The sequence below is a fragment of the Larus michahellis genome, chromosome 5, assembly GCF_964199755.1.
Source record: "Larus michahellis chromosome 5, bLarMic1.1, whole genome shotgun sequence".
Lineage (NCBI taxonomy): Eukaryota > Metazoa > Chordata > Aves > Charadriiformes > Laridae > Larus > Larus michahellis.
In genome coordinates, this window is record NC_133900.1 from 41,926,678 (window position 1) to 42,070,856 (window position 144,179).

The following is a 144,179-nucleotide window of genomic DNA, read 5'->3' on the forward strand; positions in this document are numbered from 1 at the left end:
ATTTTAAACACATCTGTATAGATGTTGGTATAATCCTAACTCTTAAAATAGGGAACAAGGAGATTCTGAACAGAAATGCATCAGGAGGTGAGATATGTATAATAATAATAGTAATATGAATCATAAATAATTTGAATTTGACTTCTCTTCTAGGGATATTAAGATAGTTTTGTCTTTAGAAGCTGGATAGTTTAAAGGAAAAACAAAATTGAGAATTATCTGAGCTGGCTGCTTATAGATGTGGTAGATATCTGCTAATAATTAAAGATAATAAGCCACGTCTAGCCAGGATGGAAGTGAAATTCTCATTGAAAGTATTACTGAGTTCTACATATTTATTTACTAGCTGAATTTGATTTGATATAATCCAAACCTAAGGGAAAAAAGCTTAGTGTAGGATTCTGAATCCTTTATGTTGAAATATCATTTCAAATACAGCGCTTTATAAACTTTCAATGTAATTTTATTTAAAAAATGTTCTATGCCATTGATTTTGGTAACCTCTCTGAAGAGTTGAGACATGGTTTTGTTAGAGGGCAACTTTAAAATAAATAAATAATGTCTTTCTGTTTAGAAAAATAACTTAAGCCATAACAGCAAGAAATCCTTTGAAAAGCTCATGGGAACACTGTAATTTGGAGGAACAGGATCAGAAAAACACTGATTCAAGGTGACAAAGAGGTACTGCTGTGACCAAGAGGAATGAATTAGCTTCTACAAAGTGACTCATTTTGAGAGAGCTACAGAAGCAGCACTATCAAAAAACATCACAAGATTTAGAAACATTGCATTGCATGTGTGACGAAATCTTCTTGCATCAACTCTTAATGACAATCCTTCATCAGAGCTCTTTTTAGCTTAATCTCATGCTTGCTGAATTTTTTTAACATATATTATCTCTAAGATAAGGTTACAAGTGGAGATTTCTGTAACCTGTAAAAGAATAACAATTTAGGTGAAAAATAATGTTCCTGTGACAGCCACTATCTGCAGATTGAATCAATGTATTTTATTAGACCTTCCCAAAATCACAAGAAAGAGAAAACTGAATAGCACCTTTCTCACTACAACCAACAAGAAACCATTTTCCTTTCCCAGGATATGGCTAACATACTTACAAGAGTCAAAGCAAGCTCACAGACGAAGCCTAGCATATTCCTGTGTACAGAACTCTGAAAAATATGTTAATTACTACATTTTTTTCAAAAAGCCCAGATGAATTTGTGGCTAGGTATAACACAGAAAATTTCAATAGATTTGATGTAACTGAAAGTTATTTAATAAATTTGGAAATTACGTTTTAAAGTGAGAACATAGCATCTGCTTTAAGTGTTACTCTTCTCAGTCCCATTAGCGTTTTACCTGCTGTTAAGGTCTTTGCAAGAACAAGTTTTCAGTTATGACAAAAGACTTCAGTGCAGTTCCTTGTAAAATCTTTTCTATGAGACTACGAAAGGAATGGAAAACCAAAATTAGCTTCTTTTTCTTAGAGTAAGAAAGTTGTCACATAATTTTGAATCTAGATATAATTGCTGGCCCAAATCCTAACCCCACTTACAACTTTGGTTTTAATGTTATAGTCGATTTAGGGATACTTCTCACCATGAAGCTGATGTACAGCTGATGCTTTGGGAGCAGAGTGGTTTTGCGCTTTGAGGAATGAAAAAGATGAAAGAAAATGTTCAAATGTGTCTCTGTGTGAGGGCTAAAGAGTGCAATTCATGCTACATTATTGGTCATCTTCCATGCTGGGCATGATTACAAATGTGGTAGAGAAAGTAATGTGTCTTAGACTAAATTCCTTATATTTTCATTTACTGTCCATGGAATATAGGTAGCCCAGAGGCAGACTGTTATGGTATAAACATGATGATACTGCTTTCTATGTTAAAGAAGCATAAATTTTAGTTTTCAGGGAAAGCATGTTTTCACCAGAAAGTTGTCCTTCTGGGCCAAGCAATGCCACAATTATGAAGAGTAGTCCCATTACACTGAAGAATTAATTCTCGATGGTTTCAGATCTGTGAAGAAATGCAAGAGCTCTTGAACTGGATCAAAATGATGGTGTCTAATATTTATTTGCAATCTGCAATCTGCACATCTGCAGGTTTCAGAATCAAAACTGCTCTCAATTTCAGTCTGTTTTTCAAGCATTGTTGAGTGAACACTCTTAGAAGTGAGAAGTGGGCAAAAACTTTAATGAGTTCTTTCTATTGTTTTATGAGCTATGCAAGTCAGTCAGCTATACAGCATACGTAAAGCACAATTTTTACAGTGTGTATAGTACTAAATTGTTCCACTGTACCAATAATAGCAAGCAATAAGAGAAGTGTCGGTTCCACAGCCATCTTACCTCGATGGTTGCTCATGGAAGGACTGTGGCTTTGAATTTTCTTTTGAGAAACACCTGGAACATAAGCACAAAAATTTATGGGTGACAAGAGGAGAATATTGGATTATGGTTAAGGTGAAACCAGCATCTAAATCCCAAAGACAACCTCTGAGTGGAAATAGTTACTAAAGTGCTGATATTTTGTGCCCTAAAATCTTATGCATGACCAACATTGCTTAATGTTGATCAGGCAAGATTTGATGTCATTGTATTTGGCTGGCTTGTGAGGCAAAGAAGCTTTGGAAAGATATGCACAGTTTTGCCATCTTGAGAATGGTCTGAAAGGGAAAGCTAGAGCAATGCTTGAGGAGCTCTAGACAGTACAGAACCAGCACAAAATGTCTAAAGGGGTTTATGCAGATGCTAACCTCCTAAAATTAAAATTGCTCACTAATGCCTGTATTTGTGAGATATTTGCCTTTCTGACTTGAAATTTGCAAAAGCCCCTCCTTACCCTATATGCATGCCCAGAGCCGCTGTTCTCTGCGAAATTAGGCCTGACAATAATCCCAAAATGGGTCAGAGGAAGGACTGCAGTCACTTGAGAAACTCTATCTAATAAGTGTTCTCCAAACACAATGGATGCACCAGCAACAGCCACACAATCTGTGACTGATGCAGTGCTGCCTGTACAGTCCCACCTGCTGAGTGTGCCCGGAAGGACTGCGTGATACCGGAGGGCTGCCTTATCTCCTTAGTCAGAAGGAATTCAGCAACCATGCAGCATGGAGCAGTAACGTTATTACCCTTTTTGGAAAAAGGGAAAAAACCAGCATCTGCAGACCTTCGCTCTAAAGAACAGGCTCCAGGCTGGATTCAAATCGGGCAGAGGTACCACGCTTTATGGCAGGGTAGGAATTCTCTATTGACTTGCTCCAGAATGCTTTCTCCTCACAGCTGGGGCATTAGGATTATCCTCAGCAGGTGGCTAATTTCTTTCCATGCTCTCTCCAGGAAGCCAAGTAGGTCTTTGTATTCTCTGAGTTAGGAGCAACTAGTGCACTCTTGGTTTCATAGCTGTGAGCAATGCTTAGAAGTATAGTTCTGCCTAAGGTAAAAGGTTTATTTGTTTGTTTGTTTGTTTGTTTGTTTGTTTGTTTTTAAGAGGGAATCTGAAGAGGTCAGGGAAATAAATTCAAAGCAACCATTTGAATTATGTGTGATGCTGCACGTGTCTTTCAAAGACTTGTAGAGAACACCAGTGCTGAGGTTATCAGTCTGCTGCTTCCAGCCACTGAGAGTGTCTTTAAATTCTAGTGACAGAAAGTGAAATAGATACTGCAGTTTCTCGAAGGCTAGCACTTTTGAAAAAAAAAAAAAGAAATAAGAGATATTTATAAGATAGCTAATGCCTCATGCTTTACATGCTGTGGAACTGGACAGGTGTTTTGTGAAGAACCCCTGGGGAATGTCTGCGTTGATATAAACAGGAAGGAGTTATCATTTCATGAATCACTAGATTGTCAGTGATGCATTACATCTTGTCACAGATGTTATGGAGCGAAAATGAGGTATTGCCCTGAATTTTATACCCCCATGACTGGAAGATTTGAACCTGGGGATTTGTAAGTTGGGTGACTTAGCTGTAATATTCCATGGCAATTTTGTTAACTACTATTATTACTGTGAGAATTTTGGAGACACTTTTTCTTAATAGACTTTGTAACTGAATGTAGTCATTAACCCTTTAACACATTCCTAATGATAACTACTGTCTTCTGTCAAAGGTAAAATATGATAGTTCAGAATAACAAGCAATTGTGTTGTTCATGGAACAAATACAGAAAGATTTGTTAGTCTCTGTATAATGATAGATAAAGCAGCCCTTAGATATACACTGTGTAGTAGTAGGTATACTAGAGAGTTGGGCATTACTTTATTAGTGACAGTATGAGTCAGATAACACTTGGGTGCCTCTCATCATGCCCAAGGAAAAATGCCCTGATTGCTCAGTAGAAAATGGTAGCGAAATCTGAGATAACCAAGGTAATGACATAACCTTACCCTTCCTATCTCAGAGGAACAAAAGAATACATGAATGCTTATGTAAGGCAAAGAAAATAGCATTCTTCAACGGTGCTGATATGGAAAGAGTGTTAGGTTGTTGGTGTTTGGGTTTTTTTACCATCTTGGTTCAATTCCCATTCACCAGTACTATTTAATATCTTCATCAATTATGGAGACAGTGGATTGAGTGCACCCTCAGTAAGTTTGCAGTGATGTAGTTGACACGCCTGAGGGAGGGGATGCCATCCAGAGGGACCTGGACAAGCTCGGGAAGTGAGCCTGTGCAAACCTCATAAGGTTCAACAGGGGCAAGTGCAGGGCCCTGCGCCTGTGGTGGGGCAACCCCCAGTATCGATATAGGCTGGGGAATGAAGGGGTTGAGAGCAGCCTTGCCAAGAAAGAACTGGGGATACTGGTGGATGAAAAGCTGGATATGAGCTGACAATGTACACTTGCAGCCCAGAAGGCCAACTGTATCCTGGGCTGCACCAAAAAAAGCTTGGCCAGCAGGTCAAGGGAGGTGATTCTGCCCCTCTGCTCCATTCTGGTGACACCACACCTGGTCCAGCTCTGGAGCCCTCAGCACTGGAAGTACCTGGACCTGTTAGAGAGGGTTCAGAGGAGGCCCACGAGGATGATAGAGGGCTGGAGCACCTCTCCTGTGAGATTAGGCTGAGAGAGTTGGGCTTGTTCAGTCTGGAGAAAAGAAGGCTCCGGGGAGATGTTATTGCAGCCTTCCAGTACTTAAACGGGTTTTAAAAGAAAGACAAATTTTAGCAGGGCCTGTTGCAATAAGACAAGGGGTAATGGCTTTAAAGTTACAGGGAAGATTTAGACTAGATAGAAGAAAGAAATTTTTTACAATGAGAGTGGTGAAACACTGGCGCAGGTTGCCCAGAGAGGCGGTAGATGCCCCTTCCCTGTTAACTGGAAACATTCCAGGTCAGGTTGGATAGGGCTCTGAGTAACCTGATCTAGCTGAAGATGTCCCTGCTCACTGCAGGGGCGTTGGATTAGATGACCTTTAAAGGTCCTTCCAATCCAAAACATTCTATGATTCTATGATACATCAGTGGCGCAATTACTTGTGCAGGTTTTGAGGCAGCTATGCTGGACTATTTTTTTTCCCAATTTTTATCCATGCGACCATTTTAAAGTTCATTTTGGTTTGGCATTCTTTTATTCCATCCCAGAAGTCTCTCACTGAAGCCACTGCATCAGCCTGGTGTTCACAATTTGATATACTTCCCTGAACTTTAAGGATAGTAGTTTTGTAATCATTTTGCATTGAGTGTTTGTACTACGAGCTAAATATAATTATCTCCACTTCCTTAAAATGAGGTGTAATTTCTGAATACATTGTATATAGTAAATATTCAACTGAACTTGGACTTTATTCACTTTGGTGTAGTAGAATTCTACTTTTGACTGTTTCCAGCTGTCACCACTTTGTGGGTGTCATTCTGTGCACACAGCGTGGGCAGAAAATATTGCTATCGATCACCTTTGCAGAAAATATTTTTGACCTTGTGGATTTCCAAAATTTTATTCCATTAATTTGAAAGCTAAGATTTAGCATAGTGAACATCAGGCAATCTGTAGTACTTAATCTACTAGCTCAGCAAAACACCAAATTAATTCAAATTTGAAAAGGACTCTCCATCTGTAGGAAAAGCATGTTCTCAATTACATATTGAATTAAATAAGAGATAGGAATATTTTTGAAAGCTTGAAATTTATGGTTTCATTAGACTGAAAAATTAAACCTAAAAATGTGTAAAAATCCACATTAATCATTTAGTTTTAGCACATAAATGCAAATGGCTTGGAACTGAGCTTCATTTTGGAGTGTAAGTGGTAATTACCTAGTGACACCTCATGAGCTTCATTAGAACCCTGCTTTTAATAAAAGTGGGGAACACTAGGGATCTGCACAAATAAGAGGATTATGGTATTTAATCAGCACAAAGTGGTAACGATAAAGCTTCATTAGATAACATTTCCAAATATGAAATCGAGGAAAATGATCTTGAATGTAAGTGGGTTAAACGTTCATTGAAAAGTATTTTATTCAGTGAATTCTCTTTTCTTCTGTTCATGAATGGGTCAATTTGTATGAATCAGTTTGGTGCTTGAAACAATCATATTAAACAATCAGTAGAAGGAAATTTCTTTCAGCCAAACTGTTGTTCTTATACAATGTGAGTCTACAATTGGTTTTAGTATTCATTAGTATTTTAGTATTTGACATCCACCATTTGTGATATTTAATGATTGCTTTTATCACAAAATTGTTTCTAGTCCCTGGCCGGCCTATAAATCATCCACAAGACAGAAGTTCATATACAACCATGTATACATGAAAATTTATAGCATAAGGGTACTAAAATCTTTTTCTTTCTTCAGTCTTATGAACAGCAGAATCATAGAATCGCCTAGGCTGGAAGGAACCTTTCATATCATCTAGTCCAACTATCAACCTAACACTGCAAAAAACACCACTAAAATATATCAAATTACATACAGAATTTAATATAAAGAACAAAGAGTAGCAAATTGTCTTCATAGAAAGGGATTGGCTTTTTTTATTGAAAAGAAAGGTCACAGCTACACTGCATTATTTTTTCAGGCCTAATCTCTCACATGATAACTGATTACCAGCCGAAGTGTTCAGGGAAAATTTAACTTACAACAGCAGGATTTGAATTTCCTTTTTTCATACATTTAAAAAAGGTTTAAAACTTAGATGAAACGTGGATTCTGTAATATCATACTGATTTTGTTGTCGTGTTTAGCATGTGTTACTATTATTATACTATACATGTGACAACATCATGGGAGAAAAACACAGCGGTACAAGTGTGCCCAGAACATTACATTATAATTTACCTTACATATTTAATATAATATTGAGAACCCTAATCATATATACTGGGAAACACTTCTCAAACATAAGGAATTAGATGCTCTACTGCTACATTTATGTGTGGGAATTTTATTTTCATAAGAGTGCGTGCTTCTGACTTATTTTAAACATGGGATTGCTGCATTCTTAGTACTCAGTGTACCTTCCAGGAAAGATACTTGTAGGCAATGATTGTGTTTTTCTTTCTTTTTTTAAATGCCACTCTCTTTCCACACCTCTGTATTTAACATGGTAAGAAAACAAAACCAGAGAGGTAATGCTTTATTTATTTTCAAGCTTTTTCTCACTTGTGCAGCTTATTCTAGATTTTACTTACATATATGAATAACTACTATTAATTTTCATCTTGTCTTCTGAGAGGATATATAGGTATATTACGGAGAAAATAATAATTCAGAAGTCTCATATTGGCAGGCATTTTACATTGGTTTGAATTAGTATTTAGAAGATATAAGGGAATCATCTTCTTTAAGTACATGATACGATTTTAGGGTAGATACCCACTGTGTGTGCATAGCAAGACAACGGAATTATAATTTTTTTAAATTATGATGAAAAAAGAAAGACCTACTTCTCATTGCAAAGCAGATTTTGGGTAAGAGTACAATCCCTCTTCTGCTATGCAAGCTTACATGCGTAACTCCAGTAAGTGAAATGATTAAATAATCTTCTACGCTTTCTTTTCTATCTCACTCTAGTGAACTCAGGTCTTATATTTTGCTGATGTTTTATTTGCAGTCACCCTTAAATATGTTGCAAATACTCTGACTCCATGTGTGTGACAGAAATTTTTTTGATGGTGGTTTTGTGAGTTCGGCCAGTATCAGACACATTATTCTGGACAACATGATCCTACTGCGAAGTTTTATTTAGCAAAATTTTCTTAAGGTAGAACAAATGTACATCTGCTATTCCTAAAAAGCACCAGGGCTTTAACCTTTTTTTCTGTCTTTGTTTTGTCCTCTCATCATGTTCTCATACTTTGCCTTTTCATTTATAATCTAAAATTTTACTGTGTCTCATTCCATTCCTTTGAATTTTGTCTGTATCTCATCTTGTGATATCCTCCCCACTGCAGCTTTATCATCTTTGAGTTTATAACTAGGCCAAGTACTACCTTTCTAGACTCTTCTTCCATCTGTTCATACACAGATTCAACTGTTCAGTTCTTTTTATCTAGTCATGCAGAACTTATGCTTGTACAAATTAGAAGGATCACTAAGAAAGGTGCTTAAACAGTTTGGGTAACTATGCCTAACTTCACAAATGGCCTACACAACGTGCACTTCAGAAGATGCATGGGATTTTTGCATTTCTCCAATTGCATTTTGAATAGCCCCAAATGCCCAATTGCATATCATTCATTCTACCGATCTCTACATGAGATTGATATTTAAGGGCTGGGTTAGAAGAAAATTATTTTGATATGACCTCTTTCAAGCACAGATTTACAATTTAAGATGTCCATGCAATAATAAAAGTCCAGAATGAATCTTGGAGAATAACTTTTCTGGTTGGGCAGCTGGAATTTTGTATGATTTCATATATTTTCTCATTAAAAGCCAGAATATTGAGTCATTCTGTCATTGCATCAATATGTAATCTAGATGTTCACAGCAATGATACGTTTATGACTCTGATTATCTTTAAGTTCTGCATTGATTCCTTTACGACACCATGATTTTTACCAGTTGTGGTATTCTGAAATTCCCGTTTTTCCCTCTTACACAGTATAACAATTATTTCACTATGTTGATCTTAATCAATGTATTCAATTTAAATTTTAGCACTTCACCAAGAGCTCGTTACACCATGCAGTTACAGCCTTAACAAAGCATTAGTGCTGCTGTTTTTCTCATTAAATTTTCCTAAAGACATTTTAGAACCCCTGTATTTTTTCCATCATGGTGGCCACTTCATAACAATAGAAAAGAGACTTTGTACTTCTATATTTTTTCTTTCTGACTTGCTCCGTAGGTTCTTGTTACCCTTTTTTCCCAGAAAGGTTCTAATCCCTTTCACTCCTATTGCCTGTAATTCATAAATTTCTCAGAATGACATTTCTGTAGCAATCAAATTCTTCGTACGTAGACCTGAAGAAAAGTCATATTAAGGTCAAACGTAAATAGCTCTGTGTTTTTTCATTGGCAAATGACCTCACAGAACAAGATATTTTAAAATAATCCAATAGCACATAGAGATCAGACCTTCTGGAACAGCGAGAGTGCATCCACGTCATTTTGCAAACATTTCAATCTTTCATAATATCTGTAAGTTCAGACTAGATAAAAAAAATTTCATGTTGGTCTCAAATTACTTTTGGTTACCTTGGAACCTTATCTGATTTAATAAAATGATTACAACAAGGAGCCCTTACACTGAGAGGAAGTTGAAAAGTCTCATTCCGGCACAAAATGATTCCCATGTCTTTATCTTCTTTGACATTAGCAGAGTCTATAGGTGAATCCAAGCTCATTTATTGCAGCAAGAGTTTGTAGGGCTGTCCCTAAAATCTGAACCCGTCCATTATAAGAATTTTTGCTGTTCAAGAAGCAGTGCCTCCAGGCTCTCGGAACACATGCAGCTGTTTCATTTTCCAGCCATCTGTCTAGACTGAAATACAAAAATAATATACAACTTAGAGGATCTGTGACATTTAGTACCAGAGTTGTTAATGACAGAAGGTCAAATACCATAAAAAAGAGAATTTAAAGGCTTTCATTCTGGTCATAAATGACTATTTAGTTTAAGGTAACTCTATTATTGACACTCATGTCGTAAAATAATTTATCGATATGAATGTTTCAGAAATGACTGGTCTCATGTTTGCAGTGAATATTCAGAAAAAATATACACAACTCTCAGGACTGACCCTTTTACCTGAGCAGCGTAAAAACAAAAAAGCTAAGTTCACTTAGTAATTAATCCCCAACAAATAAATAATTAAAAATGAAAGATAAACAACTACATTATCTAGTGGCACAGTCATGTGTTATCTATAAGGGACATATCTAACCCTTTACAATCCTTAGATACAGCTACCAGTTATTCTCAAACTCACAGTCTTTCTGAGTTTGCGGTCAGACGTGTTGTTCCTGATGCAGCTCAACGGATTGAAAAAGTTAGTTCATTGCTTCTCCCAGGATGTCATCACCTCTGAGAGTTATCATCACTTCTGTTTGCCAACCTAAGAGCCCACTCCGTCATTACTGACTTGCTTCTGTAAAATTATCTGGGTTAGAAAACACCCCTACTATTAGCTTATGCTAATGTGAGCAGAGAACAGGATGGGCTTAACCCAGCTCAGCTGCCGCCAAAAAAAGCATGTCAGACCGTTGTCTTACATGACCCCAAGGATATTCTTATACTCTGCATTTAAGCACAGTAATTCCAGCTGGACCATGAGATGCCCACTTAATACAATAACACGTGAGCAAGTTATTGACATAAGCTTCACTGTAACATACTGTTGCTTCACTTGAAGTTTGGTGGTCAAGAAAAAGACCAAAAAAAAAAAAAAAAATGAATCAGAAGCTTTGGATGGCCAGCATATCTGATCAACGCGATAGAGCTATTTTGGATTACTATTGAGGAACACCAAGGAGATAGAGGAGACACATGTAAATTTGATGCTTGTAATTAATGACAGTTTATAGATGATTTTAGACATGAATTGAAATTTAAATGAGTTCTCTTGTGCCACAGAAGCAATATAAATCTGTTGAAGCTCTGGGCTAGGAAATATTATTCTATAGGAGATGTAGCAAATGGTAGTTTTATGTCTTTTTAATAATAAATCTCCAAAGTTAAGAAGCTCTGGATGAAATTTATACTCTTTTTACGGTGTGAATCTGACTTTTTTAAGCTCATTTAACCCTAACAATGTAACTGATGTTATAAACTTATTCCTCAGATTGCAGTGATGTAAACTCACTCAGGATTGAGTCAGACATTAGTACTGGTGTAAAGAGTAGGAGTAAAGTAGTAAGAGTGTAAATCAGCAAAGATTTAAACCTTTTACTCTTTTGAACTACCAACTTGTCTTCAAAGAATTTTACTCCAGATTGCAAGTAATTTTGGAAAGATTTAATTCTATATTTCAAAAAAGTTAAGCTTACATCCAGTCTAACATCACCAGTTTTATTGGAATTATCACAGAAATTAATTCTGTACGTAATTTTTTTAATTCCACTACCTGTGGCAATTGAATTCTGACAGCTGCACAAAGACTTTAAGCAGTACCTTAAGGTGAAAACTCTTGTGATTGTTTCTAGGACCACCCTTAGCATGATAAATATGTAAATATTGGATAGTTTTTCGGTATTTCTGCTTTTATTTGATATTAAAAAATATAATAAGGTGAATTGAAGATCAATTTAGACATACATTAATAGAAAACACACAAGTTATAATGCCTTAATTTGGAAAAAGTGCAATTAAGAGCAGGCAGCTGTTGTGGAAACCTTAATGTTTAATGGGAAAAACTATAAATTACGATTTGTAGTGAGATAATGCAATTTCTTGAAATGGATCAAGCCTGAATTAAACCTGCTCCAAAAGTGCACTTTATAAGTTTTTAATCTAGCTCTATATGATCTGCAAAATGTCACTTAAATGGTAGCCAGGGATATAATTTGTACTTCCCATAAGAAAACAGGAAGAAAGTTAAAGCTAAAGAGAGTGTATAGCACATTGCACATTCCAGTCATCAATTCTTCCTCACAATATCTCTATAAAGTCCCTTTTTACTGCAGTTTGGTTTTTTTATACTAGCATTGGACATTTCATGGTATCTCTGGCGTCGTTGAACTTCACGGGATCACGTATCTGGGAGCAGCTTTGTATCACAGGCTAGTAAAAAAATAGGAAACAGCATTATTTCAGAGGTGATCTTCAGAGTGAGAATGTATGTGAAGGTATAGAGAAATGTTTACGTGGAGGAAAGCATTCAGCTTATCAGTACAGATTTATATGGGCAGCCACTCACTCCTCTTGATGAGAGGGTTGAGTAGCAAGTTGTGTACACTGTTGTGTAACATGATTACATCTACAAATACATTAATGAAGCATATGTACAAATTATATGAGGACAAATCATAGGGACAGATCATCAATATCTGACTTTGCCCCACAGTAAATAAATGTTAAATTGTCAATGGAATAACCTGTGATGGTCTTGGGCAGTAACCTCTTAGCCTCTTCATGAAACTGTAGAAGCCTGACTCCTGACAGATTTTTTTATCTCCTGGTGCTTTCAGCCTCCTGTCGGATGGCAGCGTAGCTTCAGTTCTGGAAGGTCCAAGAAATGAAGTCTTCAACCTGTACTTTCACCTTGCTGGAATGAGAAGGGTATTCAGCAATGGCGCAGAGGTTGTTTTCTTTTATGTATGCCAGAAATGGTGGCAACCAGCAGACGAGACTGAGATGGTACCTCTGTCTTCTCCAGTTGCTAGTGGCTTCATGCAAGGTAAGCTATTGCTCAAAAGTGAAATCACACAAGTAAGAAAATATTCATTCTGTTGGAAATTATTGTTTAAGTCAAAACCAAACTGCATGTGGTTTCATTGTCAGTTTTCTGTGTCAAAATCTGATCGAACAAGGTTACTGTGAGGTTTATTTCAATGCTGATAACCATGCAGTATTACCACTGGTGCTACAGACAGGAGCACAAGGCAGATGGGTGCTGTCATTTTCAGAGCTATTAGAATTCCAGGAACTGAGAAAGCATGGAAAATAACCCCAAATATGTAAAAAAATTAGACATTATTAAAATTTGGGAAATTACTTTAAAAAACACGCAAACAATAGAAATAAGAAACAGAGACCAAGTATTGACCAACAAGCTAAATTTCCTAATCCATTTTCATAGCCTATTAAGGCCTGCAAATCCACAGGAGGAGAGAAAGACACACACACATTTTAAAATTTAGTTACACTTGGTTAAAACTGCAGTATTTCACAAAATGGATAAAACCAGAAATGTTGCAGTTTTCATTGTTATTATCTGAGTTGTAAACTGAGTTGTAAAGGAAAATTACCTGAGTTTCCATGTAAAAGTGTGGAAAGATGCTGTGTAACTACTACACAATTTTAGGAAATTGAAGAATTCTGATTAAATATAGAAAAATTGGTTGCTCAAATGATGATTTGAGACTTCAGTGAGAAATGATTGTCAGATCCATGGGTGAAGGCAACATGTGAGTGAAAGTATTTGTGCGTGCATATGTATCAGAAAGACAAATAGCTCAGTTTGTTTTACTTTTGTATGAAACCAACATTCAAATCACACTTTGTGTGAGTCTAGACAACGCATTCTGAGTTTCTCACAGCACACTGCGTTGGGTTGGCCCTGGCTGACAGCCAAACAGCTACCTGGCTGCTCTCTCAGCAGGACAGTGGAGAAAAGAGGTAGAAGAAAGCTCATGGATTGGGATAAAGGCAGGGAGATTGCTTACCGATTACTGTCACGAGCAAAACAGACTCAACTTGGAAAAATCAACCTAACCTATTGCTAATTGAAATAAATATGTAGTTACTAATTTGGGTAGAAGGAATAAAAAGACAAATATTAAAGCAACACCCTTCCCCACCGGGCCCCCTTTCCCATGCTCACCATCATTCTTTTGTTCCTGAATCTTCTACCCCCGCCACAAGTGATGCAGGGGATAAGGGGGTTACGGTCAGTACATGGAAGTTTCTCTCTATTGCTCCTTCCTCCTCACACTTCTCTGCGCCAGCATGGACCCTCCACAAGCTGCAGGGGATATCTTCTCTGACATGGAGCATCTCCTCCTCTGACATTGGTCTTCCCCCTGCTGGTTCTTGCACTTTTTCTTCCTTCCTCCTCTCTCTGTCTGGCATTTTATGCCTTTTTAAAAATACGTTTTCGTGGAGGTGCCACCAGCTTTGCTGATGTGCTCAGCTGTGTCCTGTGGTGGGTCCATTGGAGCCCGTTGGACCTGGCTGTGTGTGGCATGGGACAGACCCTGGCCGCCTCCCACAGAGGCCACCCCTGCAGCCCCCCTGGCTACCACCTTGCCATCCACACCCAAAACACACATGGGAAAGAGTTATGAAAAAATTGAAAATGTTTGGCTTTGGCCTAAGTTAGAGACAGAAAATTTTGTAAAATTTTAATTATATGGGAAATGCAGTTCCTTCCTGATTTTTTTGTTTCTCTCTGGTGAACCTCTTGCTCTGCCTTCAATGTGAAAGCTGAAACTGCAAACCCATGATACCATTGGTTAAAAATTAAATGACGTGATCCAGAATACAGCTGTGTGTATAAACAGGCTTTGTTTTCAGAAAACATCATTTCTTTTATTCCTTAGCACTGCTAATTGGAATTGCCATCTTCTCTCTCCCCACCAAAGTCATTCTGAAATCTAACACTGATTAAGAAGAGAGAGTATATCACCTCTGGAAGACTTAACCTTAAAGCTTCTAATTTTCAATAGTTGAGCTGCAATTAACCAATTACTTTTATTGTTTAGTGCTCAGACTTTAACAGCTTTTAAAAATGCTGTTATAAACATCAGCTGTTTATGATCCTGTGGCTGTAAGACACAATGTTATTTGCAGCTTGGCAGATATTTCATCTCTGGTGACTGTGAGATAGATCATATATCTCTCCTTGAAATCTCTTCAGTAGTATTTTATATTTCCTGCCATTAGCAGTGAAGCTTTAGGTACAATCACATCCATTTTGGGACAGGACTCTCTTCTTCTAGTTCACCTTTGCAACAGCTATCAGAAAAAAATTTCTTGAATTTCAGTCAGCATATTAAGTATCCTATAAAGATTAGTAATCACTCAGCTCTCGCATGAAGCAGGAGAAACAAAAAGACTCTGCGTTTGACCTTTTCCAACAGAAACTTCCAAATCTTAACATTACAAGATTTTCTTACTTACAGTTTTAAAGTAAGTATCTACAAAATGTTCTGCTATAATGCTGAATGATTTAATAAAAAAAAAGAAAAGAAAAGAAAAGAAAAGAAAAGAAAAGAAAAAAATAAAGCTATCAGCAAAGAGATATTCAGCTGCTGCCCAAAAGAAAAGATACTTCACACAGAGGGTATAGAGGAAACCAGTGTGCAGAAAAGAAGCAATCAGAGAGGAAAGCTAATGCAGGAACAAAATAAGAAGAGTAGTGTATCTGCTGGATATGATAAAGGCTGGACAAAGCAAATTAAACACCTTCACTAGACTAGCTTACTCTTTAACTAAATACAAAACTGTCAACAAGAAGAGAAAGTGTCACCAAATGTCAGCAGCAGAATAACCACAAAATGAAAGAGAACATTTTCCTTGAGATAAAAGCTGTACAAACTCCATGAAACTCTCCCAATAAAGTGCTAAAAGAAGAAAAAAGCCTTAGAGAGAAAATGTCAATGCTAATAGACAGTCAAACAGAAAACAGCCCTATTGGGACAGAATGAAAAATAAATTTCTCACAAGTAACATCCCACTACAGACTGACCTGAATGAATGACCTTGTACAGGAGTCTCCAAATTTAGACAGAACAAAATTTTTGAATTGGAACACAAGGTAGTAAATTGTGTTATGAAAAATTAGATGCTCTGTGGTAGTCTATCAGTGAGTTGTTCTGTGCAGTGCAACTTATGTGCTTAGTACTTTTCTAAGTCTTTTTCTAAAGAAAAGAAGCATTTATCTTTCCTGCAGTTAAATGCTTTAGTCCTTCTTTGGCAAATCGGTTCAGTCCATAAATACAGAAGGCATTCTGAGCTCAAGTACCTGGAGAGCGTGAAACTTCCTTTCCATTCTCCTCTGCCTAATGATTTTCACCCTCACCTTTTTTTCAGACACCCCTCTCATGTGTTCAGGGGTGAAGTGTCCTCACTACCACTTCCTGATGTTTTTGTCCTTTGTATGAAATCAAGACCTATTAATATAAATGATGAAACATCCATAATCTATTGACCTGGGGATAGTTTTGGGTTTTAATAAATATACTATGTATACATTGTATACAGTAGAGGGAAGGAAAAAAGATGTAGGTAAAGGGGGATTTTGGTAGATGTATTACCTTGAAACGAATGGAAGATTTTGTTTCTACCAAAAAGCAAAGAATCCACCTCAGATAGAAGACATTAGATCTAATGTTATTGCCACAGAAAAAAATGGCAAGATAACACGGCTCTAGGCTTTATGTCTCTATGGGTTTAGTAGCATGTTTACAGCATCATCATCAACATCCAAACCATATATTATGTGCCTCTGCTGGCTTCAGATGCCAAGCTAAGTTGCGAGGATATTAAAAAAAAAAAAAAAAAAACCAAAAAAAAAAAAGGGAGAAAGGGGGAGAAAGAGAAAGAGAAAGTAAGAGTCCAGAAATTTTGCATCAGTGTAATGCTTGAAGTAGGAAATATCTGTGTTGCCCTGCCAGTGATTACAGCAGGAGTAGCTAATCTAAAATTTCATGACTGGTTGTACTGGGTTTGGCTGGTATGGAGTTCATTTTCTTCATAGCAGCTCATATCATACTGTGGTTTTAGATTTGTGACTATAATGGTCACACCCCAGTGTTTTAGCTATTGCTGAACCCTGCTCACCATGATATTCCGTGAGCTTGAAAAGAGTGCGTGTCTCCTCCTCTCTCTCCCCTGAACTACTGGATGCTGTAAAAGAAGGGCTCCACTGGGTCCTCTGATGCCCAATGTGGTAGTGCAAAATAAACAAAACAAAACTGACAAAACTATGTATATATAAATATATACATATACACACACAAGAAATCCTTTAAAAGAAAAGACTCTTCATGAAAGAATACCTCAGAAGGAAAGAAGCCTAAGCAATGTGTTAGGTTCTTTGTTTAAGTAGTACTTCAGTGCCTGTAAAATAGCCTAAATTTCTTTACGGATGCTGAAATGACTAAATCCAGGAGAAGGTTTACACTTGTGAATCTTGCATAGAAACCAGTTACTAGTGATCAGTGTCCTGACTTAGGCACCTCACCTAAGAGATGTAAGACTTAGGTTCCTCCCTTTCTGCCTCATCGCTTCTTCCAGATCACCCTGACACTGGGTTTTCTGATACCTGTTCCTAGACTTTCTCTCTATAAACCAAACAAAAGGGTTAAAACAGATCAGGTGGGATTTTGAACCCCACAAGATGACAAAGTAGTTAAAACCAAGCCCCTAGCACCCCTCAACCCCCCTCTCCACAAGCTTTATGTGTGTAGTATATTGATGATTTACAGCAGCATCAGAACAGAATGAGCGAGTGGTCTTCCCTTTCATTTCCCCTACCTTTGACTGTTAAAGGATAAAATCCTCAAAGATTTATGCTCCATTAATATAGTCCCACTGAATTCAAGAGCAGAATTTATGTTTGTGTTTATTCAATATACGGCCCCTTCAGGCTTTTCATCCATGGACAGATGCAGCCAAATAAAAGCATCCAGAATCACAGAGGTCTTGCTCTCCATGGCAGTTTTCCATGGTGTTTTTCATTCTGGCTCTCCAAATTTTATTTTATTTCCATTTAAATTACCCAGTAATTTAAAGAGTGCTTTTAAGGCCTGTTGTTCATTGTGAGATTAATGAGGACATTCAGCCTCAGATCAACAAAGTATACACCCAGGGATGAAGGAAAGTTTGTGAGTGCCGAGGATCTTGTTCACTAGAAGGGAGGAATGTTAGCTGGTGCTCCACTAATTAATGGTTAAATTACCCTTGGGTAGTACATAGTAGGTAGCATAACTTTACAATCTGGTAGCTTTAAATTTCATGTCTAATTGTAGCAGTGGGAGTTAGAACACAGGTTGAAGACATAATGAAATTACCATAGGGAGGAACAGACTGATGAACTGAAGTCCAGCAAAAGTTATAGCTACGCTGCTGTCATCTTGAAAATCTGTAAATAACAACTTTGAAAACCGCTGAGGGCACTAGACAGTGGATTTTATGTGTATATAAGCCTGAAATGTGGATTGGGAGGAATAATTGAGTTTGCTATATTGTCAAGTATGTACTTGGAAAAAAAATCACTTGGTCATCATTTAATCTCCATTACACACCTTTTTCATCTTATTTGCATTTTTAATGCAAAAACCCACGGAATATCTCTTCAATCATACTGAATTGGTTTGTGTCAAATAGTTAGTGCATAGACAACTTTGTCTTCTAATTCTTCAGCAAAAAACTTAGAGGAAAGCATACCATGCGGTTGGACTCGATCTTAAAGGTCTTTTCCAACCTAAAAGATTCTGTGATTCTATAATAATAGAATTGTGAAATCTTGCGTTATTGAATAGTAATTCTAAGACAGCACTTTAATGAAGTGGCAGGTTTTAAATTAAGTTATCTTCAGTTAATAAAATACAGATGAGTGAATCCAGTGCTTTAGCAAATGTGGCTGAAAACTGATCTCTGTAAGTGTCTTTTCTTCAAGGTCTTTTAATATGATTTCATAGATTGTAGGTTGTTTGGTTGGACTTGATGATCTTAAAAGTCCTTTCCAACCATGAAGATTCTATGATTCTATGATTTTTTTTAATTTTTTTTTTTAAGTTCCTGTTCTTTGGAAATGTCATATGAATATCAGGCATGATCCTTTACCTGCTATAGAAGTTTGACAAAATACCACTTGACCTTCCAAAGGAGGCTACAGCCTTCACTTGTTATATAAACTCAAATGCAGGTGAGGGGACTCTAGCTATATAACATCACCTTCCAAGGTACTGTGGGCTTTTTCATGGATTGTTACATTGGCTATACCAGTATCACTTATATCAACAGTATTAGTTTCTGCTTTACCCAGGCCTGGGTGTTGCCTAGCCTGTGAATCATTCCAATAGCAAGGATTCCATTAGTTTACTGGTCATTAGTTTACTGTTCCATCAGCTCAGTCCTTATCATCTCAGTTCCTTCCTAATATCCTGTACTTTTTGCTGCAACTGAAACCTGTTACTTCTTGTCCTGTACACCACTGTAACGCAGGAATAAATTATTTTCCCCTTGTTCCACAGCACTTAATGTAGAATCATAGAATCATAGAATTGCTGAGGTTGGAAGGGACCTTTAAGATCATCAAGTCCAACCTTTAACCTACCCTGACAAAAGCCACTTCTAAACCATGTCCCTAAGTGCCCCATCTACCCTTTTTTTAAACACCTCCAGGGATGGTAATTAAAACCTATCCTATGTCTCCATTCAGTTTTGTCTTTAGGTTAAAAAGACGTCCAGTCTTGTCTTCCTGTGTTTGCTGGACCTCTGACCACCTGCTGACCTTCTCTAAGCTGTATCCAGTTAATTCCTGTCTTTCTTGGACTGCAGTAACCAAGTCTGCTCTATTCATGATGGCTGCACCCATGATAATTAGAGCCATGAACAGGCATTTAGACTCTGATGTCCTATAATTCTCGTACCCTTTTCTGCAGATCTGCTACTTAGGCAGTTTCTTCCCATCCTGTCCCCTTTATATATATTTGGCTGCTGTTGGCCAAGGGTAATCTCTTACACCAATTTCCAGTTTGTCATCTGCACATTGTTGTGCAATTTGGATGCCACCTCCCTTCCCTTACCTTAGTGCAGATTCACTAAGCATCCTCTGCCTCACCATCTATGTCATTAATGAAGTCACTGAATAGATCCTAACTCAGTATAGACTTCTATATGTCCCCCAAAACACTCTTTTAATTTTATCATGTTAACTGCTCTCTGGCTACAGTTATCCAACTAGTTTTGCAACTATCGTGTAGCAATTACATCGACTTCAGCTTCCTCGCTTCTTACGAGCGTATATTATGACATTGAAGTATATGATGTGCCCTTCTTCTGCAGAACGTTTGCAAATACTTTGCTGGAATATTTCTCTCACAGTTTTCTCAGAACTAAGCACAAGCTAACCGTATTTCTTTAGTTCCTCTTTGCATGCTTTTTAGTTTTTTCCATTAGCACTACACTTAACTGCATTTACTAATATTATATTTATGCTTTTCCAGTCTTTTGGTGCCTAACTCCTCCTTGATGATTGCACAAAGAGAATGATTTTATGTTCCTTTAAATATCTCAGGAAGAAGTTCACCAACTTCCAAAGTTTTGAAAATACATAATGAAGATGTTATTCTATAAACATGTCCTTCTCTGTTCTAGGCTGGTACCTTACCACTTTTTTTTTACTATTAATTAGTATAAGGTGCTTCCTTATACTAATTACTGTTATTAATATACTATAAAATGCTTCCAATTTATTGTTTTAATGAAGACTGATGCAAAAAAGTGAAATATTTCAGCTTTCTCAACATCACCTATCACTTACCACATCACTTTACCACTTACTAACTTTTTTTCCTCCACTCATTACAAAATTAACATTACATTTTCTCTGTTCTTTTTCTAACTATGAATGCATTTAGTTGGCTTCTGCATATCACAGTATTTTACATATCAACCAGTTATACCTGCATTTTACCAGTAACTGATACGACTAGATTGAGGCTATTTTCTCAAAAAGCAGTTAGGGGATATAATGTGAAGATATTAAGAACTGGAAAATAATACATTTTCCTGATAACTCATTACAGTGGTGGATCACACAAAACATCATTAATAATTTGCCTTTTAATTCCTTTTTCTGATTTAAGCCTCCAGTCATTAATCTTCTCTGTGGTACGTTTCCTTTGCTAGATTAACTGCCCGTCTTTTCTTTGTGTGAATGCTCTTGTAAACTATGATCAAGTCATCTTTCATCTGCATTTCATCTCTGAATTCTGAATTCTCCTTGCAAAGGTAAATACGTACATCAATACAAATATATATCCATCCAACAATACATCTGTAAACCTACCTGGTTTTATTCACTGTTTCCTATTAATGCATGTCCTAGGATAAGATTAATCCAGTTCTATGATGGCTGTTAAGTGGGTTCTCAAGGTAGCGAAATATGAGTGGAAGGAGTAAAAAAAAGAGCTTAATTGTTAAGGTATGAGGTTTGGAGATAAGTGGTGCTGAAAATGTGAGAGGGAAAGCTAGGAAAGGATTGAGGCAATGGTAGTTCCTGTGCTGGGACTAAATAAAGAGTGTAAAGCTAATTTCAACCTTTTTCTGCCTTCTCCCTTCCCGCCACCAACCTTTTCGTTTTGACTATTGGGACAGCCTCAATTTTGGATTAAGTAGGTAACACTTTGTCAAAGTTTAGGGTGGGCTGGCCACTAAAAGAATGACAGAGTCTCCCTCTCCCTTCCCAGAAGGGAAAGAGAGAGAGAGAATCAGAGGGAGAGAGACTTATGGATTGAAAAAAACCCTAAAAAAGCTTTAATGAAATACTAACAATAAAAAGAAAAGATAATATTAATAAGAAAATAATGAAATATATCTAAATTTATATAAAACCATATCGAGCTCACAGGATGACAGTCACATCACCAGCAGGCAGTGGGACTGGGCTCTGTCAGACAGGAACTGGATTCAGGAAGCCCTCCTCGGACACCAGCCATTGAAGAAAGGAGCTTGACCATTTGATCCCTCAGCTTTATACTGAGCATGATGCATATGGGATGGAATACCCTGTTGGTCAGTTTTGGGTCACCTGTCCTGTCTGCACAACCCCACTACGCTTTTCTGCTTCTGACCCTCCAATAGGGCATACAACAAAATTAGTTGACCTTGGTTGTTACAACAATAAGTATAAGCAGGAGCCTCTCTGCATACCATTCCTTAGTATTAACTATAAACATCAGACATTATCACAGCCAGAGGAAGACACTATCTGAAAAACATACCGTTAATTTCAGAGATTGCAGCCAGTTAGAGAAGACTTAACTGAAAAGTAAAATTAGTGAAAAGAAAATTGGTTTTGTTCTGACCTCAAACAAGGACATACTTGTTCAAAAAATTTAGATTTCGTTAACATTCCAAAGATTTACAATTTAATGATTTTCTTGGTTTTGGTTAATTTTCAGAAGGTGAATGAGCTTGTCTGAACACTTTGTTTTGACACATATCCCTGAAATATAATCATCCTCAATTTCTGTATTTGTGGTTTAATTAATAAAAGATATAGTAAGCAAGCATAGAGATATAGATGTCAAGCATCTAAAATAGCATAAACAAAGCCTGAAAGGTAAGTTCCCACAATTGAAAAATATGATATTATGATTTTAAAGGGATTCCTTTAATGCCTTCCTAAAACATTCCTTGTAGCATATATGTTTAGGTATTGCGTACAGATCATATGATGAAAACTTTGATTTCAGGCATATTTAGAAAAAACATGGGGCCCTAATTCAGGACCAGGTACATATTAAGAAATTAATGAAAATAACAACACTCCCTTTCCCTCCCCAACTTCTTATTCGTTATCAATTTCACACTTTATTTCTGGTGCAGTGATAACTCAAGCTATCTATATTTGAATTAACATTTCAAGTCACCTTAGCTGTAAGGCAAGCAGTCACATTGAAAAAATAGAGTTAGAACTATACAGGAGAGCTGGATTAGTAGAATAAAAGAGTTGCATCAGCCTCTCAGAGTACTTTGTACGCCAGTGCACTACTAGGTTAATCAGAAACACGCAGCTGACATTATTTTCATACTGGTAGATACTATTTGAATTTAAAGTCCTATTTAACCTGAGGTGGAAGTTTATGTATGTACATGAGAATGGAGTTCTCAATGAGGTATAACTCTTCTTGTTCCACAAGCTAGCGTTGCACTGAAAACAAGAGCACAAAACAGTCAAGCACTTCAGTAATACTTATACTTCCAGTAGCCCTCAATTTCTGTTTTACTTTATTCTGTCATCAACCTTCTTCGTACAATAAAACACATAATCAAAGCAAGGAGCTAAGATAAAAGTGAAAAAAGGCAGTAGAATCTCCACTGTGTGGTGTTTTTTTTTCTAACAAGCTTAGTCTTTGATCATTTCCCATTTGATCAAAGAGTGCTTTGATGCTTTTTGAAGAACTACTGAATTATTGGAATAAAGATATAGAATTTGATTCACATTTTCATCCGCAGAAAATAAGTGAAAGAATCGGACTGGTAGTTTGCAGTAGATATGTCTAAGGATGAACAAATAATTGGAAAAAAACCCCATAAATAAAAAAGGAATATAATCTAGTTACAAACAAAAGTGAAAAGTGGGAAAGAAAGCTAAACATATAGTATATTTCTTCTAGAAAATGTGTCTCTAACTGCCAGTCAAACTGCAATAAAAGTCTTCAGCTTGGAAGGAAACGTATACTTATGAATATCAAAGTGCAAAATGTATTGCAGATCCAGGCCTGAACAATATTTACCACAGCTGGAACAATTTCATGGTAAAGAATACTAGAAAGAAAGAAAGAAAAAGCTAGGAAAAAGTAAGTATATTTTTAGCTTACTGTGTTGTTTGTACAGTTACATAGTAAGTGAGGTGGGGTTTTTTGTTGTTTTTTTATTTGTTTGTTTGTTTGTTTGGCATATGAAGTGGAAATTGGTAGAAACGCCTTAGGTAAAGTTCAAACTTCATTTCAAAGTCATCAAAATGAATGTATGTAAAGTCTGTAATTTGGGATTATATCGTGTTTTCTGGCCTTAAGTGAAATACTTCAGTTTCGTTTTGGAGTGTGGATGGTGAAGGGTAGCCAAGAAATCAAGTCAAATTTCAAAGTCCACATTCTTTTGGATTTTTTTTTCCCTTCTTTTCTTCAGTTATCTGTTTTTGACTTCATAAATAACCCAGCATTATGAAGTTCAAGAAAGTGCAGATAGAAAAGCCTGAAAGTTGCATTTAGTCTAGGAAGGAAAAGACTGCTATTCGTTCCAATTACGACATATATATTTTAATCAACTCACCTTTGTTGTAGAACAGTTATTTAATGAATACTTTGTCTAACTTGTAGTTATTGATTTAATAGTGCAACAACTTTAGAAGGTAACTAATGGTTATTCTTATTTTAGGGAGAATGGCTACAGTGTTGAAGCTGTGTCTACTCTAAAGAAGCTTTCATGGCATTCACATTTAGATCTCTGTGATTTGATTGAAGTAGTCTTAGTAGAAGTTCTTGGCATTCAATCTTTTGAGCAAAATCCTTTCCTTCAAAAGAGATTCCAAGATAACTTTTTTCTTAAAGTAATATGAAAAGATGTGAAGTCTTCATAAATTCAAGCTGATGTTTATTCCAGGTGGTAGGATCAGATTCATGTTAAGGTTAATTTGGCTCTGACAGTAAATACACCTAACAATGCATGGAGAGAGACAAATGAGATCTGTGCTAAATAAACAAAAGCAAATTTGGGAAAGAAACTCCAAACAAAAAATCAAAACCCAGACAACCAGTTCCTCAACATGCAGAAGACTTGAATAACAGAGAGCAGAAGGAATACAGCCTGAGGAAGGAGGAGAAAGACACTGTGTATTTGGGAGAGGAATGGGGTAGAAAACTTATTTTCTTTGTCTCAGTAGTGCATGGAACACAAGTGCTCAAAATTGAAAGGACAATACAGCTGACTCATATGCCATCTGCCCAGCAGAAAACAAATTATTGGAAGCAGTCTGAAATGATGAATTGAAGTATTGTGCGGGTCTTTCAGGCCTTCTCCTCAGAAAATTACATTACTTGAGGCCAGTCAGCCTCACCTCCATCCCTGGAAAGGTGACGGAACAGCTCATTCTGGATGTCATCTCTAAGCATGTGGTGGAAAAGAAGGTTATCAGGAGTGGTCAACATGGATTCACCAAGCGGAAATCATCCTTGACCAATCTAATAGCCTTCTGTGATGGCCTGACTGGCGTGGTAGATGAAGGGAGAGCAGTGGATGTTGTCTACCTCCAATTCAGCAAGGCTTTTGACACTGCCTCCCATAACATCCTCATAGGTAAGCTTAGGAAGTGTAGGTTCGATGAGTGGACAGTGAGGTGGATTGAGAACTGGCTGAATGGCAGAGGGTTGTGATCAGCAGCGCGGAGACCAGTTGGAGGCCTGTAAATACCGGTGTTCCCCAGGGGTCAGTACTGGATCCAGTCTTGATCAATATATTCATCAACAACCTAGATAAGGGGACAGAGTGTACTTTGAGCAAATTTGCTGATGACACAAAACTGGGAGGAGTGGCTGACACAGCAGAAGGCTGTGCTGCCATTCAACAAGACCTGGATGGTGTAGAGAGTTGGGTGGAGAGGAACCTAATGAAGTTCAACAAGGGCAAGTGTAGGGTCCTGCACCTAGGGAAGAATAACCCCATGTACTGGTACAGGTTAGGGGTTGACCTGCTGGAAAGCAGCTCTGCAGAGAGGGAGCCATGAATCCTGGCGGACAATAAGTTGACCATGAGCCCTTGAATATGTCCTTGTGGCCAACAAGGCCAATGGTATCCCAGAGTGCATTTAAAAGAGCGTGGCCAGCAGGTCGAGGGAGGTTGTCCTCTCCCTCCACTCTGCCCTGGTGAGGCCACATCTGGAGTCCTGTGTCCAGTTCTAGGCTTCCCAGTTCAAGAAAGACAAGGAACTACTGGAGAGAGTCCAGCAGAGGGCTACGAAGGTGATCAGGAGACTGGAGCATCTCTCTTATGAGGAAAGGCTGGGAGACCTGGGTCTGTTTAGCCTGGAGAAGAGACAGAGAGGGGATCTCACTGATGCTTATAAATATCTAAAGGGCGGGTGTCAAGAGCATGGGATCAGGGTCTTTTCAGTGGTGCCCAGCAACAGAAAAAGGGGCAACGGGCATAAACTGGAACACAGGAAGTTCCATCTGAACATGAGGAAAAACTCCTTTACCTTAAAAGTGACAGAGCACTGGAATAGGCTGCCCAGAGAGGTTGTGGAGTTTCCTTCTCTGGAGATACTCAAAATCCACCTGGACATGATCCTGTGCAACCTGCTTTAGGTGAACCTGCTTTAGCAACAGGATTGCATTAGATGATCTCCAGAGGTCCCTTCCAAACCCTGCTACTCTGTGATTCTGTGACTTCCTAACTTAATTAAGTTATATTTATCATCCTAATAGTCTTTTCAGAAAACTCTTGGAATACCAAGGAAATGTCAGTGATAATTTTTGAAAATAATACTTTGAAGATGAGCTGGATCCTGTGAAGTTGCCTCACTCTAGATCCACTTCGACCCATTAAAAAAAAAAGAGTTGTAATAGGCACAAATAGGAAGCAAAACATTTAAGAATAAGAATCGCTGAAGAGTTTAGAATAAGAAAAGCTGTAACTCTAAGAAAACTCTAGGAACTATAAAGGTAAGTGAATGAAAGAAAACCACAATACAGGTCTGTGGCTAAGAGGGTTAATATCATTTTTACATGTTATCAGTGAGTAGGACTGAGAAGCCATTATCCATCTGTCTGCAACACTGGTAAAATCAAGAGTGAAGTATTGCATACAGTCTGGTACTCAGATTTTAATAGATATTTTATAATTAGTACAGGTGAATAAAACCCCCTTACTATAACTATTTAAAGTGACAGAAAAAATGTCTGTCATTGAGAGAGGTCATTCTGAGGAACGATACTTACAGAGCTTGTCCACCAGAAATTCAATCCTTATTAATTTTGAAATTAATTATTAAATCATGGTTTATTTCTGAGCATATACTCTTTTCCAGAGCGAAAATGCCTTTCTTTTAGTTTAGTTGAGTCATTTCTACTTTCCAAATTATGATAGGAATCTTTGTTCATAGTCACTGATAAAGAGCTTGTACATTTTAAAATTTCTGTTCCTTCTGTTTTGAGTGTTTCTTCTCCTCCTCTAGCTTTGGCTCTGAAGGCAGTGCTCCAGTTTCTTTGTAGGCGTGGCTTTCCATAATCATAGAGTTGATATAAAAATGCTCCAGCTGATTTCTTGTTTGGCTGTACTTGCTAAAGAGTGAACTTTCTTTTTATTTTGTAGTTTCCAAAATCAAAAAGCAACCAGGCAGCCAGACTCAGGGAATATGAAATAAATAGAACAATCAATAGCAAGCATAAAATACTGGATTGAAGTAGCAGAAAAAATAGCATACAGAACAAAGAATGGGATGTTTTCATAGAAAATATTTGTTACCCTGTTGGGAATACTACACTGATGTATGGTAACTACATTTGCTACTTTTTCTTGGAAATTCATAAATAAAATTTTATATATGACAATAAATTTTAGAAAAAGATGGAATCACTTGACATTTCAAATGGTAAAGAAAACTAATAAAACTGGAAGAGACCTTCTGGAAGAGATTTTATATGAGAAATTATTAAATAATGTAGTTGAAATGAAAATTATAGGAGAATATAAAACATGCAGATTTTAACTTGAAGTACAAATACAGTACCATATAAATGTGTTCTGTGTCATTGGGGCTTATTAATAGTAGTAGGGAGGATATGCTTAGTGTTTGATGCAAATCCTGTGAGAGTTTATTTCTGGTTACTTCAAAGGATTCAGGCTAATCTGGAGGCCTCTGGTCTACATCAGACCTACACTGGTAAAGGAAAAACTTACCCTAGGTAGATCACTTCTTGAGGATAAAGACACAGATGAGAGAGACATCCTGGCCCAATGAAACCTGCTGAAAGCCTAAAAAAGATGAATACCAAGTGTTCTCAAAAACAGTCACAATACTTAAAGATGTTAAAAATAATTTTCTTTCCATGTTTTGAGAATGACAGACGTTTCCGATGGGTTCACACATCTATAAATGATTTACGGTGGTATTCCGGTCACTCTTGTAACAGAATAAAAATAACATGCACATTCCCACATACATCTCCTAAATTGCTTCATGTCTCTTTTCTGGTACATAAAATATATACTAAAGAATGGTCTCCATATTCTTAATGCAATACAAATTTATTTTCCATTTAGAAACTCATTATTTCTTCTATGGAACCGAAAGTAAGTGTGTTGTTTTTTTGTATAAGCAAAACTTATAATGCCTCAAGCTTGCAGTCATATCACTGTTCTTGCAGTTGTGTTTATCCAAAGCAACACTGATGCAGTTGGTGTCGTGTTGAACCCAGACAGATTTTTTCCTTCTGATACATGTCTGCAAAAGTGCCCAGTACTTGCCTCTCCTACCGTATTTGAAGTTATCATGGTGCCAGATTCCAAAGGCTCTGGTTTCTTATTACTGTCCAGTCCAATTTATCAAGCACATTGAAATGACAAGTGCAAGACAAAAAGTTCTTGTTGCCCTTGAGCTGGCAAAAACTGGTCCGGTCATCTGAATTTCAAACTAAGGTTTGTAGCTGGATAATAGAGTTTCATTTGGTGATGTTGTTTTTAAGCAGTGAATTGTTTTGCATATATTTTGATCCATAAGCAGAGAAACCAGACTTATGCTGGAAAATGAAGAAAGGTCCTAATATATTCTGAATGAAGATAAACGTGTTTAATTCAGCACACTGTATCTATCAATCAGACACAAGTATCGTTAGTGGTGAAAACTCCACAAATACCACTTTATCTCTTTTTGTCATGTCTTTGGGTCTCTGAGCAATCACTGACTAATTCCTTGAAGGTGAGCTAGTCAGGTACGGGAAGAGGTTTCTGTGGTTAGCCATAGAAGCAAATAAGTATGATCCTTGCCAGGTTGTTTCAGTGTCTGTGTTCCTTTTGATGATGGATCGGGCATGTAAAAACAGATAAAGCTAAAAGCACTGAATGTTCTAAAACAGGCTGTATACATTCTGGGCTGAAAGAGAAAATGTATGTTTTTCAGACCCTATATTAATGAACTGTCTAAAGGCAATACACCTATTTATAATTGAAAAAACATCCAGCTCCACAATAAGAAAAGCAACAAATAAGAAAAGAAGACTCTGCACAAGCAGGTAAGTGCTTGAGAGTGTGATATGCTGATTTTAAAAGTTCAACTGAGACATGTAATTGACTACGTGATTCTGCTGCAGTGCAAAATGACATGGGCTCACAACAAATGTCCTCTATGTACAAAAAGTACGTTCCAGATTTTGGAGACACAGGATTCCTCTTCTTTATTTAAGGTTATCATAGAATGATAGAATGGTTTGGGTTGGAAGGGACCTGGAAGATCATCTAGTTCCGACCCCCAGACCCTAGACCAGGTTTCTCAAAGCCCCATCCAGCCTGGCCTTGAACACTTCCAGGGATGGGGCATCCACAGCTTCCCTGGGCAACCTGTTCCAGTGTCTCACCACCCTCACAGTAAAGAATTTCTTCCTAATATCTAATCTAAATCTACCCTCTTTCAGTCTACAATGGTTGCCCCACATCCTATCACTACAGTCCCTGATAAAGAATGTGGCTTCTCCTGTGTAAACAGGTGTAAGGAGATTCATTATTCCTCTGGGCAGGCAACCTAAGAGAGACATTGCAGGGAATTTGATGATCGAGTCATCAAATCTTCTTCTCCCCCTTACTACACATCTGAATGGAGAATTAATTCCAACAAACCAAGCTGAAATACTGGAACTAGAAAAGTAATAGAGTAAAAAATGGTAACAAGTTGAGGAAAATTGCAGATTAATTCCCCACCCCCCCCCGCAATCCCCCACCCCCACCCTGGAGTTTAAAAAGAACCAGGGGCATAACTGTGCCCTTATATCATTTTCTTCCTGTTCCATTCCCATGGCAGTACAGCTTTTTGCTGTCTCTTGCTACTGATTGCCAGGGAACTTTCAAATCTGACCCTACATTAGTGAATCTCGGTAACAGAGATTTATTCTTTGTAACTGAAAACCACATACTTCCAACTGACATGTATCGCATGTACCCGTAAATGAATCAGAGTAAAAATAAAAATTATTCAAACATTTTTAAGATGTTTGTAATTTGAAGATCAGAATGGGTATAATAACATTGTGGGTCTCCTTTGTAGAGAAAACACCCAGATGGGCTCCCCATCTACACTCCATATGGCGCTCAGTCCCTCTGCTCTGCATCCCACTGTGCTCACGGTGTAATCCATATGGACCTTACTTAATTAGTTTCCTATTCCTGCAACATTTTCTGTCTCTGTTCATAGCTTTCCATCAAACATCCACTTATTGCTGAGAGAATATATTATTATGTGATGATTTCCTAGATTGTTGGAAATGTGAAAGCATTAATTTCCTTGTGTGTTGATCAATGCTGTAGCTTTGTCCATTAATGATAAGGTAGGCAACACATATGCAGATCCAAGATGTGCAATTTCAGCCAACTTATGAGTGCTCATACGCACCCTCTAAGCATAAATATGTGTGCGCTTCTCTATTCAAGCAGAGTGCTCCTAGGATGTGCAAGAAACAAAATGGAGGCTCAGGAACCTGGAGGAAAGCCGTGGACATCTTTATGTGAGTTTCTCCAAGTCTGAACAAGGTAAAGAGTTTAAGGGGAGCTTTGGCGTTGCTAGCGTGACAACTGCAAATTCACAGATTAGAGATACAAAGGACAAAGGGAGGACAAGTGTCACTCTGCTGAGGTTTCCACTTTCCAAAGTAAATTAGCAGTGCCTGTACACAGCGAGCTGGTTGCATGTGATGTGACTCTAAGGCCACTGGCAGGCTTACAGTTGCTGATCCCAGATCATAGAAATTCCTAGCTTTAACACTGGATCTATGCATAAAAACCACCTGGGCAGCTCGTTAAATATTGACACAATGCGTAACAGTGATCCCAAACTCATATCCTGCTAGTGTTCCTGAGAAAAGGGGTACAATGCCAACATATAATGCTACCCAGTTGTTTTGAATACCACGTTCAGTTCTGATTTTTCTGTCTCTAAAAAGATTAAGTATGATGATGAGTGCTGTATGATGAAATACCATAAGAATATGACAGAGATATTAAAAAGTTAACTATATGGAAAAAGAGACAGGGAGAAGCTTCAGTAATGACTACACGGTAGAGGTTGCAAAAGGATAAGGAGAAGGAAAAGGCTGTTTTCATGTACCTTTTGTTTTACAGTACCAGGCTATAGTTCAGTAAGACAAAAGGGATATATTTAAAATTAGGGAAAACTCTACTTTGTACACATTGCAATTATCCTGTGGAACTTTCTGTCATTAAGTATTTCTACAGTCAGGAGAGTTCGTAAAAAGATTCAGAAAAGAATCAGATGCTTAGTCTGATGGTGAAAACATCCAGAAGTCTGTTAGATGTTATATAAATATATATTATCTTTATCTATAGATTTTTTTTTATTTTTGTATATGAAAATATATGTCTGTATCTTGTAGAAATTTAGCTAGCTACTGACTAATAAGATTTATGATGACACTTGTCATATATATATACATGCCCGTGTGCACACACGCAGATAGATATACATACACATATATATTCCCTCACAAAAAACCCTGAGATTTTTTTGGCATCTTCCTTGAACTATGCATAGTAATAAGGAGCATAAGAGAAGCCTTGGGACTGGTGACACAACAACTGAAAATTCATAAAATAGAGGCATGCTGAAGGACAAAGGGAGAAATCAGCATCTTTTTTTGGCAGTCAGCATCTCTTCTACATAGCAGAGCTTATACAAGGGAAATATAGCCTATTATAACCTTTCATTTTTATTGCTGTCATGACACCTGATAAACTCAAACTGCTGATTGCGTCTGGTTCAATGACAACCTGTAACTGTTTCTCTTTCTTCGCCTTGCTCTTCCCTTTCCCTTTTCCCCCCGCCTCTAAGAATAATTTAAACAGATTACTGCTACAATCCATGTGACAATTTCTCACCATGTTTATTTTCAGATATATTCTATTCATACCTATAGATTCACAGATGTGGCAGCCTATATATATCACCATTGCTACTGTATCACAGAATCACAGAACAGTTGAGGCCGACAGGCGCCTCTGAAGATCTAGCCCAAACTCCCACTCAAAGCAGGGTCACCTAGAGCAGGATGCTTAGGGTTGTGTCTCGTCAGGTTTTGAATATTGCCAAGGAAGGAAACTCCACAAGCTCTCTGTGCAATCTGTGCAGTGCTGTCACCCTCACAGTAAAAAAAAAAGATTTTTCTTGTGTTTAAACAGAATTTCCTGTTCTATATTTCCTATTATACTGTTAAGCAGTATTATAGTTTGTGCTGTCTTCTCTAGTCATTGGGTCCCATGGAGAAAAGTCTGGGTCCCTCTTCTTTACTTCCCCCATCAGATATTTATAAACACTGAAAATATCTCCCCTGAGCCATTTCTTTTTCAGGATAAAGTCCCAGCACTTTCAGCCTCTCCTTGTATGACAGATGCTCCAGTCCCTTAATCATCTTTGTGGCCCTTTGCTGGACCCACTGCAGTATGTCCCTATCTTGTACTGGAGAGACCAAAGTGAGACACAATCCTCCAGATGTGTCTCACCAGGACTGAGCAGAGGGGAAGTATCATCTTCCTCAACCTTCCTGCAATGTTCTTCCAAATACAGTCCAGGAGGTTCTTGGCCTTCTTGTGCCACAAGAGCACTTGGGCCTCAGCTGATGTTCAGCTTGTCTACCAGGACCCCCAAGTCCTTTTTGGAAAAGCTGTTTTCAACCAGTTTGCAGCCTGTACTGGTGCATAAATTTATTCCCATGCATGTGCAGGAGTTTGTTTTTCTCTTTGCTGTACTTCATGAGATTCCTTTCAGACCATTTTTCCAGCCTGTTGAGGTCCCTTGGAATAATAGCACAGTGATATGATTTATCATTCACTTCTCCCAGTTTTTGTGTCATGTCTAAATTTGCTGAGGGTGCACTCTGTCCCATCACCCACGTCATTAGTAAAGACGTTAAATGGTATTTGTCCCCGTATTGACCCTTGGGGTACACCACTGGTGTGTCTTGGATTGCTGGTGTCCTTCTGTGTTGTTTCTCCAGGAGATACTGGGGTTGTTCAAGTTCCCCGTGAGGATCATGGCCTGCAAAAGTGAAGTTATCTGAAGACTTCATCTGCTTTTTAGATCAGGTGTTCTGCAGCAGACACACATCCACCAATATCACCTACTTTGGTCCGCCCTCTAATTCTGACCCATAAGGTCTCAGCTAGCTCATCATCCATCTGATGGCAGAGCTCTGTGCATTCTAGCTCCTCCCTCATAAAGAATGACTCTCCCTTCGTGCCATCGTGGCCTGTCAGTTCTACATTGAAATCCATCCATTGCAGCACTTCAGTTGTGTGAGTTATCTTACCACGCCTCTGTGATGAGTTCACACTACCGGTGCACTCCTCCGGCAGGCAAGGAGCCCACATCCTGCTACCCCGGCCTCAGCGAGAGAGCCCAGGCGTCCCTGCAGTCCCAGACTTGAAGAGACGCGTATGCACTTGAGCCGAGACCTCAGATGTACTGTGGGAAATGCTCCGGTGGCTGCTGGGGACTGTGCCCTGGAGCGTGTCTCCACCACTGCCGGGCAGCTCATACGCTGTCCTCAGCAGGGTTTCTGGCCCCCTCTGTGTGCCCCTCTGCGTGAACTGCTGCCTCTGTTATATGCAGTAACCCATCACCAGAGTAAGTGAACTGCTAGCTTCACCTAGCAAATTCCTAGATGTTCTTTGTAACTCTGCAGTGGTTCTCTTCTCCCTGCCTTATTACAGCGTCAAAATAACTCTTTGTGGTTAAACAGAAGGGAACTGTATTGTTTATTCAGCAACATGTTAGGTCTGGAGAAGGAAAGGGCTGAGGGCAGGAATGGGTACACATCATCTCAAATATGAGCAGAATGTCAGACTTTCAAGATACCTGATCAAAACCAGAGAGGTGTATTAACCCGTTCTGTACCAAGGAAGGTGTGACCTGGGCAGAGAATAATCGAAAGGGGGATAGCAAAAGCAAATAAAACTTTTTTTTTTCTTTTTTTAAAAAAAAGCACTTTCACTTTTCTTAGGCCATACAGACTCACATTCTAGTGTCTAGGGAGTTTTCCTTTGCTGTAATTTGAGATGGAGTGGCAAAGACCTCGCTTACAAGTGGAGAAAGGGGAATAGCCTTTAAAATGTCATTTTGCCACAGGCACCAAGAAGTATTTATACACACTGATTAGCAGCCGCTGTCTTTTTAATGAGAAATGGGATGTTATTTGTCATTGTAGTAGACCCTGCTGTCATTGTTCTCTACTGTATTTTTAGCAACTTCATAATAAATAATATCTGAATATAACAAAGTGGATATCTGGATTGCTCCCAAATGAGGAAACGTTCAAATAAACCCCACCAAAACCCAAAAGTGGTTATCACTGAGGAATAGAGAGCTACCCTGATTTTTTCATACTGAGTACGTTCTCTACTGGTAACATACAGTACCACTATATTAAAAACTTTATTCTATTCTAACTCATTATTTTAAATGTTAACATTTCATTAAAAAATGGAAAAAAAATGGAAAAATCTGTTCATGCCATGCAGGTGGTGGGGAGACAAAATTCCATTAATGTAACATCATTTTACATGTCTTGTGGCCTTGAGTGCTACCAGAGTGACAGAAAACAAGGAATGAAGCTCGAAGTGCCCCCCCCCCCAAATATATATATTTAGGTTCCTTTATTCTTGTTAACATATCGTGGCTCCAGCTGTCTTTGAAGTAGATTCGAACTTAGACATTGATGCTAATAGAAGCACTCCTTGACACTAAGTAGTTGAAATATTGTGTAAAACTTCACTCCTCACCATGAATACTGATTGCCCAAAAGTAGACGGCTGGGACAACATTTTAATATAGTGGGCACTGTATTGACTTTGCAGTAAAATAAGATGTTGATACCAAGTATGCTGCTGTATCTGGTGCAGCATAGCTCTTGCCATTAGAGTTTCTGGTAGGTTCAGTATTTGTGCTCCTGACAAAGTAATGAAAAGCGAGCCTCTATATTTAGTTGTTCACCTGAGCACTGTGTAGAACTGTGACCTAAAGGTGACCATCATAATGGTCTGATTTTATAGATTTTATGACCTTTGAGGTTTTTTGTGATTTCTTTTTTCCCCCTCCAGATTTTCATTGCAACAAGACTTCGAACCAATTACTTCATTGTTAAAAGACAGACTTCAGAGAACAGGAAAGATAAATTGTACTGAAGTCCGTGAGTCTGGTGTTCATGACAAATACTGAAAATTTATGCGGAACCACCTTAGTATATCGTAAGTTTACTTTATCATCTCTTCTGGACACGTGAAGGGAATATGTTGTTGTTTAAATAATACAATATACTGGTGCATTATCACAGAATCACAGAATGGTTCGGGTTGGAAGGGACCTTAAAGACCATCTAGTTCCAACCCCTCTGCCATGGGTAGGGACACCTCCCACTAGACCAGGTTGCTCAAAGCCCCATCCAGCTTGGCCTTGAACACTTCCAGGGATGGGGCATCCACAGCTTCCCTGGGCAACCTGTTCCAGTGCTTCGCCACCCTCACAGTAGAGAATTTCTTCATGATATCCAATCTAAATCTACCCTCTATCAGTTTGAGGTCGTTACCAAGTGTCCTATCATTACACTCCCTGATAGAGACCCTCCCCATCCTTCCTGTAGGCCCCTTTTAGGTACTGAAAGGCCACTATAAGGTATCCTCAGAGCCTTTCCTTCTCCAGGCTGAACAACCCCAACTCGCTCAGCCTGTCCTCATAGGACAGATGCTCCAGCCCTCTGATCATCTTTGTGGCCCTCTGCTGGACACGTTCCAACAGGTCCGTGTCCTTCTTGTGGTGAGGACTCCAGAGCTGGATACGGTACTCCAGGTGGGTTCTCACCAGAGCAGAGTAGAGGGGCAGAATCGCCTGCCTCGACCTACTGGCCACGCTTCTTTTGATGCAGCCCAGGATGCGGTTGGCTTTCTGGGCTGCAAGTGTGCATTGCCTGCTCATGTTGAGCTTCTCATCCACCAACACTCCCAAGTCCTTCTCCTCAGGGCTGCTCTTAAGCCTTTCTCTGCCCAACCTGTATTTGTGCCTGGGATTGCCATGACCCAGGTGCAGGACCTTGCACTTGGCCTGGTTGAACTTCCTGAGGTTCGCACAGGCTCACCTCTCAAGCCTGTCAAGGTCCCTCTGGATGGCATCCCTTCCCTCCAGTGTGTCGACTGTTCCACACAGCTTGGTGTTGTCAGTAAATTTGCTGAGGGTGCACTCAATCCCACTATCCATGTCACCAACAAAGATGTTAAACAGCACTGGTCCCAGTACTGACCCCTCGTCACCGGTTTCCATGTGTACATTGAGCCATTGACTGCAACCCTTTGAGTGTGGTCATCTAGACAGTTCCTTATCCACCGAGTGGTCCATCCATCAAATCCATGCTTTTCCAATTTAGAGACCAGGATGTCGTGCGGGACATTGTCAAACGCTTTGGATAAGCGTAGATGACGTCAGTTGCTCTCCCCTTATCTGCCAATGCTGTGGCAACATCATAGAAGGCCACCAAATTTGTCAGGCATGATTTGCCTTTGGTGAAGCCATGTTGGCTATCGCCAATCACCTCCTTATTTTCCATGTGCCTTAGCAGAGTTTCCAGGAGGATCTGCTCCATGATCTTGCCAGGCACAGAGGTGATACTGACCAGTCTGTAGTTCCCTGGGTCATCCCTTTTTCCCTTTTTGAAACTGGGGGTTACGTTTCCCCTTTTCCAATCAGCCGGAACTTCACCAGACTGCCACGACTTTTCAAATATAATGGAAAGTGGCTTGGCGACTTCATCTGCCAGCTCCCTCAAGACCTGTGGATGGATTTCATCTGGTCCCATGGACTTCTGCACCTTCAGGTTCCTCAGATGAGAGGCGAGCCAGAGCAACAGTAAATGCAGGAACTTGTTCTCAAAAGCAAGAAGCCACTCAGCAATATAGAACTTTCCTTAGTTTTAGTGCCAGCACTGACAAAACTTCAATTGTGCTATAAAGGAATGCTTTTGGTTTCTTCAGGAAGCCAGGTATAATAACTGAGAAAAGGTGAAGTGGACTGGCTTAGCAATATTTAGATACAGGTAGTAATGCTGTTCGACCTAGGGACAGGTCCAGAGCATTTGTTCTCCAAAGGGAGCTACAGTGAGGGAGTAGCTATTCTCACTACGTGCTCTTCGTCATTCAAAATTCGTAGGTGGAATTGCTGTTTTTTCCAGCCATTGAGAGCATCAGACATGAATGTAGAAGTTGCTATCACTTCATATCCTTTCGTGGGACATTTGAGAAGCCAAGCAGAGTGAGAGAACTTCTGTACACACAGAAGGGCTAACACAATCAGATGTAAGTAACCATAGTACTGATAGATTGCCCTATGTTTGCTAAAACGCCATTAAACTCTAAACCCTTCCCAGGCACTATACAACGGGTACTTTCTGTAACATTAAAACAGTTTTCATAGTACAATAAAATATAATTAAGCAACACTGAGTTTGATATGAATTTGGCAATAATTCAGAGGTTTCTCAATAGTTTGAGTTGTTCGTTAGCATGAAAAATAACGGTCTTTATCACATTTATATTCATCTTGGAAATATGTAATGTAGGAAAATAGCAAGAAAGCATATAAAAGCTGTCTGTATAACAATGCAGTAGCAGTTAAGAAATAATAATAAAATGAACACAACCACCTAGAATTATATGCTAATTAGAATGATTTGTTGTGCCCATAACAACAGAGCTTGATCTAAGCTCTGTTACTTACTGGTGAGCACAGACAGTTAGGCAACAGGCAGATGAACTTTCTAGATCCATCTATCTGCCAGAGGGGTCCTATTCATAGTGTTTTCACATGTGATGTTCAACTATTCACCTGAACCAAACATTTTAATTAATGTTTAAACACCTAAACACATGGCTTATTTGTTGAGCATGGAAATCCCTCATCCCTCTAACTGGTAATAATGATCCTTTAAAAAAAATGCTGTTTTAGCTTTTATTATAGGAACAGAGACTGGAAGAAAGTAATCATTGAGTCATTAAATGCAGTGTTCCACAGCTGTAGACAAGCATTAAATACAGTGGTTTCCATTCCCTTTTAGCAAGGCACTGCAGCTGACTTCTTTTCAGCATGAAACAGGAAGCAAAAAAAGCATTAAATAACCTTTAACATAGATTTAGGTTTTTTTTCCCTTTTGTCACTTAAACAAAATCAACATATTTTATTGTCATTGCTTCTGAAAACCTTGGACCAGCTCTTGTGGTGTTGTACTAATCAGTCTAGCTTAACCTTACTGACTTTAGAGGCATTAGTTAAAATTGCAGTAGCATTGCATGGTGCATAGTTCAGACCACTGTTGAGATACCATTAGAATATTTTTGTCTGCAGTTCAAGAAATATGCAACGTAACACACCGTGTCACAGGGACTGTCCAATACGTTAGGGCACTTAGAGTTCTGGGAGAAAAAAAAAAAAAAAAAGGAAGAGAAAAATGGTCTAGAGGCCTTAAAAGAGTCTGTCTTACTTCCGTTAGTATTTAATATAATTTTTGTAGTTTTCTGAATCATCTGCCACCCTTTAGCACTGAAAACTTCATTAAAGCGTTTTGCTGCCCGTAGGAGGAACTTTCAGTCTATTTTATTTGATAGTTAACTAAAGTGTACAGTTTTCCTTTCTTTCCTTTCATGGCCAATTAATTTCCCTTATAAAGCCAATCAATTTTGTAACCACTAACCAATGTTACTCCATTAGACCAAGAGTTAGAAGCTGTTCCCAAGCTAAGTCCCTGTGAACTCTGCTAATAAAATGGTCTTTCTCAACACTGATGAGGACCGGAACACTGTGAACTCGGGGACTCCCATTCACCTAAAGCAAAGCAAAGTTAAGTAATTTTGCGCAGAAACTATGCAGCATGTGCATTCAAGCATAACTGCCAGTGTTTTGAGAATGGCTGTGGGGTGCATGGCCTGGCATGGAGTGTGACACACTCTGGTGCCAAACTGGCTCTAAGGACTGTGTATTATTCCACCAATGCTGCTGTAAATTTGTCAATAGTTCCCAGTGCTCTGCTCCAGGACTGCGGGATTGGCGTAATGCACGGACCTGTGCTGTACGTCAGTCTTCATCAGAAGAATAGAATGTGGGATGATTGAAGGTGATGCCTAGAGCAAATTGTGTAAGTTTCATTGCGCTGGGAATGGAGGAAGTTCCTCAAAAGTACAACAGAGACTGCATTTCTTACTAGCCTTCAAAATCACAGAAGGATTTACAAAGAAAGACAAGGAGATTGACTTTCGGATCACAGGAATTGTTGACTTAACGATCAGTCATAACTGTCAGGTAATTGCAGAGGCCTAAGTAACATCACCTTCAATCATCCCTGGAAGTATTTAAAAGATGGGTAGACACGGTGCTCAGGAACATGGTTTAGTTGCAGTTTTGGAAGTGTTAGGTTAATGGTTGGACTCAATGATCTAAAGGTCCCTCCCAACTTAGACAATTCTATGATTCTATGATGATGATTTTTACGAAAGAAATATGAGCTGTTTTCTGGAAAGGGGTGGCAGAGATCTCCTCTTCCTCCAGGCTGATAGCATCTGTAAAGAAAAGGAGCGACGCAGAGATAAGGCACCTATGCAGGAGAGACAAATTAGAATTTTCTTGGAAAACCTTTTGTTGTTTTAGTGAAATGTTTATGTGTACAAGCTCAATCACTTCCATGTGATATATGTATCAGGCTTGGGTGGACCTGAAACGAGGAGAGGAGTAAGGACTCAGACTAGCCTACAGCTTAATGCAGTGATGCTCATGGTATTTACTTGGTAGGTGAGAGAATCACACTTGGAATTGTCATGCCTTACTCACAATAGATGTTTAAATCTCTCATGTTTGTTTCAAGTAAATACTTCTTCTATTAGGTTACAGATCATCACAGAGTAAAATCTGCTAATTCATCTTTGCTCAAGATTTTCCACATTTCATAAGTAATTCAATATGTGTTAAAGCCCTGAACTGTCTTGACTTAAACTTCCAGCTTCCCCAAATCAGCTGCACTCCTACTAACCCTGTCTTTCTTCCAATTCTTCTCCCTCTCTTTTCCCTCACTTCTCTTTTGAAAGTTCCATTTCATGGAGAGCGAAAGTAATTTTAAATCCTAAAAAATATTTCCTAACTTGCTCTGGCAGGCATGATGGCTTTTAGTTGGTTTTTTTTTGGTCTGGTTTTGTGGGTTTTTTTTGTAGATTTATCTATCTGTGTAAAGTAAGATAGATTTTTATCTTTGAATCTTTGTTCAAAATATATATCCAGATATTGTATGGTGCAGGAGCTGCATGGCAAAATGGGTGAACACATCAATGGAATCTCCTCAAATTAATAAGTTAACAAATGTAGTGATCTAGAACTAGGATCTGAATAAAGGGATTTAATATCTAGCAGGTGAATTTGGACAGACACATCTCTGTGGCCTTAGAAACGGCAAGAATTAGCCCAACTTCTTTCAGATAAAAGAACAATTTCTACTGGTATTGAGATAATTAATACACAGAAATCAAGTCCAGAGCTTATTGAAAATGGTTAAGTTAGAGATTTCTACCAGATTTCTACCTCAACAAGAGTAATTTTGATCATGAGTATTTTTTACAAATTCTAATTTCTCTATGATTCAGCAATGGACACACATTTATTTGTTTAATTTTCCCATAAAATTAATACAGACTCTTTTTGTTCACACAAATATTTGTAGAAGAGCTTCTGTGCATGTGAATAAGGTTACTGGAGCATGAGTGATCACATTTTTGTGCAAACAAGGGTATTCATGCTGAAATTTCTTAACTAGATCCTCTACATAAAAAGGCTTTGTGCATCTTTGAGTTATGGGTTAGCAATCAGAGGGAGACAAAGAGTGTTTTAAAACGTAACAAATAAATAAGCTGTTGGTGTGAACTAACATGAGCAGAAAAATTAGAATTAGGAGATCATTGTCTAATAACAGCAATGAAGAATCACGAAAAGAGCTGTTCTCTGCTACCAGGAGGAAAAAACTACACTGTTCTGAAACATTTGGTGATCAGCTTCACCTCAGTCCCAGGGAAGGTGGTGGAACAACCAATCCTGGTAAACCATTTCTAGGCACGTGAAGGTCAAGACAGTGAACAGGAGTAGTCAGCGTGGATCCACCAAGTGGTAGTCATGTTTGACGGTCTGACTGACTTGATAACCTTCTGTGATGAAATGGCTGGCTTAGTAGATGAGGGAAGAGCAGTAGATATTGTTTCGTAGACTTCAGTAATGATTTCAGTGCTGTCACCCATGAGATCCTCATAGAGAAGCTGTTGAGGTATGGGCTGGATGATCAGACAGTGAGGTGGATTGAAAACTGGATGAACAGCCTAGCCGAGAGGGTGGTGATCCGTGGGTACAAAGTCTGTTTGGAGGCCAGTAGTTAGCGGTGTATCCCAGGGGTCAACAGTGGGTCCAATCCTGCTCAACACCTTCATTAATGGTCTGGAGGACTGGGGAGAGTGTACCTTCAGCCGGTTTGCTGATGACACCAAACTGGGAGAAGTAGCTGATATGCTGGAGGGCTGTGCTGCCATCCAGAGGGACCTTAACAGACTGGAAAAATGGGCTGACAGGAATCTCATGAAGTTCAACAAATGGAAGTGCAAAGTATTGCATCTGGGGAGGAACAACCCCATGTACCAATATATGCTGGAGGCTGCCTGGCTGGAAAGCAGCTTTACAGAAAATTACCTGAAAGCAGCTTTAAAGAAAAATTTTACAGGTGGACACCAAGTTGACCATAAGCCAGCAATGTGCCCCTGTGGCAGAGAAAGCTAATGGTCTCCTGGGCTGCATTAGGAAAAGTATTGCCAGCAGGTCGAGGAAGGTGTGCCTTCCTCTGTATTCAGCACTGTCAGAGTGAGAGACACACACCTGGAGTGTTGTGCCCAGTTCTGAGCTCCCTAGCATGAGAGAGATACAGAACTAGTGGAGTGGGTCCAGCAAAAGGCCATAAAGATGATTAAGGGACTGGAGCATCTGTCATTCAAGGAGAGGTTAGGAGAGTTGGGACTGTTTGACCTAGAGAAGAGAAGGCTCAAGTAGGAATTTAATAATGTATAAAGATTCCTGAAGGTGCAAAGGGGATGGAGCAGGTTCTTTTCAGTGGTGCCCAGTGCCAGGACAAGAGACAAAATGAGCACAAACTGAAACGCAGGAGGCTCTGTCTGAGCAGCAGGAAGCATTTTTTTCTGTGAGGGTGACTGAGCACTGTCACAGGTTACCCAAGGAGGATGTGGAAATACTTGAAAGCCATTTGGACATGGCCCGGGGCAGCTGGCTCCAGATGGCCCTACATGAGCAGGGGGTGGTTGAACCAGATGACCTGCAGAGGTCCCTTCCAACCTCAACCATTCTGTGATTCTGTGATCCCCACAACAGTCCAGACTTTGAAGCATAGCAGACACATGTCCAGAGCAGAATGTTTGAAAAAGTATCATCAATGCATGACATTTCCTTATAGTCACCACAGGTTATGAATCTTTACCCACTGTAGATGTCCATACCAACATCTATCTACTGTTCAGTAAATAAATACTACTGAGTTTCAATCTACTTACAAGAGCTCGTGCTCAATTTTTGGAGTTACAAAAGTATTGAGATATCTCACTGTTTTAGAGTAAGCAAGTAAACTAAATTAAGGAAATAAAAAAACCTTAAAATGTGGTGTAAGAAAGATAAACTTTACTTTTCTCTTAAAAAAATGGCCGTTGGAATTTGTGGTTCAAGGATAAAACCCTAAATTTAAAGACCTATGTTTGGTATTGAAATGAGTAACGCCAAACCAAGAGAGAGGGAGGAAAAAAAGCAGACTAACTTGCTTGTATTGACATTAATCTTCAAGTAGGATGTCTGTGGGATCTGTACTCAAATTGTGATTTTGAACTTTCCTGTCACAGCTAATGCAGGGGTAGAGTGATCACAATTAAAAATACAAATTTTAGAAGTCAGCAGCATCACAGTAATCTGAAGTTTTACACTTTATGCCCATGTTTCAGACAGGAGAGATCTACAGCAGTTGCTAACTTTATCATGGCTTCTAACACAAATACAATGAACACAGATGAAGCTGTACATGAATTTGTCACTGCTTTTCTCAGTTCAGCTATAGTCCTTTCTATACCAATTGACAGTTACGATGAAAAATATCACAGTTTTCATACAAGTAGACGTGTTCTGCCGAGCTGTCAAACTCCTGTATTGTCTAAGTATGCATTTCCATATGATTATTAACATGTACTGAGTGATCCATAAATTTTTGCTTAGACATTTAAGTTTACAAATTCCTGAACCTGTATCACATGAAATAAATTATTCAAGATGAAGGTTTTTGGAAGTGAATGTTGGAATATCTCGCACACTTGTTGTCACAGTCAAGATATTCTCGTGCTGTGTCAATTCATCCATGTTGCAAAATGAATTATGGATAAATTTACATTTCACAGAGATTCCTCATGCATATCTAAGCATAGGTCAAGCAAATATTGTGACACTGTAGGACGCTTGAGCACATTTCCAGAGGGTCCATGTATGCATAATTTGCATAACTCACAGCAAAAACTAATGCAAATTAATGATTTATTATTAATGTAATATTTCTTTGGAAAACTTACACTTTTTTACAGCTGAAGTCAAAATTTGAGGGGAGTTTGGCAGGGCTCAGGAAGAGTCAGCAGAGAGAATAAGGTGAGCTTAGGCAGCAACACAAGGCAGCATTGTTGTTTAACAGGCAGGGCAAGAAAATCTGATCCAGCAGCAAAACTGCCTGCTTGGAGCCAGCAGCAGAGTCATGTAGTCTTCTGGTAGTTGGCAGCAGTGAAAGGACAGCTGAACCACCAGTTCGCTTCTTAAAGAGCAGAAAGAGGAAAATAATCAGCTCAAAACCTCAAGACCTTATTGACCTAAAGCGAGCAGTTCTATAAGGTAGTTTGGTAAGACTATGCAATAACTTAACTAAAGGAGAAGGACAACGTGACATAAGCGCCCCAAAGAAGATACCACTAAACCGCAGGGGAACAGATACTATTGCTTGTCTCTCCGGTTGTGAGTTGTGCAATCTGCATTTCTTAAAACTGGGCACGGACTGACTAGTGTCCTGGTTTGGGGTAAAGCAGGGGTAACTTTCTGTTGGGTCAGAGGCGCTGGTGCTCACACTTGCTGCCGTGGCAACCAGGGTCAGCTGACTTGGTTGTTTACCCCATGGAGGGGTCGCACCTGTAGGGAGGCGTGGACAGGTCAGGTGACCCAAACTGACCAATCAGGTATTCCATCCCATCTGCCCCACTCTCATTATAAAAGCTGAGGGATCAAAGGGTCAGCCTCTTTCTTCAATGACTGATGTCCAAGGAGGACCCTGTCTGTCTACCTTTGATCCCGATCTGTGGGTTCCTGAATCAAGACCTGGAATCCAGTTCCCATCCATCAGTGAGTCCAGTCTGGGACTTCCCCAGTGCCTGCTGGGGACATCTTGCTGGGAACCTGGTAGGGTTTTGTATGTATATGTTGTATCTATTTCATTATTTCTATTTTATTATTACTATTTCATTAAAGTAGTTTAGTTCTTTCTAAACTCATAAATCTCTTCATCTCTCTCCTTCCTCTCCTTGGAGTGGGAGGTAGGGGAGAGCATCTGTCATCTTGCCGTTGGCCAACCTGGCCCAAACTGTGACAACTAGATAGTCACGTTAATTATGTATCTGACTTGCCTCCTGATGATCTGGTTCAGTTATTAAACATAACAGTATATGTTCCTTCTGTCAAAAACTACTACAGCTCCATTAACCTTTTTAGCAATGTTCAACAAATCTTTCCTGAATTCCAGATGAAATCTTATGAAATGTTCCTGTTTCTGCTCCTTTGCCATCTTTGCTACTGTTTCTTTGGGGTCTCTGTGGAATAATTACGTTTGGGGGGGAGCTGTCTCTGCAAATTCTACCTGTCTATCTGCCTGTTGCTAAGAACTGGTGGTCATCTACCTTTTGTTTTCCTCAAAACCTCAGCTTTGGGATTCTGTACCTCACAGAAATGAGGAATAACCTTTCTGATAGTTGTAGTCTTTTAAAGTTCGTGAAATACCTTTGTAGAAATGAACTGTAGCTCCACTTTATAACGGATTTCATACTTTTGAGTCCCTGTTATACCATGCATTTTTTGTGTCTTTATCAGTTCTTCTTGCCGCACATTACAATTTGTTCTACTGTCTGCTGCAGTTCTGCTAAATTGAGAATCTGCTTTCCCCTGCTAAACACAATTTCAATGGTGATGTACTGTGGTGTAAAGGTGATGGCCTTAGGTTTAGAGAGCTAAACCCTTCCAACCTCTGTAACCTTTTGAATTATCTTTTAACAACCTTAATTTCTTTGTTCATCAAACTGTTCAATCACAGATACGTGTTATGTTAAATGCTGAAATACAGACTCTGGTGAAAAAGAAGTTTAAACAGTTTACAGGAGACCCTGGTTTTTTTGTTCATTAAACTCTGAACAGTGATGAGACAAAAACTTCTGGAGTTTCATGTCCTGTAAGTACAGATTTAATCTACACTTATGACATATTACATTATGCGCCTTAGTGATATTGCAGATGTGCACTAAGATTTTCATGCTTGGTCCTCCAAGATTCCGCTCTCAAAGAAATGTGAATAATAATATAACATCAAACTGTTTTAGCCAGTGTCTGTAAATATAGACCAAACTTCTTACTGTGTATCACAGCTTCAGGATCTCTCTTTGACTTTTGAATTTAACCTGCTGGTAAATGCTTAGAATATTTATGGGCTTAGCAATTACAACAAAGGTAACCAGCTTTGATTTTCAGTTCAAGACTGTGTTATTCTTCAGGAATTTTACCCCCAAAAGCATTTTTGATGGGATTTTAGTGGTCTTGTTTTCTCGCTCAAAACGCCACAGCTATGTTTCCCATCCAATATTCACTTCGGTATTAATATCCAATCTATAGTTCAGAAGTGTTCCCTCAGTGTGTAAGGCAAGATGTCAGCCCTCATGAAGATTTAGGCTCTCTCTAGAAGTTCTTTTCAGATTTTTTGCACACATTTTTTCTAAATATGGAGCACTGATATTCTTGTTAAATTGCAAAATATTGTAAAACTTTTAAGTTTATGCTGTCTAAATACAGATGCTGGATGTTTGGGTCTGTGCATGTTTCTACAGCTAATGCAGTTTCTGTCTATCACAGCTTCTTGCTATTCTGTGATGTTTCTCACTTTATTTTGTCTTTCCATTTTCCAATTTCCCCTTGTGATAATCTGTTTATCCAGTGTAACTGCATCTCAGTTTTATTCTAGCATCTTTTTGACATGTCCTTACTCTTTTTCTGATTTAGGTTTCTATCTTGTAGCTGTCATTCCAGTAGCTTTATATCTTTGATTCCAATCACTATTTGATCTTTCCTAATGGAATCAGTCAGTATGCCATAATTACACAGCTGACTTGTTAAGTGACTGTCAGTCAAACATTCCTCAAATTTAGAGAAATGAAAGAAATTCTGTTCTTTGAGAGGTGCATATGATAACAATGATGTCCTTCAAAACTTTCACTTTTCTTAGGAGTACGGTATTTTTCCTACACACTCTCAGAGTCAGTTCTTTCATTCTCTTTTAGTATCATACTAACAAGAAAATGGAGAATTTCAGCTATTGCTATATTAAAGAAATAGTTACCTTTTGTGACTGTTTGTGTCCAGCTGGTCATTCATAGATTCAAAAGCCTGCTTAAATTTTCTCCATGACCCTGCAGCATTGCCAGAGAACTTTAATTACTTCTCGCTCTCAATAGTATTCTTCTGTCTGCCTCCATTTCTTTGAAAACTTAGTTTTTCAAGGGCTCACTTGGTATAATGCAACAACTGGAGAATGTCTGGTTCTAGAGTAACAGTATGAGGTTAGAAGCCCTGCTTCTGTATGATGTAAATTTCTTTGCTTATATGAAAAATGACCAACACATAAAACCTTTTTAAAAAACTACTTGGGAGAGTAATAAAACTGACTTCTTGCCAATGAAAGTATTAGGTGTTGAACTGTCTCTCTAACGAGACTTCCCTTGAGATGGGATTTATTTTTGAAATTTCTTTTGCTAGTCCACCTTGCCCCTTTGTCTCTTGTTCTCTATGCTCCACAACTGTAGTCTTCCTGTGAAGCTGGTGTATGTCTATATATACCAAAATGACAGCGTTGCTCAGTGCACAGTCTGATGGTGATGTTCAGCTAAACCCAAAACTATGGTCAGAGACCACCTTGAAACCAGAGCCACGATTGCCTGCAAGATCATATGCTTCAAGGTCACACTGGGGTAAGCAGCTCAGGTTGCAGGGGAAAGTGTTCATACAGGGAGGTAGCATGGCTGTCATTTGAGATGGTGGGATTTACTATGACACCTCTGTCCCCATATATTTTAGTGTGGATTTTTAGTGAACTCCATATAGCCAAAGTGAAGTTTTCGAGAAAAACATATAAAAGAATCCAGGGATAATTGTGGAATTACTTTTATATAACAGTGAGTGATTCAGTTCAGTTTGCTATTTTGGTCCTGCTATGAGGAATTGGATCAGATTGCAATACGGGTGCCCACAGGACATGCTGACTAGGGTCTCTTTGCTGACCTGAGGTGAAAAGGACCATCATCACATCATAAAGTTTGAGAGCTGCTAACAAAGTATCAAAAAGGTCAGTAGTTTGCCTGTCAGTGTCTTCTTTCACCTTTCCCCTGAATCCCTCAGCGATCCTTGGGTCTAGTCCTTCATCTGCCAGGCCGGGAATTTCAAAGTCTTTGCTGCAGTACTGAATTTAGGAGAGCATGGAGAGACAAAAGGCTGCTTTTGTTTTCTGAGGTAATGAATCTCAGTAAGAAGCTACACCCCAATGATACCTATAGACAACAACCAAAATCGTGATGAAGATATTCTGAAACAAGCCTGGAAGCTGTAAGATGATCTAGAGGAGATAAAAAAAATACAGTATGCAGATGTATGCAATGTTGAAAAGGATGGAGTGAGCTGGCCACAGCAAGCCTGTAATGTCATGTTTTACTGAAAATACTGCTCAGTCATGTTCGAGAGGGAATACGTTTAAGGGAGAAGACATCATCTGCAGTGCTGGTAATGTTAAGCAGGATTTTGTTACCTCCTTCTTGTTGTCTGCAGTCTCGTTGGCTCATGTGTCCTCAGCATCCCGCAGCGGACAAGCAGCAGTCTGGTACAGGGGCTTTCTGGGAGGTTCCATGAAAGCAAAGCCTACTGTGATGCCTACGGCACCTGCTGCCCATAGGTGCTATGGTGAGGAGCCTGAACAGGCTGTATTGGGCTTGTCCTTTTCCTATAACTTTCTGTAGGCACTGCTGGGCAGCATATAGGGCTTGATGAACCTTTTGGTATGGCACAGTGCAGTTCTTATTTTGTTTTGTATAAGTGCCAAGGAGAAGAGAAGATGTTGGTATCAAGCTGTCCCCTTCTTAAAGTTTAAAGTTACTTTCATATTAGTTTCCTGCCTTTGTAAGGAATGAACTCAGTGCATAACTCGTGAATGACATCTTTAGTATACTGTGCGATGTGGGTGTGCCTTCCCTCTGATGCACCAAATTGCACAGCTTTGTCATTTCTACTGCCTGGTCATGTCATAATTCAAAGATCTGATCTTAATGATCATCTAACCCCAGGCTTAAGTGATTTAAGAAGAAAGAGGGGTTGGAACTAACGATCTTCAAGGTCCTTTCTAACTCTAGCCTTTCTGTGATTCTATGAATGACATTGACTTGCCCACATTGGATATAGGCACTAAGAAAAATCCTTAGGCACCTAGTCCTGTTGTGGACCTATTACTGTGTCACATACCATGATTGTGTGATGTGTCTCCTCATCTCAGCTACTTATTATGTTGCTAGATGCTGATGGAGAAGGCAGGTCAGACAGGTCTGTATTTCTGTGTCTGTGAGATCGTATTTGGCTTAAAGCAATACAGTATTTGGATAACTATGAAGTTCTGAAACTATCAAGCAAAAATTAGGCAGAAACAGGGAAGGTATGCAGGGAATATCTGGGAAAGTAATAAAATGGTTCTTAGTTACTTTTGCAACTTATGTTCTTGAGAAGCTATGATATGAAAACACAATAAAGAAACTAAGTGTAGGAAATTTAGTGAAGAACAGAGTTTATCTTAAAACACCACCAGTGAAATACTCCATCATCCATCTGCTGATTCCCTCGTTTATTCATCTGGTGATTACTGTAGCACTTCCTCTGACACAAAGCGTGGGTCACAGGCTGGGCTTCCTGCTGAGGAAGTCGCATTAAAATGGCAGCCCACACTGAGAGACATCAGAACAATTCACAGCTGGGCAACTGCTGAAACAGTGCTAGGTATAACACAGCATTTCTAAAAAGCTTCATCACGATTCATTTGTGGTTTCAGCCTTTATAACGACAACATTCATCCTGGAGTATTCAAAAGATTTCTCTTCAGTTATTTAGTTAGGCATCCAAACACGTCTAACCATGCATTGTTCTTTGTGAAAACACTTGACTGGAGAGCTCTGGGTGTTAAAGAATGATCTTAGACATACCGGTAATATGGCCTTCCTCTCCATAGGTAGATCTATTGCATTCTTATCTAGATGCAAATCACCCTTGTCTGTATTTTCAAAGCAATCCAATTTTGCAACTAACTTGTTTACGAAAAGCTGTATTAAGCCTCTTTTTCCTCCTGTCTCTATTTAGGAAAGAGAATATAGTTTTATGAATGACCCCCAAACTGAGATTAGCTGTCGCATGGGAGGATCATGGCATCCATCTATTAGGATATAACAGGTGAAACCCTCACAAATAAACAGCCTTGGGAGAGTTTGTCTCACCTGCCTTCATTCTGGATGCCGCCCTTTTGCTCATGGTCTTCACCTGAAACCTTAACTATGTTGGCAGTGGGTTTCTGCCTCGCATCTCTCCTTTGCAGTTCCAGGAATGCCAAGTAGGTGCTCTTTGGTACATCTTTTGAATGGAGGAAGTGATATTGATCATGGATGTATAGTCTTATCTGATGACAAGTCTAGTAACATAGCCAAGTTTTCTCATATTTACTGCAAGCTTGGAGTAAATGCCTGTGTGTATTTAGTGGATTAAAAGACGCTTGGTAACTTGTTCAGTCACAGGAATGTGATTATGCGCTTGATGTATGCCTCAGCTCAGCCAAGAATATAATGCACCATGGTATGTACATCAGCAAAATCTGAGAGGCCTAACTGTGCCTTGCAGCAAACATGTAGGCAGGATGCTCAGGTTCTTAAGCAGCAATTCTTCTGTGAATCATCCTATGCAAGGAAAGTTCTTTGTATCTACATAAAATCAAACTTAAGTTTCTAAGGATTATACTTTGCCTGTCTACTACTGATACCCAAAAGCAGATGAGCATTTGCTTCAGTAGGATCATTCTAAGTCCTGATACAGTAAATGGTAGATGGAAAGTAAATAAGATATCTAAGCTCAGGACTGTAGACTTTTGATTGCAGATGTGCTATAAAAGAAGTGGCAGCTTGTAGGCTGAGTATTTGTTACTGGGTATACAGCACTGACTGCATTATATGACTGACTGCAAAGCTGGTAATGTAGTTTTGCAGAAGCTGACTAGTTAAATCATCTGCCAGGATATACAACTAAGGCACTTGTGCATCCCATCCGGTATTCAGGGCTTGAAAGAGGGGGAAACATATCGATTGCAATGAACGCGATATGAAATGCAACCATTGGTGCCTCTAGGAAATCCTAGGTGAGGCATTTACTGGCACTAGTAAAGGCTGGAATCAAGCTTAGGAAGGTGAAGGATAGATGTCAAGGTTATAATATAGGATACGTTATGAATTACTAATTGGAAATTGACTCTGCTATGCACATTCAACTGCTTACTTTCCCCCAGTGGAAAAAATAAAATTAAAAAAATGAGAACATTTGAGAGAGCAAGACCTGTAATGAAGAAGCATTAAGTTTCTGACAGTTCTAACAGACCAAGGTCTGTTTCTATGTGGCTTAACAGGAGTACCAAAATCTTTAAAGCAAAGTGTCAGCTGGGCTGTTTGTTCAGAAAGACACAATGACATGTTGTCGTCTTAGTGAAAGCAGTGTAAAGACTATTTGCTTTCAGAAATATGCTGCTTATCTTGTTAGCATGTAAAGAAACACATTTCATCTCAGCGAAAGCATTTATTAAACTATTAGTACATAGAAGTAAAGAAATAACAAGACCTATGAAATAGAGCTTTATAAAGAAAGGATTTAAAATAGTGTCAAGATGATATAATGTAAAGGAAAAAAAAAAAAGCAAAGGTATGGTAAGTTGTGGGAAAGTCTGTGTTTTCAAGTCTGAAAGTATATTTGCATGTGTATGAACACCTCTGGAAATTCAGAAGACGTTTTCTTCTACTTGTGAGTGATAAGGCAAAAATTTCTGTTTCCTTCTATGTGCTAATCTAGTATTGTTATGTACAAAACAGATAAATGTGATAGGATAGGGTAGAGCTCGTGGTTTCATCTAAGTTAAACTGAGAAATATGCAGGTGGCCTAACTTTAATACAAATTTAGTTGCAACGTTAGACCAAGAAAGCTATTCAGGCCACCTACTTTCCTTTATCACTTACCTGGGAAACACCTAATACTTAGGACTGTTTCTATTTTAGATTGCATATTTCTCTATGCGACTGTGAATAAGTATCTCTGCATAGTTTAGAGTTTGACTGGCTATACGCTCAGATGACAGCTAAACTCCATTACAGTTCAGACATGTGGCTCCTGAACTGTTAAAGTCTTCAGAGAGATTTGACCCTCAGGGACTGACAGAGCAGGCATTTCACCAAGAAAACATAGTCAAGATGTGGGAATCGGAATTTAGTTCAGAATGTGCACAGAGCCAGCATTCAAATTGTTACCTTTTTTTGAAACAACTTAAAAGTTAGATCACATCCCTGGAAAGTGAAATTTTAGGTCTCCTCTGCTCAGGTATGCTGCTTCTGCTCCTGAGAATGCTGTAAGCACTAAGCTGATATGAGATGATTTAATTTCACTGTTGAGCTTGCAGCACTAGGCAACAAAAACTAGATTCTTAGTGAGGCACAAGATAGAGAAGGGAAAGAGTCTGGGGAAGAAAAGATATCCCCTGGGAAGTAAAGTTTTCTGTTTCCTATTTTATGTTAACACGTTCTGATGATTTATTTGGTTTGCTAGTGAGCAGGAAAAGTATTGTGTGTGAGGGAGCGAGGCAGGGAAGGACATTTAGCTAAAATACCCAGGATTGTCAGGGAATTTCAAAGTCTATTCTAATAAATTTTCTAATAAATTTTTCCCATACTGATCTTTAGTAAGATTCCCCCCCCCCCCCCCCCCCCCCCCCCGTTGAGATTAAGCCACTTTTATATAGCTGTATACACTGCAGGATACGAGGAGATGGGCTGCGTTGGTTGCCCCAGTGGGAGCCTGAGGGTTCTCAAAGAAGCTACATCTAAGAGACAACAGCCTTTCTGTCTGCCTGGTTGCAGGGCTGCGTAGGACGGTGTGCCGGCTGCATCGCTGTGCAAGACCCTCCCCGCTGCCCCCAGAAGCGTAGTGCAGAAGACCTGTGACCTCTCCTGTGCAGCCAGTGCTTCCCTCCATCCCCCAACGTGCAGCACATACTGTTGTCTCAGAGGTGATACAAATTTGTCCGATGAATATTCATTTAGCATGAAATGTTCAAAGGTTTAACAAGAAATTGTAATGCAATTCAATTAATTAAATACACAGTAATCTGAATCTCATTTTAAAGTGCTAATCTCATCTAATTTGCTATTTTGGAAGGATGAGAGCCACACTATCAATATCAAAACTACTGAACTGTTAACACAGCACTTAACACTAGCTGTGCCTTAAATGATCATCTGCAGTATATGCCAGGGCAACCAGATTAACTCTCATTTTAAAAGGTCAAATAATTCTAATGGATTTAAAGTAGCGAAAGACAGTTATAATTCTAAATGTATGCTTAAATATATCAGTATCAACACCAAGCATTCACATTTAAACCCTGATCTTATGAACACTTGCCCTTAATTATGGTCTTTGTATTTAAATGCATTTAAAAATGTGCGTAAGTTTTGTGTTTTTTCTGTTAGGGAAGGCAATTTGGGTCATATTTGTGACTTTATTAGTCTACCAGAGCGTGACAGTAGCTGCCAACAAACGTATCTTTATTACATGTGCAATTTGAAACTTTTAAAAAGCTAATAAATACGATAGCTACCCCTCATCTTGGTAAAATGGTAGAAGTAATGAAGATGGACAGTAACAGAAGAAGTGCCTGCTGAGATTACAGGTCTGTATTCTGAATTTCTACTCAAAGTGACTAATTTGTGTTTTTTTGATCCCTTAATAATAAGAATCTGGCTTGATGGAGTAATTATTAGCTGGGAACTTAAGTCAAGGGAGAAGTCAGATACCTCCAAAGAGTAACTCATTAGGCTTAAAAGGAGACCTCATCTCTCCAGTTATGGCATATGGTGTTTGAGTGGCCTGTGTTTCTTGGTTAAGCTCCCACGCATGCTTTGAAGGAAGCAGGGGAGCCACAGCATTTGGGAGCAGCACAGACATCCTGCACCTGTTTGAAGAACTGCCAGACCCCTTTGTCCTTACAGATTTCAACTCAACACAGAGTTTCAATGCATCCCTACCCATCCCCTGGTTGCACAGGAGATTAAACATGACCTACATGTCATCCAGAATGTTTTGATCGTGTGCTGTGAGACGGAGGTAAGTAGGCAACCTCATGATCCGGTACAGAGGCAATGAGTATACTCAGGTGACTGACAGGTCTGATAGCATTGTGCAGTAAGTGGTCTAAATTATTGCGTTGAACTTGAGGACAAAGACCTATAAGGCAAGTGCAAAACTCTTCCTTTTATGCTGAGGAGTTTCTTGGACTTGATTCTGAATGTAAATACTGGGATATCTGTTGGTGGATTTGAGAGGAAAAGAAAACTTTCCCGCCAAGGAGAATACCATCAAGAAAAACAAAGAAGCAGGACTGAAGTCCTGGGGAGCCTTATAAAAGCTCTTGGCTTTGGAAGTTATTTTTTAAAACTGGGAACAATAAAATCAGTGTTTGCACATAATGCTCATAAACAACTTGTAATAAATGAAGTGTGACCAAAGTCACATATTACATGGGAAAGGTGAGGGAAAACATACCAAAGATCACTGGCTTTGTCAGATGGAGTCGTGACTGGAACATTTGTACATACTGAGATTTTTTTTTCTTCGACGTAGGACCAAGGCCAGGAGCAAAGGGTCTCTCAAGCAGGACAAATAAATGATTACATAATCCAAAAGTAAGTCTTGAGTTGTGGCTACGTGAAAAGGGATTTCCAGTAGGTGTCCTCTTTACTTTAGGCCCACCAGCCTTTACATCGTCATCTTTTGTTATCTTCAGACTGCTCCTCTCCCTCTCACACATAGGTTGCTGTTACGTTGGTATGTTGATATAATGGCTTATGTAGCATCCATCATAACAAGAAGGTCTTGTCCAAATCTCTTTAAAGTTTGTTATCTGCATCAGACATGACCTTTATACACTACTATGATTAGCTTCTATGCATCGCTAGCAATTTGGTTTGGCAAAAATGCATGGATTTTCTTTGTACAACTCAAAATTAAAAAAGATAAAACTGTCATAACATCCCTGTCCAGAAAATTCTCCTAACCAAAATTATTTTCATGGTTTCTTGTAATATCAAGAAGATATGAAATATGTCAGCATCAGAACAGACTAGATTTATCAGCTGGAAAAGTTATCTCAGTTCTACTCTATTTCAGCAACCTGCAAGAAAGCAAGAACAGGAATGTCCATGGCTTGTGCTTAGATGATGGATTGCAAAGATTATTTCATGTTGCCAGTTAATTTTCCATTAACGGATTGGTATCTGATTTGTGTGATTAATTAACAAGTGTAAATTGTTTCCCATTTTTCAGGTCTGAAATGCAAGGAGAAAGGTTGCAAGGGACAAAAGTAATGATGGGTTGGACCTAAAGCTAAGCTAGGTGTCTAATAGTTAGGTGGCACTACATGGTAGGAAAATGTCTCTGTCACGGTGGCAGGGATCCCTCCACAGCAGTGCTGATTTGATACCTTTGACAGCATGATAGATAGCTTTATAGTATGGTACCTTGCCAGGAGATGACGGGTACTTCTTTCAGCCGTTTGTGCCCTGTTTCATGCCAGACGTTGGCTGGATTGGTTCATTAGCTAGGCAGCCCTCCTGGTGCATTTCACTGTGTTACAGATATAGCCAATCTCTTATGAGATGCAACAGATAGGAGGAAATAGCTCCTCTGCTGATTTGTTTCAGATTTGTACACTGGTGTAGCAGCAGGCAGAAGCTCGAACTATAAAGCTGGGAAAAGATCCATAACTGGCAGTTAGCAGCAATTGTGGTAGCTATAACGCATTCATATCACACTGGTTTTGAAAGGAAGTTATTTGGCACTTGAGTGCATTTCAGGATGGAGCAAATTATTTCTCTGCCCTTGTCCCTTTTCAGTACTGTAACAGTATTTGGAGGATGTGAACAAACTGCACCAGTGGGAGAACATTTCCCCTGGGATCTGTCCCCCAGCTCCCTCCGTAGGTCTCAAGCTAGTGGAAAATGCCCAAAAAAGTCCAAAACAAACAAACAAAAAACCAAAAACAACAACAAAAAAACCCCTCAAACCTGTGGGCACAGTTTTTAGGGATTCTGGGTTGCTGTGGATTCTTGCACGAGAAGTTGGAAGTCAGAGATACTTTTTTTTTTTTTCCTTTGGCCCTGAGCTTCATGTTCTGTGTTATGCCTAGTTTAGAGGACCCTTAAGATGTATTTTAGCACTTTGTGTGTGTTATTGAGCAACATCATGTAAAACTTACCAGATAAGCTATAAGAGTGCTCATAGGAACCAGGCTTTTGGATAGGAACTTGGTAATGAACTTGGTACAAATAACAGAACTTCTTAAGTTGATAAGCTCTTCTAAGTATTTGCAGCTAGTGAAAGCCTCATGTTACCAGTGCATTGAGTAAGCACATTACTGAGTCCTGTTGCCTTTTAATTTAATTTTCTATCAACGGCATCTAATGTTCTGCATAAATCATAAATATCTAATGAAAGTTAAAATCTTCAGTGTATGTAATTAGTCATTTACATGTAATATATTAATGTTTAGCATGCAGGAACCTTCTTTGACTAACTTTGAAAACATATTTGGTTTACTGTAATTTTACAAAGGAACAAATTCTGTTAAATACTTCCACTAATGGCACAGACAATGCCATTGTATTGACCATGATTACTTGTGAAGATAAAACTAAATTACAATATTTACTTTATATATTTAGAGAAATCTTATTATGTTTGCATAATTTATAACCCTAAAATTACAAATAAATAGTATTTGTATCTGAATTATTGAATTATTAAATCCATATTTGATTCTCTGAAGAATTGCTCTATTTAATCCCTCTAGTCACTTTCCTTCTACTGTTTGAAGTTGATTTTTTTTTTTCCCCCCATTTACCAATTTTTCTTCATAGATTATCAGAAAAGAAGCTTTTAAACATAGATAGGTATTTAATATTTGTTGAAAAGCAGCAGGGAAAAGTTTCAATGATTATTTGGAGGCATTTTTTAATACTTTGATTTGATCTTGTTTTGTTGTTTTCCATAATTATTCATCCTCTTCCTAAAGGAAAAAAAATAGTTGTACTTCTATCTTGTTCTGCCCCTCTTAGGAGGCTGGTCTCTAAAAATATTTTTTTCAGCAATAAACGTTTCTTACTGTAATGTATCAATTGAATATAAAGATTTGCTGCTCAGTAAGATGTTTCAAGCCAAATCTACTTGGACCACAAGGAGGTCCAAGGATTACAGTTACAGAATCTTTGCTGATGCAGTGTCACTGTCTTACATATGCAAGTTTAATCCTCAATTGAGAACTGGTAAAGGCGCAGAACAATAATCATTTATTTTCTAATGATATAATTACACAGCTTAATATGAAAACAAAAGAAATAAAATGCAGGCCTTCTTGAAATTAATTTCATATTTGTAAAGAGCTTTTCCTTGTTGACGAGATATAAAGTATTAAAACTAATAGTGTGAGTGCATAAAGTCCCTCATAGAAACTCAATTCCAAAAAACCAACCTAAATTATATTGTAAAGAAAACTTCAACACAGAGCAGAAAGGTATTTTTGACTCATCTGTGATGTGACGTGATATGATATGAGCCAGCCGAGAATCCTTCTGTTGCTAATTTTCTCTTGTCTTGTATCACTACAGTCTCTCAGATCTGCACATCTTATTTTCTTGTTGAAAATAATTTAAAAGTCACTTTTAGGGCAAGTATCACTTCCTTTTTTTTGGTTCATAATGGAAAGGCTTCCCATTAAATTCTTCAGATGATAATTTTGGGGAATCAGCACTCCAAGAAATATTTAGCACGTTAAATCTACAGTAACTGAGAAACGATTGATTCAAGGTACATTTAACTTTGGCAGCTTGTTAACCAAAATGGTGCTTTATACTCTCTCAGGCTGAAACAGAAATGCTTTCACTATGGCAAGAAAGCAAACTTGTGACTTAGCCATTGAGGAAAGAATACACTTTAACTAGTAAGTCCTACATCAAGAATAGATATGGAACAATTTATTATTATAAAAGAGATCAGCCCTGGAGTTTAAGAATAAATCTGAAGAAGTGTTATAGATCTGACACAAAAATGAAGGAATGAAATATGGTACCTGCAAATATGCTGCTCCTGTAAGGACATGGGGGGGAAAAAAACCCAATGAAAAAGTGTCAATCTATTTAAAAATTGTTTTGCTTGCATTTGAGAAGGTTTTGCGCTTGTCTTGATAAAATACTCTACTGTACAGTATAAATTTTTGGCTAATGCTTCATTGGAAGAATGCTTTACCCCTTGACATCTTAAAATTGGGCTTGGGTTGGGGTAAGTCTGCAGCTGATATCTTACTGCATGCTGGAGTGTCCTCCTGATTATGTTTCATCATTGAAAGACTTTTCTGTGTCTCCTGCATCACCAGCTCACTGCTAGTTTGGAGGCCTCAGTTCTTTGGTTTATACACTCATTAAAATCTGGTCTTGCTGTTACCAATTTCTCTTAAAATCACATTCCCTTCAATCCAGATTAAGGTAAAATTTTGATAGAAGTATTTGCGGAGAATATCCAAAATAGACAAACGGTTCAGAATGTTTATAAAAGACACAGAGATATGAAAAAAAGTTCTAATTACTTAAAATAAGAGCAAATTAGAAGATTTATCTCCCTCTTTTTTTCCTTTTCTTTCTCCCTCCTTCAGATGACTTTTCTTTTCTTCTTCTAACAAAACATTTATCAGGGTTTCTTCTTTGAGTGTATATTATATTTCAGGTTGCATCTATTAGAAAGCATTAACCTTTCTAGCCTTCACCACAGAACACTCCCAGAGGATAACTCCTTCTGGTGCCTCTGTTGCCTTTGTAGACCACTGCTCTTTTGAAATTTTCCACAGACTTCAGACAGATTAAGTCTTTCATCCGGGTGACAGTCTTACTGTTCTTCCTCAAAATAAGCTGCATTTCTCTATTCAGAACAGCGGCTTGGTGGAGGTGCCTGGAGACTAACATCTAAAATTGTTTTAGATGATTTTTGGGTGCCTGACCCAGCCTCTAGCGGGTGGCCCAGAAGGGCATAGGTTTCCTTTAGCTCCGGATCGATGGCAAGCCCCGTGTGGCTGTCTTAGATACCTCAGGGCACCGGATTCAGCTCAAATTAAGACATCTAACTTTTTTGAGTTTTAGTTTTATTTTGACAGAAACCAGATATGACTGTAAATGTGCACTTCAAGAAGCAGCAGGTTTTGAGTGACTGATCCTCGAGTTATTTGTCCAAAGCATATTATAAGAAAGCTGCATATAAATGCAACATAACTGAATAAAGTCAAAGGGTTTAGATAAACAGACTTTCATACTTCAGAAACAAGGATCTCTGCTAAACAGAAATCATGGCAGTAGCATCTGGTTAAAATATGGGGAAAAAAAAAAAAAGTCTGCAAAGATTTGTTTGAATTTAAAAAGAAAAAATAGCTATGTAGCTTCTTACACATGTCCATCGATGTACTGTCAGAGGCTTTTAATTAACTTGTAGCAGCATACTCAATTTCCTTTTGTATTTATTCTCTGTGAACATCTGAATAACTGAGTTTTATGGAAAAAGAGTTTCAAAGACATGTTAGAAATATTAATGGTAACTGAATATTTAATGTCCCTTTTTATAATTTTTTTTCTGTAAATGGCTGCCTGGTCTCCTAAAATACAGAACATCATCTGTCTGTCTTTGCTGACTAGTTATTGCTGCAGTGTATGTTTCTCTCATGTTTGGAAATATTATTATTCCAACTGTTCTGTCTATTTCCTACCACAAAATCCCCCTACAACTTGTCTACTAATCTGAGAGCAGAAAATTCAAGAAAACTTGATTTACATGCAGGTATTTCGTGGACAAAAGCAGAAGGTAGCTTAATCAGAAATTCCACTAAGGAAACACATTTTTAGCATGGTGTCACGGGCTGAAAGTGAGTTGCAAAGCCATCAGTTTTTCTTCAAAGTCCGCATTCATCCAGACAGTATGTGTGTTAGAGAAGTAGCCTGCTTCTCTCCATGGCTTTCCCACTGCAGGAAAGTTGATACTACAAAAGAAACACATAGCTTGTATGTTTTGCAGGTCTCATGAGATGTCCTAACTAGCTTTAAACAGCTAGCTGAGATAATAATAACAGATTAATCATGGAATTAATGTCACCTAATTTTAGATAAATACTGTCGATCTTCTGAAATAATCAGCATAAGCTATTTTTACAGTCAATAAAGAGAACTAGGCATTTGCAGTGTGTAATTTATCTGACATTTTGGAATTCCTCATTAGGGTGAATTGTACTCTAGTGAGCCTCCACTAGTTATGAAGGGAAACCAGATGACTAGCAAGACATAGGCATCTATACTGTACTGGTCAATATTTGATCACATGGTTAAGTATTTACCCTGGGTCACCCACAAGTTTTGAATACTATATTTGAAATTTTAGGTTGATTCATCTATATTTCTATTAGTTATCTCACCTGACTATTTGAAGGCCAGCTCTGATTGGGCTATGTGCCTGCAAAGCAATAACCAATAAGCACAGTATGCATAACTGCTCTTCCTTTCCCATCTCCCTCACATCCCTAAATCAGAACCAGTCAAAATAAAACCACATGCATCATTTTAATGCTTCAAGCAATGTTTCATCATGTCACAAAACCACATTCGGAATATTCGTACTTCTTATCCTATGGTGTCTTTTCAGATGTCGAATCCTCTTCTTTTTTGTTTCCTCTGTTGAATTGTAATTGCGTATGTCCGACTTGTCTTTCATGAAATTATAGGTGGCTATATTGTAAGGCAAGATTGCAGAAAAAAAGATGTAAAATAGGAATTGGGAAAAAAAAAGGTTATTACTTTCTATCTGATTTAACCTAGAAAATTTATCATCAGCGCAAATACTTAAAACAAAAGTGTGTAAAGGCAAAAGGGCCGTATTTCTGCCTGATGCAGATCAAGGTATATACATCAAAGTCAGTGAAGGTACATCAGTCTGATCTAGCTAGAGGTATGGGCACTGTGTGGGAGTATTCAGAATCTTTTTGTGAAGAGTTGCAGTATGGGACTAGGAAATCAAAGTAAGATTTCTTAAAGTTAGGTTTTATAAAGCTTGAGTTTCCTTCGATTTCTCTTGCAGCCACGTAAACTCCCTAGGTAAAGGCTAAGCATATGAAAGATTTTTCTTAAGCTTATTGTCTCAGATTTTCATTTGATCTTAAAGAAAGCCTTAGGTAAAAGTGTGCTATGTTATGGTTAGAAAAGTCAAGATTGAGAACGTGGTGTTCATCTTACTCTGGTTTTGCTCTGATGTAGCTCTGTAGATTGCCGTTCTGTTCTGATTGTCATATTGACTTCTGATCAGCCAGCTGTTGCCTAAGGTTTTTCTTTGACAGGCAGGGACAGCAGGGACTGAAAATGTTTTTTCACATAAGAGAGAGTTAAAATGGAAAAATCTCAGAGTCAGGGGAAAGAAAAGTGCTTTAGTTTATTTCCCTTTGACACTGTATTCCAGTAGACAGACAGATGGACTGAGAGATTTCTGGCAGTGATAATACTGTTCTCCAATGCTTAGGCTCCTTTGGGAGCTTATCCCTCTACTTTTTAGACAGTGTTTCCTGATGTTTCCTTTATGATTCCACAATCTTCCTGACGCCCAGTATTTCTTTTCAGGTCTTCAGGGACTAGGAGGAAAGTAAGTGAGCATGCTTTGTAGTAGATTTTTATATATTTGAAAATTATGATAGGTGGGATTTCTTGGGTTTATTTGTTGTTTTTTTTCTCCCCAGATTTAATAAAACCTTTTTTCGGCGTTTTCTAATAGTTTATATTTTGGTACTATGTAGTAGTTTATATTTTGTCAGGAGGATGGGGCCAGGCTCTTTTCAGTCGTGCGCAGTGACAGGACAAGAGGTAACGAGCACAAACTTGAACATGAGGAACTTCTTTACCCTGAGGGTGGCAGAGCACTGGCACAGGCTGCCCAGAGAGGTGGTGGAGTCTCCATCTCTGGAGACATTCAAGACCTGCCTGGACGCGTTCCTGTGCAACCTGCTCTAGGTGACCCTGCTCTGGCAGGGGGGGTGGACGAGATGATCTCCAGAGGTCCCTTCCAACCCTACCATTCTGTGATTACTAATTGTTCTTTTTTCTCTCATCTTGTCATGGCCTACCTAAGCCAAGTTTTTTCCTCAATTAGAGTGCCCAGCACCTGATGGTATGTTTGTGTCTAAGTCAGACTGGTATTGAATGGAGAGCAAGATTACCTAGCTGACATTTTGTTCTTATGTCGTAGTATAATTATACCAATTTGGGCAACGGTCAGACACTCTTGATATAATATCCTATTGATTTTGGTATTCTTGAAGGACCCTCGCTGCTGGTGCACAAATGATGATGGAACCTAATAGTTTTAGAGGCTTGTTGGAATTTGGAGTGCATATTTGTGGCAGGCTAACTATTATAACTGCACATATATTTTTTTCCTTTATGTAAGGATAGATCGCGAAGGGATTTAAAATGAGGTAGGTCATACGGCTTTCTTTGATGGGATGAAAACGAGGAAGAAATGCTTCCCCATCCGCACCATGGCAACTCTCCTTCACCTTTCTTAAGGCAAAGTGACATGTTGAAATGGGAAAGGAAACAACTCCACTGCCGATTGCTGAACTAGGCACGTGGGTGAGAATGCGTAAAAGAGGGTTGCTCCACTGTACTTTGCCTCTGCTGATTCATGTACTATCCTTGTCCCTCTTCCGTGCTGAAGAAGGAAAATACAACTAGATTGCCTCAGAAGCATCGGGGAATTTACTTCACAAACTAAAGAACAGATTTACATGGCATTTTGTAGATTTCAGTCTCAAAATGGAAAAAAAGATTCCACACAAGATACTAGGAACAGTACGAATTTTAACTTTGGAAAACAAATAAAAAAGCAGAACAGCAACCTAAAAAAATCCTAAGGGACATAAGATATTCAGCTCCCATAAAAATTCAAGATTCCTTTGGAAGAAGTTCTAGCTGTCTAAAGAAAGTTTGTTCCTGGACTATAGCTCGGCAAGTATAATTCAGCTGGCTCTTTATAGAGAGGCAAGGCCTCAGTTCCAATGAGATTAAATCCTGGTGTTGTGATTGTACTTGCATCTGTGCATCCAAATGTGAAGAGTTTTCTTTAACAAGAACAAATAATGTGGTTTATGCTGTTCGGGCTAGTGCTGACCTGATTAAAAATAAGTGGTTGTACCTGTGCTGCTGAAGCAGGTAACACTTCCCTTCTATTTATTCATAGTTTAACTGTTAGGGGTAAAATTTGTGATTTCAGAAAATGACTGTTGTGAGAATTTGATATGGAATATTAAAAATTAATTTAAGGGAAAGTATTAAATAAAACCAACAAGAAATGTTGTTCCACTCCCATATTCAACAGTCCCTAATGTGTCAAAGTATTCCGTGTTTCTCTGTATAAACATATCTACCAACCCCAAAAGGAGTGGAGAGACAGCTGTGACAGGATCACTACTCCCTTGCACAAAAGGTGAAGGGATAAGCAGAGAGCAGGAGGATCTTTTACACTGTACCTTCCCTCAAGTGCACTGGTTGTCATTTTTATGTCCAGGATTTCCATGTGCATACACATGGTGTGATACAGGTACTGCGAACCTAATGTGTCTAAATTGTTCTTGCACACGGAACACATCTGGATAGCACGTGCACTATAATTCAAAAGGATCTTGACGGCATCAAATTATTTTACTGTAGGTGTGACATCCAATCTAACATCACTTCTTATCCATTATCTCCGGGAACCAAATCAAACGGCAAGGTGACCATGGACTCCAGAAAATGCAGGAAGTTTTCAAATTCTGTTCAGAAAAAAAATTTCTGCATGACAGGAAGAAAACACAATGAAAGACCATGTAATAGCCTTACTTATCAGCAAAACATAAAAAAATAGAACATAATGTATTATTGCCACAAAGCATAGTATTCTGTTTTTTCCTGGAAACTCTTGTTGGACATCTTGCTGGGGTGTTCTTAAAAGTTCATTTTCTTGAATACTTACATACCAATCTTTTTCACACAACTTTGTCGTGGTAAAGAAATCCAGTCACATAAATTTTGTCATGAGTGAGGAGAGAAAGTCAATAATGACCTTTGCGAAAGTATAAATGAACAGGTAATATTCTTACCTATATTGTAGCACAGGTAATTACATGTTATACAATATATGTAACACACTATTTGGTTGTAATATTCATTATCCATTTGTCTTACCTGTGTATTTCACAGCAGCTTGTAAACCTCTGAATTTTTAAAAGCTTGCCTTGCACAAAGAAATGCCTTTAAAAGTTATGGTCTCACATTAGTCAGAAAATAGGGGCAAAGAATCATGTGAAAATAAAAAAAATTTAATCTCTCTTGGATTTTGTTACTTTTGAGTTATATAAGGGAATTTTTAAATAGTTCACTTTCAATATTTTACTTTCTTTTACCTATCAGTGAGAACAAATGGGTTAGATAAAAAGACTAAACAGAAAAAGGACTGGTATTTGTATTGAACATAAAAATAAACCTCCATTATTCATTGAAACATTACACAAATTTCAGTTAATTCTCCTGCAGCCTTTTGTATGCCTGAGGCAACTGCTGAAGAGCTCTTTGAATTCTGGGGCTTTTTGGACCTGCAGCTGAGGAGCACAGTGTAGTGTTTTGTGCTGTTGCATGTTCCATAGGCTGTCACAGTTGTTTTTCTTTGATCCTGCTGTATTTGGAAATTGTTTTGTCCTTTTCTACAGCGTTAATGTTTACTTCTTTCACTTTTTTATTTAGCAGGCCTCGCGTAAACAGCCAGGGGTGCTGCCCAAGTACCTGGCATCACTTGGTGACCTCCCTGAAGCTGACCATGAAGGAAATTGCTGGATTTCAAAGGGAAAGATCTATCCTCTGCTTGCAGAATGAGCCTTGCTAAATGAAGAGACGCCAAAGCAGAAAAGGAGGGTTTATGCACAGATTACTCTACAATGCCTTCATTTCTCTAGAGACCATTTTTAATTATGAGCAAATTATAATAGCAGCTTCCATAAGACAAAGACATGGTTTTGGTCTGTCAGCAGCTCACTACAATTAAATTTTTTAAATGCTTAGTAGTAGAATGGCTATCTGTTTCAAAGCTGCGTAATTTGACAGAAGAGATGGATGAAACCAGTTTCCATTGCTGCCCTCTCATGCATCCTCACGGAACGTCGACAGTGAAACACTGATGCTCGACATATCCTACACTTGCAGAAAGTTTGCTGAGGGATCCAGAGCTGGCTACAGTATGCGGGGAATTTAAAAAAAAGTATTAAAAAAATTAAAGTGGCTGAACCTAAGTGTTTAAAATCTAATAGCCTGAGGCAGAAAGTCAAACTTGTTTTCCCACTTTGAAGGACAAAGGGGAAAAAAAAGCAGCGTTCAATGTTTCAACAAGAAGTAGCTACCAGATACTAAATTGGCAATTACTGGTTATAGTGTCAGATGTAGGTTGTCCTGGTTGTGATCTAGAGGTCTGTACCAGGAAGGACAGAAATATTCTGGAAGACAAATATCTTAATAATTGCAGTCTGTTCACCGTGGTGTAGATTTTAAATCAGTTTTGAAAATGGTACCTTAATTTTTCAGTAGGGAACCAGGTGAATACCCTGATGGAACCTTGATCTTAAGCTAACAAACTACGTATTCACTAACATGTTGTTACCTTGAAATAACCAAGTTATCTGAAGTTAACCAAGCTAACTGTGGTGGGTTTTGGATAAGGGCCCATTGCTATAAAGGTGAGTGACAGCTGTTTGATTTCTATAAGCACCATTCTGCCATGATCTCCATTGTGTTTACCAGGGTCATGACAGTTTGTGCCTCAGAAAATCAATCATAAACAGACACTCAAAAATCAAGGCAATGAAAAGGCATGTCTGACTTGAAGAATTTTGGCATTAATTTCCCGGGATATATTTTTGAAAAACATTTTTTGGGAGGAAGCTGTTATCTGACATTTAAAAATTCCAACATAAAAAAAGATATAATACCTGTGGGGGGAAATGTAAACAGAGAGAAGATTAAAAGTGACTAAGTCCAGAAGTCCATTAGCTATGGAAAAGGAAGATAAAGCAAACAGCTAACTCAATTTGATGTTACAGTTGAAAGTCTACAGAGAAGTTCCTTCTGTTACTTTTACATAGACTCTTTATTCCCATCAGGTGATGAACAGCGGATGAACAGCTTAGGGACCTTAGGTGATAGGCATAATAAATGTTCATAACGCTTCCAAAATACATGCAAATGACAAAGGTAAGACTACATACCTAAGAATAATTTATAATCCATTTATAATCCCCACATCAGTCAGAACACTGTAACAGCAGCAGAAGTTCATTATGCATGGGAAGAGACCAGAATTTGACAGCTTTCCACTACAGTTTGCAGGAAAAGAAATGTTATCTTGGTATTTCATAGTAAGTGTTCTCAATGATACACCTCCTGGCAAGCTGTCAGTTAGTACACATCAGTACCCTGCATTTCCTCTTTCCAAAAAAAGAAGAAAACTGCTGAAAATACACTGACAGAGTAGTGTTAGTTTTCAAACAACAATCCTCTGCTCCTTTTAACGATCACGCTTCTAACGTACCTAGAAGGGTACAGTTTCTTGCTGAGTATCCGGTTGGTGTTAAAGGAAGAGCCTGGCAACACTGAAACATCAAAACAGTTTAGGGACAGGAACTAATTTATTATTTTGATTTCCTACCTGGTGAGCACTGATGATTTTTTTTTAAATATTTGCTTCTTCATAGGATCTATAGAAAGCCATATGTAATGGCTGGAAAAGCAGTATCATGAAATTTCTGTATAGGCGGAAGTTCTTACGGTTCTTTGAGATGACCTTTGAATTTCAATACAACACTGTGGTTTAGGTGGAAGAAATATCTTAGGGAAAACAAGTAGACTACCGATTGTGGTGTAGGTCTGCTTATTCTGCATTGTATGAAGTGTGTAAACTCAGGCACAGTTATGGAAGCTTTAAGAAAGGCATGAAGATCATTTGTCCCAGAGGCTCCTAAGCTCATGCTAGCTTACTACAAAGTGAAACCAAATAAAACAAAGATGCCTAATTTATCCTGACTGTAAATACTAAAAATAATGTAGTTACTCTGCTGATAACCACAAAAATATATAGCTAAAGGAAAAATGAAAAACATCATAAGATGTCCAGAAATGTTTAATTTGCAAAGGCAAACACTTGAAGAATCATATTTTTATTTTCTTATGCAGCTTTGGTCCTGAGAAAATGGCGTGTGGTAAATACATGTGATCCTGAAGTTGAAGATCATGTCATGTTGCATAAGGACAATCACAAAGGAATTACAATTGTCCAAGGAAGTATAAATCTACCATGTCCTAACATTTGAGCTTTTCAACCTAAATAACCCCCCTTTAAACTACTTATACATAAAGATTGTGCACTTTATTAAGATTTACATTTAATGAAAAACAGTTGAAAAGCTATGAATGTGTTTTTCCCAATGTAATGTGTAACTAAATTAAATTTACAAGATCTTAGCATCTGGGGGAAACAGAATTTCTGTGCTATGTTTATCGATGTGTTACTGTCTTTGTGTTGCTGTTAACTTGTCAAGTTAAAGCATTCAGTATTAGTCTTTGCTTTTTCAGGAATGGACAGTTGCTGGATTTTATATACAGCACAGAAGGACAATTGTTGGATTTTATAATGCACAGGAGACTAAACACCTCTTCCAGTGGGGAAGTGAGGGGAGGGGGATGCTTTCATTGCCTGAAGGTTTCCCCCTATCAAAGTTCACACGCTTTCTGCAAATAGGAAGTAAATGGATATATTAGATCTTGAAAACCTCCTATCGGCTTCTCATTTACTAAACAAAGATAAGCTTTTTAGCTTCCAGAGCAGAAAATACAGAAAACCTTGTCAAACAAATATAAAGAGTAGACGATACAGCCCTGATATTCTGATCTGTTTAATCTCTGCTTTGCATTTACATTTGTGTTGTTCACAACTGTTTTGGCCCTCTCTCTGCGTTTCCTGTTACTTTAGTTTCAGAAGTAGTTATTTTGATTCAGAAGGCATTGATGACGGTACAGACTGCTGGATAACAGCAACCATTCTACCATTTCTTCCCACATGGAGATGATGCTTTGTGAAGGCCTCAATGGCTGGGGAGGGCAGAAGGCAGGCTCTGCCACCTCAGCAGTCTTAGCCTGGTGGGGAAATGTTATGCTCTTCACTGTTAAAACACTGGAAGCGGTGCTAAAGCTCTGCAACAACATGGATGGAGATGTTTAAGAGTCATTCTTCAGTTTTAAACTGTGCTTCCAACGATGATTCACATCAAAAAAACAATTAACGGCAGTTTAATCACCCAGCCTGTACTTTGCCGCTGTTGCAAATTCAAAAATTTCTTCTCTCATACCTTGGGGCTCTATATTAGTGCTAGGAAAAACCTCAACAGTTCTTGTCAATCAGTAGCAGAATAATGTATTTTTAAAAGGATTTATGTAGAGATTGGAAAATAGTCTGTATTATTGATGGCGTAAATCTACCAGAAAAATTCAGATACGTGCAAGTTCATAAAAATCATCCATGTGTGTTGACATTTTATATTCTAATGTGACAAGAAAAGAATGTTTCTTCATTTGATGATATTCATCCGTAACTGATGATATATGCAATTTATGCTACTGAGGGCCTGAATTTAACCTTATATTTTGGCTTTAAAGCACAAAGATTATAATGGATTTTTTTCTGATTTAGATCTAGTTATTTGATCATTAGATCTTGCTTCTTTAAGATAGCTAGAACTTTTTTTTTTAACTAAAATAACAACTGTGTAGTCCTCTAAAGATTTTTAACTTTAGGTTTCTGCACACTATAGAATCCATTTTTATTCCAATTTATTGGCATAACTTATTAATTAAGACTTCCATTTAATTTCTCGCCACTTGGTTTATCTAGGACCCAAGCCTGGCTGAAATGTTTTTTGCTCCTGAATTTACCTCAGAAGGAGGAAAACATGCTCAATCAAAGATCTTTTTTACACTTCTGAAATAAAAAGAATTTTGAAAATGAGAATGACAAGCTATCTATCTTGCTGATCTTGCATTGCCAACCCTACAGAGTTCGAAATGTTGTATTTAAGGATGTACTCGGTTCCCTTCAGCTGTTTAGCCTTATAACCTAAGGTTATAGTGTAAATGTCAGTTCCCTTAATTCTTCCTGCTAGCTCTTTTAATTATTCCATGACCAATGATTTCTATGTAGTGTCTCCAGTTACAACTTTAAAATTCCTTCCTAACTTGTCCAACAGGGGAATTTTATATAAATACGAATAATGTAAAGGATTCGGTATTGATTTTCCTACTCAGTATACTGTGTTCTTCAACTCCCCAAACTCACATCCCAACTACTCCTACTCAGGAACAGAATTTTTGCTTGTCCAGCTAACTTCAGCTGTGAAGCCAGCATGTCATAACAACTCACAGTGTCATGTTATCACGGCAATAATGGGGTCACTGGATTTTGGCAAAACAGACACTATAGACATAATCATGATAGGAAACACGTTTCTTACATCTTCTTATGTGGTAAGAAAAACATCTCACTTAATATGCAAAACAAAACTGTACTCCAGTGTTCTTTTGGTCAGAAGTCTGAATTTTTAGTTTTAGCCACCACAGAGAAATCTTTGCTCTACTTTGCAGGACAGAGCAAGTTTATGCCCAGTTCACTTCGTGCTCGCTTAAAGAAACTCCAGTCAGTCTGCCTCACTATATCTTGAACTATTTTCTTCTCTGTGGGGCTATATAGGTTGGAAGAAGGATCAGAATCATAGCAGCTGTTTTCTCTCATGCTAAATATATTTTGATAGATCACCATCAGCTGCCAAGCCTTCTACTGTGCTTTCGCCTTGGGAAAGGTGGCATAAGATGCAGATTTTCTGGGGGGAAGCTTGCGAAATATTTGCTTTTGCCATACCAGGATCTACTTCCACATTGTTTGAAGACATGGTGTCTGAGTCTGTACAGTTTTCTCTTCCTTCAATTCAACTAAGGTAGGACTACACTCATCTTTCTGGGGATAAATCTGACTAAGATATTTTGGAGTTAATCTCCAGATGTTAATTTTGCATCTCGTCTATGAAAAGCTGATAGCAAACTTGTAATTTCTTGGCTTGCAGGTTGAAAACAACAACAACAAATGCAAGTGTCTCCCAGCATTTCTCTTTATCTGGCTTTGCACTTGCTTGTGTTGTTTAGACCCCTGTTTTCATTTTCTCATCTGTATCTCTCATAGCATAAATAGATAAAATTCATACTCAAAGGGTATTCAATTCTGCATTTACAAGGTATTGGCTGAACTGTGAGGCTAGAGCTGTTGGGTGCTGAAGATGGCAGCCGAGAAACAATGGAGTTAGCCTCCACTATAGCTGGTGAGACACCCATATAGTGGGACGTACTCCTTTTCTACCATACATATTCTCCTTTCCACATCTGTTCTTTTTCTTCTTGTGGAAGGTAAAGTAATCCTTCTTGGGACCCACAGGAGAACTTCAGCATTTTAAAGACTGAGGTCTTAAGGAGAAATTAGACTGACTTCATTCACCAGACAGTCATCCTTGAAATAAAACCCAACAAAATAGACATTCCTCTTAGTGTGCCGAAAGAAACTAGAGTAAAACCAACAGAGAATTTCCTTTATATTCGGATGCTAAAGAAAACAGAACCTTCTTAATGTGCCAAGCAGCAACATGAGCTCAATGAGCTGCTAATTCTGTAAGCATTTTTGCCACTGCATTACGAAATGGTTGCTATGGAGAGAAGCTGGCTGTTAAAATGCCTGTACAGCAATGTTTCTTTCTTTTTTTCTTCGTTTCTTTATTTTCTTGAAGGATCTTATGCTTTGCGCTTGTTAAAATACTTTGCTTTTCTTAAGGAATGAAAAATATCCCAAAACATGGATTGGACTTGAATCAACGAGAACATAAAACAATGATACCTACCTTTATTGAAAACCTGTGCAAAAACTTCTCATTCATTGTAATTTCCACTAAAGCTATGGGATACATATGTCTTGTTCCTCACTGTTTCCTAATTCATCTACACTTCCATCTGCCTATTTGATACCCTGATTGCCTAAAGATAAAATTTTTCTCTCTTTCATCTGTTGATCTGGTTGAACTGCTTTCCTTTCAGTATTACTAAGCCAATTACTTATATCCAGCTCCTATCGACTGCTGTCAGGAGACAGCTCTGATGTGGTGAAAATATGAGCTGCTGTTTTGCTGTGACTGTATTATCTGAAATATGATGACTATGATGCAGCTGAGGTCAGTTTTCTGTTACATACAATGAAGGTGACCTCACTGTTCGCTCTGATGTGTAGACCTTTGCAGTCAAATATGTTACAGATATGGAAAAAATGTTACTACCTGGAATTTTGACTCATCATTCTATTTTGTTTTCTTTTTCTGTGGAACTTTCTGTTACATAGAGATAAGTTGCATAGAGATAATTTAATGTATGTGCATTTTTCCTATTAATAACACTTAGTATTTAGAGGTGCCTTAGTACGCGTAGAAAATTATAAGCCTCTGCTTAGAGGTGACTGTTAGTTTGTAATGATTAAAATGCAGTCCTCTAATAGCCACGGGCTTAATTCAGTACAAAATCTACAGCTTTCTGATTCTTTTAGTTTTTGAAAGACCCGCTTCAGGACAGGATAACTCTGTACTCCTATGTGCTTGCTTTCATGGCTCATGCCATGAAAGAAGTCAGACTAAGAAAACAGAAGCCAATGAAAATAGCATCTTTTACAGCTAAGAGTAAACACCCCATCTTCCCCAAAGTGTTCCTCTAGATGGTTCTATGCACCTAATAATAGATGTTCAAAGAACCTGTATCACCTCTTTCCATTTTTTAAATTGTGTTTATTGTTTTCTTCTTAGAGTACTGGTGCTATTTGGAAATATAAATTCATATCAGGGCTCAATCCTGTGGATCAGCGCTAGGAAGGATGATGGTGTATGATGGTTGACATACGGTGAGTAAAACTACCCATCCATAGCAGAAAGCACGGGTCTGACTCCATAGATGCGTTTCACTTCTTTTGAACATGCATATGGGACATGGGTACAGACACAGGGTGTGGGTACCATTCCATCTGGAATGGTTCTAGATCAAATCTTTTGTTTCTTATTAGTTCCACAGTATTGTTAATCTAAGGAACCTTCCTTTAGGGATAGATCAATTTTTTTCTTGGCACTCTAGTACCCTGTGTGGTCCACAGCTAGACCTCCAAGCCTGGAGTTTGCACCGCTGCAATAATTTACTTACTATATTTTAAACAATGCAGTTGCATAGTGATCTGAACTGTCAAAGATTGTGTCTGTTTTATCAAAAAGCTTTACTGTACACAATGCATTTTCATTTTCCATAATGGTGGGATATATATGGGCATACACACACACAGCATGTATGTTTGTGTGCATACATTCATGTTGTGTGGCTTGTATGCAAATATCTGTATTCTGCAATAAATAACTGGAAAAAATATAAATCTTGCTTGTTCTATGACTTCTTTAAAATATATATTTGCATTATGAAACCAGCTGTTAATGTTAAGCTAAGAACAAATGAACTATAACCGTTCCACAAACACAGCATAATCATTAACATCTGGAGGCACTTCATATAACCCTGGTTACCTATCTTTCTCTCATGTTGTAGTCTCAATCTCTTTTTCCCCTCACTTTTCCATTCATTATGTGGTTTCAGAAAATGTTTTCATGAAGCAGGGGCAAATGAATACTTGATCTTGTAATCTTTAAATAAAGTACTTGAAGGGATTACTGAAATTTATTTGATCCTTTTTATGACTTTATTATAGGTGCAATAAAAGCATATACAGCCTTTCAAAGAATTCTAGACAGGTCCCTCATTTTAGGCTGCCATCGTGCTCCTTAAATTCCTGAATTTAAAACCTAAACTGTAAGTTACAATATAAATGTGCATATGCATATACAATATTTATATTGGTGTCAATATGGAGAAGATATAAATATTTTATTAAGATAGACATATGAATTTAAAAAAAAACCCAAATCCGCTACTTTTTCCTGTTTCTCATACATGGAAAACATTGTGATAATTCTCAGCTACCGATATTTTTTTCTCTTTATTTTTAGTATCCTTTTTTCACAAAATTTTGGGAAGATCGTCACTGTTCTACCTTCTGACTTAAAGGAGAGGCGCAGAGGTCGTGAATCTCATGGGCTGGTCCAGTACCATTTCTTTTTACCACACATGTGATGCTTTATAAATTAAGGCATAAGAGAACGTGACTGCAGCTACATATGGAGATCCTCTGGACACCTTTATCCAAGTGAGCTCTTGAAGTCAACTCTGGAAGTCAGCCCTTGAAAAAGAAATACCACAGCCTTTTTAGTGCATCGGTATGAACCTGAAAGCCTGGCTGAGGGGTAAAATTAATTTTCCAAGACTTATTGCTATACAAACATGTTTATCTTCTTTCTGGGATCCACATTACTAATACTACTGAGTATAAGGAAGGCTAAACTGCATCAACATATTCAGTGCTTACTTGGGGCATCTCTATATGGTGGTGCCTTGCACAGCTCACACGTGACCTGTGAGACCAGTCAGCTCTTATTGTCTTTTAGGAAAGCTCCAGTATGGTATTGTTTTTTCCTCTCTTTCTCCTTCCACTCTCATCTCCTTTCTACATATGAAAGTGATTGTATGTGTTTTCTTGTGCAGAGAGGCATTTACGTCGGTCATTTCCTGATTTTGATGGGAGGCAGTTAAGAGCAACTCAGAGAGTTAGGTGAAGATGCCAAGAGATAAATTTCATTTTCTATCTTGTGAATATCCCTTGGTAAACTACAGTCCCAAATTTGTAAAGGATAAGTCTGAGGAGACATTTTGAGTGCTGTCTCTGATCTTTGCAATCCCTTGAGTGAAACCTTGGGGAAAAATTATTGTAGGCAGACTCCTAGCTTCACGTCTCTCTCTTCTCTTTCCCTTTGAAATACCTAATTCTGATTCTTTACAAAATAAATGAGAGACTCTTTCTCTGGTATACTAGTTTGGTTAGCTTGTCTTTGCACTCAGTTGCATCTAGTTGTCAATCCATGTCAGTGAAGTCTTACAAACTCCTTCACGGAATACTTTGATGATGCTGAAGAATCCACAGTTTTAAAATCTTTGAGAGCTTTAATGCCTCCATACTTGAAATTCACCCCTTTTAGAGTAATACACTTCTACACCAGAAGCCTTTCTCAAAACAGGATTTTGGATATAATATAGTAGCAAGGATGATGATGAAAACATTAGATTCTCAAACTGAAGAATGGCAATGGTTCCATTTCTTCTTTTTACAACTACTCTGACAATATTTTGCTCATAAAGATGATTCTGTTGGAAGTTAATGCAATGAAAATCATAGATTTTGAGTTAACAGCCTTTGGAAAGATTTTTTCTGTACTTTAGTTGAATTTTATTTTGAAATAAGTAGATACTGTAGAAGTCCCTCACTCTCTTGTTCAGATATCATCAGGTTCTGCTCTAGGAACAGTGGTTCTTTTCTTTCACGTTTGCAAATATCTTTTTTTTTTTTTTCCTTCCCACTACTAATTATTCTCTATTTCAGAGATTAAAACACTGAAAAGTATCACCAGTTACAAGAACATTTTTTCATTTGTTTTGCTTGTTCTGCTTGTTCTGCTTTAAGATTAGTCATAGTCGTGTCCTTTATGTTACCTCCGCCCTGTGTGTTGTATTCATGAAGTAAGAAGATTAAAAACAGACAAGCAGATCAGCTTTCCTGATGAAAATGACTGCTTTACCTTCTGGGTATAACCATTTCTTAAAATCTTATAAACAGTTATGATTATAAAACAAAATCCTTGCAAAAACTGATTTATAATTCACTGTAATTCACTTAAGAGTCTACAGTTATTATCAATCCAATTTTATAAACACTAAGGTTACAAAAAATGAGTTTCTTCTTTTTACCGTGCTCATACTTTAATTCCTGTAGGAACCTGCCTGAATGGATCAAAAATAATTTGTCAAGATCAGAGGAAGTCATCTGTCAGTATAGGTAAATGAGAAACTATTTTAGCTGCTCAACTGGTAAGAAGATATATTCTAGGTTTTTGTTTTATTTATAAGGAATATTTCTTCATTCTTCTCTCCCGCTCTGCCTCCCCAGATGACACAGGGTGCTCAGGAACAGTAAAAACCCCTGTTCTGCTGTTTCAGTCAGCCTTGCCCTGAGCTAGAACTGCTTCAGGGAAGCAGATTGTCCCTTTAATCCTTAGCTGCTCTACCAGGATTACTGTCCGCAGGTCTCCCGTGGAATACTGCCCATTGCAAATTGAATACATATGAAATGATTCTCCATAAGTGTCTCACAGTCCGCTAAACAACCATGAAACAAAATGAGCTTTTCTTCATTCCTAACTCAGATCACATTGAAGCCAGAATATTATGAAAAATCATTCCTGTTTAACAATTTTCTGACCCAGGTACTATGCCCCAGCTTGGGTCTTTTATGCAATTGATCTAGGGTTTTTTGGTTTTAAAGCAATAGTTTCTGATTCAGGCAACTAGCACCCGAAATAAACTCTAAAGCTTCTGCTCTCTCTCCCTTTGTGTGTGATAAAAACTTTGATTCTAAATGTAAATGCTCACTCTTTAGCCATTCTAGAGTATTTCTTTGTTGTTGCGTTATCTTCCATACCTTCCTCAAACTATCTCCAGGTTTTCTTTTCCAGCGTATCATTTCCATTATGAATGAGATCAAAGGAGAAGGAGAGGGTATTAAGATAAAATGTTTTCTCTTCTTTTTGCCATGTTGATGTTTTTTAATGTATTTAGGTATTTAATTTATACTTTCCATTATGCCTGAGAATACTTAAAAAATTACAAAATCCTGATGTCTGATCTATTACAGGGTGTAATCATCTGTCCTGTTCTACAAATTGGCAAATTAAGATCTTGCGTGGAGGCCTGGTAGATTTCAAACAAACTCTTTGAAACAGGTAGTAACATTTCACTCGCTGGTCTTTATTATTTACTTTATTTTGGATGCCAGCACACATGTGAAGGAGATTAATTCTTTCATTGACTGAGAACTGCACCAAGGAGGCACTTCTGTAAATACTGTAACTTGCATTCAGTACAATGCACTGTTATCGATCTCAATACATACGGCTCTCTTACATGAGCCGTCAAGACTTTTACATTTTTCTAGAAGAATACACAGAAACACAGGGACTAGCCTGTGGACGGATGGACGGACGAATGAGTAGAAAATAAATTATTTACATAGTACACAGTCACAGAATCACACAAAATCACAGAATGGTTCGGATTGGAAGGGACCTTAAAGATCATCTAGTTCCAAACCCCTGCCATGGGCAGGGACACCTCCCACTAGACCAGGCTGCTCAAAGCCTCATCCAGCCTGGCCTTGAACACCTCCAGGGATGGAGCATTCCAGGGAACCTGTTCCAGTGCCTCACCACCCTTACAGTAAAGAATGTCTTCCTAATATCCAATCTAAATCTACTCTCTTTCAGTTTGCAACCATTATCCCTCATCCTATCATTACACTCCCTGATCAAGAGTCCCTCCCCATCCTTCCTGTAGGCCCACTTTAGGTACTGGAAGGCTGCTATAAGGTCTCCTCCGGAGCCTTCTTTTCTCCAGGCTGAACACCCCAACTCTCTCAGCCTCTCCTCATAGCAGAGGTGCTCCAGCCCCCAGTCAGTTTATGCCAGGCAATGAGATTTCTTTGGTGATTTATTCATTTTCTGAGTGGGGAAGGGGGGGGGAAGAAAAATAAGACGTATAGCTCGTTTCATTTCAGAAGAAAAGCCCTGTTCAGTTTCAAATCGGAGGTAGCATACAGTCGAAGTTTCCAGCATCTGGGAGAGAAATGCCTAAATGTGAATCTTGTGCTGGGTGCAGGTGCTCAGGTATTGGCAGCCAGGAGGGCTGCAGGGGTGGCCTCTGAGGGAAGAGGCCAGGGGCTGCCCTGTGCCAGACATGGCCAGTCCCAATGGACCCACCACAGGGCACAGCTCAGCCCCTCAGACACACTGGTGAAGCCTCGGGGAAAGTGTATTCAAGAAAGGGCATAAAACACCGGATAGAGAAAGGAGGAGAGAACAAAAAAGCGTGAGAGGAAGGAGGAGGAGGTATTACCATAACAAACCAACAAACTTAATTTCAATTTCACCAAGCTGAGCCTGTTTTGCCCATGACAATAACTGGTAAGCAATCTCCTCGACTTTATCCTGACCCACAGGCTTTCCCCTTCACGTTCTTCCTATTTTTTCCCCTGTCCCACTGAGGCAGGGAGTGAGTGAGTGGCCAGGCGGGTGCTTGACTGCTGGCCATGGGGGTCATGGGCTTAAACTAGAGCACTATCTTGTGCAAAAGCAGTTGCAAAAACATGAGAGTAGCAAGGGAGGTTGGAATCTGCTCCCCTCCGTCCTCCTCCGTAAGTCAACAATACAAGTCTTCAAGTGCAGTTCGTCAGATATAAAAGGCATTTTTGGTGGGTAAAACAATAGAATTGGTAGGTATCACCACTGGATGAGAAAATGTTCTGTCCTCCAGGGAACTTCTCAGAAATTTTGGTGCACCGCACAAGGCCTATATTTTTGGCAGTGCAAAGATGGGCCAGTAGATCAGGTGAGTGCCACTTGTAGCTGTCGTTATTATTGCAAAGCTATTGGTGCCCCAAGAGACCACATGTGGGGCTTAAAGCTGCCTTAACTATTCTAGTTTTTACTTTACTGTCCCCTTCCACCCTTCTACATTATGTTGCTCAGTGAACACTGCTTCTCTTGAGTATTTTATGGTAAGAGTTCAGTTTATAACAGTATTTTGTCAAGTAAGAGACCAAAAATAGTGCAATTAATGTAAACATCACTGTTTTTTTAGTATGGGCACAGTAGATTGCACTTACGTGTAATATATCAAGTGGACTTAGGCTTACAATTTTTAGATTCAATTAATAAAAACTATAAAAATATGTTAAATAAACATATGATTCCTTTTCAGCCATCTTCCATGCAAATAACAAGCAGAAATATTTATTAGTTTTCCACAGATATTAAATTTCTGTTGGCCAAATTGTGCTTGTGGGTATAACCATGCTGCGGTTATTTAAAGTATGTTTTTGTGTTCTGCAACAATTGATGTGTTAGAGAGTCTCGGGAAACTTGCCTGAGGAATTTTTTTTTTATAGTCACAGGAGCAAATCCCTATTCATTGAAAGGATAAAACTGAACAATTTTCAGGGTCTAAAGATCATTGTGAATTAATGGAGCTCCTAAAGAGACATCAGAGTTATTTTGTTTCAAAAAGTATTTTCTTGGATTTCTCATTAATAAAATATGATTTCAAGTATGATGGTAGATAAAATTGATTTTGTACCAACTGACACATGTGCCTATGGCACTAATATTATGCTGATGTGCTCAGTAAGACTGGTCTGAGATCAATATAAAAGCACAATGTTATTAATTTTCATCTGTGGTGTTTTCAGGCTGTTTGCTTTATAATTAACTAAGCCAACAAATTCTATGAAGAAAACAATATGAAACCATGCAAATTTTCTGAGCAGGAAAATACTCAGATTAGTATTAGCACTAAAGGTGTTCATTATTCATCTGTTACAACAAATTCTTTTTTTTCTTTTTTTGAGATGAAAAGGCAACTATGGAAACCACTTTTTTTCCAGTTTTCTAGAATTATATGTTTGGGCTATATTTAATTTATAAAGTGATGTGATTTTCTTGTTAACCTCAACATTCAGATCAATCTTTTCTGTTTGATTGTTTACTATTTTTGGTCATATTTAGACTGTAAGGCCTGTGTGATAGGCATCATGTTTTCACATATTTTTATACTACCACAGTGGTGGTGTTATATGGATGCGGACCTCTGAATCCACCTGTAAGACCAATTACACAATAACTGTAGTGACTCTTAGAAAATGCTGACTTCCAGTGACCTGAGAAAGTTTTTGTTTGCATGTTCAATTTTAATCACAACTGAGAAAAAAACCCGTAATATGCAATACAAATGCTAATAATTAAACTGATGTCAGTTCAAACACTGAAAATGTTTGAAAAAGTCTAACTGCCTGATGAGGTGATGCTCCTTGATTCATAAGTGTTTCAATTTGCAACAAAAAAAACCATGAAGGAAATAATACTGCAGCACCCAACAGTTCACTAATGTGTTGTAACTAGCTTTTCTTGGAACAATTAGATTACCCTAGAACACATTATATTTGAAGTTACTAAGAACTCTCTATGGCCCAAAACAAAAAAAGAGTTATAGCTGATACAGCCTTCCAGTGAAGCCCGGTACGGTGCAGAGTAATCACACAGCTCCTTTGTGTTTACTCTCCAAAATGTTAACAGGTCTGACTGGGATTTAAATATTTAGAGTAGAAATGAAATTTTTATAGTTACTATGGGGACTGTGGGGAAACAAGTAATAGCAACCTCACGGTAAAGACAGCTTTAGAAGACCAGTGACATTTAGTTCATAAGTGGCAGCGTATGCTTTGTGTACTTTCTTCAGCTGCAGAAATGCCCAGACTTTGGCTCTGTTCCTACAAAATGATGACTACCCTCAACTCCCCTTGGGCCAAGTTCTGCTGTCCTTGTTTCTGAAATAAGTCTGGAGACATCTCATTTACCAGGACAATTGCCACGGATTCACATCAGTGCAGGGTAGCAGAATTTGGGCGTTTACGTATGCTGCCGTGCAGGGTGCTTCAAAACATGTAGAGCGAGACCCTTAATTTGCCATATGTTTGAAACAGCAAACTCCCACCAAGGAAGTTTGCATACGTCTTTATAATATATTTTTCTTGGTATAATTGCTGAATCTTACGTTTTCTTTCTCCCCTTCTTGTCATAATGTGCTCTCACAGATGAAAGGCTGTATAAAATATGAAAAATATGCATATGAATACCAGAGTGAGAACCCGTCAAGACACAGAGCTGCGTGGCTCAGACCAACACTGGGTCACCGAGAACGCCATGCCTCCCTCCTGGAGCTCATTTGTCTACAAGGCCGTGCACAAACTGCCACCTCGCAGTGGGGTTGCGGCACTGTCCCTCTGCACGAGCTCTCTCCCTAGCTTTAGCTTTGCCCGCGTGTTACCCCTTACTTCACACTTTGGAACAGAATGCAGCCTCAGAGCAGCTCAGGGGTTAAAGCATCAACTCTGTCTGGCCTGTGTGCTGCCTAGTTCAGGAAGAAAGACAGATGGCTCCTTATCCCACACACCTGAAACAAGGCAGCCAGGTGTACTGCAGTTCAGATTTGGTTGGTTGGTTGGTTGTTGTGGTTTTTTTTCATAAAACTAAAAATTAGCAACTCATAAAGAAGAAATTTACTACAGAATGCAATCTTTTATCTTGCTGAATTTGCAAAACGTTGTTTATGTAAAGCTATAATCAGAAGTCATTAAAAGCATGCAGATAAATCATACTAATATGGTGGATTACTTTGGTTTCTACATTTTATATAAAAGCCACTTGGGAAGTTAAAGCATAGTTATTAGTAGTTTTGTTAAACAACTCTTTATTTTCAGTTAATGCAGTTACTTTAATCCTTAAAAGTAACATCACAGCTGCTAAGTGAATTTTAGCATCAGACAGATCATTCATTGTTTCCCACAGCTGAATCATTAGCAGTCTAGTTAAATACCATGAGCCAGATTCTCAGCTGTCACTCAGATTCAGGCTTTCAGTTAGGGGTAATTTGGCTCTTGGTACTTCTGTGGGGTAGGCTATGCAGGTCTTCTCTTGTTGTTCTGGAGTCTTCTCTGACTAGAGCTCTCTCTTCCTCATTTCTACTGTCTTCTCTAAGGAATTTTTTGGGTTTTTTTTTATTTATTCTCAAAGTTATCATTTGTGCCAGACACCCAAGATAACACTGTATTTAGAGTGCTAAAGAAATTACATCATGAATTATGTGTGTGGTTCAGATATTCAGATAAACTCTGAAGTTTTATGTTTTTCAGTGACACCATCAGCTGAAAGCAGAGCCATGTAGTTTCTCTTGACAGCACTGCATCTGCTATAAGGAGAAAGAAGGTTGCATGAAATGTGCTGGGTTTAATAACTCTGACATCATCTTCCTACTCGCATAGAAAAAATCTTTCAGGTTGCGTATCAAGTACGTTTTAAACAACTTTGACTTCATTTAGAGCATTTGTTTTTCAGAGGCATCCTACAACATATGCTAAATTTTGTTTGCAGGCTCTGTTTCAGTGTTTGTAAGTGTTATTTATTACTTCCATGAAGATCTTATTGTAAAGAGAAAGGAAAAAAATCTCAGTATTGTGTTAACTTTCTTGGATATAGTACTATAAATATCAATCCTCCATGAATAATCATTGTAGAATTATACACTACTGATACAATAGGGACAGAGTTTGTAATATCACAGTTAGTTATCCATTTTGTAATTATGAAAATACAGATAAGCTTAGAGTCAGAGCATCAGTGTATAAATTTCCATATTTCAGATATATACCCTCAGATCTTGTTCTTTCTGACATAAACATTTGTGCCTTAGCCACTTGGGGTCAGATTGAAAAGTATGCAGAAGTGGCACATGGGTAAAATGATGTAAGTGGTGTTCTTGTCCGTTTATCGACTAAGAAGAGGTTGCATTTCTCTTTTGTATTTGCTTCACTTTTTTTGATTGGATTGCTACAGCTAATGGCCATTCATGTAGTTAGCAAACAAATTCAGAGATAAAACAACAAAAAAAAAGAAACATCTAAAGTAGATCTGGGCATACATCCAGTCCTGAGAGCAGCGTTAAAGTCACACAAGCTAATAAAAGGACCACTGCAGGTAAGGACCAGCGTTACTCCTAGACACTAAGAGCAGAAAGGCTATCTGACTCCAGAGAGAAAGGTTATCTGGGTGATTCATATGTTGTTTGGTCGTTACAGTGTTAGGTCTCATGAATTTTCTGTTTCGTCAATTCTTTATTCGACAGGTATGCTTATAGTTTTCGAAAAGGAAAAAATAGAACCATCAAAGAGATACAATATAAAATATAAATCAAAACAAATTCATGCTTGTTTGCAGCAGAATAAATTAACTAGTCCATTTTGGGATTGTCAGGTGATGTAATTTTAAGATGCTTAGAGCTACTTTTACAGTTACAAATTTTTAGCATCTTAATTATACTTTTCTTGAGTTTGGACTGAATAATTAGGTGCATTGAATAAGTTGTGGCCCCACCTACACATAGTTGGATTTAACGGTTGCAGAAACAGCTTGAATTTACAAAAAACAAGTGTTCAATATAATAATTGTTGAAAAAATTAAATTTAATTTTATGTCCCTCAAATTAATGATAGAAGTAGTAAATTACGTGTTTAAATCATTAAAAATAAAGAAGAAATTTAGGTATCTGAGCTCCTGTTGAATTCTCAATGCCAATTCCCACAAGGAATGGAGGAACTTTGGTGTTTAAAACCTGGTGAAATTGTTCATTGTCAGGATGAATTCAGGTGGGGTGGCCACAAGAACAGAGCTACAGTGCTCAGAAGCATGTAATCTGAAATTTATTTACTAAGGAGGATGGATGTAGCAGGTGATTGACAGTTTCTACTTTAAAATTTCTGGTTTTCGGCACACACGCTGTGCAGTCCCACAACCCATGTCCCCAGCCTCTCATGCCCAGTTCAGATCTGCACCAAGGAGCCAGGAAAACAGACATCCCCTCATCCCCTCTGATGGGCTTCTACCTGTGGCAGCTCTACCCCAGCCTCGGCCTTCTGCCCAACAGTGAATGACTAGCAATGCCGTAATGAGAAAGAATTCAAGGAGAAAAAAAAAAAACAAACCCAAAAAACCCTAAACCCCACCACAGAACTTATATTGCCCACTTAAACTGGAATTGCTGGCTTTGTGGTTATGCGCTGTACTCACTCCTTCAGTACAGAATCAGTATATTGCCAGAAGGTTACTCTCTCACTCAATAAGCAGCTATTCCGCCTGTTTAATTGATGAAGGGTCACGAGCCGTATTTAATGCACAATATCTGAGTTACACATTGAACAAAGAAATATTCATTTCTTCTTAAATCAACCCAGAAGACTCTCTTAAACAGCATTTAAGTGCTTTAGAAAGAATACAAATTTATTGCATAATATCCAAGTACTCTAGGAGCATCGGCGGCCCTGTTTTAAGAAGGGAGAATTGAGGCATTCAGTGACAAAGGCCAAAACTGTCAAGTGGCATCTGAAGCTTCCACGCTAATTTTGATAAACTTACTTGTGTATTGCTGTGCATTGTAGTTATTTATTTATTTATTTCTGCAGAGGTTAATAATTCTGAAGTGTTGCATGCATTTGAAATTGACTCTGATTGACTTTCGATGCAGTCATGAATGCTCAGTAATTTTACAAATGTAGCTCCAGATGTCTCACACTGGGCATACAGAAAAGGTGGAAGACATGATTACTGATAAAAATTCTTGTTCCACTTGCTCAGCACCCTGCCCATGGGCAAGGTTTCTGTCCAGTTGTCTATACTAACGTTTTCCTAATTGCAAAATAGTCTCTTTTCCTGTCTATTGCTGCACCATGTATTCCCCATTTTTCAGCCACAGCAATAACTGAAGCAGAGCTCAGATCATTCTCTAGTACACAAATAGCATTAGTGCTCAGAATTCTGCTTTTATGAAGCCACATCTTAGTAGTTAAATTGCAGCTAAATCTTTAACAATAGTTAAAGATTGCGAATCATAAGCATTTCTCAAATATGGTATTGAGTTACCTCCTGGATATAAACTATATAAAAAAGACAATTATTATCTAGAAAATAATGTGATAAGCTGGAAAGAAGAAAAGAGTAAGGAAAGAAGGATCTGAGGAAACAAAAAAAAAATTGTTAAAGAACAACTGAAAGATAGAGACTGGTGGAAAATACAGCACTGTCTGGGATGAAACCTTATGACTGTTAGCATTTAATGGGCATCATCATCAATTTATATTTAGGTTGCTTGACTCCATGGCAGAGATTGTGGCTAGCTGAAAATAAACAAACAAAAAACCAAACAAATAAATAAATAGAACCATTTGAGTAAGGGATATGAATAATACTGTCATTAATTACTGTCAAATAATTTATTTGACAGTGTATTTTGGCTGCTGCAGAACTGGTTGAATATCATAAGAAGTATTTTTTGAATAAATTAGTCAATGAAAAATGACAAAAAATCAATGAATTGTGTATTTGATAAATTATATTTGGCAAGCTCACCTGTAGACGTAATTTTATTTTCTGAATACTGTGTACAGTCATTTTCTTAGAAAGCAGAAACTGTAGTCAATTTATTTATTTATTTATTTTTTTCCCAGATCTCCTTTGGTCAGCTGAAAACTGGAAATAAAGCAACAGATGCTGGTTTTGGCTCTTGTGATACTGTTCTTCTAGTTGTACGTGAATGAAACTGAAGATTAGGTACTTCCATTAGAAAAAGCATATTTGATAGAGAACATGACATTGAGGCTGAGAAAGACTTCATCCAAGGTTTAAAGGTATGACAAGTTCTTGTAGCACTCCACATTTTAGACATAATGGAGATTGTCACCTAAACCCAAAATCCAATTTTAATTTCACCTGTTCTACCTTTCTCTGTGGGAAATGCACGATGATGATTGGAGACGTGCTTTACTAAAAATATTATTTCTTATCATAATAATCAAATATACCCATATGAACTAGAAATTAGACAAAAATGAAAAAAACCCTGATGTTTAAAACTTACTTTAAGTAAAATTGACATTTTTAGTATGTATCATTAATGCAGTAGAGTTTTGAGCTGCTTCAACTGATTAGGTGATGAACCTCCATTACTCTTTTGTGTGTGTGTGTCTACTCTTTCTATAACTTGAGAATAATGATTATTAATTCCTTAAAGATTTTTTGGAGCAGCTCCAGAAAAAAATATAATCTGAAATTAAACTGGTGCTGATTATTTGAAATCACAGATCATCTTTTTCTCTCTAAGAGATGTTTCAAAGGTTTCTCTAAGACATTTTAAAATTACTCCAAGATGTAGCATGTTGTCCTGTTTCCATGCAGGTTTCTCTGAAAATTCTTGTCTGAAACAAATAAGATTCATTCATCCCTCAAACCAGGCAGGGCACTTATTTCAAAACTTACCTCTTTTTTTAGACAAGATGATCTCAGTTTCAGTTTTCTTGGGCATCGTGTTTTGTAACTTCCTGTCCTATCATTCTTTCAACTCTCTATCTGTCCACACTTCTTTGGAAATACAGCAACCAAAACTTGATACAATATTCCAGCTGAGACATTGTATGTACTGAATAAATCAGGAGGAATTCCTCCGATGTCTTGTCTGTTTATGCACCCAAGTACACTTTCCCTTGTTTTGTGACAGATTGATGTTATTAGCTGATATTTATTTTGTGATCTGCAGTAGATTCCAGAATTGTGACTAATGACAACTCACATCCATTTTGCCTTGGTGCCTAGCTTTATCTTGCACTTGTTTATGTTCTGTATACCTTTCATTATACTATTGCATTGTAGGACTATTTTCACAGAAGTGTAGAATTGCAAGAATGGTGTTTGGAATGTACTTCCCAAGGTCATCTAGTCCAGACCGCCAGTTCCAAATGTGAGTATTGCGTCCATGCACAGATTCAGGACAGGGTCTTCATCTCTGCTGGATGCTGCTTAGTGAAATGTTGTTCATGCACCTCCTCATTCAGTGCATCTGTATATTGGGATCCAGACTCCTGTTAAGTTCTCTACCACTCTCCGTGCTTCTCTGTTATTTAAGATCAATTTGTAGGGGGTCAGTATATCTGGCTAATGCTGTTCTCCATTTACCATTAAGATGTCTTGGTTAGTGCCTGGAGGCATAAAAGATATGAATTCAGCAAGAGATGTAGATCAGAAGAAGAAAAAAAAATATTAGGGCTGAGAAGCCCCCCTGGCCTTGCAGAACTTGAAAGGGAAGGGCAGGGACAGCAGCAGAGGTTCTCTGTCTGTATGGGGCCTCAGGCACCAGCAGTTCCTTAATGTCTGCTGTACCCTACCTGTACCTCATGTTTTAATTTTTCTGAAGATTGAAATATTTCGCTGACTAAACTAAAGTTTTTTTCACTTGATAGAGCATATCTGAGTGAAACCTACTGGCTTTTGATGTACGGAGGGACAGACAATGTAGTAATTGAAATTTCTAAAGAAGGATGGCACAGCAGAGGTTAGAGATGAAAAGACGTTTTTGAGGCCTTCGCCTGCCTGTGTGTCTGGCGTCTGCTGCAGCTCCCTGTAGGCTGCTTGAGACCCTGCAGATTTTTCTTTCTCATTCTGCATTTGCACCTTAGGAAGCAATGGTACATGTAGGATCATGTAATGGTATCTCTGGATTTAATTTGTATGAAATGATGAAAGTTTCCAGAGGAGTAGAAATTTTGTGGCATCTTATACTGAAGCAGTTTGGTTCTGACATTAACTATGGAAGAGCAAAATTGTGTAAAGAGTCTGTCAAAACCTGAGTATATTTTGCTGCGCTTTAGTGATACAAGCAGGATGAAATACTGCCTTCATTGCAGAAAATGAGACATTTATGCTCGACTTAGTAAAGTCAGGAGGTCATCCACAGAGTCAAATCAGATGGCAAAATAAGGCTTTGGCCTTCTTTGGATTCAGCAATTATTCTAACCACCATCTAAGTTAGATAAAAAACTTAACAGCATGCATTTAAACATCTACTCAGATAGTTTAACTGTTGTTGCAGTGGAAAGGGTCTCATTCTTGCCCTGTTCTTAGGGAGATGAAATACAGAATCATGTTTTAGTGTTCTGCAGAAGTGAATATTGTCTGAAAAGTCCCAATAGCAATAAGTCTTATTGCTAGTATATGATTGCTAGTTTATAGAAGCATATTTTACCAGTTTCCTCACATGCGAGTTTAACCAAAAAAGTAAACAAACAAACAAAGCCAGACAAACATTCAAATACAATACCCAAAATAACCTATCAAAACATTGCCTTTACTCCTTAATCTGTAAACACTGCTGCATCAGGAAGCAGTTGACAGAGCAGCTGTCATTAACCTGAGTGCGTCGCTAGGTCTAAGCAATATTGGTATATCAACACGCTGCATTTGCTAAACTGCAGTGCTTCTGGCATAGGACCGAGCAGTTTTTAGGCTTCGGAGTGATGACAGGGGGATTCACTCCCCTGCACAATCAGATGACTGCACACCTTTCAGCTGTCATCGAATGTAACGGCTTTGACAAATGCCACAGTCACATGCAAGCTTGTGGGGTATGTTATCTCACTTTCCCTCTCATTGTATACAGAGCACACGGAGTGAAAAATATCCAGAGGACCTCTTTGAGACCAAAATAGAGTCATCACAGTCATCACACAGTGTTACGAGTTAGATTTTTTTTCTTGAAGCTGCAGGGTTAGGATGTCTGTTTATTTCGGTGAAGAAATGAGGGATCTAAAATAAAACCTCCTTAAATTTGGTGTCTTAATAAGTGAGTGAATCTATGTATGTCATCTCTAATTCAACCACAGGTAGTCTGCCTTCTAGCTGTCGTGTTGTGCTTTCCGGATAAGATATAGTAGTTTAGACAAGTGTGTTTTCCCCACGTTCAGCTGCAGTCCTATTGAAATTTAAAAAAAAGAAGTGATGGATTCAAAATCCTGTGCAGGCTATTTAATTTTATTAATGAAAACCAGAAGTATCCCACAAGGGGATACTATGCTTTTAGAACCTTCATATCCTTGCCCAAAGCTGAAGTCATAAACTGCACAAAATGCATTGTACAGAGTTTGAAGGGGAGCTACTCTAATATAAATAGCATATATATATGCCACTGCCAGACAGCAGGTAATATGTTTTCATAGGCTTGTCACGAATAGCAAACAAAAAAATAGACATTAGTTTTCACAACGAACCGAGGGCTTTTCCCATTAAATTCTATGTCAAAACTGATATTAACTTCAGTTCTGTCAGAGCAGAGCACTGACACCTTGCAATGCCAACACTCGTTTCAACATTTTCTTGTTGCTGTTGCATTTTCCTCCTAATGTTTCTGCACCTTTCATTATAAAGTTCCACTGATTTTCTCTCAGTTGGCTCAGAAAAAGCATCCTGTTAATGAGAACAGTAGTTTTGAGCCATTCAAGCATAGTTTTCAGCAATACTGTTCTGAACACTCTTTTAAATGATACTATTAGAGTTTGTTCCCTGACTGTGCTATGCCACAGAGAACTCAATTTCTTTTACATGCAGGGTAATGAGGGAACATTAAGAAGCAGATATGGAAGCTTGCGAGTGTCATGACCAAAAAAAGGGAGAGAAAAGTGACACTGAGCAGTCTAATGGAGGACGGGTTGAAGTAGTGAAGGGCGAAGCATAGACTTAACAAAATGGAAAGAACAAGAAAAGATCGTAGAGGATACGGAAGTCTGAGAGGCTACCTTTAATCCCAGGACACCAGCTGACACCTTAGGTTTCAACATACGGCCACACTGCACGTAAAAACATTTACATGTAAATATTTTAATACATGTAAATACATGTATTAAATAAGTAATAATTAAATAAAAATGTAGATACATGCAAATTTCAGTAAAAATATTGACATGTAAAGTATTTACTTTGACTCAACTTTTTGCGAGAAAATGGGAAAGAGAGAGGGTGAGCGAGACATAGTATACTTCACATTTGCCATAATGAAGATGAAGCACATTTTCAGGTTGTCTATTGACTTAGCCACGTTTCAATATAAAATTTAAGAACAAGGTAAATATGATTGCTCTGTTATTTCAAGGCAAAAAATAGATTTCATTACATGAAAAGAAAATAATGCCAAGGTAGTTGTGCTAGTGAACTGAACACTTTCTGGAGTATCTGCTGCTACTCTGACAGAACAATATGAAATTACCTGTAGATTAAAATGTAAATTTTATTGAGCAAAACCAGCAATACACAAAAAGGCATAGAGTCTTTCTGCTTTCTGATAACAGCTTGCAGAAACACTGCAATGAATCGCACAATACCTTCAAGTATCAACCCTATTCTCACCTTCCCATAAACATCTGCTTGTAGTCAGCCCTTTCCAATTTGAGTTTTGAGAGTGGAGAGGAGATGCCTTCACAGCATCAGTTGTTGCTGTAAGTGATTTTGGTAAATTTAATCTGAGCCGATCGTTCTAAAACATCCTGGGCTCAGCAAGACCTACTCACTAGCTAATAACAATGAAACAAATCTGGTTTGTGGTATTTTAAATATATACAGGCAGAGGAAAAACCTTGTGCAATGACAGTGGTAGTTTAAGGGTTGTGAAGAAAAATAAGATATGTACATTGACAGCTTTCTTACTACTCTTAGGTATGTTTAGAATCAGAAAGAGATAAATGTGCTACTTTAAATAACCAGTACAGTACCACATACCACAAAGTATATTTATGAATCGTCTATGAAAGTATATTTTTTGCATTTGCAACTGAGAGCCCTCCTGTTGTTTCTGATGGAGTCTGTTCTTGGGGCTTTAAATAGGTTATGAATGTAAGCATGAAATATAGATCTTTTGAATTAACACAGATTGTCACATTCCACTATATATTATGAAAGTTGTATTTTTTTCTGTTTTATTCATGTTATGCCAGACACTGGAGACCATGTTAATTCAGAATACTGACAACTAGCAGAACAGAGGTGAATGAAGTGGTGTTTCTTAGCTAATCTGAGTGAGGAGCTGCAGAGACAATCCACAGCATTTTGTTTTCCTGCATTGTATCTCTGGGCTAGACTGGGAGAAGTCATAACTACCAGGCTACAGTAGGCGGCTATTCTCCCTAGGCTCCCTCTGCAGGCAAACTAGAGAGAGTGGGATCCTGTAGATGATAATCCAAGGAAGACATCATGTAGGTTTCTTCATAGTACTTAGTAAATATCTGAAATGACTAGAAAACACTAGGAAGGATACTTGACTCACTTAACTTTTTAATTTGGGTGCCCAAAGTCAGGTGGTATGAAAGCCCTTGTATTATGCCATCTTTAAAACACTGTCACTGCTTCGCAGCGGACTTTTAAGCCATAGACAACAAAAGCATAGCTACAAAGGCAAATTAGTATCACCACACTTAGTGTGATCCTAATAACAGTATCTCTATGCTCCAATTCCAACTGTGTCCCCACAATTTTACTAGGAAGAACTACAAATATTGAACCGCATTTCCTTGGAGACATTCAAAGGCCATCTGGAACATGGTCTTCTCTAGGGCTACTACCTCTGTGTGAGTGGGAGAGGTTGGGGTTGGATAAGATGACCTCCAGAGGTCCTTTCCACCTCAATCTTTCTGTGATTCTGTGATTCTTAATTGCGTGAAAATGGTTGTAGTGCACATTTAGTTGCTATGAAATAATAGTTATTTTGATTAAGTATTAGAACATGTCACCTGAAGACTCATGAAGAGCTCTGATCTGAGCTCTAAAAGGCTGCAAAAAGGTCCTAGAGCATTGTTTGCACGTAGGTTCTGCTGCTGACTTCAGGTCATTAAGGATAGATAATGTCCCAGTCTACTCAAGGGCAATTGAGAAACATTGCATGCACATCTTGATTGCTTCTGCCAATGTAAGCATTACATTATATGTCAACATCAACCTTTAAATAGTTTGAGGATTATGAAGTTCACTGTATACCCCGGAGACTAAAACCTACAAATTAAAAATAAAGAAAATATTTTGCAGGCAGTGTCATGAATTATATTTATTAAATGCTTGGTAATGGTTAATGATAACATCCAATCATGAGCAACTGAGGGAAAACAGAGATTACACAGAACATATGTAGCTACTAACATCATAATATGTCTATTTATTTCCAGGCATACTTTTAATATTTGTCAATATTAAAACTACTCAATTTGAACCAGTTTTGCTCGTGAATTTCCAGAAATTGGGTATCCATGTTCTGTGTTCCTGAACAGCAAAGAATGAATTCATAGTAAAGCAGGAAAATATTATCTTTCTTTTTTAATTCATGGATAAATTGATGTGGTTTATGGCACTGTAGCTTAATGACAAAAAATGTGTGGCTAATCAAGTATGTGTTGTTGAAAAGCAGACAAAAATACTGTTTTTTTTTTTCTTTCTCTTTGCCAAGGAGGATACAGTATATTCTCACTTCATAGAATAACTAAAACAAATTTTGAATGATTCATGAAATAAAAAAAAATCTGTATCTACTGCTCAGAGAAAATGCAGACAGTGCTGTGCTTTCATATGTATCTGCTAGTTGTTGTGAAAAATACACTCTGACAGTGTAAATAAAGTCCAAGAAATCTCAAACATCTTCACATTAAAACCAAAATTAAAACTACCCACATCACAATATTTTCTGGTTTCTTTGCTTTCCTTAGGAAGTCAATTACCTGGAATCACTGAAAAAAAGAAAACCTTCCTTCTCATGAAGACTCCAGCTGCCTCCTTTAACCTTTAAAATAAAAGGTGAAATCTAGAAAGCATATATTTCAGTTGAGCCTTAGAAAGAACTTAACACCTTCTAAGTAATTTTTTCATTTATGTCCTTTTCATTTGACTGTTTTCTTTTTTAATTTTTTCTTCTCATTTAGTCCATAAACTGGTTTGTGTAAAGAAAAATGAACTGGAGTTGGAAAAGTTAGAAAGATCAGAAGATGAAGAAAGCAGCTTCTCAGGGAAACAGAAAGATGTTATTTATCCTGTTGTGCAGCACGGCTGGAGTGCTCTCAGGAGTAGAGAATGCTCATGCTGAAAACTCAGTGGAAAAATCAATAGCAGCGGGAAGATCACACTTTTATCATTTTAATGATCATACACTCAGCAAAAAGTTTAGAATTCTGACTAACAGCATGATCTTAAGTGAGAATGGCAGATACCACTGGAAAGAACAGCATAATGTCTATTGAAAGCTTTGGCTTTTATTTTCTGCACCCTTATATGCAGAAAGTCTGCTTATACATCTCTCAGGAAAAAATTATTCATGACTAGAGACCAAGTGGTGCAAAAGAAACATGCTTGTGATGAATTAGATTCAGACTTCTAGCTGGGAGTAAAAAGTGCATGGGGCAAGTCCTCTTCTAATTGGGATGTGAGAGTTTTGCCAGCAATCAGATTGCAAGTTTTCTGTGGCTTTAGTGTATTGTACAAAGATAGTGAATCATACAAAAGAAAGAAGGATCCTTCAGGAGACCAGACCTTCCATCTCCGTTTAGCTTTGAATCAACGAGAAAATCTTCTCTGACAAGTCGAACTCCTTCCCTCCATGCAAGCCAAGTAACACACCAGATACTCCATGTGTTGCCTTACTCTTGCTTGTTTTTTCCTGTTTTAAAAGGACATACGTATTTTTCAGCATACATAGAGGAAACAAAATAATTCGAAAAGAACTCTTAGTTTATGAAAAAAAAGATACCTATTATAGTTACTCTGAAGAAAAATATGCAAATCCCTTAATGTGAAGAAATTATTGTGTTTGATCTACTATTATTTACTGAAGAGATTTACTAGAAAAGAACATTGCTAGAATTTCTGACATCTCTGATTTATGAAGCAGTCTTTGATACTTCCAGGCATTAATTACATTTAACTGGGAAACTTGTAAAATAATGATTTCTTCTGAATTATTTAGGAAATTCATATTTTAGTTTTATGAATAGGCAGTTTTATTTTAAGATGTACCTTATAATCTGTTTTGGTAATAAGTGAAATTCCACTCAAAAATATGTATCAAAGTTAGGATAAATAAGGACATTTTTTAACTCTTATTATCCCTCTTTTGGCTACTATTGTGTGTTTGCTTGGGTCTTCTCATTTAGGGCCACAGTTTGACTAAATGTCAAGCAGATAGGTAATGAGACAGTCCTGAGTGAGGTATTTTGAGAGAGAATTTGGGAAAGAAAAACCTAGCTTTTGAAAGATCGACCATAACCTCGAAAGATTGCTCACTCCTTTCCCAAACTCTAGGAGACTGAGACAGACAAAAAAAAAAAAAAAAAAAAAAAAGAGGGTCAGAAGGGTAGAGACATACAAAGAGCCTTTCCTCCACTTGCAGGAGGATGGATCAGCTTGGCTCTTCACAGCCCTCATTCAAGGACAACATGAGTGTCATGTTGATGCAGAAGCTGGACCCATCATCATAATAATATTGCCTCTGAATGAATGGAACCAAAGTTACTCCAGTGGCTGTAAGAAAACTAGCTGAATCAACTTCAGAAGTTTCTTGTGCTGTGTTATTCCTCCACACTGAGGAGATTCCAAATCCCTGCTTTGGTCTTTCCCATTTTTCCAAGCTGAATGTCTGATGCCTTAGTTATAATAAACACAATATAGGTACTACAGGACACATCAAGTCAAGTACAGAGACACTGACAAGACAGTCAGCATGGTTCGATAACGATTAGCTCTGGCTTAGCGCAAGATATGTAAGGCAAAACTGGCACCTGCAAAGCCACTTAGGTATTTGTGCACTGTGTTTCCTATAGTCTCAGTCCTGGGCAGATTGACCAGGCTGGAATCAGTCCTTTCCACAGCAAGTCTGTCCTTCTGCTGTAGCTAACATGAAAAAAAGCTTGACAGATTTTTTTTTTCAGAGCCATCTAGGGTTCACCTGGGCTTATTAGAGGGCAACTGATGTGCTGGCATAATTTATATTGACATCTTTGTAAATATTTTGTGTCTATCCAAGAGTATAACTCAATATTTGGTATAAAATGAACAGCAACACAAAGCTACTGTTAGGGATATATCATTGTGATGAGAAATACCGGAAGAGAAGATAATGTGAAACATTGTGGAATTTTTTGTTGGCCTTTTGAATCCTAGCTGAAAACCAAACCAAACCAAAACCCCAAACCGAACACCCTCCCCCAAAACCCACAAAACACCATCACAAAACTTTTTCCTAGAATAAGGTTTTGTTATAGCATTCTCCAAACTTTTCACAGAGGTTGATATTCCTTTCAACTTCAGTGTAAACTCTAACTCTATCATATTAGTTTCTAATATCTCTCAAAAAGAAGTCTTCATGAGCGAATGAAAACAGACTCAATACCTGTTTGAAGGGAAATTATGTTGCATGTGATTTTGGAAGTAAGGATAACTACTTAATAGCAGCAATAAATACTTCAAGACAGCCCATCATGCAGTTCAAGTTCTTGGTTTCCCAAGCTGACATGATATGTGCCCTATTTGAATTAATGCCTTATACCAGGCACAGACAAGGTTCTCAGACAACGTAATCAGCATAGATCCAATGAAGTCAATTGACTAAAGCTAGATGAGAATAGAAGTTATTTGAGGTAATCTTAATTCTGATTTACTTTTTAATTAGTTAATTTACAACTTTTTTCATCCATTTTCCTTGTTTTAATGAGTACAAGTTAATGAATGGTGTCATACTCTATCTTATTCATAACCAAAACAGGAAACTGTGAATGAATCATACAAAACTCCATCAGATAATTTCCTATTTCTGTTGGTCCATATTGATTCAAGTGCTGTGGCAGAAACAGGTTCTGCTTGTCTTCTTTTTGTCCCCTCTTTGTGTCAGCATTTGTCTTTTTCCTGCCATATCTCTTCTCATATCTTACTTATATCCTATATCCTGTGGTATCTGAGAGAAAGAACTAGACTTTTTTTATTTTTTCTTCAGAGTTGGAACTAAGGAAAATAAGGCGATAGTGATGCAGAGCCACAGAGGACCTGAAGAATGGAGGTCTTCAACAACGATGACAAAATAAGAGTCCACCTTTTCTTCCTTAATCTTGAATGGTGCCCCAATGAAAGATTGTAGGGTCACTTGATCAAGACCTGGTGGCTACTGAGCTGCTGTGAAAATGGAAGGAGATTTTATTTGAGAAGCTTATCACGGAATCACGGAATCTTCAGAGTTGGAAGGGACCTCTAGAGATCATCTAGTCCAACTCCCCTGCTAGAGCAGGATTGCCTAAACCACATCCCTCAGGGCTGCATCCAGGCGGGTCTTGAAAATCTCCAGAGAAGGGGACTCCACAACCTCCCTGGGCAGCCTGTTCTAGTGCTCTGTCACCCTCACTGTAAAGAAGTTTTTTCTGTGTATTTGAACGGAACTTCCTATGTTCTAGCTTGTGCCCATTGCCCCTTGTCCTGTCACTGGGAACCATTGAAAAGAGCCTGGCTCCGTCCTCCTTAAACCCACCCTTTAGATACTTGTAAACATTAATCAGGTCCCCCCTCAACCTTCTCTTCTCCAGGCTAAAGAGTCCCAGCTCTTTCAGCCTTTCCTCATAAGGGAGATGCTCCAGTCCCATAATCATCTTGGATGCCCTACGCTGGACTCGCTCCAGTAGTTCCCTGTCCCTCTTGAACTGGGGAGCCCAAAACTGGACACAGTACTCCAGTTGTGGCCTCACCAGTGCCGAGTAGAGGGGGAGAATGACCTCCCTCGACCTACTGGCCACAGTCTTCCCTATGCAGCCCAGGATGCCATTGGCCTTCTTGGCGACAAGGGCACACTGCTGGCTCATGGATAATTTGCTGTCTACTAGGACCCCCAGGTCCTTCTCCTCAGAGCTGCTTCCCAGCATGTCCGCCCCTAACCTATACTGGTGTTTGGCATTCTTCCTTCCCAGGTGCAGGACCCTACACTTGCTTTTGTTGAACCTCATTAGGTTCTTCTCTGCCCAGCTCTCCAGCCTGTCCAGGTCACACTGGATGGCAGCACGGCCCTCTGGAGTGTCGGCCACCCCTCCCAGCTTGGTATCATCAGCAAACTTGCTGAGGATACACTCTGTCCCCTCATCTAGGTCATTTATGAATATATTGAACAAAATTGGTCCAAGTATTGACCCCTGAGGGACACCACTCGTTACAGGCCTCCAACTGGACTCTGTGCCACTGATCACAACCCTCTGGGTTCTGTCACTCAGCCAGCTCTCGATCCACCTCACTGTCACCTCGTCTAGCCCATACTTCCTCAGCTTCCTAATGAGGATGTTATGGGAGACAGTGTCAAAAGCCTTGCTAAGGTCAAGGTAGATGACATCTACAGCTCTCCCCTCATCCAGCCAACCCGTTATAACATCATAGAAAGCTATCAGATTGATCAGGCATGATTTGCCCTTGGTAAATCCATGCTGACCACTTCCAATAACTTCCTGTTCCTCTATGTGTTTGGAGACGACATCCAGAATGAGTCGCTCCATTACCTTCCCAGGGACAGAGGTGAGACTAACCGGCCTGTAGTTCCCTGGGTCCTCCTTCTTGCCTTTTTTGAAGATTGGAGTGACGTTAGCCTTCCTCCAGTCCTCAGGCACCTCTCCTGTTCCCCATGACTTTTCAAAGACGATGGAGAGTGGTCTAGCGATAACATCTGCCAGCTCTCTCAGCACTCGCGGGTGCATCCTGTCAGGGCCCATGGATTTATGAATGTCCAGCTTGGCCAAGTGGTCTCTTCCACTTATGGAAAAGAGTCTCCAAGAACATAGAAAATGAAGGAGAAGACTGCTCAGAAAAAGATGTGCTGCTGGAGAAAAAAAATCAGATAGTATAAGAAGAAGAAGAAGAAGAAAATAACAGCTAGTATCACAAGAGCATAGAAAAGAATGATGGCAGACAGCTACAGCCTGGAGATACAGGAGAAATGAGACCAAGTCATATGAAAGAATAAATGGCAACAGATGTTTATCTGAGGCTGAATAAAGTCCAAAGGTGAACACAGTAGCATCTGCTATTCATCCATCATGATAGATTTGACAGATTCCTCCTAAAGTATCAAGAATTACTTTGCCAACCTATGAGGCAGTCAAAGAATTAGAATCTTAAAGGATTTCAAGTGTTATTTTTCTCATTTTTAAAAAAGTAGGTGGAAGGATTGAATAAACTGTAAAAACAGACAAATAACTATGGAGGTAAAATAACATTTACTGGGTTTTTGAGACCTTCAGCCATAGGTAGTTGTTCAGAAACACAAGCTCCTGTAATCGGACGATGTCCATTTTGGAGAGAACCAGCCTTCAGGCAGTCATGATTGTAAAGATCCTGAAATTCAAGGAGACAAATCTTGAGACACTATGCAATTCCCATGCCTGCTTTTACAATGCAAAAAAAAAAAAAAGAAAAAAAGGAGTCACGTGGGACATTACAATAGATAAGATTTATCATGAGCAAGGAAGTCATAATAATAACACAATAGCAAAGTAGGCGATAACTGTTCATTAAAAAGTTGCACACAGAAGGTTGGTTATAGTCAGCAAGAAATAACTGCGAAGTTTACAAACAAGTCCAAAGACAAACCCAGGTGGGTCAAAAAACAGAAGAACCAGAACTACAGGAGTGAAGTAGGTGCTCTGAGGATATCAGAAAGATAGTGGGTTAGTAGAACTCAATTACTAAAATTTAAAAAAAGCAGAAGTAGTATAAAAGGTGTTCAAGGAGGAATGAGCATTGAAGAGCTGAAAAAATACAGGCAGAATGGGAAGACAGCATACTAATAACAACAGAAATAGCTTGTGTCGAAATAACCTTAAAAAAGGTAAACAAATTATAATAGTCATGGTAGGACTTAGAACTTATTCTTCTTGGGTTTTTTGGTTTGGTTTCTTTTTTTTTTTTTTTTTAACCTTTTATTACCTACCGGTTTTATTCACCAAGTAATCACTGAACAAATAAAAGATGAATCTGTATTAGACCCAGTTTTGGTAAGAAGTAGTCAAGACTTACTGGGTGAAGATAATGTGGGTTTAGGTGACAGTAAGTTTATTAATTTTAATTCAAAGGGGGAAAAAAAGATGTGTAGTTAAGGCCTTCAAATTCAAAAGATGATATGAGTGTTCAAGAAACTGGAATTTTCTTCACATTACAGAGACTGTGTATAAATATGAAAATGTGATATGCCTGGCAATCTTAATAAAGGTGCACTGTACTGCCTGTAGTAAGTTATAATTTTAAAATTACGGTTTATTCAACTATTATTGTCTTTACTTTTAACCTGGAAATAAGCATTTCAGGTTATCTGATTCTGAAAACTCATCAGGTGAACCTCAGCACTTTCTTTACTTTCTCTAGTGCACTCATGGTGGTTAGCTAGAGTCAGTATAATTTCAGAGTTCTTCCAATTATTATAGAAAAATGTGCTGCTGTTATAATTGCTAACTATATAGCATTTCTCACCGTTCTTAAGTGGAACCGATTTTTATGGCTGTTCGGGATAATCACGTCTTAAACCTTCCTGAAGTAAACTCGAATTTTAATAAAGAATTTCTACCTTCAAACACATGAACCCTTCCAATACTCAGATTGAGAGCATTAGATTTAATACACTTATTTGTTGCTGAAAGGTGTGAAAGGGTCAGTAATGAAAATACAGCTATTGTGTTAATGCTGGCAGTTTCAATTCTGCATCTGTTGGCTTCTCCATATTGTGGATGAACTCTGATAAATTATACCAATTTATAATTCTAAAGTGGTCCCATGTGTATATTTTTCTTTTGCATTTTGGTATGTATCTGCAATGATACAGTTTTCCAGTTCCTTTTACACAGCCAATCTAGCAGACTCTTTTTCACTGTAATTGTCATGCTGTGCATGAGGACTGCATTAGGATTTGGGAAAAGGCCATTGTGTGTATCCTTTATGACAACTCTCACGTCAGCTAATGTATATTTTCATCCTGCAAGTCCAGGCATGATGTGAAACAAGGCATGGAGAGTTATTTTTTTGTATAACATAAAGTCATAAGAAAAAGCCTGGCAAGTGTCTCAGGAGGTCAGTTCATCTGGTCATCCTGAAGACTACAAATATATGGAGAGGACTCCATGCAGAGAAATATAAGATTAAAATTCTACATGCCACACTCTTAATATACATTTATGATAGACTCTCTAGTGCATGATTATACTTTTTAGTTGTGCTTATTCTGTTTTATCAAAATGCATGAGATAAAACCTTTAGGAGGAAAGATTAGCGTGTTAAGCGAAACGTAACTCACCATTGCCGAATTGGTATCTTTTTCTTGTTATTATTTATTTTTCAAGGTGTTTTTCCCGTGTAGCTTTTTGTGTAATTTTAATAACAATTTGTTTCTCTGGTCTACAGGGCTTTTTTTTGCTAACTCTGATTACATTTTACAAGAAGGAATCATACTGTTTTAGCAATCTTACATCATTCAGTATTTTCAATGTAAAGACAAATATTTCAAGTATGGGGAGGATTTTAAGGTTTTGTTTCATTTTTATTTGTACGGTGTTTGTTGATTAAGAACACAAGTTAAAAAGAAATACTGGAAGTTTTATTCTGATGTTTGTACCCATTTATCAATATTGTCTTTAAGCTTACACTACAGTAAAATATTGAGGATTTATTTTAGGATGATTAAGTATCAGTGAATCTTTCCAATTTTAATTGTTGATGAGTATGAACCCATATACATTTCTTAAAGAAATATTCACCTTAAATACCATAAACTTGACCTTGCTAATAAAAATGGTTGATTGCCAAGAACAAGTTTCATCCTACATTACTATTCATCATTACTTCTGTCACATCAGAGTTTATAATGGAATTAAGTGATGCTTACATATTTATTGCTGTGTAATTTCATTATACATCACTGAGTTTTATGACATTTCTAAGTAAATTAATTACACCTATCTCCCTGCTCCCCACTCTGTGCACTTAGGGACCATTTGAATTAATATCTGTATGTATCCTGAACAGGAGAGGACTTGAGATACTTCTGCATACATTTGTAGTATATAAATTCCATTAAAATGTTAACAAGAACACCTGAAGTAAAAGTAAGTGGAAACAGATTTTATCAGTCTATACTGTGTATAATCTAATAGCCTGCACCTATGTTCTGTATGATAAAGGCAGTGAGAACATATTTAAATAATAATCATTCTGGTCAGTGTTAAACAGAATTATGAAATATTGACTTAAAATGCCATTTTTTGTGGCACTAAAATATGATACATCTGTAACATGTTAGTTACTATCATGTAGTAGTTCTAAATAATACTCAGGATTAATTTATTCTTCCAATAATAAAAGCATAGGTTAAATTTGTTTTGCAGTAAGTGACATTATATGATAAAAATTATATTAGGCATGATTAGATGGGTGTTTCAATATAAAATGCATGTTATTTTAAAATTCTTCCCTATGTTTAACTAAGTTATAAATGTAAATGTTTCAGTAGTAATGACATTATTGCAGTTACCAGTAATAAGGAAAAAAATAGTTGGAACAAGTAATAACTCTAAAGGAATGTAATGGCAAACAACCATATGAGCATTCAACAAAACATATGAGCATTTAGGATAACATTCTACATTACTTGTTTTCCTAAAACTTTTGTTTTTAATAGGTTTAAATGGAACAGAACATTAACAATGGTCACATTAGAGACTACCTGATAGCTTGTTACACACCTGTATAGTTTGGAAAAATGAAATACAGATTCCTAAGAAAAAAATCTTTTGTATCATATTTGCTGAACATAATATAACTCAATATTATATAATGCCTTCTGCTCAGTCACTTTCAAGCTTCTAGAACAGTCTTTCCATGAAATTATGCCAAAAAACCTGGATCCAAATTTCAACAAGGAGTTGACCTTCCATGGCTGCTAGCAGTTTTGCGTGAAACCTTGGCAAATAGAGTGGGTTGGTACAGTCTGAACAAGTAAGTATCAGACCTTCTTTCCACTGTACCCTTTAGTGCGGAAAATTACAGCCATCTTCAATTTTAAAAATGACCATCTTGCTTTCCTACTTTTTCTTGTTGTTAGCTTTGTGCTCCTTTCAGAACAGGTGTAAGAGAGAGAAAAAAATAAAGTGAGATTGTGGGAAAATAGGGATCTGTTTTATTTATCATACAAATGTGCATATGTATACCTGTGTGTACTGACATACTGCTTTTATCCCTGGTATTTATACCAGTGGAGATTGGAAGGTATAAGTCTTTAAATAAGCAGAATTTCCAGAAATGGTTAATAAGTTTTCCTTGGTACTAAAGCACATTAAGGCAGGTTCATAATTGCAACAGTTTTTATTTAAAAACAAAAATGGAAAAGTGGTATACTGTCAATAACATTTCTCTGTGTTTTGAATGCTGTTGAGATTGCTACATACTCAGATGCTAAAAGTAGAATAAATATGAGAGATGCTCTCTTCTGGACTGTATAACATGTTTAAATATATTACATTAAAACAAAATTGATCCCAATCTTCACTATCAGCCACTAATAGTTGCATGAGCACAGCCACAGTCCTGGCTGTGAAGTTCTACGTCTAGCAGATGGCATAGATCGTTTTCCAAAATGAGAGATTAGACTAAATGCTGGGTTTCATGCCCTAATTGTATCCATATGTGGTTTATCACTGAAATCTGACATAGGAAATTTAAGTACTGAAGGTTAGGTTTGAAAGGTAATGTTATTATTCGCAATGCTGAAAATGAATGCTGTTCACAATGACTCGGTATCCATGGATACAAATAACTCATCTGAAAGTGATCTGGAAGATGGAAGATTACATCTAGGAATTCTTTTCTATGCGTTATTTGTTCAATGGGAGCTAAAGATATATTTCCTAAAAATTCAGGTTTGATATACAGAGGACTGTGAATGGGTCACATGCATAACTAACTGATTTAATATCTTCATTGAGGTACAAGGGTACTTAAGTAATTTTGCAATACTAAGGAATATTAATTGGTCAGCCTCAAGGTAATATCTTTTGTAAAATGATAATGCAATTTGATGGTTTTTAAAAGTTAACGTTTTGAGATGAAGAGTAAAGAAATATCAGCATTGATTATGAAAAGTTATAGCTATGTAAAACTGTTACTTTGGAAGATGTGAGCTGATTATTAAATTGATGGCTATTTTATATGCTGATAAGAATTTGACAAATTATTAGGATGATGTTTTTAGGTGTGATTTATTCCCATGATCAGTGTTCAAGATATGCAAATGGAGCTCAATTCAAATGTAACCTCCAGATTCCTGTACTGGAATTTGACCTAAAGTGTCTATTTGTTCATATATGTCCTGAAGGAATTAAAAAGAAAAAAACATCTCTTGAACTGTGGCTGAATCTATATCCAAATTGCATCAGTCAAGGCACCTCTTAAATTTTAAAAGGACAGTTTTTGAAACTCATGCTTATTATGACAGTGATTGGATAAAAATCCCCAGAATAGGCAGATGGGTGAAGAGTGGCAATAGTTAGCGCTTTCAAAAATTTTTTATTGCCTGAGGTTATTTAAAAACTCTGTACTGCGGGGGTTAAAGCTCATGAATGACTGTTTGGGAATAAATGCATACTAGAGGAATGCTTTCAACTTGAATTTTAAGGAAATAACGTTGAAGTTTATTATAAGATATAGGCAGCGTTTTCCCACTCTCCATGACTCCTTCCTTGCGTAGATAAGGTAGCACAAGGATCATGCCAGCTTCTTAGGATGTTAAGAATATTTTGCAATATATCTATATTTTGCATAGTATGCAAGATAGTGGCCATTAACATTTTCAACACGATAGTCAAGGAACCTCAGCATCAAACACAGTAAAAATGTGAAAAGTTCAGTTGGGGTTTTTTTAGTCTTTTTTTTTTTTATTTACATTGCAATTTAGTCTTTTTTTTTTAGAGTCTTTGCACCTCTTGGTGCTGCAAGCTGGATTTTTATATCATCATCCCTACAAAGCACTTTACATAGAGTCAAACACAAGCTGCAGAGTACACTAAGTTTTTAAGATGAGAGTTAAATCAAGAAACTGGTTCAATGCATATGTTTTAAAATTAGAAAGAGAATTTCGTGTTCACTGGCCATCACTTGTATATAGAACCTTGTGCTTAAAAATAATTCATTGCTTAGCAATGACTGGGAGCTGAGTTTAGATGGAATAGAAATGATTTTTTAGGGACCTAAAGGAAAAAGAAATGAGATTTAGGGGAGGGCAGAATAGGAAAAGATGTGCTCTTACATAAGTGCATAGGTTTGCAACATATCATTAGCAAATGTGCTTTTTCAACTGGGACTCATTTTTGTATGAAAATAAACCAGCCTAAAATAATAATGAATTCAACAAGTAATGACCAAGTCTTTGCAGATGACTAGACCTATTGCTTCAGGCACAAGCTTGCGCTCTTAGAGGAAAAGCTATTAGTCTGTTAGTTTTTTCCATTGTTGAATTTTTCCTGCAATGCATGAGAACAACAGAAAACTAAGGAAGCAGGACTGTGCCCTTGTAGGAGAAACTCCAGTATACTTGCTTAATGGAGCACGAGGAATGACATCTTCATGGGAAAAAAAAAAAAACACAAAAAAATGGAAAAATAACTGGAAATAACTATGCGGGAATCTGAGTAAACATGCTAAAGAACAAAGGAAAGCATACTTTCACCTATAGATTATGACAGCTTCATATTTGCCAAAGGAGTAAATGTGTATATCATACTATTTAAAATATTTTTGTTCGCATAATTATACAAAGATTTTTAAGGGACTGGAGTGTATCTCATGCAAGGGGAGGCTGAGAGCTGGGACTGTTTAGCCTTGAGAAGTGAAGGTTCAGGGAGATCTTATCAATGTATGCAAATACCTAATGGGGGTGTACAGAAGACAGAGCCAGACCTTTCTCAACAATGCCCTCATGAAGGGAGGAGAGGCAGTGCGCACAAACTGGAATATAGGAAATCTCATTTAAACAAAAGAAAAAAACCCTTATTTTCTGTAAGTGTGACTGAACAGTGCAACAGGTTGCCTAGGCTGATTGTGGAGTCTCCATCCTTGGAGCCATTCAAAACCTGACCGGGCATGGGCCTGAGCAACCTGCCTTTGAGCATGCTGACCTTGCTCTGAGCGTAGGGTTGGACGAGAAAATCTCCCTTCCAACCTCAGTGATTTTGTGACACATTTTATATTACTGTGGATAAATAAGCATTCTAAAGAAGAAATTGTTCTGGCAGAAAAATGTAGAATTGACTAGTCTCCATTTGTCATTCTTGCCAGTTAGATGAGTTGCTTGCATTCTTTATTTCTTTTGCTTGAAACTGGCCCTGCCCTGCCAGTGATTGCAATGACAATGAATTTGTCTGACATGTCTTTTGATTTACTCTGGCAATAAGCATTCGCAAAATATTGTTCTCTCCGCACAATAAACTATGTGTCTCAGGAGCTTTTGCATAGCTAAAACATTATGGGCTAGTCAGCAAAGGCCCTCTGACTGTCAGAAAAAAAGTGCTGTGCTGGAGATCTTTTAAGTTTTCCGCTGGGCACAATCCTCCTATGAACAAGCTGTTCAACAAAACTATATCTTCATACCCAAATGAAAAAAAAAAAAAGGAGTGGTTGTCCTGACACAATCTGCTAAACTGTGATCAAAGCTAGGGATTAATTGACTAACAGGAACAGCAAGCAACAAACACTATATATAAACTATGATGTAAGAATGTTTTTAAAATACCTGAAGTTGACTTTGTTTTCAATGTTCATGCACTCAGTTTTTATCACTGCTCAGTCTTAATTCAAGAACACATTTGTATTCAGGAAAGCATTTATAAGCATCTGAATATATTTGGCCTTAACACATCAGAAAAGTAAGTTATAAGATAGAAAGAGGGTAAACTTCTAGTCTAGAAGAGAAAAACATGATATTTGGATGAAAGAAAGGCTTCTGTTTGACACAGACTGAGAAAGAGTGAAAACGGAGGTTCTAGTCATCCTGGAGCCATAAACCTAATTTAGATGATCTAGCAGACACAGATTCTTGCATATATGTGTGAATGGTAGGAAAACCCATATTCTTTCACATAGCATTTTGCTTGGTATATCTCTTTTCCATCTTTTTGCAGGTCAGTGTGTGGCCTCAGTGTGCTTTACGTCACAAAAGAGTGCACATATCAATGATTTGGATGAGGGGATCAAGCGCACCCTCAGTAAATTTGCAGACAACACCAAGTTGGGCAGGAGTGTTGATCTGCTTGAGGAAGACCCTACAGAGGGATGTGGACAGGCTGGATCAATGGGCTGAGGCCAACAGTATGAAGTTCAGCAAGGCCAAGTGGTGAGTCCTGCTCTTGGGTTACAAAAACCCCATGCAGCGCTACAGGCTTGGGGAAGGGTATCTGGAAAACTGCCTGGTGGAGAAGGATCTTGGGGGTATTGGTCAACAGCAGGCTGAATATGAGATGCCAGGTGACCAAAAAGGCCAGTAGCATCCTCACCTGTAGAAGGGACAGTGTGGCCAGCAGGACTAGGGAAGTGATTGTCCCCCTGTACTCAGCACTGGCAAGACCACACCTCAAATACTGTGTTCAGTTTTGGGCCCCTCACCACAAGAAAGACGCGGAGATGCTGGAGTGGGTCCAAAGAAGAGCAACAAAGCTGCTGAGTGGTCTAGAGAACAAGTGTTATGAATAGCATCTAAGGGAACTGGGGTTGTTTAGCCTGGAGAAAAGGAGGCTGAGGAGAGACCTTATTGCTCTCTACAACTACCTGAAAGGAAGTTGTAGCGAGGTGGGTGTTGGTGTCTTCTCTCAAGTAACAAGTGATAGGACAAGAGGCCTCAAGTAACTTCAAGGGGAGTTTTCGATTGGATATTAGGAAAAATTTCTCCACCAAAAGGGTTGTCAAGCATATGAATGGGCTGCCAGTGAAGTGGTTGAGTCACCATCCCTGGAGGGATTTAAAAGATGGGTAGATATGGCGCTTAAGGATGTGATTTAGTGGTGAACTTGGCAGTGCTAGGTTAACAGTTGGACTCGGTGATCTTAAAGGTATTTTCCAACCTAAACAGTTCTGATTCTATGATTCCTTGTAAAGTACATGTTCAAAATTCTAGGTAATGTTTAGTTGAAAAGGCTATGTTACCCTAGTAAATGTAATAATTCCATGGCATGCACTCAGCATGTAAATGTTTATTTTGTTGTATTTTTAGAATGGTTGCTAGGACAGTTCAGCTAATACTACCACTAGCAAACAATTCCTGTTCCCTGGCACAGGAGATGGACTGGGGCAGAGAATGGTACCAGTGAGCGGTATGGCCAAAGCCATGTGATTTTGCTACACTGTCTTTCTTGCCCATACACAGGTCTCAGTATAGGTTGCCCCACAGTGCACTGCTCCACAAATGCCTTCATCACTCTGCACACACGCTCTGGTGTCCTATCATGAAAAAAACCGACTCCTGAGAACTGTAGAACCTCAACCTCCTAATTTTAATCAGCTTGCTCTAGGCATCTGGTGCTAACAGCAAAGAGCATGACTAGAAGACTGAATTCCTGGCCTTTATTTGAAGGAAACTGTCTCAGAAGCATGTACAATTTGATCCAGCAGATCTCCTTCAGCGTTTACACCAAGATGGCCTAGCGCACAGCAATGGATACCTACAGTTCCACAGTTATATTCAAGTGGGTTAAAGTGGTCTGCTTGAAGGCCAGTCCCTGACAAGGCTGGTCCTGTGTAACTTGGAATAGTTGCTGTATGTGCTCCAAATTGCAAAAGAGGTCCAGCTGGAGGGCTAGAAGACCCAGCTTGTTCATGATTTTGCAGTGTCTCCCGTTCTTGATGCTCCTCCTTGCTTGGGTTAACATTGTCCTGAAGAAGCACCTCACCTCCAAAGGATGAAAGGGAGGGTGTTGGAAAACAGCCATCTTCTGCACTTGTGGCTACCGTCACCCATACTGTTGAGCCTGGCAGCAGTATCAGCCTGCAAGCCCAGATCTGGTAAGAGAAAAAGTGCTTTTAGAGCATGCTCCTAGGGAAGTGATCTAAATCAAAAAGATGTGGGTACCTGCAAGGTCTCATCGCAAAATGGTTTTTAAAGACAAACTTAATTTTGATGCAGTTTAAATTATGGCGATGGAATTGTATTAGAGATAAGTTTTATTTATTATGGTTTAAATTCTGTCTGCCCGAGGCTTGAAAAGCTACTTTTCACTGAAAAAGCAAGAATTTGCTTTTATATTTTACCTGAATGATGTAATGAGACTGACAATAGCTACAGACTGAGAAAATTATCTATATTGGCTATGACCCAGGTAGGTTATTCTCTGTTAACTTAAAAAAAACCCCCATGTTAAAATAGATCCTTTTTCAGTTGGTTTTACATTATAGAAATGTACTGAGCATCCCATAAGTGCCCATTCATTACATTTACTGTCAATTCTTTCACCTGAATAATTTACAGCAAACGATCTCCAAAAAATCAATACGAGAGTTCTGAATTTGCAAAGCCTTTGGATATGTAGAAGTAAAGCTTTTATATTAATTAGAAGTAGATCTTACTTTCCCCTGCCATGTAGAAAAGAAACCAAGGCCAAGAAACCTTTCAGAGTCTTAATAAATATTAGTAATTATTAGTTATTTACTAAAATATAGCATGCTATCCGAACATTGCTGCTGGCAATGGTGTCATGAGGCTGGTGAGGTCTGGTGCATGGGAGTTCTGAGTCCTCTGTTCCCTTCTTACAACCTCTTCTACTGGGAACACAATCAGTCAACAGAGCGCCATAAAACAGAGAAGTACAATGCTGCTCTTCTGTAACGATAGGTAGAATGCTGCTTTAGTTTGCAAATAAGCACTTAAGGCCACGGCCTGGAATGCAGGAGAGCTACATCGTGCAACGGTATTGCTTATGGCAAGTCACGTAATAATGCTGTGCAGCGGTTTGTTATGTTTTAAAAAAAGCTGATTAGGTTGCTTCTTTTCTCAGTTTCATATGTTTAAATAATCTTTTGGAGTAAGTATTCTCTTTTTCTTCTCTGTACTTGAAGCATTCCTAGTACTATTTGTCCCAGCTATTGTTGGTGATATCTAAATAAGTCTGTGCACTAGACCTCTGATATCTGCACTGATCAGTTGTTACCGATTTGGTTCAACTAGCACTTCTCAGGCTTTGGGTTGAAGCCATAGAGGCCAAGGAAGCTCCACAGTAGACATCATGGACAAGATGATTGCACCAGGTTTGTCTCCTCTCTGTCAGACAGTGACTTCCAACACTAGCCGAGGAAGCATTGCCCTCTCCCTTCTCCCTAATTGCATGGCCTGTGGTGTGACACATCCACGAGTTTCGTGCTCCAAAACTTTTCAGAAACTGCCTGTACAGCCTTCGCATTATTTCTTATACCTTGAATTGAACATTCAGACACATACACACACATAGACATATAGAAAGTGTTTATCATGTCTTAGGAGTATCGCAGGAAATTAGGAGCTGAAATGCAGCCAGTCTCCACCATTTGTCCTCAGAGCCAGAGGCTCCCAGCTGTGTGTGTGTGTGTGTGCTGGCTTTTTTTCTTAACATAATTTATGTAGTCATTGGGGCCTTCAGGCACTTGTGTAAAAAATATTTTTTTTCTCCCTCATGCTTAAACTCTTGTATGAAAATATTGCGCTGAGGAAGATCTTTCCATTTAGAGAATGGTGCCCGGCCCACGCACAGGGTACAGCACTTACAAGTGAACCCGTCAACACTCACATGCCAAACAGCATCACACTGCTAAGCCCTGTTCATTAAGTTGACTGAAGGAGGCTGTGTCAGGGAGAACTTTGTGCACACTCAAATGCGCACACACAGAGTATTGATGGAGGCCTCCTGTACCCCCAGTTATCACTCCAGTGAATGATGAACATAACACTCCAGCCCATCCTGATGTCAGGCTCCTCTGTGGCAGCTCAGCACCAATGCAGGTATTTTCCCCTTGGGTGCGCTGCTTCTGTGTGGTGTCAGGTGACCACAGAACTACTTCCCTCCTGGTGTCTACCATTGAGAGTCTCTATGGTGAGGTATCACCACAGGCTCATGATCAGCCCATGGTGACATCATGGCATACCTTTCCAGCAGGCTCAAGTATTATTCTTCCATTAGTTACTGATGCCTCTGTTCATGTCACAGCTCACAAGGCTGTTTGCATTGTATTCAGCTCTAGGCCAGGGCAAGGACTTGATATTTCCATCTCACACACATACAGCACCTTTTAAAAATACTTTAGCATGAGTTAAGATCTAATTCTTTCCTTCCTCAAGGGGTTCAAGAATCTATCAATTAATTACTTACATGTGGGCCTGTGCAAACTTCATGAAGTTCAACAAGGCCAAGGCGTGCACATGGGTCAGGACAATTCCGAGCATAAATAGAGGCTGGGCACAGAACGAATTGAGAGCAGCCTTGAGGAGAAGGACCTGGCGGTGTTGGTCAACATGAGGAAGAAAAATGCACTCGCAGCACAGAAAGCCAACTGCATTCTGGGTTGCATCAAAAGAATCGTGTCCATCGGGTCGAGGGAGGTGATTTTATCCCTCTACTCTGCTCTGGTGAGACCCCACCTGGAGTACCGTATGGGCCCCCAACATAAGAAGCACATGGACCTGTTGGAGTGAGTCCAGAAGAGGGCCATGAAGATGATCAGAGGCCTGGAGCACCTCTGCTATGAGGACAGGCTGAGAGAGATGGGGTTGTTCAGCCTGAGGAAGAGAAGGCTTTGGGGAGACCTTATAGCGCCCTTCCAGTACATGAAGGCAGCCTACAGGAAGGAGGGACCCTGTGTCAGGGAGTGTAGTGATAGGACACGGGGTAGTGGCTTTAAACTGAAAGAAGGTAGATTTAGATTAGATGCTAGGAAGACATTCTTTACTGTGAGAGTGGTGAGATACTGGAACAGGTTGCCCAGGGAAGCTGTGGATGCCCCATCCCTGGAAGTGTTCAAGGCCAGGTTGGATGGACTTTGAGCAACATGGTCCAGTGGGAGGTGTCCCTGCCCATGGCAGGGGGGTTGGAACTAGATGATCTTTAAGGTCCCTTCCAACTCTAACCATTCTATGATTCTATTTTACAAGGAAAAAAACCTACACTATAGAACACGTAATTTCCTGAGAGAACCATAATAGCAGGGGCAGGGGGAAAGTAGAAATAATAAAATGTACTTCTGATTTATGTTCTAAGATAAATGAGTGTTTTCCATAAACATAAGCATACCAGAGAGATGTCTGAATAAATGGATGCATGACTGTTTGTGCCCACTAGCTGTTCAATTCCATAATTACCAATTTTGTACCTGCCACCCAACTAGTTATTGAGTCATTTTGGAAGGGAGGAAAGGGGAATAGTTAATTAGGAAGCTAAAAATGATATCCAGCCCTTAGATGCAGAGACTGTATGATGTACTGGATATGGTAAACAAAATTTTAAGTGAAGCTCCTTTCGTTAGCACTTAGAATACCTGTAAACAGGGAGAATGACCCTTGTCTGTTACTTTGAGACTGTTGTGTCAGCCTTAACTATTTGCTTTATAAATATGGATTCATGCACACACGCATTACTGTATAAAGAATAAATTAAAGAAAAGGAAAAAAAAGCTTTTAGGTGACTCACAACCATTTAACTTGCTTAGTGATAGGGACCTTACCCCCTTCCACTTCAAAGCTCTTTGACTTTACATTACATTTGTAGTGCTTTTTGAATTAGAACATAAAGTCTTTAAGAAATGAACTGTAGCATCTTGTGTGTTATAAGAAGAAGAAGAAGATAGTGGGTTTTCTCATCTTTGTTTCTACCTTTAGGCACTAACAAAATAAAAATTCAGCTCAAGCTTTAGGCTGAGAAGGGCCCAGATATCCCAATGCTTGGAAGACTACTAGGTATTTAGTAACAGAGGGCCTCCAACATCATGTTGGAGGTTTTAAAATGTAAAGTTTGTTCTGCTCACCATTTCAGAAGCTGCACTACTGTATTAAGATATCTAAGAAGTAGCTGAGTGGCTGCCAGTACTTCTGAAGCCATCATTAAGCTGTGACAAGTGATTCAGACACTGTTATACTTAATGTTTTTCACTGGCCAACTGTTTTCCTAATCAGCAACTGAAATTTATTGCCAGAGGCAATTGTTCCCAGCTGTGTAACAGCTTCCTAGGAACCAGATACAGACAAAACTTACCCTGTGTTCAAAAAACAACCTACTTCATCCAGCTGAATCCTGTACAGAATTTGCACTGGATATCTAATTCCTACCAAAATCAGTGAGTTGGAAAGAGAAGCTGAGGTGTACCCCTCATTAGGATAGTACAAATGTGACATCAACAGTAGTACATGAAAAGAATCTCTTCTACCTCCATAGTTATAAGATTCCCAAGTTTTCCTTTGCACTTCAAAAGCAAAGAAAATGAAATATAGGAGAAATGTTAACTTATTGCTTACTCTTGTTAATACCTGTCAGATATTAAGGAGAGTGAGAATTTTGTGTAGCAACTGCAGTTAAATAATTTATTTTTTACTATGTGGATAAGCGTATTCTTGAAAGGGCTGGTTTTTAGCTCAAGTCCACAGCGTGAGGGCACAAATTATGCAAGCATGCAATGAAATATCTTCAGCATCCAAGGCTATTCGTATTTGAACAAGTACAATATTGTCATTGTCTTCAGTGGAAACTCAACTGACCCTTTGCTAGCATAGCATCTATTATGCAGATCCCAATTATGTTTCAGTAGACTTGATTAGGGTTTTTTATTTCAAATAATAGTGATAAAAACCTTAGCTTTCACATGTGAAAATCCTTCATTAATCAGCCCTATTTTTTAATAATTCATTTGCTACTTACATAAGTATTTACAGACTAAAAAGCAATGTTTTGGTTGATGGCGTTATTTCACCCTTTGTGGAGAACCATTCCCCTGAGTCATGCAATATTAATTCTGATATGCATGAATGCAACATTTTAAAAAATGATGTAACAACAAAAATAATTAGTACTCTATGTCCCATTTGAATTGTCAGGGTGTCAAAATTTAACCAGTGAATGCAAAAAAAACATTAATGAGAAGATTTTAACAAGCAACTGTGAGCCAAAGTCATTGGTCCCATTTACATATCAGTTTGCATTACTCAAGCAGCACTAGGAAAAGAGAGATTTACCAGTGTACGCTAATGAATAAAACCAGATATTTTAAAGATAGGAGTAATGGAGAAGATATATGTATTTAGAAGAGAATGAAAAATAGGTGTTGTATGTAGACTAGGAGATAGAAGAAGGCTGAGTGTTCTAGAAGGAATAGATTGAAGTGGAGATGATAATACAATATGTAGATATGATTATTGTTTGATCTATAGACATAAGAGACTGGAAAGAAACAAATAGTCCCAGCAATGTCAAGCAATTGAAAAGTAACAAGTGAAATCAACTGAATGGCAATATTTTACTGAACCTTCTGTAGATGCAAAATAAATGCACTTCCTTAAGCAGGGTGAGTGAGAAGTTTAGCAGGAAAGAAAACAAAAGAACATAAACTTTCTGGGGTACAAGTAATTTTATGTAGAGGGTTTTTTTCCTGTACCTTTCCCCAGTATCAATTTATATCTATACATAATGACAAAAACTCCTTCCCTGTCCTTTCCTTCATCCCATACCGATATTTTATTTTATGTAATCAACTATATACTTAATTTTAGCACACTGTTAACAAGATTCTTTAACCAGTTATAGCTTCAGTCTCACAACCCTCTAATTACTAATACTTAAATGACATCAATGATACATCATTTACCTGTTGCTCCTTTACTGTAAATTAAATTAAATTTCTTTTTGTACCTCTACTTTTCATCTGTCATATGTGTACACACTGGTTATGAAAAGAAAATAGATAGTCAATTTAATTTATTGATTCTCACAAATGCAACATCAATGCAAATTCCACAATCATACATCCTTGCAGGTAGGAATAAATTCATCCCGCTGACAGTCATGACCTGTTATTATAATTGCTGACAGGGTTAAGAATGTCCGGTCGAGTCATAAGATTCTGATTTTACATGAGATCTGTATAATGCCTTTGTTTTGAAGTTATGCCTCTCTCATTCCAGCATGACTTTGTATTGCTGACATATTTTCATATTGTTTCAAAATTACCTTTTCAGAAGGTAGTAAGTAGTCACAACCACCTCCACTAGAGGTACACTGGAGGGGAAAAGATAGTAGGTAGCTCCACATTCCCACTACTCCAAAACCTGTGCATCCCTAATGTTCGTGAGGGGTTATATTTGACAGGAAGATTGAAGTTAGGTATTGCAATGACTGCTGGCAGATGTTCTAGCACCTAATTTAACTTCTCTATAATGAACAATATATTTGGGCTTTTAGGGAACAGGTAGCAGTCAAGAATATATGGACAGAGCTATGCAGAAAGAGCCTTTCCCCTGCACCTCCCCTGCCCCCAAGCAGAGCAGTCCAGTTACAGTCTCAAGCAATTTAGCAGAGCTCAGGTCTATGCTAATACTTGACCAAATAACTCAACCACGGGGCTGAGCTGTACTCCAGGGTAAATTTCTCTCCTGTGGAAAATGCTACCTTTCTATTAAGAGGCTTCAGTGTTCATTGGAGCAAGGACTATAGCCTGCACATGAATCAACCTTGTGTTTCTTCCCTCTCCTTTCTCTTTGTTCCAGTGACTATTTCATTACTTTCTGGTAGGGAAATTAATTAAATACCTTCATCTGAAGAAATTCAGAGCAAGAGAGAGATGTCCCAGACTATCTGGAAACATTGCAATTAGGGCACTCTGCTGAGATGTAAAATACTTTCATCAAAATGCAATCAGATACGGAAGAGACATTAACTGAGTCCCAGCTGAGCACCCTGTCAGCTCTGCAGCTGTGCTCTATGGCAGGAGTGGACACTTCTCCATGTATTTTTGCAAAGGATTCAGATCGCACTAAGCACACCTGCGAGATCCTACCCCGGAGGTCTAATCTGTGAGTCCCAGTGTAATTGGGATGCAGCATAGACAAAGAGGAGCTTTACTGTAGGCATTGCTGTTCATCCTGAGCAGCAGAAATGCAGGCACTTCAGAGCTTTGCTGGGTGTTTTGATGCTCTAAGTTCTGGTGACTTCATGCAGTGTGTGCCGGTGCATCTTGCTGAGCTAAAGGAGGAGTTGCAGAATGTCCTCTTCTACAGTAGGCTGCAATGTGCTGGTCGTCATCCTTCTCCTAGGACAGAAGGGTGACTCAAGGCATGCTCTGCGACTCAAAAACTCACCACATAACATGCCCCTGTAGACTGCCATTCCATTTGACAAGTTATGTGCCTGAAAGTCAGGGCAGTGTAGCCAAATTCGGTGGGTAATCTTACACTTTGCATTGCCATTAGATTTGACATTATTTCTCTGTTTTGGGGGAAATGATTCATTCTGTGCCTCAATAGGACATCAAGCAGGGCTGTAGATGTGAGATCTGTGAACCAGATAAAATTCTTCTGCCAGAAAATTCAAAACAGCTTCTGTTCAGTTTGCATCAAACAGATTTATCAAGTCTCTTATTATTTTTTTAAAAGGGAAAGAAAGAAAAATTAAGCCAGAAACTATGACACCTAGTCAGAACAATCAGCAGATTCACTGTAAAATCCATCTGTGAAAGGCATAAGCAAATCATGGCCTGAGGAGGAGAAATAAGATATTCTAAACTGATTAAACCTGTTTAATGCACTGGTGCTCTGACAGTCTGCAGATCCTCCATTTTCCTTGATATTTAACAGCTTTATGTTTTAATAATCTGAATGAAATACATTAAACCTCTCTGGAAACAACTAACTCACAGGATTGCTTTTTCAGTTTCACTCTTACGGACTCACGTCAGTGTGCTTTCATGCTTGTCAGTACATGACTATCTGAAGGGCTCCTGCGATGCTGAAAATGACAAACATACGTCTCCATAACTAAACCTCAATGCTGGTCAGAATCTCTCATTCCTTTTCCCATCTATCATTTTTGTGGTCTATGCCTTAGCAAGGCTTTGAAAACCACACCTTGTGTCTCTGCACCAGGGGACTTGCAAGAAGTTTCTGCTGAATTTACACCATTCAAATGAAATGGGAGTGAGGCAATAGTTAACCATTTAGATAATACACAAATACATTGTGATGTTTTACAGATATTGTTCTATAGGTATTGTAAACCTGAGTTTCGCAGCATCTGGCCACATAATAGAGAACTGTATCAACATGAGAAGTAAATAATAAGCAGGTCGATCAGCTGTGAGGCTTTCCTGCTTTACCACTAGTCCTTTACTCCTGACAAGAGTGCATCTTTCTTGGAGGCTACAGAAACTACTACCAAAAGGAGATCTGCTCATTGTTATCATGAATCTGTGATGTTCTGCTTTAAGTTTTTGTTTCTCTACTTTAGTCCTCTTTTCTTTAACTGTCTTTGCTTTTTTGTGGTTTTGTTGTTGTTTTTCTTTTCTGAAGTCTTCCATTTTTTTACTTTATGAAAATTTTTACAAGCTATATTTCACATAGACTTACAGAAAGGTTCAGAACAGAAACTTCCATAGGACACTTGTTTATACTGCTTTGTTTCATTTGATCTAATATTATTGGCTTACAGATAATGCGTTTTTTACTTTACAGAAAAAAAATAGCTCCAAACATTTCCAAGCCTGAATTGCCCACTGAATCCAGTCCATGATAGATGAGTAATTGCACAACCCTATGTTTCACAAAATGTCCAGTTTTAGCCATTGATGAAGAACATTAAATACACTTGAAGATGGGGAAAAGCAAGGTAGAGTCAAAGGCAAAAATGATTGAAACTTTTTGCAAGTGTTAGGTATCTCCCAAACAAGATCACAATGAAAAGTAACCACAAAAAAGATAATCAATTATATAATTCCTAAATGTCCTTATGCAGGTGTTACACATTCGCATTTGGACTGCATTAAATATCTAGAAATACATGCAGTCACCATCACCTTAGAGGTTTGAAAGTCCAATACGTAAGAACTCTTTGAAAGACAAAAAAACCCAAACTTTGTTAGTAGGATAAACAACACATGTCCAGGTTCGTGCTACTGTATACAATATTGAGAGTTTAGATATGGCAATATTTAAAAAAAAATGGTGTTTTAAAAAAATATTTTCTCTCCTTCTATAAGGCTCTAATATTCATAGTCTCTTTATAAGTGAGGACTTCATAAGGACCGTGTCTCTAGACATCAACATGCCTAGAATTACCCCATACTAGGACTGGCAATTTGACTAGTTAATATTAGTGCAGTGGAAAGAGCATTAATATAGTAGTTAATAGTCTTTAAGGAAAAGTACTAGACCATTAATCTCTTCAGTAATTCACTCTAATCTGCTCTACGCTTATCAGTAGCTAGGGCTAATTGTCCCATGTTAACAGGTCTTACTGAAAGCCGTGTCTTTGATTGAGTGAGGAAAGCTTTCCAAACAGTCCAAGTCCTATTTATTTATTTTCAAGCATCTAATTAATATTTTAATTTCCTGTGTTTCAGAGGTGTTTCAAAGTCATTGTGCACACATTTAAATACAAAGTACTCAGAAGACGTCATTTCACAGAACTGAGTCACACTTAATGCATGAGATGTCAGTTTGAAATGTTAGAATGTTATATTTTAATGAGGCTTAGGGCTAAATTTATCAAGAACTGGAAGTGAAAGTTTCAGTATTTTTTTGAATTGCTGTCTTAATCTTTTGTCAGATCAATGATATATGCATTATATCATTCTGGTAAATCTTCTGATAGTCTTATATAATACATGTCATTCAGAGAGTAAATCTTGTTTTCTATGATTTTTGTTTTTCAGGAAGAACAAGGGATGCTTAAAACAACTCAGGATTAAGAAGATGCAAGTTAAAAAAGGGAAAAATACTTCTGTGAAAGTACCAACTGTTTTTTTAATCTCTTTGAGACTAGAGAGATTAAGCAGTGCTGGCAATCAGACTCTGTCTTGAAAGTGACCACAGGAAAACTTCAAATAAAGCAGAGCGCTAAAGGAGACTGGGTAGAAGCAGCTGCAGGCCCTAAAGAGTTAATGGAACCTTCTGCTATGTTGCACTTGTAGAACTGAACCGTAGACCTGATGGATATTTCTAAACAGAGGTAAAAACTTAGAGAGACTCATTATAAAAGAAAAATATTTCTAGCATAGTGTTATAATCGGGTGTATGTCTTCTGAGAGGGACCTTGTGACAACACTAGGAACTGGTTTATGATTCCCTTCCTTTAGGTTGCTTGCTTAAAGTTGATAATTTCTATCAAGAAGTCCATTTAGGAAAGACTTCTTGTTAAGAAGCACCAAGCACACTCCTACAACACAAATTAGACATTAATTGCAGAATCCCTTTTAATACCTCTTCATACTGTGAAAAAAGCAAACCGCCACACATGCTTTCAGTCAGAAAACATGTTTCATGTCCATGGCTCTGAAGTACTTATTAGAAAGTCCCTCTGACATATGACATACAGGACAAGAAGCAACCCTATTCGATAATCCAGTTTAGCTTCAAAAAGGTAATTCTCTGGGCAGGGAAATGCATAGCTACGCCTAAGACACAGCAGGCCAATGTGTAGGCTTCCTGCCCAGAACTGTACAAAGCTCCCCTACAGAGGCACTGCAGCTGCCTCCTTCCACCTAGTCCCCTTTCATACCTTGTATCCCTTAACAGAGCTCTTACAAACGACTGAGGATGTTCTTGCTAACTATTCAAAGGGAAACGAGTTCCTTTATATCTAAGCCTTAAGTCAGAGGTTTCAAACTGGTACACATTAGTATATAAAATACTAGATGTTAATTACAAATTGCATGCAACTAAAAAGAGTTGGTGGTCAGACTTCAGTTATTCAGATTTGTGTGCCAAACCATTAAATCCTCTGGAATTGTAATGTGCTAGTACAGAACAATTATGATTTCTGTGCCGCAGTGGGTTTTTTTTCCCCTGTCACTGAACAATAACATTTGAAAAAATATTTCTGTATCTGACAAATATCCCATTTAATGATTTCTCTTACTGCTTCTGCACACAGAAACCTGAAGTCCCAGAGCGCTCCATGAAAGCTTATTTCCATTAACTTAGACACACAGTGGCAAAATGTAATTTTTTAATGTTATATTTAAAATTATACTGATATACCGAAAAAAAAATGATAAGAGAATTACTGTGTGGGAGACAACCTTCTGTAGCTATGGTGTTTTTTTTTTTCAATACTTCAATGTCAGTGATTGTGTGCCATTGCTAGAGCTACTGATGTGCATTTGAATACTTCAGGAGGAACAGTATGTTACTATATTAGCTCAGTTTCAAAGGCATTGCTGAATAGGTCCCTTCCCCCTGCACCTACCTCAGAGATTAGTGGAAACAGTACTAAATTGTCCTGTACATACATGTGTAAAATATAGATGATCTTGTGTTTTATTTATAGAAACGTCATCCCCTTCCACCTAAAGATAAACCAGCCACTCCCATTATTACAGGTGAAAACTATGTGCTAGGATACCAGAAAATAGATAAAATACAGTGCACTTCAAAGAGAACAAGAGGGAAATACAAAACCGAAGCACAGTAACGAAGTGAAATACAAAATAGGCCATGTAGGGCACAAATGGAGATGAAACTGGTTTGGTTGATTCCTAGTGTGGCATCCTGAAAAATTAAAAAAAAGGATAATGAAGGGACACCTGTGGTAACTTCAGAAATAATTTCTTGAAAATTGGCAAATATCTGAAAAAAGAAGCAATTGCTTACAAATGCAGCGTGAACCACTTGATACCTTAAAAAAGATGTGTCAATCACTGACTGCCAGAAGAGAACGAGGTTTAAGAATACTGTTCCTTAAGAAACAATACCAAAAGAAAACAGAGGGAGTACACAAGAGGGAGGCTACTTCCAAATTAGACTATCCGTTTGGGAGATCACAGAATTAGAAAATAGAAATGGAAGGGACCTCAAGATTCCGTCTAAGTCATTTCTCCATCAAAGGATATAATCCACTAAATCAAAACTGTTCCTGAGAGATAGTTTTTTAACCTCCTCTTAAAAGTGTCTGAGAATCCGGAGGTCAGAGAAAAGCTCTCATGGAAAATAAACACAGAAGAATTCGATGCCATTTACAACACAGTCTGCTTAATAACATCCCAACCAATTACAAAAGCTGTCGCCAGAAGTAAGGCTTACATTTAAGACAGACTAAGGAAAACATACCAATGTGCTTTTTAAGTTTTGGGGTTTTTTTAGTTTTAAATATAATCAAATGCTCCTAATAGGCATATTAACAAAGATGCTTTTATTATTTGTTCACATATTTTTATTATTTATTTGTTAATTTTTAAAGTCTAATGATATTAAAATATATTGACATACTACAATTCCACTGAAGAATGATTTTCCTTGCTACAAGACCACTTTGAACTCCTCTAGTCTGTCAGGGATGCAATCAACTTACTAGCCACTCCTTTTCTTTTTTTTTACAACATTATTTATTGTTGTTGAGGTGGTTTTTATCAGAGAAGAGGTATTTGTATATCATGATTACTAGTTGAAGCTTACATTTCTTTAAGCTTATTTACAGGCTGTCAAGATATTTTCTGATATCAAGGCTGTATTTTGATGTAAAAATGGCAATTTCAAATAATAGGCAAACTAGATTACTTGAGGTTATAACATATTCCTTGAACTATTGAAATTATGGGTTCAGCTTGCAGGCATCCTTCTTTGTGTTTTCTGTTGTCAGATTCACTGTCTCACTTTCTAGCACATCAATTTTATTGTAAACAAATCTACACATTTGAAGATATCACGGTTTGAGTATTATCAGATTGAAGCAGGAAGAAAAAGGAGACTTACTATTTGTTTTCAGTGGAAACTATGCATTTTCCTCAATTAATTGAAAAGTCAGCACATTTCCCCTAGAAATCAGTTCTAAGTCTCAATTTGACTCTCTAAGTCAAAATCTCTCAGGTATCTGGCTGAAATACTGAGATTAAGTCCTGTTGTTTATTGCTGATTTGAATGTTACACCTCAATGTTCTAACAAAACAAAGGACAAAACCCGTATGGATTACTGGTAGGAAGGTGTCTTGGAGATGCACTTGTTTTTGTAATTTAGTTAAGTTTACAGTAATTGCTGCTTATTGACTATTGACCGGAATTAATGTCGTCCTGTTTTATCACTACAGGACCTTAGTAAGTGAACATAACTCTTGTTAAACTAATACTGGGGCATTTGAGGAGAAATTTAGAACTTTCTTGAATTCAACTGAAGATAGTTTAAGAGTGAATGTTTTGAGTTTTATATGAGTAAAGAATTTCACAGAATGGAAAAAATACGTTATAGCTTTTGCAAATGAAAGATCAAGTTATAAAATAGTGGTGTCTGGATTAAAGCAAAAGGGAAAGCAATTTATAAGAAAAGGGCAATGATATAATAAATAATAGCAGTTAAATGAGAAACTAGGAGACTAATGAAAAAAAAAGAAACTGAAAGCAGTAAGAGATAAAAGAACTGGAAATGCACAAGTAGATTAAGGACTTCAGATGAAAACGTAAGCGTACCTAGGGGAATGCTGACAAACAATAGACTCATCTGCTGCACACATCTCAAAAATCTTTGTTGGAGGAAGATTTTGAGATCTTATTAATTATGAGATCTGTATTTATTAATAAGATAACTGAAATAGTGAAGCCTGAAGGGCTGACGTGCAGGTTGCTTGTTTGTTGGTACCCTGCAGTTGCTCCTCCTAATATTTAATGCTGGGGAGCAGGCCCGACAGAGTGTTTCTAACATGGGAATTCAGCAGAAAAGCCCGTACTTTAAGCTTTTTTCAATCTGCAGATATTAATGTTACAGAATACCCCCTTCATCATTTCACTACTAAGCTGAGTAATGAAATTCCACCTTCCTACTGATGGGGACCAATGCTACAGATCAGCTCCTGAGAGAAAAGGCTGCATAGAGGGAGAAGGAATCAGTCCCTGTGTCATCTGAAGCTTTTTCCCTTGTTCTCCAGTGCAATAATAATGTTAGTCAGAGCGAGAACACTGAAGGCCCTAAGGAGAGCGTGGAGATGACAGGAGGGAACTCATAGATCCTCTTCCCAGGACACAGAGCAGCCATCTGGACAGTAGCTGTGCTCGTCTTTATTCAGGGAGGCTATATGCACCTCAGGCTCTGAAGAGCCATGTGGGTTGACTGATTACAGAACATTTTCTGAGACTAAATACTGTACTTAAAGTGCCATGACAATTAATACAAACACAACTGAGAATATGGACTCGGTTAGGCATGGGAAGCCATGGTTTTCAAAGCACTTGCTGATTTTGTAATAGCTGACTTGAAAGTCCAGCTGTGATATGCAACTATTATGCAGTATAGTAATTTGAAAGGGAATACACTAAACATGAAAAGAAAATGCTAATGAGCTGTTTTGCTCATCATTACATTTTGTTGTACCATATACTGGCAGCCTTTTCAAGAATTATGACAGTATGGCTTTCAGAATACTAAATACTGCTTCATTTGCTATGTGGGTCAGAGAGGAAGTCCCCATGAATATAAAGATTGTGCTTGATACAGAAGGGTGGGTAAGCATTGTTGTAGTTCCTTTGTGTTGTGAAAGATGAAAAGATACAATTTTATTGGGGGAAATAATTGAATTTGGTAGAAAGTGAAGTAATTATGCAAAACTTTCTTAAACACTGCATTATTGCAAGAACCAAAAAAGAAACTTGACCAATTTTCCTTACCATTTAGATAACTATAGGAAGCAAAAGCTAATGATGGCTGGAATGATCAAGTATAACAGAAAAAAAAGAATGTTTCAAGTGGCTTTTTAAAGTAGTGTGGGTTGATTGGCTTGATTCTAGATTTTAGATGTTCAGACAGCTGTCTGAACATACTAGCATAATTACTGACTCCTGGAAATCCTGGCAGTTGAATCAGAAAGAGACTAGCTACCTGTGATGAAGTTGTACTAGGAAAGAAAACCTATATCTTCTTTCCTCATCATTCTTTCCACTTTTCTAAGAACTCTAGTTTCAGTGAATTATCTCTGTTCACACCATTGCAGTGAGGGCTGAATCCAATTTGCACTGTGAATAAGAGAAGACGTTGCATGCTCCCCAGCAAAGTGCTGCCTTTACTTTTTAAGTTCTGTTTTCCATAATGGAGAATGATCAGCAATGACAATTGAGAACAACTTCATTTTAGCATTAGCTAAAGTAGTGAAAAATTGCCCTTCTTTACTCAATGGTACGATATTCCTGTAAATTTCAAAAGAAATTGGAATGAAAGCATAGTGAGTAGTCGTTGAGTGTATGACTGCATTTGAAATATCAGTGGCAAATCTTTTATTTCCACAAAAAGGTGTTAAAATGTTATTTTAATGCATTTTTGAATATTTGAAAAAGGCAGGAGTAGTTATTATTTGCCATTATTTTGAATGTATTGTTCAGTACATACAATTTTCATATTGCATCTATGGAAATCGAGTGGAATAGTAAATAAACTGACTTCCACCATATTTTTGTTTGCTGACAGAGATATCCTGTCAGTTTTTGAAGCTAAATTGGAAAATCAAACCAGCAGTTTCCTTCATATATTAGCCTAATATTTATTTTTACTATTAATAATGTGTTTTTCAGACACATATTCTATTTTCTTTCAGAATTATACCTTAAAATTGAGGTACCACCATTTAGAAGAATATAGAAAGGAAATTAGCAAGAGTTTCATTGAAGCGGATAAAGTTCGCAATTATAATCAGATTTTTTGTAAGGCATTGGTAATGCAGAAATGTCAGTTCTCTTAATATGATCCTAAATTTTTCACCGCTTTGTTTTGAGCTGCTGTGAACTTTCATTCTGAACTTTCAAACTTCAAGCCGGAGGTCAATCCGCACTTCCTAGCGACACATAATCATAGAATCGTCAAGGCTAGAAGGGACCTTTAAGATCATCGAGTCCAGCCATTAGCCTAACGCTGACAAAACCAACACTAAGCCATGCCCCTAAGCACCACGTCCACCTGTCTTTTAAATACGTCCAGGGATGACGATTCAACCACTTCCCTGGGCAGCCTGTTATAACGCTTTATAAAGCTTTCAGTGAAGAACTGTTTCCTAATAGCCAATCTAAACCTCCCCTGGTGCAACTTGAGGCCATTTCCTCTTTTTCTGTCATTTGTTACCTGGAAGAAGAGACCCACCCCTACCTCGCTACAACCTCCTTTCAGGTAGTTGTAGAGAGCAATAAGGTCTCTCCTCAGCCTCCTTTTCTCCAGGCTAAACAACCCCAGGAGCTCCCTCAGATGTTCCTCATCAAACTCGTTCTTGAGATCCCCCACTGGCTTCGTTGCCCTTCTCTGGACACACTTCAGCATCTCAATGATTTTCTTGTGGTGAGGGGCCAAAACTGAACACAGTATTTGAGGTGGGGCCTCACCAGGCCGAGTACATGGGGACAATCACTTCCCTAGTCCTGGTACAAGCCAGGATGCTGTTGGCCTTCTTGGTCACCTGAGCACACTGCTTGCTCATATTTAGCCTGCTGGTAACATTGAATTTTGCCATATACTTGGTTTGGCTGGAATGGACTTAATTTTCTTCATGGCAGCCTGTATGGTGCTGTGTTTTGAATTTGTGACTAAAGCAGTGTTGGTAACACACCAATATTTTAGCTATTACTGAGCAGTGCTTGCACAGCATCAAGGCCTTTTCTTTTTGCCACTCTGCCTTCCTCAAAGGCACTAGGCTGGTAATGTGAAAGAAGCTGGGAGTGGACATGGCCAGGAGAGCTGACCCATGCCATATGACATTTTGCTCAGCCACAAAAGCTCAAGGAAAGGAGGAGGAAGGAGGAACGTTTGCAGTTATGACTTTCATCTTCCCAAGTAACCATTACACATGCTGAGGTCCTGCTTTCCAGGAACTGGCTGGACATACGCCTGCCAAAAACAAATAGTGAATAAATGTCTTAATTTGCTCTGTTTGTGCACACAGCTTTGCTTCTCTTATTAAACTCTCTTTATCTTGACCCATGACTTTTTCTAACTTGTTTTGTCTTCTATACTTGCCCCCATTCAGCTGTGGAGGGAGGGAGTGAGCAGGTGGGTGGGGGCTTATCTGTCAACCGGGGTCAATGCCACATATGCCATGAGTCTGATTATATTGGGGGAAGTAAAAAAGCAAGGCTGCCCATTTAGTCAGTAAGAATTGCAGAGCAGTTCTTGTGAGATGACTTGTGCGGCACTGGAAGAGGTTAGTAAGGCTTTAGTTGGGCTGCAGGTAGGAGAAAGGGAGTGTAAAGTGTTTTTTTCTGTGGGTTGCTGATGTTAATGATGAGTGCCAGGTAAGGACAGTGGAGGCTGAGAGAAAGTAGGGTGGGGGGCTGGGAGCTTAGAGGAGACAGAGTTTGAAGATGAGACAGTGGAAGAAGACACAGGAGTTTGGCTCTGTTGCTTACTGCAAGCTTTCTTGTGAGTTCATCAGGAACATCAGTGGCAACAGAGACTGCTGCAAGGAAGCGGCAACAAGTGATTGTCCGGGTTACACTCACTGCTAACAGAAATATCTAGCATAGGCAAAACAGGTACTGTCAATTGAGGTAGTTATTTACTTTGCATATGGCTAATACTAACCCTGCTCTAGATCACTTCAGTTTATCCCATTTGTGAAAATTATTTCTTTAATATTAGGGTCCAAGACTTAGGTAAGCAGAACAGATAAATAAAACTTGGTTTTTGCCTCCTCCCCTCCCTCAATACTGAGAAATGATTTATCAGAAGAAAAAGTATGCAAACTTACTGAGGTTCCCAGGCAGATTTTGTTTGTGCTTTTTTTTTTATTACAGCTATCCTGCTTTGCACGGGTGCATATTGAAAACAGAGAGAAGGCAGTATAAAGATGAAAAAAAGCCCACTACCCAAAGCTCAAACAAAGGAGACACTCTAAACCATGAACAATTCAAGAATATAATTTCTCTGGGTTAGGCAAATTGAGACTTGAATGTACATAACCTAAAGACAAATAAAGTCTGAAACAAGCTATGAGGTGTTCCACCATAGTCACTCTCATTTTTAAAATGGGGGAAAATACTGAAAACATTGGTTTCATCCATGCAAGTTTTAATAATACTTTATTTTTTCCAAAGTATTTTTATGTTATTGATTATGTTATGAGTTTATATAATTTTAGCATCTTTTAGCAGAATGTGTCATTTACCATATTCAAAAAAGGTAATAATCCTCATTTCTAGCAAGATGCTAATGAGGAACACTGCCAGAGAAAGGAAGAAAAAAAAAATAATTAAAGGATGTTAGAGGTAGGTAGGCAGCCTCTTGCAAGGGTAGCATGCATGGAATTTACTAGTTTTCAGTAAAACTTTTGTGGATATTATTTCTGGTTTTGCCCTTTTGTCCTATTCCCTTGGTGATACTTTTTACAGCAGGCAGACATGCATACTCACAATGCATTGAAATAAGCTTGTAACCTGCCTTCCAAAATACACGCTCTACTGTATGTTTCAGATGGTAGGCACCACTTTTTTTTGTAAAGCCTAGGAAAACTATCGATAAATCCAAATGTGGCTTGACATAAAATGAATTTAAATCTCATGAAAATTTAGGCCTGCACTACTCTGAATGTCATCTCTGTATACAGAGCACGTTCTTGGCCAGATAGAGAGGAAAGATCCAGGTTGCCTAATTTAGCTGCTTCATACATAAATCATAGGTAGTTTGCTCTGGAACATTTATTAGAAGTACACAATTTAAGGTCTCTCCATGCAGTTCAAGCTTGGATGGATCTAAAACTGTCCTGGCCATATTGGCCAGACTTGTGGTCTTTCTTGGTAGTTACAGAGCTGTTAGCAAAGAGTTCAACCTAATGTACTTTGCCTTTTGTTGGAATGTCCTTAATCAGAAAGACTACTCATCATAAATCATGGCAAGAGGATACACAGATTAATGCCAAGCAAGCAAATGGTCCTCTGGAAGGAACTACTGCTGAATTTTATGATTTAATTCTTTAATTCTGCACTGAAGTAATTTTGTTTGGGAGAGATTTGATTTTACTTTCCTGTGTGTAGTACTTTATACTTGTCTTTATTCCTTATTGAATTTTATCTTATTGATTTCAGTCTGTTTCTCCGGTCTATCAAGAACACTGTGAATTCTAATCCTGCCCTCCAAAGTGCTTGCAAACATTCCCATTGGATTTTATAAGGAAACACTTTATTCCATAATGAAAAGCACTAATGGAGATATTGACCGCTATCTTGTCCGGCACAGACCACCGCAAAACTCCCGGTATGCAGCCTGAGAGTAAGTCATGAATCAATAAAGTCGGTGTCAAAAAAGTAGTGGTTCGTAAGAAGTCACGTCTACAGCTTTCCCCACTCTTGACCAAGGCAGTTCTCAGACTGTGAAAAGAAAAAAAGAAAAACATTATACTGGTTTGACTTGATTTCTTCCTAAGAAATTCACACTGGCAATTTCTTAACACCTTGTTATTCTGTCCAGTCAAATTCTGCTCTTTTAAAATTGATTCAGCAATTAAGCTCACACTTTGCTTATAGCACCTCTTTAATCCAAGTAACGTCACAGGAAACTATGGTATGCTCAAGTCATTTTTCCATCAGACATTAATTTCTGGAAATTGCAACTGTATGTTATGTTAATTATTCCGCTATTTTTAAGATTTAGAAGCAACACAAACTATTAGCACAGCTACCATTTTTAGACCTGTGTCTTAAGCATGTACTGTATCCTTTGTTTGCCTACGTTAGTTTTCGTTGGTTGGAGCACAAATTTTTTTTTCGTTTAAAAAAAAAGAGAGAGAGACACAGGAGTGAGTTTATTTCCAAGTATTTGAAACTGTAACCTACTGAATTCCACTCATAGAACCAGCCTTCACTGACACATCTCTGGCCTGTTACTTGGCAACCTTGACACATCAGGTATTAGCTGCCATCGATGACACTTTCTCAAAAAAAAAAAGAAAGAAAGAAGGCAGAAGCTTTAAAAAGGACAAACCAAAGCTGGGCTCTGTCTTTCCAAACCAGTGAAACATTTTTTTTTTGACAGCTCATTCTGTCAAAGTCTGTACTATTAACAATTATTCAAAACAGAGGGATATACCTCTGACATCTAGTCTATAAATAGAGAACTAACTACCAGCAGACCCGATAGAGCTTTATACTTCATGCTGTTATTAATGTCCAGTAAGCTCTTTTTACTGTTGCCTTTTTCTATGCCTTCTATTTCTTTGGAAGGACAAAAGAAGAAGAGAAATCTCCAAAGGCTGTCTGTATTGTATTGGTATGAAGAGTAGACCATATGTTCAAACTCAAATAAGTATCATAACATCTAAGAGACAGGGCTATATCTTTTATGTAATAAGGCTGAATTCTTAATGACGATAATGAGTATTTACTGTGTATGCAAGGGCCAGAAAGGTACTGAAGTGTTTTAAATGAGCAAATATGCAGGTTATTGTATCTTTGATCTGTCCCAAGGATGTATCAAATACCAGTAGTCTTTTTAAGTGTAATATATGTCTCTGTGAAAGATGTGACAGATTCAGTCTCCAAACCATAAGAGAGAGTAAAAACCTCACTATAAATCTAATCATCAGATAAGGCACATTTGATTGAAGAAGACCTGAAGAGAGGCAAATAATCAGCTTTAGTTTAAAATAAAAGATTTGCTTATTACACTCAGAAACAAAATACATTATGGAAACCTCTTGCTTTGATTTGCTAAGAACTCCTCACTTTTTTGATAGCTTCCAGTCTCATCACGAAATATTTAATGTATCTATTTGCTTGATACTCACACAAAATATATATGCCGCCTTCTTTTCCTTATCTCTCACTTTTGCTGACTTTCAGTAAAAGTAGATGAGTTAAACTTTGCAGAATGTGCACAAGACAGGACCTTTAGTTCAGCCTCAGTTATGCTGTTTAAATAGCTGGTGTAGCTAGAACTGTTATTAACTTCTATGGTGATTCAAACAAATGATATTACCATTTGAAGATACCTAAGGAAGCTAAGGAAGATACCATGTTGAAGCTCCAAGTTATGTCACCTGTTGCCAGTCAATTTGCCACTTCTCTCCATTCTCTCCATCTTAAGGACCTCAAAGGTGGGCTTACCTCTTTTTTTTTTTTTTTTTTTTTTTTTCACTACAAACATTTAGGTAACCTTTCATTCAACCTTCAGGAGCTGGACTACAGGAAGGTATTTAATAATTTAAAGCTTCACGTTTTATTTTCCTTATCCTATCAAGACTCTAATAATGCCTCTACTCAATATATACTGTATGTGCCCAGAAGAAGATGAGGTTTTCTTTCCAAATAGTTTGACTTAAAAATCAGGGGTTGTCTTAAATTCTGGTTCATCTTCCTTTCAGGTTAAAGTGCAATATGACTGTGCAGCGTGGGGGGTTGCACAGTGATAAAGAACCACAAATACGCCCAGAGGGACTAAGGTGGAGTACAGGGAGTCCATGATTGCTGCTGCTTTCCTCACTTCCTCACTCCCTCACTGGCGCGGGCTGTGTGACCTGCTGTAGCTCAGAGAATCCCACTGGCATTTCTGGCGGTTTTATGAATCTCCCTGAATCTTATAATTGAACTGTGAAATGGCAGCTGTTCTGGAGATGAGAGGTATGAGTACAAAAGGAAATGTACTAAAAGTTACAGGAAGAGGATATGATGCAAATTTTCAACTAATGGTGGTATTGTGTGCAGAAACAATTAACAGCTGTGAGGCTTAGAAGAAATATAATGGTAGAAGAAAATGTGAGAATATTGAAAAAATCAAAATAGAAGCTTTTATGCACTAAATTGATGCCCACTTGGACCTGGAAGAGGATACGGCCATGGAGAGGGAGAACAAAGTTGTATAATTTGTGTATAGTCAAAGAAGAGATGGAAACCCAAATAGATGGGAAATTATTAAACATAAAGATCAAGAACCAGCACAAGTACAAAACTTTTCACAGCAAGAATTCAAGACCAGTGAGTGGTGTTGTGTTCAAATGATACAACATAATCTTCTTTGCCTGTGGCAAAGAACTTCAGAATTTGCCTGGATCTGTCCCTTTGTTTCATTATCTGCTGAGCCACGCAAGACAACTGGTTTACATTGACCTGACATCCATTGTAGCATTGAAAAAACAGGTACAAAATCTACCACCATCAAAGCTCTGATGGATGAAAAAATGCATGATACAGTAATGTTAGCAGTGTTAACAGATGGTGTAATATTGCTACCATATGTGATATGGAAACATAAAGCAATGCCGAAGGAATAGCTGCCTACTGGAATAATTGTGAGGTGTCAAAACTAAGGATGGATGTCTGCAGATTTAATGAAGGATTGGATGAACACCATTTGGCTCAGAGGACCTGGTGTGCTGTTAAGAAAAAGAAGAATCCTTGTCCTAGATACGTTCAAAGGTCACCTAACGCTTGCTGTGAGGGATACTGCCAAGAAAATTAATATTGATCTTGGGGTTATATAAAGAGGAATGACATCAAAACTCTTTATGTAGTAGTGAATGTGCCCTTTAAAGACCACTTGAAGTCTTCATGCTCAGAATGACTATTGGCAGGGATCATGCTCTAGCTTCTACTGGAAAAATATGGAATGGTGCAGAACTGCTCTGTCATTATATTAAGAGACCACCAGATCAGATAAATCGAGAACTTGTAGCTAATGTTTTTAAGAAATACTGTATTTTAGATTCCACAGATGGAACAGAGGATTATATGAGTACAAAGAAAAACCTGAAAATAGTGAAGACACTAGAAGTGAAGAATAGATTGAAGATGGTGAAAAGAATGACAGAAATGTTGGAGTGTAAAAACTGAAAAGCAATAGTAGTACAGCATATGAGAAGAAAACAGGTTAACTTCAGGCAAACTGTTAGTGAAAATATTTTTTATTGATTATAGGTATGCAATAAGAACCTTTCTGTGTATAAAATTCATTTGAGGGGAGCTTAAATTCAGTGCTCTCCTCCTTTCTGGTTGTCACGGTATACTTACTTTTTGGTGGTGAGATAAATTAAGATGCATCCATCCTTTGTCACTTGTACCCACTCCTGTGCGGCAGTTGTGGTACCGTGACTTGTGCTGATACAATACTCTGAACTGAATCGCTATAATGAACCGGGTTATAAAGCCCACAGACAGAAACTCAAAAGTTTTTGATGTTTACTTTACAAGCAGTTATACCACCATAGTTGTGGCAGCCTTGGGACACGATGGGAAGAATGGGCAGATTGGATCAAAGTAAAGGACTTGGTGAGCCAGCTTTACCACTCGATAAGTATTACATACCCATGGTCTCATTCAGTACTACTTTTTTATCTATTTGTCATATTCTAATCGCAGTTTCAAGTTACACATAAAACACTGATTACTTACTTCGCCAAAATTTTCCACGCCACATCTTGCACTTTCAATTGCAAAACATGTAATGACAGATTATTCTCTCCAACTTTGAACTCATTGCAGGCATCATCACTCATGTGTGACTGGAGTTACTCTGTATGAGAAGAGAACAGCACACAGAGATATCAGACCCAAAGTAAATGGTGGAAAGACTTAAGACAGGTGAAGCAGGGGAAGTAAGTATAAGAGTCAATGTGTTCAAGGTACCTTACTAGGTATCTTATTTATGAGTTCGGTTTTAGTTTCAGAACATTAACCATATTACAACTCTTTTATTTTTTTTTGTCCTAAAAACCAGTGAGATTCATTCAGCCCTGAAAAACTTACCCCAGAAATGCAGATCTGGTATAAGCCATCACTAAACCTCAATAAACAGAATCTCTCAGTTCCTGCAGTACTGAACCATAGCTATAGCAATGGTTCAGCCATATCTTGAAGTTAGATAATAGCCCCATAGTCTACCTACTTGAGAAGCAGGATAAGCCATTCCTTAATCAACCACTAAGGCTAGGGTTTGTGCTGGTAGGAGTGAACAACTTTTGCATCATATTCTTGCAGATAAGAACCAATAGCCTGAAATACAAAAGTAATTAAGGGTTAAGTTAAAGAACTGTAGGAGTTAATAGGGTATATTTAGTCTTTATTCTTGTAAGGACCACAGTACTCCATCAGAACAGTGGTATTTATTTGTACACAATACTTATATTAATTCTGTTGGGGGGATTAAAAAGTCGATATATCCTATATAATTTTTAACAGTTTTGATCTGTGTTATTTTGTGACCTGAAGTTTCATTATAGAAGAACTGGAAAATTAAAACATTTTACCCTTAGAAATGTTGCTTCCTAATAAGACTCTAACCATTTTAAATATGAATAGAAATAATCATTCTTAAATCCCTAGTTTAACACAAATTTTGCTTTGACCAGACGGATGACAGCTATGATATTCTTTGCACATTCATTTTACTTTAACAAAAGCGTTCACAGCAAATATTCAAATTAATCCATGTTCTTCCAAAGCATACCATCTGTAGATTTTTTATGCTAATATAATAGAAATAGTTCACCACAATATCTGTTTTTACAGAGAAGTTTTATTTCCCGCCTAGGCAAAATGATTCATGAATGGACTAGAAATATACTTTTTCTTTTTGGCATAAATGGTCACACAATGCTGGTTTGATCTGAAAAGCTCTGAATGTAGGGCTCATGGGTTAGAACTCTGAGCATTTTACACTTGTTCGCTCACCTTGCTTGAAATTCAAACGAGAGCAGTCTTCTCCTTTCCATCTTGCAATAACTCTTGCTTGTATTTGGGTTCCTGAGACAGATAATCCTATTTATATTTTTGTTCACATCTTTCCATTTTCAAACCAATTTTGTTAAGTCATGAATATGACAAGAAAAAAACCCATTTGTTTCCGTTACAGATCTGATCCAACGCTAAGGAAAATTTTTCAGTTTATATTAAATGGATTAGTTACTATACAGCGCAATTAATGCAACAGTTCTATGAAAGCAACTAGATGAGAGAAGATGAGGAATTGGGACAGATAGGCTTTAGGGTAAAGCTTTGACATCAGTCACTAAAAATTCATTATCACATACTAATTAGGACAAAGCGTGGCGATTCAAATGAATAAGCTCTTTAGAAAACTAGTCAACTGAAACACTCACCATGGAAAGCCTTATTCCCTCCTCCTCCAAAAAAGAAAGAGTGGATTGGGATGAGAACAGGGTGATCAAATGCTATATGAGCAGCCTGAAAAAAGAGAATATAGGGACATTATGAAAGAGATCTTCAAGATAATGAGACTTTTGGCATGAAGAGAGTGGATATACATAAAAACTTCACAACTCTGCCAAGATAACACTTAAAAGAATCAGGGAGACTCATAAAACTGCTAGTCAATAGGAGCCACGTTAAAAACATGAAAAGTTGTCTTTTCTTGCAACAGATTTTTGCCAAAGTATGTTCTGGGTTTCAGAAGTTTAAAGAGGCTCAGGGAAACTGTGGAAAAGATGGAAAGGGTAAGCCACTGTGGGTTGCTAAATCGACCTATCATTCTTGGGCTGAGGAATCCTTTCAGATGAAAATATTTCAAGGTTCAGATGATATGGCAGGGGCATGGTTAGAAATGATGTTTGGCCTCCTCCTAATATTTCCTAGACATCTGCTTAGGTTCACTGTTGGAGGAATAATGTTGGGTTAGCTTGACTCTTGGTCTCGACCCGTGAAACCATTCTCATATTCTTGTGCCTGATCATATGGATCAAATTCTGCATGTAGCGAGTTGTATCCACCTCTCAATGAATGGGCATTCTTAAGTTTTTGCTCAATTATGCACCTAAGTATTCTCATCAAACTCTTTATGAAACAGTAGAACTTCTCTTAACCTAGACAAAGTTGTCAGCAAGGTTTCGTTGCTATGTGATGAGGACTATGCAACTGCCATGGTTTTGCACTGAGATATGAAATATGACTAGACCCACAGGAAATCAGAACCATCATCACTTCTGGCATATTTGTCACCATGCAATCACTATTCTCTGTCATATTCCACAATTATTACAAGAAACACCTGGATTCACATCATTTGTTGTTGTACCTGACAGCACTTATCAGATAACAGCCAGTAATAAAGAAGTGGTCTGCCAGGTTATGGAAAGGTCCAGGCTTTCCACTAACCCTGCAGTGAACTGCAGGCAGTACCTAGCACGAACAGACAGAAATTTTGTTTTCCAAAACCCTACCCTTCCTGCCTAGCCCTACTGATTCATGAAAGCCCATAGGCAGCTGGGAAAACTATCAGTTAAACCCTAAGATTAGATTCATACTTAAAGATGCGCTGAAGTGCTTTTCTGGACCTGGTCCAGATGCTCAGCATCTTCTAGGATCAGGTTCATATTTATGAGTGCTTCATAAGTGAAGAAAATCATAAAATTGAATGGTTTTGTTCCCATAAAAAGGGAAATATAAAGCACTCAGTGCAAAGCAACCATGTGTTAAGTACTCATAGAACACTTTTTCTTTTGTTAATTAAGCAAAAATTTCGTCTGGGTGGGGCATTTCTTGGCAGCTGATGTTCAGGCGAGAGTCATGAGTTTTAATTGCCACTTAAATCTAGGGCATCTCATTGAACAAACAGGTGGAGCATATCCACTTTGAATGTATGCAAACAGCTTTATTTATCATAGATATGAGAATGAGTTTTCTGATTGATTAGTTCCTTTTCATTCCAAGCAAATTGTGGCCAATTGCAGTAACTGCAGATTTTCTGCATTGAATGTAACACAGTTTACACAGAAAACCAATTCAAAGAGAACACTTACAGTTTTAAAATCTGTAATAACGTTAGAGAAAAAAACAACGAAGCAAGCATATTCCATTTATAACTCTTGGAAATGGGAGTTATTAATTGAAATATGTGGCTGAATAGGAACAGAATCTATTTAAGTCTGACAAGAATCACTAGCTCTAAACAAGCAGCCCTTGCTGGGCTGACGCTTTGTGTATGATATAAGGGTTAGCTAGGAATGAGCTATTAAAGTAGACTAAATCAGTTACCAAGCTATATTCTGTGATACAGAAAAAAACTCAGTGTTTTATATTTTTTTCTAACATAAAGAGAGAATGAATTTGTGAAATGCATTCAATTTTATTCTAATAATAAGCAGTTAATGATTAAGAAAGCTTTCTTTCCTCTGAATGAGCTGCCAATACAAAGAGTATCTCATGTAAACAGCTCTCAGACACAACATATTAGTTCATTGTATTTTCAGAGTTTTTGATGACGTGGTAGGAAATAATATGTAATTTATTTTACCAATTTGGGTGTGTAATGGCAAGGCTGGAAAGCACTTCGGAGCTAGGTAGCTGTAAACTGGATGTAGGTCTTTGTCCTTTAAGGATTAGTTCATACTTCTGATTCTCACTTATTGAAGCCCTTGATTCTATTATCAGTGTTTAATATGTGAAAAGATGTAAGCTGACCCTTAACTGACTGTTTTGGTGTTGTCATGCTTTGTGACATGTGTTACTTTACTCATGTCACCTAAACCAGTGAACCAGTCGAAAATTTGCAGACTAGCCTGCAAAGGGCTGTGTCTGATGTTCATTTATTTTTTCCGACTAAAGTAAAACAAATTTGCAGAAATTTTTACTACTGTCTATATTTCTCTTTCTTCTGCATAAAGATTTTTTTTTTTTCCTATATCTAGTATTTCTTCAAGAATAATCTTAGGGCTACAAATGGGAGGATGCAATGCTTGTTCGTAATGGACAAGAATATTAAAGGGATGCCATTTTTTGAAAGAAAAGTGATATTCAATTTGCGACCTTCAGGTCTTTTTGAGCAGTTAAACCTGCAATGGGCTTGTTTTGAAGACCATGTTAGCCATAAGAACTGATGTCTGAACTAACGTATAAACCACAGAGAGAAGGAAAAGAACAACTTAAAGACGAAGGACAGAGTTGTAGTTAAAAGCAGGCCAGAGCGTGGTAGAAAGCTCAGGTACTATAACGCAGAGGGCCAAGTCAAGAACATGGTTAGAGGTCAGATAGATGGTCAGCTAAATGGGAAGTCACAGCACTAAGGATGCCCTTGGAAGATTAAGTAAAAAGGAAGCAGGAGGATGTAGCTGATTTTGAGTCTAAATCTTCCCTGGAAGGTCATGAAGCACAGAGCGCAAATGATACGGGAAGGGAGTATCGGTGAAGATCTCAACGAAAGGACTGTTCTCCAGGAAGTCTATAGCTTCCAAAGAGTCCTTGCCAAGGCATTGTCTTAGGAGGTCTGGCTTGGAATGGGGTCGATTTCCATGCGTGAGAAGGAAAACTCAATGATGGATTTTTTTTGCAGAAGGTAAATGTACTTTTATATATGTAACATGCACATACCAAAAAATAGATGTTGATCTGGTCTATTTATTTTAAGTAACAAGTGGCTATCAACTGTCACCGTGGTAGGCAGAACATAACTTAATACAGCCTGAAAAAATATTCTAATTTACATCTGCTTAGAATATAATCACACTTCATAACTGTAGACCAGGAAACATAATGATAGAATTAGTGACGTGTTTTAGAAAAGTGGTCACAGTGATAGTCTTGAATTACTGGAAGAAAACTTATTCTTATTTACAGAGTACTGTGTCTTTGAGATGAGCTTTAAAATTACCTTCTCTTCTTTCTCTGTCCTCCCTAAAGAGTGAATCAAATTAGTTTTGTAGTATATTTTAATAGGATTTGTTTCTCAGTAAGGCCTTTTTCACCAGAGCCAATATTTGAAGGTGACTATGACACTTTTCAATGAGAAGGGATAAAATCAGATCAAGAGGAGCTATTCTTAGGACACAATGACAAAAACATTTTTTTAAAAGAAAGAAAGAGTTAGACAAATCTGGATATTAATTTTATACAAAAAGAAAGTTGACATCTCAGAAAACATTTCAGCAGTTGCAAGCTTGAAAAATCTGTTTCACATTTTTCACTTTAGAGCACCTGCATTCATTAAGGTAATTGATAATTTTTCATTTAAAAAAATAAACATTGAGATCTTTATTACTACTCTTTGGGACACAAATCCCTCCTCCAGAAAACTGAATATTTATTTCATTATTTGTTGAAAAATTACTCCTAGTAATGAGAGCTATTTGGATCTTTGTTTTTCAATCATTAATTTTAACTTAAAAAAAAATTAAAACATTATATAGGTTACAATGATAGGTTAAGAGTCTCTGTTGGTGTTCCACGTGAAAGCACAACATGAGAAATTCAAAATGAGTAAAAATATGTCACAATTAAAGCCAGCTGTTACTGAAGGCCAGAAATTGTATTTTAAATAATAGGTAAGCTTAGAGACGGTTTTACTGATACCATATTTGAAGAATGGTTTCTGAAGAACGAGATTGGCATAAAGATACTCCCTTAGTCTTGCAATGCCATTTGATGAAAATGACTTTCGGTGTCTAGAGCTAGGCTATTTAAAAGAACATCACTTTCATAAAGCAAAGCTGAATTATCTTGTGTCTTCACACTAATGGACTGAGCCTGATATAAGACAGACCTTCCAAAGTTTAAAAGGAAGTGGTAAAAATCATTGGGTAGAAAAATTAGTGGTGGAAATATGGGACAGAAAAATTCAATTCTGCAAAAAGTAGTTCACCTCACAGTAAAGTTTCATACATCTTGCTTCTTTTAGAGGACTTGGCCTAAAGCGTTAGCTTATGTTAACTATCTAAAAAATAAGTGTCTCATCTAGGACCCAGTTCCCCTAGAACTCAGGAGAAAAATGAGCTGGTGAGAAACATAACACCAGTATGAGCTAAAATCTACTTTAAGACTGGAAACATCCCATCTTAGTCCTTCCTCAGTCTTAACTTCTGAGGTTGCTGCAAGTTGTCACAACTTCTGTCATGTTACAAAATTGAACCTAAAATTCTCAGTGTTCAAATTACCTTGGTATCAGTTTCCACAGGGATGAAGCTGATGATCTAGCTGATCGGTTGATTAGAAATGGCTTTTTAAAATGTCATTTACTACAATTCGATTTACAATCAATATCAATAGCTAATAAGATTTCAAATTTGATGTCTTGATCAAAGATTAGCATGTGTTATTTCACGTCAGTTTTCACTCCTTGTGCTTTAAAGTCTTGTTTTTATCACATATTGTTTATAGAGAAGGTATGTGTCAGCTGTAATCAGCTGTGACACACAAAGTGGAGGTGGCAGGGCTGTACTCAGAAAAAGCTTCAGAACTGCCTTTTGGCTGGTTCACCTGGGTGACTTCTCACCTCTCCACAGAGGAGCATTTCACTCATAGTCATCCCTGTGCCTACATGATATCGCACTGCAACTTGCATCATCTGTATATATGCATCGCAGAATAAGACTATTTTTGAGTATGGCTCAATGCTCAGTATTTAAGTTCTTTTTATCAAGAATAGCTTATTTTTCCTCTTATGAACACTTCTGGTAATGGGCATTTTGAAGATTTTTTAACTTACTCTGTTTCATTAATAGTAGCATAGCAGTCTCGTAACGGGCAAAATTTAAGTTGACTATGACTTTTTTTTAATGCTATAGTTCAAGGTTCAATTCTCTACCAGGTTTCAAGCATCTGTTGTCTCTTTCTATTGCATTAGTGTGCTATTCTTTTCTCCAAAATGTATCCTTCTTTAAAGCTTGCCCTTATAGTTCCCCTTGTAAGTTCCCCTTACAAGAGCATTAGGTACTTACAGGTCTACTTACCTTCTCATATTACAGACACTTCTCAGGAGCTGCTTACCTCTATTGACTCTCTAGGTAACTAGCTTAAGACATGCCTAACTTTTAGATGGTTAACCTTTCTTAACCTCTTTTTCTGGAAAGCTCAAGCTTTCTTTTTTTCCTTTCTCTTTCTTTTTCCAACCGTCTATGCACTTTTCCCACCTCTTTTAAAGATTCATTTCTCTGCAAGCTCTTTTTGCTGCACTGTTCTTGGTAATTGATTGTTTCAAAAAGGGGCTTTATTTCCTGCTGCTTTCCTGCCACATATTTGGCATATGTTACTTTTTGCTTTTGCAGCACTACATTTAACATCTGTCTAAAGAAATATAACCAAGTGCTAGAAGACAAAAAGCACTAAGATTCGTGAGAATGCTTTTTCTTATTATAGTATTACAGTGGAGTTGGATGGATACTACTTTTAATGATAAATTACTTTGAGAGGGGTTTTTATTATCTCATTTTTCTAGAACTTTCACCTGAATTTTATCTATGGAGAACTCTTAAAATAACCTAGCTCTTTCAATAATGGAAGTCTGCTAAAAGATTAAAATGATAATATTTGTTGAGGAATAAGATAGGGACACATTTGAACCATACCGATATTAACATACACTTATCTATATGTTGATTTAATGAAATGTTCATATGCTTGTTTAGTTACAGTAGTAGGAATTTTAAAGGGATTTTTAAAACTGTTATTGTTCTTATTTTTTTTATTATTGTTTCAAGAATCTGCTTCTGATTATGCTTATTCTTACTATTACTCCAAATATATGCCTCACAAATCATGTTAAAAAAAGACAGCATATGTATAAAATTTAAAACCTATCAAAACAAGAACAAAAGTCACTAAACTTGATATCTCATTTCTAAGGCTCTGTAAAGCAATTTCCTTTTACAGCTTGATAATTGTCAGTTTCATGTTTCTTTTTAGACTACAATAGAGGGGTTATGGAAATTGCAGTGCCTATAAATATAACATATATTAGTTATATTATCAGTAGTCTACAGCATCACCCATTTGTAGGGTTGTTCAACTGTGATATGTAAGAATGAAAATAGAAGTCATTATTTTCTGTGGAATTCCACCTAATATGTTTTTACCTGGACTAAATTTTTTGAAGATTTCAGCAAAATTAATTCAGTCATTGTTAGGTAGAGAAAGGCAAGCTTTAATGGTGCTAAGGAATTCTAGGAATTTCTCTGATGAACTGAATCATTGTGTTACAAGAAAGATGTCTGGTATTTGATGGGGTTTGGTCAGGAATATGTTATTCGTTATAGAGGAGAGGAAAGGGTAAGATAGAAATTAGAATGGCAACAGAGGTGGCTGGTATTAATTCAGCTGCAAGACAGATGGATCCAAGAGAAGGGGAAGCATGAAGACTCACAGGTCCCACGGACACTGACAGTGGATAAAGAACTGTGACCAAATGAACAAGAGGATGGGCTAAACAGCCAGGGGAAGCCCTGGCATGAGTTGGGTTTCTTGTAGGTTGCATAACCAGAGAAAAGATAAACTGATTTGATGAGGATTGGGAAGCAAGAAGAAATTATTCTGTCTGAGCAAGGAAGGAGGAGTCTGGCAGGGAAACACTAGTAAGGAGAGGTGATCAAGCAAGAAGGTTAAGGAGATGAGAAAATTAATGGGCACTGGGCAAACAGGATCTGGAATGAGCAGCCTGAAGAAATGAACACTGTAATATATATACATATTAGGTAACATTATAATAAATAGTAGAAGTGGAATAACAAAGGGGTTTAGCGCAATTTTTGTCAGTATCTGACAAGCGCTACTCATTTGGAAAAAAGAACGGACTGTGATGGAAGTTTCAACATCAGGTAACCGTAGAGTGGGTCTCGGATGAGGATGGGGTGAAATGTAGAGTAGGATGGAGTGCATGGTAGGAAGTGCGTGCCATGCTTGGTCAAAGCGTTCATCAGAGCTTAGTGTTTTTGAAACACTGCAACAGGATAATAATAGCCATGAGAGAAAATGAGTAGACAAAAAATAATTTATTTTTTTTTCTTTTGTAAGAAAGTCTTCAGTAATACATAGTAAATTAGGAGATGATCAACAAGGAGGGGGAAAAAAAATAGAAAAACCAACAGAAAACTATGCCTCTGTGCATATGCTTATTTCGTGTCTGATATTCTGTCAAGCAATGCTTTTGCACAAGAGCCATCTCATAGTTCATCAGCAAATTCTGGAATCTCCTAACTTTGAGACAACGTTCTGAAAGCTCTTCTGATAAAATGTTACAATGTTTTTATACGAGAAGCATTTAAAGCAGATATATTTCTCTAATACTATTATTACCCAGAATTGACTGGGTTTTGTGCTGAAATCTGGGAAGATGTAATCTATCTGATGCAGAGCTTGTAATTCAAAACCTCAGTCCTGTAAACAGCTCTTCTGGGATTTTTCTAGTATAAAGGCTGAGGGGTCTACTGCCTCCTACAATTGTTAAAGAGCATGAGATATATAGTTAGGGATCACCTTCCTAACAGTCATACACCAGTATAAGCCTCTAATAGTGCTATTCAAGAAGCAACATATAGTAGCTTCAGAAACAGTTGGGTCAGCATGGTTCCTTGGGGAAACATATATGTTTCTGGATGCCCAAAAGAAAAATTGCCACTGATACTAGCTGGCGGTGCTTCAGCAGAGCTAGTCTGAAACAACCCAGCTGTACTCAGCCACAGTAATAGAGTCCAATATCAGTGCTATCAAATGCCACTGAAAACAACAAGGCTGTCTGACCATCATTTGTAGTAACTAGGTTAGTTTGTGCCTGAGAAACACCAATTTCTTGAAACCAGAGATGAATTTTTGTATTGCAAATAAAACCCCCTTTCATTAAGTGTTCAGGTCTTTAAAATATAGACAATTTCTTTCTGAGGAAGCTGTAATCCATTTTGAAGGAGGAGATATAAATTTGACCTGAAACACGTAACAGGTGAAGAAAAGTTGAGTCAAAGAATGTGATCAAATACGACTAGCAATTTCTTTATAGGGATGCACAAGAAAAGATTACATAAGAATATGGTAAAAAGTATTTCACTATTTCCTCTATAAAAACTTGAAACAAATGACATTGAACAAGCCTTTATGGGGTTCTATTATAATGCAGAAAACCTATTCTCATATTTGTATTATACTTTTAAATAATTACATAGTTTTTGAAAAGGAACCTAGAAACAGTAATGGCAATGTAAGTGCTATTCATTCACAAAAGTGAGAAATACAGGCAGTTTGGCTGGAGACTTCTCATGGTGCTTGCGCCTGTATGTTCTGTATAGCCAGGTTCATAATTAAAGTCCATCAAAGTACAGAAAATCCCCTCAACTGTGTCTAAGGTGATTACTACAATTTAATTCCCAGAAATTCTCTGTTCTTAACCTCTTCCTGACCAATCAAATTGCCTTTTCAGTTTACTTACTTAAAAATGCCCTAAATTATTCTAAACCTGTAAAGTCCTTTAATACTCTTACTAATCTGTGGCTTAAGAGTGTCCAATACTTTACTAAAATGAGACACTACCAGATCATTCTTCTGTATCCTGGTGTCCAAATGAGGTAAATATGTGATTAGGGGGGAAAAAAAAAAAAGCAGACATTTATTTTTGTATATGTCACGTTCTTGCCGCTCATGCTTGTTGCTTCTTCCTTATATTGAAGACTTCTTTTGAAAGCTCCAGGACTAATTTCTTAGAAACCAAGAGCTAAACACACCATAGAAGTAAACCTTGCAATAGTCAAATTCTGCATTAGCTACTGATGTCGTCAGGAATGTGTCATCAGGTTTCTAGCACAATGACAGTGATCTGACATGATATCACTGCTGTTCACAATGGCAGAGAATAACCTGATTCTTTTCCTTTGAAGAGGTTTAGAACTGAGGCAGAGGTGATACACACTGGGCTGAGATTATTTTTTCAAGTTATACGAGGGGACACCAATCTTAGAAGCCTTCAAAGAAACGTCATAATTTTCAGCAAATCAGGAGGCTGTAGCTATTTACAAATAAATTATTAGTCTTACTCTTCTTATTACTCTTACTTTACGTATCAGAAGTAGTAAAAGAAAATTATCTATTTTTGTTTAGGATCAATTGTTTAGGAACCCTAATAGAGTTGCTCGGAGCCTTGTGCTGCTACCATCGCCAAAGTCTCTGCTTGCTATTTGCAGCCAACACAACTTGAGCTCCCATCAGCTGATTTAGCTGTTTGACAAATTTGTACGGAGGGCCTGATGCAGTATTTGTGCAACCTCAAGAGCAATAAATTTGGGAAGTCTGTGCTACTGAATGAATTAAAACATTGATTTAGTGTTTTTGAACAGAAATTACGAGTAAGTTGAGGATTTTAATGTACCCACACTAATGAATAGGTTGTTAGGTTTATAGTATTTTCCAAATAGATACTTAAGAAAGTCAATAAGAGGGCAGCCTTTTAAGATTTCCTCTGGCTTAGAGACCACTTCCTAATTACGTCCCTGACTTGAGGCATTTTGGCTTATATTTGCTTAAGTGCGGAGCTTAAGTGCGGAGCAAAATCAAAATCTAAAGCTTTCATAATCTGCACAGGACAGAAAGGGAAATAAACATTGAAAGGCACCAAAATCAGCAGACGGGAGACATCCGTGCCATAATTCCTTCTCCCCTGGGTTGACTTTTAGCTGTTTTTCTTTTATCTCCTTCCTGGGATTTTACTGAGAGAGGAAGGCATTCGGTTTCTTCATTCTAGATGTTACAAGTATTTGAAATAGACTGCTTTAAAGTAGAACAGCCTAAAAATTTATAAGTGTATTTGGGAGGGATGTTTCAGTAGAATACAGGAGGTTATGCAGTTTTGCACAAAAAATCCCTAAACAACCACAACAACAGCAATAGCAACAACAACCACCACCCAACTGTAAAGTACGTGACCATTTCCTGCGTTCTGCAAAAAAGAGCCAAGCACCAAGTATCAAATGGAAAAGTGTTTGATAGATATGTCAGACTTCATTTAGACAGATCAGATAATGAATATTCCTGGACAATGCATCACCTCACTAAAGTACTGCCTGTCTTCTACTTTCGTATTGGGCAAATAGTTTTCATTTTGTATAGTTATAACCTGCTGGAGTGATCCCATAGATCAATATAGAACCTTAAGCTAAAGGAAAGTAAAAGCAAACTTCATCTTTTGGAAGATGACACTGACACTGACAATAGATGCACTCAGTACCTGAGAGTTAGTAAATTAAGACTACTTTTTTCAGCCATTGCACGAATTAGTTGTTTTCCTCCCTAGGAACACAGATTTGTGTGTTATGCCGGTTTAAAGTGCACATCTGCAAGTAGAAGGACCTGATCTAGAGGCATGTTATAAAATAATTTCAGTACACAACCTATCAAGTTCTTAAGACATTAGTGTTGTTTCAGGTCATGTCCCCTTTGTGTTGGTTTTCATTTAACCATCTAAACAGCTTCTTATGTCAGCTAGAGACAAGATTGTGGGAAAACGGTCTGAAATTCTTAGTTGTGACGGCCTGGAGGCTGCATGCTGTTCTGTGCCCATTGTTTTTCATGCTTATCAGTATAATCTTAATGGTTTCTTATTCCCTCCCATCTGTCTATTTTAGTCAATGATTCTCTTTCCATCCATCCTTAGTTTATTAACTCTTTAGTACGGCCAGCATCCTTTGTACTTCCCCTTCTGCAGCATTTAAGCTAAGAGCTATTGCTGAGACCACTCAGCTGCGCTGTAGCAGAACTTGGCAGATGAGTTATTCATACTGCATTACATAATGTACTAAATGCAATCTTCTGTACAAAAAGGAAAGAAAAAGATATGCTTTCTTTAGGGGAAAATTTAGAAATTGATTTCAAGCTTTCTCCCGCATTTTAAGGGTTGGAAAAAGAGAAAATACGTATTTATCGGATATTAAGTGTTTTTATACGTATACCTGATCAAAATCTTGGCCATTATAGCACTTACAATTTTACAGCTAAGTAGGCTAACAAAATAACATACCTATTTCTCATCTCTCAGTGGTGTCATTTTATGTTCTGGCATGCGCCTTTGCGAAGTGTCAAAATCTCGGCTCGCTGCACACAGGCTGACCGTAGGTACTACATCTTCAGATGTGTCAAATGTGGAGAGAAAAGAAAGGAAATAGTTTGAAAATGTCAGCCTACTCATAGGAACAGAACTACGGCAAGAGTTTGCAAGGACACAAGCTTTTTAAACTTCAGCCTGCATTACAAAAGCTATCACAGTACCTTCGGAAAAACTACTACTACTTTGGGTTATCCATACATACACGTTCTTAAAGTGTCAGAAGGACATTTCTTTGTCAGGATTGACATTAGTACATTCAAACAGATTTTGTAGCCAGGAACGTCACTAAGGACACATCTAACAGACTATGCTTCAGTAATACATCGTAAAGACTTGGAACAAAGGAAAAGCACTGTGATGTGATTGCTAATTTCTACTATTAAAATACATATTTTATACATACGTATAATGGCCTAGATCAAGATTGCTGTCTGGGATTTAGATCACCTCCATTTTTATGACAGGAAGCCACCTCAAGCAAGCAGGTAAGTGAGGTGAAAAGTGAGCTGGCTCCCATTAATTTTAGCTAAACTCTTTCCAACATCCTGATGTTGTTTTTTGGGACTTCATAACA